General features: G+C 44.6%; 1 protein-coding gene across 1 annotated transcript; it reads left to right on the plus strand.

Annotated features, from left to right (window-relative positions):
- The first annotated feature begins 3,946 nt into the window (after positions 1-3,946).
- On the plus strand, positions 3,947-67,096 carry KCNJ6 (potassium inwardly rectifying channel subfamily J member 6). Its single transcript, XM_008701902.2, has 2 exons — positions 3,947-4,973; positions 66,550-67,096. The coding sequence occupies exons 1-2, from the start codon at positions 3,947-3,949 to the stop codon at positions 66,873-66,875; spliced, it is 1,353 nt and encodes a 450-aa protein (XP_008700124.2). The 3' UTR covers positions 66,876-67,096.
- Positions 67,097-102,275: the final 35,179 nt, after the last annotated feature.

Genomic DNA, 102,275 nt, shown 5'->3' on the forward strand with positions numbered 1-102,275 from the left:
GGGGGGGGGGGGGGGGGGGGGGGGGGGGGGGTTCAGGGCCAGTTTCCGAGTAGCGGATAGGGTCAAAGGCTGTGCAGGATCCCAGGGAGACATGTGAGCTTTCCTGAGTGCAGCTGCTGAGCAGCTCAGAAAGCTCTTGCAAATGCAATTCAGCTCCCCCTCCAACCCATACCTGGGATTGTACGAAAGGTACAAGGAACGGAAGAACCATCATTAAAGTTGCCCTCTGTATTTCCCACACGCATTTGCATTCCTGCTGAGGGGTGCTGGGCCTAGCTCGCTGTTCAGACCTGGGAGGCCCCTCTCTCCCTCATTCAGGGTTCCCCCCTCCCCCCGCCCCCGCCATTGTTTTGGACACAGCCTGGAGGCTCAGCCCTCCTTCTGAGCACTCCACACCTCCCTCCTCATCGGCTCTCCCTTGCCGCCCCTTGGGACTCCTCCTCCCGTGTCTTCTACTCCCCACGTCCTTTCACACGTCACTGACTTTGTGGTTTCTCTCAATCCCTTGCCCACCCCTGCCCTGGGCGCCTGTGACGCCAGAGGCCCAGCCTTACCTCCCACTGCCCAGAAGCCACATTCTCCTCTCTCCTCTTTGGATCTCTGGCTGGGCCTAAGAATTAAACCAACATGGAATCACAGAGCACACGCGTGTACGTGGGAGCCTAACTGAAGAGTACAGACAGAACAGGTGACCAGAGCGGGAAGCTGTCACACCATTCAAAGAGACAATGTGTGACGAATTGGCAAGACAAAGGAATTTGGGCCATGGGTAATAAATGGTGAAGAAGTGACAAAGAAGATGTGGGTTAGTTTAACAAGGTTTGTTTACACAGCCTTCTCAGCCCCAAATTCCCTGTCTCTGGTTGTGAGAGTGTCCTCCCTCCTCTTGGTACAGGAAAGGACACCTTTGACGTGGGAGATTTATCTCCTGCTTTCAGGAGAACAGGGGGCTCGGGGGTCTGCTTGCACTAGCTCTTTTGTAAGCACCTTTGATTCAAAATAACCAATGTGCCAAAGTGGCATGTTTGGGGGGGGACATATTCTGAACACCTTCACCATCTTCCCAGGGAGGCACCTTGCCTGCAGCCACTGCCTCTAGAGGGACACCCTTACAGGCCACCTTCCCACCTCACTCCCCAGGACGTTTGGCTTTCTCTGTTTGATTCCATTTTTATCTGTTTTAAAAAGTCGCTTAAGTAGCATCTGCGTTTACATTTCCTCCCACACCAGACCTAAGCATTCGATTAACCACATGCTAGTTCCGTAGAGACGCCATACTCAAACAGTCCCGCTTCTCTCCCTGCTCTTTCCCACGCCCAATGGTGCTTCCTTCTGCTTCTCCATCTCAGTATGGCTGCCCGTAAAATGAGAGATAAGGCTGGGTTTGGTAATAGACACAAAATACATAATGGCTCCAGCACGATGTTTTTCTTCCTTGTTTCTAGTCCGATGGCAGCCCTTTGCCACTGACTCAGGACCCAGGCCCCTCCGCCACCTCCTGACTCCACCATCTTCCATAGAAGGGGCAGGGGCTAGGAGGGGGCACAGCCTCTATTTAAGGCCTTGGCCCAGCAAGACATACCAGCTCAGACAGACCAGGACTCTGCCCTGGCCGCCGCTCAATGCAAAGGAAACTGGGAAATGTGGCCCGGTCCTGAGCTAGAAAAAGAGGAAAAAACAACAACAAAAAGGGAATTTGGAGGATCAACTGGCAGGCTCCCAGGACTACCCAGAGCACTTGTCTCCACTCACTCGTTAACCATTCAGACAGGTTCCTCCAGGTCAGGACGAATGCCTTGAGTTGAAGGTTATGGCCCAGCCAGAAAAAGCAGGAAAACAGTTTCAAATTGAGGGGGTTCGGGTGGGGGTGTATATTTCCTCTGTGACATTTTAAAGTATGAAATATCACTGAAGGCTGTTAAGAGTCAGGTAATCTGACAAGCCCTCTTCTTTGTGTTGGAAGGACCGAAGGACTTGGGGACACCGGGCTCAGAAGGTTCTGTTACAGTCGGAGAGCTTACCACCGGCTCAGAGCAAAACCATACCCCAGGTCCACCTGGGGCCTTGTGTCCTGCAGACAAAGCCTCCCCACCGTGGTGGGTTTGAGCCCAGAGTTTATCCCACATGAAGTCATATTTAGAGACTCCCAATCAGGGCAAAATTAATAGCGTGAGTTCAGGCATGACCACTCGGGGCCACACGCATCCCCATCTGGTAGGGGTGCTGGCCTCTGCTTCCATCCAGAGGCCCCACCCACCTCCATCCGGATCGTCCTGACCTCAGCTGCTTCCCTTTGACTCCTGTCCTGGTCTCTTTGTTGGAAGAAGAAAACGAACAAGCAAAGTTTCTCTTTTACAAACGAAGGCTATTGAGGGCAGTGATCTCAAAGTCAAGGTTGTCAAACCAAACAGCAGGTTTTGTGGACCAGGTGCTGTCTCTTCCTTGTGCTGAAATATAAAAACCAATCCGTGGGATTAATTTTTAAGGAAACTAACCAACCATGAACAAGGTTAATCTATAAGTGAAGTTGGTACCACTCCGGTCCTCTTCGCAACTATTTTCTTATTCAGGTAAATGTTTTTGCAGCAGACTGTGTTTCTCCTTTAACCCAGGGGAACACACAGTTACCACAGAGAAAATGCATGGCAGAGTCAACGACCCAGAGTGAAAGCCTGGGGAAAGAAACAGCTTATAAAACTTTTAGGAAGCTTTCAAATTATTGACTGAACAAGTAGTTTCATAGAGTGGCTTATGTGTTTACTAGCAGTATCATTTCCAAATTTGCCTTTGCACTCAAATTCTAGAAGAGTTTTCCTAATGCACTGTTAGCTAACGACGGTACCAATGCATGAGTCATGAAGGCCGTCAGAAAGGAAATAACCGCGAACCAAAACTACAGATGTTACATGTCGAGGCAGAAAGCAAATAAAACGTGTAACACATAGAAAGAGAGCGAACATGTACCCCACACCTTTTTTTTTTAACCTTGGCATTAAGTCAACCATTAAAATATAATGTGGGCATACTTACCAACGAAAACCAGAATTTTTATTTTTCACCTCTGAAATTCGTGTCACAATTTAAAGAGCTCTCTCAAAATTCTTGCCCTATTTAAGGAGACTGCTAGCACAGGCACAATTTAATACAAAGGAATACTTATTATATGTCTGTTCCATGCAACCACATGGCACATACGTGGTTTCATTCAACTTATAACAACCCTATAAATCGGGTATCATGATAACCATTTTGTAAATGTGGAAACTCGGGTTCAATGAATTCAGACAGTGTCTTAGTCTACTTGGGCTGCTGTAACAGAATACCAGAGTGGGGGGCAGGGCTGAAGGTTTAAGATGAAGACGCTGGCAGGATTCCTTTCCGGCCACCTTGCTTGGGTTGGGAGACCTCTCTTCCTGGTTTGCAGATGGCCACCTTCTCACCGTGTCCTTTCATGGCCTTCCCTGGTGCACACCCTGATGTCTCTCCCTCGTCTGATAAGGACACCTGTTCTATTAGGGCTCCACCCTTAATGTTAGTTATCTCCTTAAAGGCCCTATCTCCAAATACAATCACATTGGGGGTTAGGTCTTCCACACAGACGGCGGGGCAGGGCACAATGCCGCCCATAACAGCATCTCTAAGAGCCCACAATTGCTGAGTGGCAGAACCAAGACTGTCTGAATTGAAACATTTCTTCATCCAGGGTGTGCTATCTCTCCCATGTGATGGCATCTCAGATGGAATGGGAAGACATCCCATGTAGAGGCTGACTCGTAGAACTTGCTGGAGGGAGACAGTTTGACTGCAGTAAGCTCTGTCCCTGTGGGACGGGTGAGGAAGTATTCACACGAGCTAGATCATAGGGCACAGGAGTCCAAGTCAACTAAAGGCCTGTCCAGAGATGCCAAATAAAAATAGCTTCACCTATTCTGTTAAAAGCTACACAATGTTATTTGGTTTCACAACCAGACACCATACACAGCGTGGTTTCCATGATCCCAAAAGAACCAGTATTTCATTCCATTTTTCTTTTCTTTCCCCCAAACTACCAGCTAACGTCCTGGAGGGCGACTCAATGGATCAGGACGTTGAGAGCCCTGTGGCCATTCACCAGCCGAAGTTGCCTAAGCAGGCCAGGGACGACCTGCCAAGACACGTCAGCCGAGACCGGACCAAACGGAAAATCCAGAGGTACGTGCGGAAAGACGGAAAATGCAACGTCCATCACGGCAACGTGAGGGAGACCTACCGCTACCTGACGGATATCTTCACCACCTTGGTAGATCTCAAGTGGAGATTCAACCTGTTGATTTTCGTCATGGTTTACACAGTGACATGGCTCTTTTTTGGGATGATCTGGTGGCTAATTGCATACATCCGAGGGGATATGGACCACATAGAGGACCCTTCGTGGACTCCCTGTGTCACCAACCTCAATGGGTTCGTCTCTGCTTTTTTATTCTCAATAGAGACAGAAACTACCATTGGTTATGGCTACCGGGTCATCACGGACAAGTGCCCAGAGGGAATTATTCTCCTCTTAATCCAGTCTGTGCTGGGGTCCATTGTCAATGCATTCATGGTGGGATGCATGTTTGTAAAAATATCGCAACCCAAGAAGAGGGCAGAGACCCTGGTTTTTTCCACCCACGCGGTGATCTCCATGCGGGATGGGAAACTGTGCCTGATGTTCCGAGTCGGGGATCTCAGGAATTCCCACATCGTGGAGGCTTCCATCCGAGCCAAGTTGATCAAGTCCAAACAGACCTCAGAGGGTGAGTTCATCCCCTTGAACCAAACAGATATCAATGTAGGGTATTACACCGGGGATGACCGTCTGTTTCTGGTATCACCACTCATCATCAGCCACGAAATTAACCAACAGAGTCCTTTCTGGGAGATCTCCAAAGCCCAGCTGCCCAAAGAGGAACTGGAAATTGTGGTCATCCTAGAAGGAATGGTAGAAGCTACAGGTAAGGCGTGCTCCATCCTGGGTTATCTGTGGGATTAATGCTCATTTTAAGCTGGACCTGACATACTTATTAATGATAACATATGAAAATTGAATTTCACTCACTATTGATTCCACCCCCTTGTTTCATGAAATAATAGGCCTATGTGTCCTATAACTTTGGCAAACCCACCAAGAAGTCTAACCATTTCACTTTTTAAAAGCCTTTGGAAATTAACCCATAAACAATTTTTCAAAAGACCACTTACATTTTAAATTTCCAAATATTTCCTGAAATTAAAATCTTATCGGTCTCCAAAGTACTTTTTAAGTGGCTCTGAAACCTTGGTTAATTTAAATACTAGAGGTTATTTATTGGCAAGCCAGGAGGAAAAAGCTAAGCCTTTCAAAGGAAACCTGACAAATTGCTTTAACAAAAATGCAATTTCATCCCTTCTTGGGAAGCACTGGCTCTTCTTTTATATCAAGTGAACCCCCAGCTGACATGACACTGTGGACCCGGTAAATAATTCTAGCAGGAAAGGAAAAAAATTGAAGATCCATTCATCACAATCCTATTGACCCTTCTGCTATTAATGGCTGGTCATTAGTGTGTTCTCAGGAAAATGATCTGTCCTCAAAATAGAGAAACAGTCTGTTTTTATCGACGTCTTCACTCATATCTGAACTTTACACGTTACACATCCCAACAGCAAAGCAGGTTCTGTCCATATTCATCAGTAACATTCCACAAAATAGATCCCTACATTCTGACTTAAGCTAAGAACAGTGCCCTACAGAAAAAGTGTAAACTGAAATCCAAATTCATTATTTTCTTTCCTGTTCTTCGGAGTTATCAATATTAGACTTAAAGTCCTATTTAGATATGCAGGCTGCCCTTCTGTGTTTTGAAGTGTGCAACCTGAGGCTCAGGGTTCATCTACATAATCTGAAAAGGCACAGACAATAGCCTGGCTCCAGATTCTTCTTCAACCCATAACCTGATCTTGGTCATCCCTTGAAAGTCGTTGGTCCCCTGTTTCCACTTCGCGGTACCCAACAGGCAAAGTCATAGCCTCTAACTAACTTCTCTTAGAGTGGTGGAAACTTTTGTACTAGTTTTTTGGTTTTTTTTTTTATTGCAGCAAACAATGAAAATGTGAGTAAAAGTCTTTGTGTGGAGCTCAATGATTGGCATGTGCTCTTTTCCATAAAACAAAAGGAACATGGACCTAATTTGAAATGGCTTTAAAGAACAGGAAAAGATTTCGTGTGAAATACTCAGAGCGGCTCATGTGAATAGGGCTATCTGTACCTTGAGCCTGACTTTCCCGTGTACTAGTAAGACAATGATTGTGTGGGGGGAGGAGGGAGACAAGAGAGAAGGGAGGGGAAGAGAGAGGGGAGGAAGCAATCCAAATGAGGAGCTCTGTCATTTTCTCGCAGACCAGAAACTTCTCCCACCTTGGCTGAGCACAGGGACTCTGGATCCCCCTAGTGGTGGCCACTGTGTAACAGCCTCCAGCGGCCTAAACTGACCGCTCATGATGTGGTTTTAATATTAGATTTCTCACTATTAATGACGTACTATATGTTGGCTAACTGAATTTAAATTAAAAAAAAAAAAGATTTCTCACTATAAACTCTCCCAGTAGGACATGAGGGAGGGGAATGGACAAGGCTTCTTATCATCGTCTGAGTTCAAAAAGCAAAAGCCACTGGAGATATACCTCCTGGTTATTGGTGTTAATCTGAGCTTCAAATTGCAGGAGCTGAGCTTCCTGTTCCCTCAAACCAAAGCCCAATCTCGAAAAATAAATGAATCCAGGATAAGCCAATTATCTTTGTAATGTCCCCGAGTTGGAATTCTCCCTGAGGCAGACCCTGTCTTTCTGATGACAGCTTGTTATGAGTGAGGCTTTCTAAAGGGGAACATTGTTTTCTTGGTAATTAACAGGGATACTTGCCTCTGAGCATTCAAGCAGTCTTTCTTACTGCTTTCTTGGGGAAAACTTGGTAGTTGCCAGCAAAAAGAATCAAAACACTTACCCCTGTTCCTGGGGAAAGGCAATTACTGTTAATTTTCTTTTTTAAAAAATAGTTAATTTCTGTTAAGTGGAGGGAAGAGTGTTCTAGAAAGTTCTGGGTTTGTCTGGAAGCTGGATATGTCTTGATCTTTTCCTGATGGGATTCATACAGTTCAGTACTTCCAGAACATCTGATCTCTTAAACTTCAGCGGGATGCTTTTTCTTTGTGAATGAAAAGTGCAAATGGGATTTATGGGTACTAAACAGGCCCTTGAGGGATGATGGAGGGAATGCTTCAACGAGTCAAAGCCACAGGGAGAAAAAAAAGAAAATGACGACCGAATGCACACCAAGGAAAACAAATTCGCGAGGAACTAATTATTCATTGTAGCGCTGGATGGGAAATCAGAAGCCTTGAAAACAGCAAGCCGACACAAAACAATTTCCGTTTTATTCATTCCTTCCAAAAATGTCTCAGTTGACCTTAAACCACTACCACTGATCCCAATTAGCAGGCGTCTTCCAAGGATGAGCCCCAGCCTGCAACCTGACCACAGGGCTCTCTTCCTGTCACGCATGTTGTGGTTACGCAGTGACCCCAGTATGGTGCTTGCTGGAAATCTGAGATGTCGGGCAGGAAGCTGAGGATCCACCGGGATCCTTCAGTCTGCTGAGCGCCCTGGCCTGGCACAGGTCAGTTGGTGTTCCATTGGCGCACTGTATTCTCGCGATAGCTGTACCAGCAAGCCCGCTGTGTCATGTCACTTAGAGTCAGGCACGTTTTTAGCAAATGAAAGTAAGCTCCTTGAAGGCAGAACGTGAGTCTTGCCCAACTTTAATGCCCTGCACGTCCTGGCCCCAGTCCTCCCCTCGGTAAGTCCTCTAGCCTCATAAAAGACAGACAAAAGATAGACCCACATCCTTGGTGGATGGCTTCAGTCTGGTCCAGCCCAGAGCCAGAGGGATGTGCACGGTGACCTCTCGAGAACCTTCCAGTCATGTGATTCTATTTTTGAAAATGAATCAAACCCTGGAAAATTCTGACACCAGCCACCCAGACATCTGGGAACTGGCCGTGTCTCATCCTGCAAATATATTTTTAAAGGGGGCCCTTTATGTTCCTGACACATGGGTAATTTTGAGATAGTGATGTTTACAGAAGGGTTCACAGCTACGTAAACAAACGTGCTCAGCAGCTGCGGCAAATGTGCTTTAAAATAGTAAAGCATTCATATAGACTGTTATTTATAGAGGGCAAATTGGCCTGGAGGCTAGATGACAGCTACGCAGAGCTGGGCCCATTGCCAGCCAGCTCCTCACTATAGCCTTTCTGATTGATGAACTTCCATATTTACCCCCAACGATTATGCAACTATGACAAGCAGCCCTTTCCAACACCTCAGCAAATGTGCCTCGTTAGTTAGGATGAATCCCCATTAGGCTTTTTTTTTTACACTTTTTATTATGGAAATCATAAAACTTCTAGAAGAGTAGACCAAGTAGTATAATTAACTCCCATGTACCCATCATTCAATTTCTAGAATTGTCAATTCACAATCGAACTTGTTCCGTCTGTACCACCATTCACTAACCGCCGCCAGCATCGGATCATTTGATCTACACATCTTTCCGTGTGTGTTTCTAAAAGACAAGACTTGTAAAACATAATCAGAACACTGCTGTGGCACCTAAAATACCTAAAATAATGAGTGATCATTCCTTAAGATCCAATATCTAGGTGTTCCAACTTCTAACTGTCTCACAAATGCCTTTTTTATTGCTTTCAAATCTGCGTATTTGAGTCGGGATCCAGAGGAAGTTAATGCTGTGACTGGCTGGGATCTCGCTCAAGCCTCTTAATCTCTGAGCCCCACCTCCATCTCTGGGGGATGTTTTTCCTTCAATGATTTCTCAAAGAAGAGTACTTCCGGAAAATTTAAATACTGCACAGAAAACTGGGGAAGTGGAGGATGGGAGGAAGCCAAGTCAGATACACTAACTAGCACATGTGGAGAGGGTTTTGGCACAAAAATATCACACCATAGAGCACAGGAGTTCACAGCTCTTACTTTACACATGAGCAAATGGAGGCCCAAGCAAGATGAGTCTCTAGCAAGACTAGTACTTGGCAAAAGTCAAATGGCCTCCGGGAGAGTAGGAACTTGAAACCGAAGATCTCTGACGTTTACAGCCTCCAAGTCCAGTGCTCTTTGCACGGTGAATGCTGTTGGTTCATGAGGATTCAATAGAGAAGGGCACCCAAAGAAAATAACTGTTTAGTGTGCAAACAGGCTGTCTTCCCTTTTCCTCTACTATTAGTTCCTATTTTTCTTCAAGGTGTCTCTTGGTCTCCAGTGTTACCGGTTCATTTTAAAACTCTTTATGCATTCTCGTGAATTTTTAACAGCCATATATTAAAACGAAATGTGCCACAAGACAGCACTGCAATCCAAATCAAGTAAGCAATGTCTACACAAATACCTCTGGACAAGTATGATGTTCTGTCAGATCTGATTTCCAAGTACCATTTTTCTTCGCTGTGATCAAAATGCCAGTTCATTGTAAGAGAGGAGAATATGAGATCACAGATTTTGAAAAGGTGGCATTTCGCACATAAGACGGTTGAGTGTTAGCATTACAGTACTCTTAAGATATTTCTAGTAATGATATTTCATGCCTGTTACATTTTTCAAATCTTATTTTCTCCTTTTGATAAGTTACGGCTAATCTCTCCATTGGCAAGTCATTATCTCAGGATTTATCATTTTTGTCTTAGGAGTTATAACCCCAACTACCTAACCCTGGGAACAGAATTAATTGATGTGATCTGAAGTGTTAAGAACTTGGGTGAAAACCTCCTGGTAAATCTATATAGAAAGGGATAAAAAAAAAACCCTTCAAGGACACATGAATTTATTTTTCCTAGGTAGAAATCTACCATTCATCAACATCAAGAAATCCAACTGTCCTTTCTTCCTTGAACGTTAGGTTCAAGTGATTTATTCAGGGCTTCTTTCCAAAACGTCTACCTCAATATTCCAGTAGTGTCATTAGCCCGATAAAAACTGATGATAATTGCTCCCCAAATAGAGTAAACTTTTTGTGATCCTCAGTAGTTTGAGGACACTGTGTACTGGTTCCCCAAATGTCCTAACAATCTGAGGCTGGATGACAGGGTTTTAAGCTTTTCCACAACCCCTCGAAAAGGAAGAATACTGTAACTCTGTTAAATATTATAACTCTGTTAAATGTTTCCCCTAATTCAGGAGGCATGTGGGGTCCCATAATTTAGAAGATCATCCATCAAAGCGACCATATATTATTGTGATTGTGATAATAAAACACAAAAAAAATGACATTGACAAAAAATTTTTCATTATGAAAACACCAGCACCAAACAATCCACTGTTCTTCCTTTTCTAAATAGGCCATGAAGAGCTACTGAAATAGATGCCCCATAGAACTCAATGATGGACACACAATATATGCAATTTAGATTCAAACCCAAGAAAAAAATTGAATTAGCATCTAAAAGTTACCTCTAGCCCAAACTCGAAAGTCAGTACTCATGTTGGGAAGAAATAGCACTATTCAAATTAAGAGATGAGTGTCAAATCGTATGAAGCCTCTAACTGGCATGTCCTTAAATGCATGGAGTTTTGTTATTTCCTAGGGCATTCCATAATATGAGTGGGGGCAGCATGCTGCCAGTGAAACAGTTCTACTGGACAGTTTCTTTTCTTTTTTTTTTTTTTTAAGATTTTTTATTTATTTATTTGACAGAGATAGAGACAGCCAGCGAGAGAGGGAACACAAGCAGGGGGAGTGGGAGAGGAAGAAGCAGGCTCATAGCGGAGGAGCCTGATGTGGGGCTCGATCCCGGAATGCCGGGATCACGCCCTGAGCCGAAGGCAGACGCTTAACCGCTGTGCCACCCAGGCACCCCAACTGGACAGTTTCTAATGACCAGGAGAGAATCACTGGGGAAAACCATGTAAATTATTCACATACACACACACTACACAGTGAGCTAAACAGCCAGAGATGCTTCTTCTCCAGTTAAGCGTGCCCTTCTTCTCTCTTACACCAAGCCACTTGCAAATTCTGTTATATTAATTGTTTAGTATGCCTCTTTTTTAAAAGTAATCTCTTTCAGCTACAGCTAAGCCTAAGTGTTTCTTCGTGCTATTTGTAGTGCCAGGCCATCCTGGGTCCAAACCACAGTTGCTCCATCCACTGGCTTCCTTAATCTCTCAATGCATCGAGATTTCTTCCGCACTAAAATTGGAGCAATAATGGTACCTACCTCACGGGTGACCTTTTGACTTCCTGATTCTGTGAGAGCAGATCATTCCTTCCCCCACAGACTGCACAGGTGAAAGGCCACAGAGAGCCAACCTTTGAGAGGATGGGAAGCCTGGCAGTCCAAAGGGCCAATCACGGAGAGTGGCTCCATTGTTTTCAGGGACCTTGCAGCTGATGTCTCGACAGAATAACAAATGACCCTCTGAAGGCTCTGAATAGTCAAAACGGCAAATGTTAACTTGTGATAGCCAGTTCAAGAAATGCATACTCACAACTGAGAGTAAATGCCAGCCTGGCCTCTACCCCAGTTACTTACCATGAATTACAAATCGATGGGATGTGAATTAATGAGGATCACTGGACTCAGAAAAGACTTTGCATTCCTATAGATAGTAACATTTCATCATTATAATTTCTGCCCAAAGTGGACATGAATATAGATTTTTCTCGGGTCTTCTAAGGCAATGGCTCAGTGAGGACAAGGCCAATAGTCTGCATTTGAAAACAGTATTTCTATGTTCCCAGTTCTCCTCCTAGGTCTCTCATAAGAACTCTAAGGTATTGGGTGATGTCCCAATTTGGAGAATGTAGTTTTGTGCTGTTAACTCAACTCAACTACATTATATTGCTTTACATAATAATTCCCTAGAGATACTTCTGCTTTAAACTATGGATATACTTCAACAAAATGGACAGTTCACCCTTAAATGATGTGGAGGTTAGGGGCACTGACCCCCCATGCGGTTGGAAATCCATGTATAATTTGACTCCCCCAAACTTAACTACTGATAGCCTACTGTTGAACAGAAACCTTACAAATAACACAGCTGATGAACACATACTTTTGTATGTTATATGTAATACATACTGTATTCTTATAAGTAAGCTAGAAAAAAGAAAATGTTAAGGAAGTCATAAGGAAGACAAAATACATTTACAGTACTATACAGTAAAAAGTCCACATATAAGTGGACCCACGTAGTTCAAACCTGTGCTGTTCCAGGGTCAAATGTAAATGGTAATCTCTGTATAGCCAACTCCAATGTTCTTTATTGACTAAGAAGAGTGATAAAGATACTGTAGCAGTCCACTTCCCATCAGTTATGCTTCAGTAACAAACAGCCCTAAGAGCTTAAAAACACAAAGGCTTATTTTTCATTCACATTACATGTGAACTACAGCTCTGTTCACATCGTGCTTGCTCCAGGATGCAGACTGAAGGAGCAAGCAGTCCTATGTAGGACATGCCATTCTCGTGGCAGAGAGAAAAAAGAGAAATGGCAGGACGCCGCCCTACCACTCATCATGTATTAGTCATCGCAAGTCCTATGGCCGTGATTGATATCCATGAAATGAGGAAATACAGTTGCCTCATAGGATGTGGAATAAACAATTGAGAACAAATTAAGACAAGCTACCACAGATAACCAAGCAGTTTTGAAAACCAGGAGATTGAATTAAAATTTTTTTTCTCAGTTGATTAACTCATTAATTTATTCATTAACTAATGCATTCTTAAGCACCTATTATGTGCCCATACTCTTCTTTTGTGTGTGTGTGTGTGTTTATTTTTTTTAATATTTTTTATTATATTATGTTAGTCACCAAGGAGGGCACGTATTACATGATGCACTGGGTGTTATACGCAACTAATGAATCATCGAACTTTACATCAAGAACCAGGGATGTACTGTATGGTGAATTAAAAATTTTTTGTGAGTTAAGGTCTAAAGTGGACAGTAGTCATTAGTGTTGTGCACCCAATATGCCCAGCTTTCATCCTTCCAGACCCATGTTTGGATCACATTTCCCTGTTCCTATTGAACATGGCCATGTGATGCACATTCTTCCAGAAGTATACACATAAGCCATGCATATCACTCTGGTGGAAAATTCACAAGCCAGTGGGTAATGTTCCCTTCCTCTTCTATGGTTCTCAAAGTCTATGTCACAGTGGAGCCTCTATATTGTCTGTTAACTGGCTGAAGAGTAGACCCCTGTAAAGTCACTTGTATCATGTGGCATGACTGAGAAATAACCTCATGTTATTGGTTAATATTGGGTTAAGGCCCTGAAATTCGGGTTGTTTATTACCTTGGTGAAATCTAGCCTATCTTGCCTAATGCAAAATGTCACACTAATATTTTGACAAATTGGCTATTGTACATTGCTAATAGCTCTAGATTAGCCATGGATCGAATCTGTAGGTAATTAACTTTGCAGAACTCCCCCCCCCCTTTAAGTTCTCCCTTTACAGGCTAAGCCTTTCAGATCAGACAGGCTGACTTCAAATTCTGTCTCCACTCCTGACTGTCAGTGAAATTGGATACATCATATTCCTTAATTTCACCAAACCTCTTTTTCCATTCTGAAAAATGAGAATCATACTACATCCACAGGAAGGTTCCATATGATAATACATGTAAGTCACTCATCATGAGACCTAGTGCATAGTAAGTGCTCAATAAATTTAGAGAGTGAATCTGTAATTCTGTGACTCATGCTATTCTCATTATAGTGCCTATTAGATGCCAATTACTTTAGTAGGTGCTTTGCACAAAGATTGTTTTCATTCCTCAAAACAATTCTGAAAGGTAGGTATCATCCTCATTTAACAAATGAGGAGTTGACTATCGAGCGGGGAGATAAAGAGTAACTTTCCCAAGATCACCCAGCCGGTGAAGTGATAAAGCCAGGATTCAACCTCAGAGCTGCCCACCTCCCAGTCTGTCTGTCCCACGGCTCTCCAGAGGCGGCATGGTCCACACAGTCACATTTAAATGGGTATTTATTGATTCGAGTTCATTAGTACACTGACAATTATGGCTCAATGATATATTCTCTTCTGATTACTGGCCTTGGCTTGCCCATCAGGCTCACCTCACCTGACCATAAAAGGCAGGAGCAATCTGCTCTTGCATAACATTTGGCACTGTGTCTCCTGAAAGGACACCTACTGGCTCATACTCCAGATCCTGCCCAATTCAGTGTTGTCAGGTGACCATGCCAGTCGATTCTCTGGGCCAACCCCATCCAAACAACCCGATGCCATGCCAAGTATAACCCAAAGTGCAGTCAAGCAGCCAGCTCACAAACCCACAGGGAAAGAAAAAATAAAGTTTAATATTGAAAGGGAAGAATCAATTTTGACTCTGAACTCCCCGCCAGAAAGTACAATAATAATAAGATTTAGGTTTTGACTAGCCTAACTAAACCTTGCTGGGGTTTCCATTTCATTGCAAAATGTCCAACAAGACTCTTTTTGGGGTTTGATGATGATGACGATAATTTTTCTCTAGTCACTGAGGTCATCCTTAGAAGATTTTAATTAAACTTTTGCTGAGTAAATACATTTCCTTTTACATTTCCTCAAGCAAATTTATATAGGGTGAATATTAATAGAAATCTGTGAAAGCACTGGTTGAGGACGGGCTGATGGGTGATGACATTAGAGAAGAACCCACAATGGGAGCACCTAGGAGACAAAGCTAAAGGTTGAGTCTAAAGTAGATTAATGCCCTGTTCACACTGGCCCCAAATTAAGTGTGTTTAATACAACACAGACAGCTAAAGTAGCAATAAAGTATTAGTCCTTTATTTGCTTTAGATACTTGGTTTTCTATATTGTCTCTTCCTCCAAAGTTGGAAAAGTTGTCAATCTTCAGGAGAACAAAAACGATGTTGGTCCATGACTCTTGCAGAAGCTTTTAAGAATCCACAAGGCCCAGTAAGGGTCAAGAAAGATTTCCAAACACCTCCCTGAGTCTTTCAAGCATGATTCATTTGTGTTCACCCAGAGGGACTTCAGCATGTTTGGTCTTGCCTGGAGACCCTGTGTCAGCCCCCACAGCTAGGAGAAGAAAGAGGTCATGTTCATTAAGCCAACAGCAGATGACTGTATTTGGAAGCAGGCAACTGGATTGGCCATGGACAAACCAGGCCAAGAGCAAGGAAGGGCAGGGATGCTTCCAGTACAACTTTGCAGCCTCCACTGCTGTGGGGATCTGGCACAGAGTCTCACCCTGTGTTTGGTGGATGAATTAGCAAAAGTTCCCCTGGAGGTGGAAATACCCTTCCAGACATTGAAAAGGCTAGCTGAGGGTACCATGAGTTCCCATGTCAGCAAAGCAAGGCATTCTCTATTGCCACATTGAAGGGTAGAATGATACAGTGACATTCCTTTCCTTGAGTTCAGTCTGATACATGCTCAACCTGGTAGAAGGAGACATCTCATGAGTAATGAGCATCCATTATCTGGGAAGGCAATGGCCCGGTGGACAGGAGACAGAAAAGATATTAGATAAAAATGTGCAGTTGCCTTCACTGCATCTCACTTGTCCTGCCCTAGGGTCTCTACTTAGGATGAAACAAAATTCACAGATGGATCCAAGGAGTATGCATTCAAATTTAAATGGTTAGTCTGTTCATGTTCCATCTACCAAAATCTACTTTCTCCTCTCTCTTTGATCTAACACCACTTCTCCTACATAACAACCTGGCTTCAAACTTAGTTGAGAAAATGGAAGTAATCAGGAATGGAAGCAACCACTGGTCCTCCTTCACACAGCCATATCTATCACCCTGCCTGGGCCATTAACCCCTATATGTCTTCTCTCCTATTCTTGGAGAGCCCCTGTTCAACCCAGGGCCAACTCTGGATCCCACCCCTTCAGTCTACTCAAAGATTTCCAGACTCCACCATCTTTCTCTTTCTTCCATCAACAATTTTTTTCTTAAAAGTCTATTTCCATCAGCATAAAAATATTCCCTGATCTCTGCCATCTTCAAAACCAAACAAAAACAAAACTATACATCTGTTGGCACCATGCTCCTCTTCAATACTGTCCCATTCCGTGACTCTCCTTCTCACATTACTTCTAGAAGGGATTATCTGTCATCCCCACTGCCATCTTTTAACTTCTCATCCTAAATGGGCTTCCATTCCAAGCACACCACCGAAACTCCCTGGCAGTGTCCGTCCTGTTAGTTCCAAAGGTCACCCCTCTGTTCCTGTTCCAGTTGTCCTGTCCACATAATGACCACTGTCTCTTTCCCCAACCTTTCTCCCCTGGCGTTTATCACTTCTTCTGCTTTTCCTCCTTCTTCAGTGAAAGCTCCTTTCCATCTTCCTCTGCAACCTATTTCTTCTTGCCTCTGAGCCCATTCTATCTGGAGTCCTATTGTCCACTTTCCCTCTGAGCCATTTCAGCCAGGCCCTTGACTTCAATTACCATCTTTTTTGCATGTGACATCAAATTTCTATCTCTGGCCCTAACCTCTTCCCTGAGTTCTGCACTCAGAAATCTAGCTGCATACGTGGCATCCCTATTTAGATGCCTCACAAGCCTGTACAACTAATGTGGCCAAAGCAGAAACTAGAGATTCTAGAATCTGCTATAATTTCCTCTCCCCTCCATCTTCTCCATGTTCATAAATGTCATGATCAGTCATTCAATGACTTACAACAAAAACTGCAGCAACATCCTTGATTCATCTCACTCCCTTGCCATCCGGAAGTCCTATAGATATGACTTTTAAAATACGTCTACATCTATGGCTACCACCCCAGATTAAGTTGTCATATGTGGAGGGAACGACACTCGACGGAGTCTCCCTACTTTTCTTTGACCATCCTACAAAAGTCCATTTCGCACATAGCATCTAGAGTGCTCTTAATAAATGTTAACCAGAGCAAGTCATTCCCATGCTTACAATGCTCCAAAAGATTCCCACGACACTTGGAAAAATCCAGATTCCTTGCCACGCCCTACAAGTTCCATCTGGCCTCTCTCCAGCCTGCTTCGCTGCTTTTACCTCCAACCACTTTCCCACCTGACTCACCATGCTGCAGCCACCTGGGTTCACCATTCAGAACACAGGGAATCTTCTACAGGAAGGTCTTCTCCCTCCACCCGATAGAAACCAGCTTCAATCACCGTGCATACCTTGCGCTACGTGGAACGTGTCACCAGCTGACATTATCTGGTTATGTGTTTATTATCAGTCAGAATGTAAGCTCCATGAGAGCAGTGCCTTGTCCTGTTCTTTGCTCTACTCCTGGTACCTGGAATAACTCCTGGACCATAGTAGGCACTGGGTAAATATATAGGTGCCAGAATAAATGAGTGGCGGAATGAATAAGATATCCTATGTGGCCACAAACCAGATTGGTCCCTTAAGCACTAGAGAAAGTCTGGGATCATTTAAAATTGCCACACACAAAAAAATCCACCTGGCCGTGGTCAGCCTAAAGCCTCTGCCTCCTGACACTGAGAGTCACTGTGGGCACCAGCTCCAGCCACCCCTTCTCAGTCTCCTTCAAGTCTCCTTGCCATTATCTGCCATTGACCATTTCAGTGGCTCAGGCGGTTAAGTATCTGACTCTTGGTTTCAGCTCAGGTCATGATCTCAGGGTCATGAAATCAAGCCCTGCATCACATTCTACGCTGAATGTGGAACCTGCTTGGGATTCTCTCTCCCTCTCCCTCTGCTCCTTCTCTCTCTCAAATAAATAAATCTTTGGGGGAGGGGGGAGAAAATTTCAGTGGCTCCCCAGGGCTCTGTCCTAAACTCTGATCACTTCCTTCTGCACATCCTCCCAAAGCAACCCATCCCTGACTCTTGGCCTCACCTCCTAACCGTGGGCAGTGGTTCCCATAGGTATGGCCCCACACTTGTCCCCTGAGCTACAGACCCAAATAGCTAACTATGTCCTGGACACCTCCATCTGGTGGCGCTCTGTTCTCTGAAGTATAACTTGTCCTACATTCATATCTGTTCCCTCTTCTGTAGTCCACAATTTGATGAATAAAACCACTAGTTTCCCAGTTACCCAGGTCAAAAAACTGGCTGTCATTTTACACTGGCCCCTCCCTTGGGCACTGCACTTTCTCACTCCCAACCACTTCCCTGACCCCTGGACTGCTGCTAGCCCATAGGGCTCCTTTGTACAGAAGGCATCCCTCCTCAAGACACTCTACTGCCATCTGCTGGGAAATTTCTGTAACAAACAAATTTGTATTTAGATGTAATGAGTTGCGCAGTGTACAACCTGCACAACCATATGTGGCAGCCCTGGCTAACTTGTCCATTCCATCTCACACCTGCCTGGAGTATCCAAATGTTCTCTTCTCTTCAGCGTCTTGGCCACTGCATTGATTTGCAGCACCACTCCCTCCCCCTGGACTATTTACCTGCTTCCATACCATCTTCCCTAACTGTAGACTCTTGTTTCAGCAATTTCCCTCCTTATGATTGTCAGGAGGCACTTTGTAACCTACGAATACCATCCCCTCACTCCCCAGTTCACACATGCTCAGCAGCTTCTGAGTAGTTGAAGAATAACGACCAGTCTTTTGTATGTCTCAGTCACGCCCCTGACCAGGTGCCCTGTCACTTCCTCCACCACCTGCCTATGCAGCTGAAATTCCTGAACACACCGCGGATTATTTTGTCTCTGGACTACAGCTGTCCTATGACGTTATCTCCATCTAGAATATACTCCTCCACTTTCACCTTTCTGATAACTGCTACTCATCCACCAAACTTCCCTGCAAATGCTGCCCCCCACCCCCAACCGTGAAACCGTCACGACTGCTCCCTCTACATTTCTACACATTTCCATCTTGTCTATGCATTGAAAGGGGATTGACTACCTGGCTAGGTGCCCCCAAAAGACTCCACATTTTTGAGCGAAGATTGTGCCTTTTTTTCTATTCTCAACAACTAGCACAATTTGGCACATGACAGGTGTTTAGTAAAGGGGATGAATGCGTAAATGATTTTTTAAAAAGCAAGGTCTAGCCTCCCCAAATGTGTCTCAGACTCTCTGAAGCATTTCGTCTTCACCTGGCACCGTGTTATCTCAACTCTACCAAGAGCCAAGGGCTACATTTCCCTTCCCTACGAGGCTGTTATATCACTTAATTTAAAAATTAAAGACACATTTTATTTTAAAAGCCTGTTTATTTTACAGGGTCCTGTCCCCACCCCACACTCAGCAGGCATCTTATAAACTCCATCTGAAACATAAATACGAATAATTTAAAGCAAAGATCCAAAAGGTAAACATGTCCAAGAATTCGGTCTCATATTGCACAAGAGGCTCTTTCAAGTAGAAATATCCCTGAGCCCCTTCTGATGGCGGGTCTAGTCCACTGGAGACTCTCTGGGCCCGGGAGCTTGGACTTCTCGAGCAAGTGCCTCCCTTGGCTTTCATCCCACCTCATTCCACACACAGAGAGTTCCCTCTGAAATTATCTGGTTCCACTCTCAAGCCTCCTCTCCTCTGCCAAAGGAATAAGCAAGGCTCTCAGAAGAACAAACTGTGGGAAAGAGTAACCCTTTTCCTAAGTTTCCATCAAGGAGGGTCTCACTGGACAAACCTTGCTCACTATAGTTAGGAAGGATGAGGGGCGATGCTGAATCAGGATGTACCCCCACACCCCTGACACCTCCTAAGAGGCCTTTCTGAAAGTAAAAACTCAGTGGGCGCGGTGTCTTAGGCTGAGGTCTCTTCAGTCTGCAGGCAAGAAATTTCCAGAAACTTCCATGTGCCTGGCCTTGTGCAAAGTTAGGAAAACACAGGCCTCTCTTTTGGGAACTCACGTTTCAGAACAGGGATTTGGCACAATGTTTTCTGTAGAGGGCCAGGTAGTAAATATTTTAGACTTCGTGACATCTCTGTCATAATGACTCAACTCTGTTGCCATGCATGAAGGCAGCTATAGGCGGTAAGGCTAAAAAGGAATGTGGCGATGTCTCAATGAAACTTTATTTATGGGCACAAAATTTTCACATGTCATAAAATATTTTTCTTTGGGGTTTTCTTCCAACCATTTAGAAAGGTCAAAATGACTCTTAGCTCTCCCCTGTTCTAGACAATGAGACAGACACAATCAAATCACATTATGATACAAACTGGAATATTGTACGTAAAGGGCACATTCTAAATGGGGAGGCGGGACGGCGCACACGAGCTCTGCTCTGGTAACCCGTCAGAACTGCGCTCCAGACAAACTCCACATCCTCACTGGGCAAGCGTGACACCTCCCTGGGAAAGGAGAAGCAGCCACCATCCATGGAAAAAAGAAATCATTTGCATCTGCATCCCCCAGAATGCGAGCACAATAGGGAGCAGAGGTTTCCTGACCACAGAGAGAGAGCTAAAATTAACTTCTGTTCAAAAGCAGAGATTCGTCAGTAAATAGTACTATTATTAACATCATGTTTTAAAGAAAAAAATAAAAAGACGTGAGCAGTTTTGTTTAATGAGGGTTTGCCCTGACTCCCCGTTTCCTTTTTTGCTTGCTCTATTTTGCTCTTGGGTGAAAAGTACTCCTGCTACTTCAAGTTTTCTGACTCTCCTCATACAAACATGTATTCTTAACATCAGTCCATTGGGAGGATGAAGATTCTAAAGCCCATTCCACCCTGATAGGACGTTTTAGGTCCAAACTCCACTCTGCCCTCACCCCCGTTTTTTTAGGAGGCTGAGTGGAACATACAGTAATGAGCCATCAACAAAGACACACAACCTTTGCTATAAATTACAAAAGAGAAGGTCAGTTCTACCCCAGCTCCACTGGCTGCTAAGTGTTTCCATCTGATCTAAACCAGTAGCTCAAAAACGCTGCACCCCAGGAACTCGTCGGGAAGAAAACCCAAGCTCACCACCTCCAATATTTATCAGAAAGTTGATCTGGACTGAAACAGAAGGAGAGGGCTGCATGGAGGCGCACAGTCCTTACATTCTTTCAGAAAGCCTTAGAACCCAGCTTTGTCCCCTATCAGAGAAGCAGAGAATGACCCTGTACTTTGAAGCCTCCTGCAGGATGGAAGAGCAGTCCCCCGAAACTGACCCTGTGTCTTCTAGAAGGGGGTGCTGATGACAGTTGGGAGCCCCACCACCTTGTTGCAAAGTCTCAGGGGCAATTTCCTCGTGTCATAGCACTAAGAAGAAGTGGACTTTGGCTTAGCGGTGGCTTTCCTTGTATATGACGGCTGTTGTAAACCCTGTAACTAGCCCAGTGTCCCTTTCGGTGGCAGTAACGCCTAGGACCAAATGCGAGGAGTTTGTAGCAGGAAAAACCTGAGGACACATGGCCACGCACCACATGTGTCCCCCAGCTTGGACTTTTCTCCAGAAACTTCTCTACATTTACCTTCAATGCCCTTTGAGCAGGAAGGGTGCTGTCTACTCAGTGCCTAGCACAGCACCCGGCATGGTTTATCAGCAGGTCTGAGAAGCTCTGTTGTTCCAGCTCATACAATGGTGTTTCTGCGTTTATTGCAAAATCAAGTATCAGTTCATTTTGCATTATCAACTCTGCTGTGTCACCCACCGTCCCCCAATCTTTCCTGCCTACTGTTGTCTGAGGGGTTCTGCATTCTCAGGGCACCTGCCCTCTAGAAAGGCCCAAGGGCCCCATACAAAGCTCCCACCCACCCGTATGGTTCCCCTTCCCATTTCCTGTCCTGGCCCAGAACCACGCAGCCCGCATTGCCTGGCATCTCCTCATATCTGCCTCTTGCACACCAGATTTGGCCATTTGAACTACAGCTGCCATTTCCAAGCCCTGACCCGGGACTCTCTCTTGTAGACTCACCCACCATAGCCCAGACCTACATGCCACTTCATTCTTCAGCTCAGACCGACCCTGGGGCCACCCTCTTGTCAAAGAGGAAGTTCAGACACCAGCCTCCAACAGGTGACATTAATCAAGGGACAACAGCATATCTGTATACCCCTGCTTATGCGTCACTGAACTAATCATTCCTTGAGCACTTCCTACAACACCAATTCCCTTTTCAAGAAGCAAGAAAACATGTACGACATAGCCCTCAGTACCATCTATTTCAGAAGGAGAAAGTATGACATTTAAGTAATTGATCTGATAGATTTCCAAATTGGATTAATGTTATTAATTTCCTGCTGTCAAAATAGAAATTATCACAGGAATGTTTTTCTCTACCCATTAAGCCTTTTAATAAAAGCTGGAAAACAGGATGGAACACAAACAGAGTGTAGCTAGTCATTACCGAGACCTTCTTTACAAGGTTGCTTACAGAATTGGTTTCGCTGTGTTATTTGCAACACAAATAAAGGCTTATATAACAAGCGATCCCTTTTTGGTATCTATATTAAGAGCAAAATTTATCTAATCCAGCTCTTTAATTCTAACATTAACTAAATAACCATTTATTTGAAGAAAATGACTTTAAAATCTGGGCTAACTGGTTGATTCCTTGGCAGGTCACTGGGTAACTGTGGGTCTCGGTGGGAGATCTGTGTCTTAGAGAATGTCCACTTGTCAATATTCTGTATCTCTTTGAAAGTGAATTGTAAGTGTTCTCCCATCTTCCTGATTTGCTCCAAAGTCAGGGTGTAAACTTTGCATTTCAGAGAGAAGGAAGGGCTTGACCATTAGGTCCCAAAGTCCTACCAGAATCAGAAGAAGGTAGTATGTCCAGTCAAGACGTGGCTCATACTGGCCCTCCCACTCCCGTCAATTTCCAGACTTTTCTACTAAAATGAGACTTGTGGATAGGGAGGTTATTGTTACAACCAGTAAGTGTAGGAACCAGAGCTGGTACACCTGAAGGGACTATACTTGTTCTTCTGTCTACTTCAAACTAACAAGCTTTAAACACAATTCAAGCTCCATATGCAGCTCCTTGGAAATTATTCTGCAAGGGGAGAGAAAAGTGCATGGCATTTATTTCTCAAAGGGAGAGGAAGTTGAAACATAACAGTTCAATGGAAATGTAGGTGCCACTCAATGATTTTTCATCTCTAGAAGTGAACGTGTATCAAATTCTATCGCCATAAACACCAAGTTACTATCAAAGTGTGTTGGAATTCAACTACATCAAAAGTGGCTTGAAATAAACAGGCCATCAGCTGAGGTTGGAGACATTTTTTTAATTCTGTGGCAAAACATCTCCAAAGAGGTCCGGATCACCGCAACAGAGGTGGATCACCGCAAAAGCACAGCGAATGAACGAACACGTTCAGTTGTCACCACTAGTTAACTTAAGGAGTCCTGTGGGGTCCATGGAGTTCTGATGGCTGTGCCTTCTGGGTAAGCGCAGGTGTGCTAGTAACCACAGATTCCACCCCTGCCAAGGGGCCTCCAGCCATGTCTCACTACGCCCCACTGACATTATCTGATACCCACTCACGCCAAAAACACCAAAGCACAGTGAGCCAAAGCTGTTCCTGGAGGCTGCTGCAGCCAGAGGCAGAAGCGTGAGTCAGGCATGGAACAGGACTTCAAGAGGAACTCTAGAAGTCAGGCATGGCTGGTGGCCCCATCCAGTGGGTGTCAGCTCCTTCCGGCTTCCAACAAAAGCTGCCAGGCGCCACGTGGATATGTGCAAGGCAAGCAGTCAGAACCCAGTTGGGCAGCCCAACTCTTCACCCATACTGATGGCAAAGAGTCAGAAATTTACGAGTAGATAGTGTGATTTCAGACCCCTCCATCCCCATACCTGGCCAGCTGACCCTGTGGTTGCTTACTGGACCAGTAAACCTGTACTGACAGCCAGCACACAGTGCTGTCTCCATCCTTCCTCCTCAAACATGTGGCCTAAGAGCGCTTGGTGTGAGACTGAAAATAACAGGGAGCTTCACCCATCAAATACGTTACTCTGATCTATACATGCATGTGATCCATTTTCTGTTTGGAAAAGGAAGGGCTCTGTGGATTTTTAAAAATTCACGTTTGTGCCCTGACGGCAGCCCTAGGCTATTAACTGGGCCAGTTGTCATTCATGGTAACTGTGGTACAGTCCCCAGAATTCACAAAGATATTCATTCCTTGGGCAAGTTCAAAAATCTTGAGGTTCCCTAAGATTCCCACAGCCAATACCTTTTCTCCTACCGATGCCAGTTGCAAATGCAAAGACGTGTAGCTCCCCTGTAGACAGCTGCTGAAGCCAAAAGCTCACCCCACGGAGCATCCACTGATTTCAACACAGACAGACATTTTATTAAAAGTCTTGTGGTAGACAGCCCTTAAACTTTTGCAAATTAAACAAGATTCAAGGGGGAGATGGCTAGTGTCAGGTGCATGCTGTAAATGGAGAGCCTTGAATTTAAAAAATAATAATAGTAAACGGAAATGGTAAATCTCTGGGCATAGAACAACTCATAGCGATGACATAAAAATCGCAATTGGTAATTTTTCATATATATGAATATTTTCAAGCGATTATATCATATGTAACTAAACTCAAATTTAATTACATAATACTATATTGAGAAGGTAAAGGTTTTATAAGGATAATCTCTAGTTAATTGCAGTGGATGTCTTCCATCTTTCCAAACTGTTTATCCAAAAATTAAGTTCTCTAAGGATACAGCAGAATGGGTCATTGTTGATGACTACGCTGGTAGCTTGGCCATCTGAAATCCAACTTTTGACTCAGCCTGAGACCCCAGCCAGCCTTGTTGATGGGGAGGAACTACTGCTTCCCTGATGTGAATTAAATGGTGTGAGGAAGGGAGTCTCAGCCCATGCAATGCCTCCCACCTGACTCCTGATGCCTGGCATGAGAGAAGTAAGAGACTAGGCCTTATCTTTCACAATCAAACATGAGATTCAACGTATAAATAGCCCAGGATGACATGTCATCTGTGCTGACACTCGTGGTAACTGCTTTCTTCCTCTAATACATTGTTAATTCTTTTTTTTTTTTTAAGATTTATTCATTTATTTTAGAGAGAGCATGCGCATGCAAGCAGGGGAAGGGCAGAGGGAGAAGGAGAGAATCTCAGGCAGACACCCCACAGAGCATGGGGCCCCACGCGGGGCTCAAGATCACAACCTAAGTAGAAAGCAAGAGCAGGACACACAACTGACTGAGACACCCAGGCGCCCCCATTGTTAATTCTTGAGAGAGAGGAGAGGGATGTATTGGTTGCCCACTATGTACTAAGAACTAGGAACTGTGGCTGGATAGATAACACCCTCAAAAATTCAACCTGACACAGAAATTCCCTTTCTTGGGAGGAGCAGGATGAGAACTCATGAGAAGAGAAGAACAAGGTAGAACCCCTTTGAAGGGGGAGGTGAGCAGAAAAGGCAAACATGTGGACCAGCCCGCGTACCTTGTCACTCTTCTCCTCTGCAACCTGTCAGACCTTTTAATATTTGTGATTTTGAGGTGATCCCAGAGCAGAAAATCCATCCAGATTTCACCTCACTGAGGACACTGGCAGGCAGGAGAGCAAAATTTTCCTCGTTATTAGGGCCCTGTCCCCTGGAAAAGCTGTGGGCCAAAAATATATTATTATTTAATAATAATAAATAAAATAAATTTAAAAATAAAAGCCGTAGACCTTGCAAGTTCCTTGAAAGGGACTTTTCGCTCCATCCTGTGCTTCAACTGTACTTTCAGGAACTGGACCTGGATATCTGTCCATATTACACACACACATCACACATATATGTACCCATATACATATATGCACATTTGTGTGTATTGATAAATACATAGATTTAATTATATCTTCACAGCAGTTGAATTGTACTGGCTCAGTCTATCCTCGAAGACCTCTCCATTCAACCTCTATTGTGCTCTCTTTGCCAAAACTGCCATCCATAATGTTACTGTGTCTATTAAATACCTTTTCTGAAAGAGTAGGACAAAGAGAAATACTTACTAAGCAACCGAGTCTGGTTTCCAGCCAATTTCTGCAATACAGGTCTCACTCACGAATACTGTCAGGAATCTTAGCTGACACCCACACCCCTCTTCCCCAGCCTCTTCCCCACCCACCCTTAGAAGTGCACGTCCCAGGACAGGCTCAGCCAGTGTTAAAGAAAACCAGAGCCTGGCAGTAGTCAAAGGGGTAAAAGCAGATTTTAATCAGGGACTATCACAATAGGGGAGAGACCTCAGTACAGAACTGGATTTAAGGCCAAATATGGCATGGCTAGGCAGGGATTCTAGCTAAGGGGGAGTCAGTGGATGGGGCATTCTGGCTAAACTGACCTCACAGCATCCTTGCTAAAGATGGGCCAGGTGATCCGACCTCACTGGGGGATGGATGAGAAGGATGAGAAACCTGATCTGATATTGAGGGTGGCCAGATAGTAGGGATTCTGGCTAACCTGACCTTGCAGGACTTTTGCTAAAACTGGATGATGCAAAGACAAAAGTCCAAAGGTCAAGGCCTCATGGGGAAGAGGGCTCAGAGGAGGCTGAGCGACGTGGGATCAGGAGCGACTCTGTCTCCAGCAGTGAGTCATGCTTCCCACAGCCATGTTATTGTTAGGCTCCATGAGGCTAACAAACAAAGTTGAAGTTCACAGGGAAAGCCCTGGGCTTGTGCTCAGAAGATGTGCTCATGACTTGATCCAGCTCTTCGTGAGCCATGCCCTTGACCAAAACATCTGGTCTACCTGGACCCCAGTTCCTCTCTCTGATCAGGGGCGATAATACCTGCCTAGCTTGGTTTGGATGGTTTTTTAAATGAGATGATGCAAAGAAATCTAGCATAAAATCTGAAATATAGTAGACAACTGAGAGGAGGAAAAGGTGCTTTTAAAATACTGGTATATCTCTAGTGCTCAGAGGTTCTACTCACCCATAAAATGGCAGAAGGGTTAAAGATCTAAAAGTGTCAAATTAGAAAAAGCACTCATTCTCTTTATTACCAGGTGAGTCTTTCTTAGGTTGAATGTCAACAAGATGAGCTGAGAATCCCATCATGTATAATTCAGATATGTTAGAACACTTTTGCTGTGAAATTACCTTTAGAAGGGGAAAAAAATACCTGTCTGCCAAACCCTTCCAGAAAAAAATCCGCTAAACTGAAGACTGAAGAGGCGTCTTCTTCTCATTCAGGTCTTTTATACCTGAGACGGGTCAGACAAGAGGGACACCTCCCATCTTGGATGGTGGGTTCAGTGAACAACAATAAAAAAATGTAATCCTCCAGAATCTTGGAAAAAATAAATAGAACAAAGAAACTTTTCAATCATCAAGCACTTGCTTCTCTACAAACTTGATCCATCTAGATTGCAGAACACAACTAAGAATCCAAAAGCAGGGACAGAAATGCAACCATAGAAGATACCACAATGTCCATTCATTGAACACCATACACTGAGCACACTGAGCACAAGACCGATGTGAAGAGAAGCAGAGCCTGTTTCTTTTTTCTAATAAGAAATCCTAACAAGTTCAGTTGACCGGAGTCCCAGACCACAGTAGCCTGGAAACGGCAAATAAAGGGAGGCCATGGGTTTACTAAAAGCTGGCTCATGGAAAGCAGCGAGGGTTGAGTCTGGCAGCGAGTGGAAAGGAAGCCCAGAGCTCTACATCAAAGGAAAAACAGCCCAAACTGTAGCTGTCTGGAAGCACTCAGGAGAGAGGGCCACGTTCCTGCCTGCCTCGCAATCTCCTGGGGTCAGGTCTGCACTGCAGGACAGAGAGATATTTGAGGTTTCAGCAAGACGGCCCAGAGGCATGAAGAACTTAGATTAGATGAGCTGAAGTCGGCTTGCAAAGCAGCGTTTGCCACGACATACAAAGATTTCTGTCCTCAACTGAGAAGTAGTCACTATTTATATTGCAACTTAAAGGGAAAAACCTCGGTCATCTGGGGAAATCATTGTGTGGCATATGATCCCATGTTGCTGATATATCCCCTGGGGCCCAACCAATAGCCTTCCTTGCTTCCAGCAGCCAATTTCCGGAGCCCAGGCTGTGCTGAGCGAGGGCACACTGTCATGCTGCTGAAGCCCCTCTCAGGGCCTGGGGACTTTGTTTTAAGTGGTGGGAGTGAATGATGCCCTCGGCCTTAAGGAACCCCCCTAGAAACTCCTGTCCTCCGGGAGCTTTGCGTGCAGAGACACCTCTCCCCCACCACGTTTCCCAGCTCCTAAAGTCCCAGGGCAGAGTGGGGAAGGGCAGGGAAAGCAGTCAGAGGTCAGCAGGAATTGAGAAGGGGTCCTGCTGTCAGCATGGGGACCAGCCAGGGGCACCGCACAGAAGTCACTCTGGGCCTCACTGTCCCCGGAGCTTATTTGGCGGAAAATTTCTTGGGAGCTTGACTTTGCATGCCTCTAGGAAGGGAGTGCACTATGGGCTTGTCCACAGGCCGCCCCACCCTGCCCCTGGACCCATTTTCACACTTTGTCTCCCACCTCCCTATCAGTCTGTCCTGGAACCTAGCACACGGGAGCTCGAGGCCCATGAGCGAATGCACAGGCCCGTGTCTCCATTTGTGTCCTGATGGCCTTTAACGCAAGGCAGGGGATACACGGTGGTCACAAGTTAGGAATGCCAGATTCAGCACATTATTTTTTAAAGCACAGTAGCTTTTTCCTTCCCAGACAGCAGCCCCCTTAATCTTCCGCCTGCATCTCCAATTTGACCTGTGTGATGAATCTCTCTTTATTTGCTTCAGTCTAAAGCAATTAAATTTTGCTTCTCACTGTCCTCAACTGTGTATTAAGGGGGAGCACAGAACAGTAGCCCAGAGCAAAACCTCTTTATTGCCAGAGAAGAATCGATTTCTTATTCCTCATTTTTTATTGTAATTCTGATGTTCCTGCATTAAAAGTCATACTTGCAAATGGTAAGAGAGTCAAATAGCATAAAAGAATGCATAATAAAAATGCATCCCTTTCCCATCCTCTATTCTCCAGACCCTCCGCAGCTCACAGTCACATGTATGCCTTCCAGAAATAGTTGATACCTATTCAAGCATATGCACACACATTAATACGTATTTATGTTTTGTCACACAGATGGGAGCATGCATTTTTGCCCATGGTTCATTGTGCTTTTAAAATGTAGTCAATACTGTAAATATTGATTAACATATTCTTCAAAACTGCAAAATAATATTCCAGGTTATGGATATACAGCTATTTATATAAGTTGGGCTCTATCGATGAATGTTAGATAGCTTCCCACATTTTTTCTATTACAAGTAACACCGTGAAGAGCCTCTTTGATTTCCATAGGATCTGTAGCAGTAAAATGGACAAAGTAACAGAGGATATGCATATTTTGCTTTAAAAGATAGTGCCACGGGTGCCAGGGTGGCCCAGTCGGTTAAGCATCCGACTCTTGGTTTTGGCTCAGGTCATGATCTCAGGGTCGTGAGATCGACCCCTGTGTTGGGCTCTGTGCTGGGCATGGAACCTGCTTGGGATACTCTCCCTCTGCCCCTCTCCCCCAATTCTCTCTCTCTAAAAAAAATTCTTTTATTACAAAAATGAAAGATAGTGCCAAATTGCCCTACATAGGGTTGCGTTGATTTATAATCCCAACTCCAGAGGGGAGCACACCTGTGTGATACAAGTGCATCCACACTGGATACAACAACTTGTTGATCTTTGCCAGTAGGTAAGTGAAAACGAGGTGTCATTTACATTTCTTAAAGTACAACCGAGATCTTTGAATATATTTGTTGGTGTTTCTTTTTAGGCCCTTTGCCCATTTTTCTAGTGGCTTTTTAGTGTTTTCTTATTGACTTGGAAAAGCCTGTTCTGTATAAAGGAAATCGGACCTTTGTCAGTTATATGTCTTACAAATATGTTTCAGAGTCTGTCTTTTGCTTCATGGCATTCTTTGTTCATTGTAGTTTTATGTTTTGTATCTTTTGCCTGCAGAATATTTTTATTTTCTGCGGTGAACATCAATATTTTCCTTCATGAGATCTCAGGTGTATGTCGTTGAGATATTTGTGTTTTAGGAATACAGAAATAGCTTCTGTTATAGGAATAGGTCCTCCTCATTCCTATATTACGAACATAAAGCAACTCTGCTTTCTTATAGCCTTTTTAACAGTTTAACTTTTGGACTGAGATCTTTGAGCCAGCTGGACTCAGCTGGGAAGCCAGCTTTCATTGAGCTCTAACACCAGCCACTCTAGAATGATCCACTTTTCTCCACTGACTTGAGTGCCCATCAACTTTGCACTTTAAATATTCCTGACCTTTGGAGTAGGGCGACTCTTTCAAATATCAGTCTAAGCTTTTGTCAGCTGCCTCTGCCAACACCACTTTTCACAATGGTTATTGTTGAATTGTGCCCCCCAAAATTCAAATGGTGAAGTCCTAACCGGCAGTACGTCAGAATATGGCCTTATTTGGAAATAAGGTCATTGCAGATGTCATTAGTGAAGATGACGTCATACTGCAGCAGGGTGGGCCCTACTCCAGTATGACTGCTGTCCTTTTCAAAGGGGACACAGGCACCTGCTCAGGGAGAAGGTCACGTGAAGAAGGCAGAGACTGGGGGGTTGCGGAAGAACATCAAAGATGCCAGCAAACCACCAGAAGCTGGGAGAGAGGCCTAGAGCAGATTGTCCCTCACAGCCTCAGAAGAAACCCACCCTGCCCACACCTTGATCTTGGACTTCCAGCCTCCAGAAGTGGGAGACAATACAGCTCTGCTGTCTAAGCTGCTCAGCCTACAGTACTTCGCAATGGCAGCCCAGCAAGCGAATACAACAATTACAGGGAGAGCTTCATGATTTCTTATCTATGACTGGAGACCAGGTCATTGGCTGTCGGGGAAGGTACGATGCACAATGCCTCTCCTCTGTGTAGGTCCAGCCTCCCAGACAGGGTCAGTGTGCACTGTAGACCATCGGGGAACAAATGCATGCCCGGCCCCCCTCCACTGACCCCGCACAGGGCAGCCCCCGCTCCACCTACCCAGGCAGTAGTTCCCTCCCCCGTGATCCATCAGGAAAGAGCCCTGGACCCAGGTCCAGAACAACCACTCGTGGTGGTCCCTCTCAGCTGTCACACCAGGACTCTGCCCCCTCACTTGCTGAAGTTAGCTCTGAGCGTTCTTTTCCTCTTCCTGCAAACCAGCAAACATGCTGAGCTGGGAAACAGGCCACTCTGACCCTCAAAGAGACAGTGCATCTGAGGTTCCTCAGCCGGGAAGCACTGTCTGCTCTTGCTAATAAAATGGTAGAGAAGTCAATGGTCTGAAAGAGCGCCGGGGGGCAGACAGTCGCTTCAGGGAAGCCTGAAGAAGGATTCTTTCAAAGCCACCCACTTTAAATGCTGTTTTGAAAAAGCAAAAGCCTTGGAAATCCCTCCAGGAATGGGGGCTTCTCCGCTGCCACATCACACGGGCGTCCACGGCCACAGGAGGATCCACATGTGCAACACTGGCTCCATCTTTTCCTGCAAGTACGATTTTTCTTTGGGGCTTGCTTTGTGCTTCTGTGCGAATTTTTGGTGATATCTTGTAGATGATTTCCTCCCTCTGGGAATGCACAGCTGAGGAAATTACAATGTGAATCAGGACGGCAGTGTGATTCAGAGGACATACTTTTCCAGGAATGTGTCCCTCATCCCTCGCTTGGCACCAGGGACAGCGTGGGGGGTGGGAGTGAGCTGGGTCTGCCTGGGAAAACGGAGGCGGGCCTGAACGCTGGAGCTCTGGTTTGACCTGAGCACCTCTCCCAAGGGCCTGTGGCTTCCTGAAGCAGCCCTGACTTTGTTCGCCACCACTCCAGAGCCCAGGGCCAGTGCGGGACTTGGGGCACCTTCTCCGCAGGCTGCAGGGACAGGTGGAGCACTCCAGACGTCCTTGGGTCAACAGAGAACCAGCCTGGTCCCTGCTGGGGCACTAGCCCCTCTGTAGTGGGTTGATTGATGGCTTCCAAAGGATATGCTCACATCCTAAACCCCAGTACCTTTGAACGTGACCGTCTTGGAAAACAGGACTTCCAAATGTAACCGAGTTAAGGACTTCCAGAGGAGATTATTCTGGATTGCCCAGGTGGCCCCTAAATCCTGTGACAAGTGTCTTTATAAGAAATAGAAGAGGAGAAGACATAGATGCACAGAGAGGAAAAGGACACATGAAGACAGAGGCGAGACTGGAGGGACGCAGCCACAAGCCAAGGAATGTCTGGAGCCACCAGAAGCTGGAAGAGGCAGGAAGGACCCTCCGCTAGAGCGCTCAGAGGGCCACAGCCCTGCTGACACCTGGATTTCAGACTCCGGCCTCCAGACCTGGGAAAGAACCAGTTTCCATGGTTTTAAGCCCCCTAGTTAGTGGCAATTGGCTGCAGCAGCCCCAGGAAGTTCACATACCATCCGTCCAGTAACCCTGCCCCCACTGCCTCCTCAGAGACCACCAGTATTTGTGGAATAAAGGAACCTCCAGGACAATAAAGCAGCAGGCCAAGGCCAGTCCATCAACACACCTGCGGGCCAGACCTCTTTACCCTTCATGAAGAACAGAGCAGCAGGTGGTCCTCGCTGCCAGCACTCAGCCAGGACCAGCACCAGGCACCTTGACCTCAACTGGCACAGGAGCTCTCTGGTGGGTGGTCTCAGTGGGCCGAGGTGGCCACCCAGAGCCTGGACCTTCCAGAAAACTTGCTTTGGGTCACTCCTTCTTTCCCCTCTGCTGTTTGTTGTTGCCAGCTGACTTCACTGGAGGAATTCACCAGCACATACACGTTCACGGAGAGGAAGTTTCAGCAACAGCAAGATGAGAAAACATTACTCATGTTTTCACTTCCTTCAGAAGCTCCTAATCAAATTACAGGCTTATATTTAGCCCCAGACAATGCAGGATCCTCTGCTAAATTCATCAACAGGCATCTGTCAGTCTCCTCGCAGGCAGAAACCAACACAGGAACCACCCACAGAAGATGAAGAGAAAGACCCAATCAGAGAAGCTCGGCTGCTTATCACATTAGCATCTGGCTACTTCTAGATCATCCTTCATTAGATCACATTATCCTTGCCTACACCTTGGGGATTTCCTCCCCTGATTTGAGAGTTTCAAGTTGTTAACATCAAACGAAAAATGCAAGGAAAAGTAAAGCATAAGAACTCTGAAGCCCTGAAGAGCTGGAGAGGGAAGAGGAAATTTGGTCCCTGGCATTGTTATTTCTGACCAGGGCCGTGGGGACCTAAGCTCTTTACTCTTCGATAGCTAACGGAAGAATTCCTCAAGATTAGTTAGAAATTGTGCAGTCAGCTCTCGGACCCATAGCTCCCTCCACAACCATCATGATCCTCAGCCCATGTCCCAGATCAGAAACTCTGCGGAAACAAGATCAACAGGTAGCAGTGGGGACTGCTACTCTGGAGAACGGACCCTCCGATGAGCAGGGAGGTCCTAGAGGTGTGAATCAAAGAAGCTCCATTATGGGTCACAGAGATGGGGGCTACGCTGTTCTATGTAGTATGTGTTTAATCTGGGTTCTCCAGAGGACAGAGCCAACAGGATAGAGATAGATTGAGGATGGGGGGATGGGTGGATGGATAGATAGATAGATAGATAGATAGATATAAATAGAGAGGTTTATATAGGGGATTGAATCATACAGCTGTAGAGACTGAGAAGTCCCAAAATCTGCAGTTGGCAAGCCAGACACAGGAGAACCAATGGTGTAAGTTCCTGTCCAAGTCCAGATCAGAAGGTAGCAGAACCCCAATGTCCCAGCTTAAAGAGAGTCAGGCAGAAGGAGCAAATCCTCCCTTCCTCCACCTTTTCATTCTATTCAGGCCCCCAATGGATTAGATGAGGCCCACCCACACTGGGAAAGGCACTCTGCTTTACTCAGTCTACCAATTCTGGATAACCAGAAACACCCTCATAGACACACACACACACACACACACACACACACACACTAATGTTTTTGACCAAATAGCTGGACACCCTGTGGCCCAGTCATACCAACACACATTAATCACCATGGTATGGATATCTCAGCTTTCAGTGGTGGCCTCACGCAACCCAGAGTTGGCCAGTGGGCTCAGGCAGCGCGTATCCTTGGAGACTGGTGCCGTCTCAGAACTTCTGGTATGAGGTAGCAGCGGGTAAACCATGCTGAAGGTCATGGGAAGCACAAGTTGGAGAAACAGCCTCATCATGTGCCCTTGATTTAAGCTAAATATTTTGGAAGGCAGTGTGGCCATGTGTGCTGTTTGCATTTCTTGCAGGTATCCTTAGAAATTCACAGTCAGGAGGTGCCTGGGTGGCTCAGTCCATTGAGCATCTGCCTTCAGCTCAGGTCATGATCTCAGGGTCCTGGGATCCAGCCCCATGTCAGGCTTCCTGGTCAGTGGGGAGTCTACTTCTCCCTCTTACTCTGCTGCTCCCCCCTGCTTGTGCTCTCTCTCTCTCTCTCTCTCTCTCACTCTCTATCAAAGAGATAAATAAAATCTTTAAAAAAGAAAGAGAGAGGAAGGAAGGGAGAGAGAGGGAGGGAGAGAGAGAGGAAGGAAGGCAGGAAGGAAGGCAGGCAGGCAGGAAGGAAGGAAGGAAAGAAGGGAGGAAGGAGGAATGAATTCAGAATCAGTTGGTCACCTGGGCCCCGGCCAATCAGACTAGAGTCTTAGTCCACGTTGAAAAATTCTGTTACCTTCACACACATCATTCTTAGCCACATATCTCACTCCACAATCTGTCTTGAGATGGCTTGCTTCCTCAGAAATTTCTGCACTGAGTGGGAATCTTTCTAACCTTTTTACTCCAGAAGGGAAAAAAAATTAGTAAGCAACAACTAAAAATGGGCTGTTATTTATATATACTTCTGGCCAGTCGGGGAAACCAGATGAGAGAGAAGGAACAAGATTTACACATTTTGCTTTTGTATCAGAAGGAAAAAAGCATGATTCACTGTATGCCATTTATTTATATACAAATATCTAGTTATAATCAAATAAGGATTTTAATAAAAATCAGTAAGACAGTAACTGGCCCTTCTGCTGATTTGGGGCATCCCTGGGCACCCACGCTCACAGATGCTCTTGGTTGCTTCAAAAATGAGTAATGAGGGTGCTTGGTGAAGCTTTTTAAGGTCAATATATAGGGTTCTTTCAACCAAGGATAGAGGCGAGCGGGCGCGATAATGCTGAATCACTGCGAAAGGCAGCTATGAGTGACTGAGACAGCAGGGTGCGGGGCTTGGCGCAGTCCCCGGCGCACAGGAGGTCCTCCCACGGGGAAGACGGGCTCCCTTTCTTCACCCCCTCATTGGCCAGCAGACAGCCTAACCCTTGTGCTGAGCCTGGATTGGCAGAGCTTGCAAACTGGTGAAGAGGAGTGTTGATTTCTATCTTCCATTCATTCGGTAAGAGCTCTGTTGCTTCCCCATGTTCCCACCTTAATCCAAATTCATACAATTACCACTAATACTAGTGGCCATTTATTGCCATTAATTGAGCACTTTCTGAGTGCCAGGCACTAAGACCTTTATGTCTACTAACTCACAGAATCCTTACTGATCCTCTACAACGGGGACACCGTGATTGTCACCCTGATTCTGCGGGTGAGGAAACAGAGGGACCGGTGGTTTGATCAACTTGCCCAAGGCACGTGGCATCTGTAATGGCTGGTACGCAACTACTTGTCCAAAAACTTAGTGTCTAAGCCAACAAACCTGTGTTGTCTCACAGTTTCTATAGGTCAAGAATCAAAGGACTGAAAATAAACTCTCTGGGCCAACTTGCTCTCTGGGGGGCCACGGGGGACACACGCCCAGCATGCAGCCCAATCAGGGTCTGCGGCTGGGGGAGCTGCACACCCAGCACTGAGCTGTTGCCATGGAAAAGCCATTGTCTCTGGAGCTGTGCTTAGAGGAGGCCTGTCCCCTCCCACCCTGAGGCTGTCACACAGGCAGCTGCTGTTAAGCCACGGGAGGGTCCTGCAGTCAGAGGCAATAGTCCCAGGCCAGAAGGGCAGGGAGCGCTGGTGGCATCTGGTCATCTGCGGAGAACCAATGATGGAGGTCTGCCGCTGGACACGCAGAGCTCGCCAGAGCAGCCTCAGCCCAGCCAGGAGCCCTGCCCGACAGTCAGCTGGGACCAGCACTGTACTCACTCCCAATAAGGTCTCAGGCCCCAGCACTGGGGACAGTGGCGGTCGTGAAGAGCCCCCATGAGACTAGAAATGTCCAACAATGCAGGACAGCCCCTGTGCTTTCTCACACCGCTCAACCTTGGCACTGGTGGCATTTGGGGCTTCTTTGTTATGGGACCGCCCTGTAGAGTGTTTTGCACCAGCATCCCAGGGCCTTTACCCTCCAGGTGCCAGGAGCACCCTTCCCCCAGCTGTGACAATCAAAAATGTCTCCAGACCCAGCCCACGTCCCCAGGTGAGCAAAGGGACTCCACTGAGAACCACTGCTCTGGCGGGAACAGCGATCCCTCTGCTTTCCCACTGTTTTGTTCATTTACTTGTCACCTCTCAGAGGGGATGGCCCCGGGCACAGCCCCTGCGACAACCTGCCCGTGCCCTCAGGCAGACCCCACAACCCAGCACCCTGTACACTTGACTGTGGCCCTTCCACAGGCACTGGGATTGCCTGTCTGCATTCTTGCTTCATTCCACGATTTACCAGCTGCCTGTATCAGCTGGTATGGGGTACAATGGTGAGCAAAGTATAGGGCCCAGCCTTATTTGCTTGGAGCCCACCTGCCTTCCTGACCCTGGATGCCCTGAGGTCCTGAGACACACGCCTGACCCACGGCAGGACCGCCTCTTAGAGTAAGATCTCGCAGGGCTCCCCCTCAGCGGCTAACCCAGTGGTCAGTCCCCAGTCCAGGGACCTGGCCCACCTTGCCGGCTACCCTCAGACTGCAGGCCCTCCCATCCGTCTTCTGCCAGCACCTGTCAAGCTCTGGGGCACCCAGGACTCTCCTGGGAGTGGTGTTAGAATGCGGGCTTGGATCTGCTAGGTCTGGGTGCTGCATTTCCAACCCAGGGCATGCCGATGCCACTGTCCAGGGACCCCGTGTGGGCGGTGGAGGGCCAAGCCACCTCAGGAAATCCGACAAATGCACCAGCAGGGTTAGGGTTCTGCCTCCTGCGGAGGGGCCTGGGGACTACAAGGGTTCTCGTCCTAAAGCTGATTCTGCCAACGGGAATTTGGAAATTGGGTAACGCCGTGAAGACCACTCAGGACGAACCTCCAAATTCTTCCCGAGCACACGAAGCCATGTAGGAGGTTACTTGACGGTTTGATTGCTTCCAGGACAAGCGAAGGCCCCTCGTGACAGCCTCCAGGGTCAAAATCTAGAGGTCAGCCGGGCCAAGAAGAGCACTCGGATCACACACCCCCTCCTCGGGGTCAGAGTTCTCCGCTGGCGGAGGCAGAGCGCGGGCACCAGGGACTAAGGCGCACCTCGGAGGCTAAAGTCCTCCCCCTCCCTCCTCCGGGGTCCAAGGAAGGGACAACGTGCAGCCCCTCCCAGAGATGCTGGCGGCCCGGGGGCCCGAGGAGCAGCCCGCGGAGTCCGGGCAAGCCCACCTTTCCTACCAGCGCTCGCGGGGACGCCGGGTGCTCTTTCCCCAGCGCGGCCAGCAGAGACCAGGGCGACCTGGGCCGCCCGACCGGCCCTGAAAGACACGCGGGCGCGAGCGCCACCTCGTGGTGCAGCGGCCACACAGCCCGGCCGAGCAGTCCTCAGACTTGGGCTCCTGGGCAGTTGGTAAAACCAGCGCAGTCACTCGCTGGAAAACATACCCTGACTCTATTCCTCTCTTCTGAGGTTGAATCTGCGTGGCAGTTGTATCTCTGAGAGACAGCCATCATCCCTGAAATCCCAGATCACTAAAGAAAAGGTTTGGGGGGTTTGCACTGACCATTAGTTCAAACGTTTATTGAGCACCTACTAGACCCAGACAGGGCAAGAAAACCGTAAACCAACCAGAGTCCGTGGCGCATGGGCTCCGTCCAAGCAAGACGCTTGTCCAGCTCCAACGCCCACAGCATGCGGCAGGAGCCCTGACCTAGAGGTTCTAGAGGGGAAGCAAAAGGACCAACACTTACGGGTATTTGTTACACACCCAGCTCTGCTCTGGGTGCTTTGCCTCTGTTGTCTGTCGATATGTCAGGGAAACAATAGAAAAGGAAGGAGAGTCGTATCCCTGTTTGACAGCTGAGATGACACAGTAGCAGTGCAGGGTGACCTGCAGCCTTATTGACAGCTCGTTCCCTCATCACACAGCAGCCCCGAGCCAGGCCGTCCTGTCCAGTTCACGAGAGTCCAGCTCAGCTAGGGTCAGCCCGAAGAATCCTGGGGTGGGGACTTAGCACTACGACCGGAAGCCAGGACTCGGGGCTCTTGGATCAACAGAGGCTGGTGTTGGCCATTCCTGAATCTATCCTTTGTCCGCCTCTTCTCCCCTCTCCTCCGAGCCCCCACCCTGGGTTGGAATCCCACCACTCCTGGTTGTGTCGTTTGCAATCATTTAACCTGCGCGTGACAGTCCTTTTACCTGCAAAAGGGGAACGTTATCTTGCTCTCAGGTTCTCAGGGTGGCTGTGGGGTATAAAATAAGATCCCCCATGAAAAACAACTAGCAGCGGTCCCCTGGCATCACAGCACGCTCACATGTGCCCACTTCTGTCTCCTCCTTCCACCCACATGCAATCCATTCTCTGGACTCATGTGCCCTCCAGGAAGGCTGCCCTAACCACATCTGACACTTCCATTCCCTGTATAACTAAACCACCAAGCCTTCAGCACGAGCTCACACATCACCCTCAACTGCTGTCCAACTCTCCATCAGGATATTTTGTTTCTTAGACTTTAAATTGTTAAAAAGCAGTAACTTTGAAGTATAAAATTGTCTGTGATGTTTGTCGGACAGATTTCCTATCTCAGTCTCATTCCTCCCCTCCTTGAACCACAGGAAGAGGCAGGACAGGGTCTCTCCTAGACAAAGCTGGATGAATCCCAGCTCTCTTATGCGCAGGAAGGCTCATCCACCAAGGTAGCAGCCTCCCCCCCCCACCCGTACCTTGAAATTAGGTGCAATAGTTTAAAATTCCCTTCCCACCTGATCTCCCTATTTCCCTCTACAGTTCAGAACCGCCTCTGATTCCTGTGAGGTTTGTCTGCATCCTGCCAATTGCTAAAGGTTTACCATACAACTAGAGTGAGTAATGATTACCTCTTCCCTGGAGTAATGACTCCTGGCGATGATGACAGACTTCCCCCGCCATGGGCCACCTCATCAGCAAGGCTCTTGGTAACAACCTCCCCGTATCGTATCGACACTCCCTCTGTTTTACTGTTGCATGACCTATAATTGTAATAATGGTCACCATTTATTGAAGGCATATTCCCCCCAAGTGACTTCCACATGTGATCTTGAATCCTCGCAGGGATTAAACCCATGGGGTTGGACCTATTGTTATCCCATTGAACAGATGACTAAACCAAGCCTTAGAAGGAGTATTTCCTCTTTTTCCAATCTCTGTAGGACTACAGTTATCTACCCCTAAATGAGCGAACCTACGGTAAAACCATTTGGGTTTTCCCATCCACTATTTTCCTTTTTATGAAGCCCTTTTAACTACCAGTTTAATGTCTCTAATAGTTATAGGACTAATCAGGTTTTCCTATTTCTAGTTGAGTCAGTTTTAGGAGGCTACATATTTTTTAGAAATTTGTCTACCTCACCTAACTTTTCAAATTTACTAATATAAACTCATAATATTTCTTATTGAGTTTTTATAACTCTATTGCATCTTTAGTTGTGTACACTTTTAATTCTTAATGTTGTGTTAAATCATCTTTCTTCTTGACTATATTATCTCATGAGGGGTTGGTCAGTCTCATTAATTCCAAAGAATCCACTTTGATCCTTTTTGTTACATTTTCATTTTCTATTTCATTACTTCCCACTGTCATCTTGATCGTCTCTTTACCTCTGTTTCTTTGGATTATTTCTGTTACTTTTCCTCCTTAATATCTTAAAGTGGTTGCTTCACTCATTCATTTTCTATCTTCTTTTTCTTTTCTGGTATAATTTAGGATTGATTTTCTAAGAATCCCGTTAGTTTCATCCCACACGTTTTGATATGTAGTTGTTTTTAATTATTACTTAAGATAGTTATTTCATTTCTATGATCTTGGGTTATTAACTGATAAATTATTTAGATGGGACTTTATTTCCAAAAGCATGGCATTTTATTACCCTTGTTGTTGACCCTGAATTTAATTTCATTTTGGTCAGAGAAAGGGAACTGAATGACGGTTTCTTTAAGATTTATCAAGTCTTGTTTGCTGACTTTGTTCACGGTCCTCTTAATGAATATTCTGACTGTGTATGCAATCCCAGCTGCTGGATGCAGTATTTGACATGGGTTCATGATGTGTCTTTTATTATCTACGTGCATTTTTTTTTTTTTTTAGAGAGAGAGTGAGCAGCAGAGGGCAAGGAAGAGAGAGAACCTTAAGCAGGCTCCAAGCTCAGTGCAGAGCCCGACACGGGGCTCTATCTCATGACCCTGAGATCATGACCTGAGTGGAAATCAACAGTCAGACACTTAACTGACTGAGCCACCCAGGCTCAGTTCTTACATGTGTTCTTACTGATTTCTTGTCTGTTTAATTTATCAGTTATTGATAGAGCCTTTGTTACAATAGTGATGTGACCCTTTCTTCTTGTTATGTTTAAAAACTCTGCGAGGGGCACCTGGGTGGCTCAGTGGATTAAGCGTCTGCTTTCGGCTCAGATCATGATCTCTGGGTCCTGGGATCAAACCCCTGCATCAGGCTCCCTGCTCAGCAGGGAGTCTGCTTCTCCCTCTCCCTCTGCCCCTCCTCCCAACTCATTCTCTCTCTCTCTCTCTCTCAAATGAATAAATAAAATCTTTTTTAAAATTAAAAAAAAATACTTCAGAGGGGAGAGGGGTGGGGGATTGGGATAGGCCGGTGATGAGTATTAAGGAAGGCATGTATTGCATGGACCACTGGGTGTTATATGCAAACAATGAATCATGGAACTTTACATCAAAAACTTGGGATGTACTGTATGGTGACTAACATAACATAATAAAAAATTTTTATTAAAAAATTTTTAAAAAATAATAAAATAATAATTATGTTATAGGCTGGACATAAATTTAGCACTTTTATATCTTCCGATGCATAGAACCTTCTATCATTATGAAGAGACACTTTCATCTCTTGTAATACCTTTTGCCTTAATCCGCTTGTCTCATATTAATATAGCTACACAAGTGTTCTTTGGTTACTATTTGCCTGATAGATCTCTTCCTTTAATTTTTCTTCAACCTTTCCATGTTCTTCTATTCGAGGAATGTCTCTTATAAACAGGATGCAGTTGGAGTTCTTAAAAATTCAGTAGGACCATCCTTGTCTTTTTACTAGAGAATAAATTGAGTGCTCGAGGTCAGTGGTGTAAGGGGGATTTGTCAACTTTTTTGTTCATAAAGTCTTTAACAAATTTGGCAAACTATTGACTTCTCACATAGTTTCAATGTGACATCTAAAATTTTTATCATAAGTTTAAGTAATTGCAAAAGATTTGTTGGCATATTGTAAATATAGGCATTAACTATAAAATGATAATGTAATTCATTTAAATATGTCCCATGGAATATAAATATCTAGCAATCCACTACTCATCATCATCCATTTAAAAAACACAAGGCAAGCCCCACATTGGGCTCTGCACTGGGCATGGAGCCTGCTTGGGTTTTTCTATCTTCCTCTGCCCCCTCCCTGCCCCACTCAAGAGCACACACTCTCTCTCTTTAAAAAAAAAAAAAAAAAGACAAGATTTCTTGTGGGGGTTTGGGTTTTTTTTGAAGATTTTATTTACTATTTTAGAGAGAGAGAGTGCACGAGCAGGGGTTGGGGGAAGAGCAGAGGGAGAGGGACAAGCAGATTTCATGTTGAGCATGGAGCCCAATGTGGGCTCCATTTCACAACCCTGAGATCATGACCTGAGCCAAAATCAAGAGTTGGACGCTTAACTGCCTGAGCCACCCAGGTGCCCCAAGATAGGCTTTTCTTTACACATCTGAAATGTTAGTGTCCTTTTTTTCCTTGAACATCTATCTTCATTGCACCTCCCCCACCAGATTTTACCCTAATGTCTTACATTTTTACATGATTCAAAATCTTTTGATCACAAATCAGATTTTTTTGCAATATGTATATAAATTTAATTTTTTTAAATCCTCCCACCATAATACTGCAAGAATGAAATTTGTTCCTTCTAGATAGTTTTCATTACAACATAAATAGAACACAAATGATCAAAATATAGATATATTAATTTTTGGTAAGTAATTATTCAGTACAAGTAGCAAAATTTTAATAGATACGCATCTCTTAAGGACATGGGTAGAGTTTTTATTTTTGACACGTGGCTACAGATAGTATTACTTCAGTGGTCTGAGAAGGGGGTCAGCACCACCTCCATGCCAATTTTTTATTAGTTTAGCTACAAGTGCTGATAAACATCGTTCTTACAAACATATTAAAGGGACTAGAATGAGTATCAATATAGAAGTCACCCAGTTCTTTTATCTTCTTTGAAGTCATTTGTTCTAAAAATTGGATATTGATTATCAAAAATTCTTCTAAATGATCTACAAGCTGATAAATGAGTTAGGCCCTGTTTCCGTTTTGTTGAAAGCAAATCATTAGAAACCAGCTGACTTTCTAAGAGATTTGTTATTATATTATAGCCAATCACATGTGCAGTTTCAAGGAATTACACACAAGACAGGGGCTTTATCAAGGCGTATCAAATAGCTATTAATTTTATCAGTTACTCATAACTGGAGGCATCTCTTTTAGCCTGATATTTTCAAAAACTTTCAGAAAAATAGAAATATTATTGGGGCGCCTGGGCGGCTCTGTCGTTAAGCGTCTGCCTTCGGCTCAGGGCGTGATCCTGGTGTTATGGGATCGAGCCCCGCATCAGGCTCCTCCGCTGGGAGCCTGCTTCTTCCTCTCCCACTCCCTTTCCTTGTGTTCCCTCTCTCGCTGGCTGTCTCTCTCTCTGTCAAATAAATAAAATCTTAAAAAAAAAATAGAAAAATAGAAATATTACCGATTTCACTGCACCTTTGCCAAGGAAAAGTTGAATAAGGAAATGCTGAGTAGGGTGTTCAATTAAAGATAATAAAAATGTTGCCCCTATAAGTGTGAACAGATGTTGAAGAAACTCTAAAACACTATCTTATCTCTGTTAAATGAAACCTTCTCTCAAAGACATTATGATAATCTGCTAAACATGGTGATTTTCGTCCGCTTGTTCTTAAAACCAAGGAAACTATGCACAGCCTGAGACATCCGTGAAAGACGGGACTCTCCAGGATTAGTGGGCTTAATAAAGGCCAGGTGCATGACTCCCGGTGCCCGTTCCTGGTCCCATAAGCTGCTCGCTAGCAAGCTCTTTCTACCTCTGAGGATGCTGACCGTGCAGGGGGGCGGCTCTGAAGCCAGCGAAGCCAGCATGTCTTCTCCAGTCCCAAATATTTCTAATGCAGGTGTGGAGCCTTGCATGTGTCTGCTGCGTGGGTGACGTGAGCCACTGCTGTCCAGGAGTCTTTGTTTTGTCCTCATGGCAACAATACATTCTGTGGCCATAGTAGGGGATGGAAGAAGCAAGGTGACTAGAGGAAAATCAGCATCAGGTGGATTGGGAAGCTAGGTTCTAACCCAGGCTACAACACATATGACTTCAGAACATTGCAGCCTGGGCCGGAACCTGGCTTCCCGCTCAGGGCAGTGCAGGGAAGACAGGGATTGCCTGGAAGCCCACCTGAGGCATTTAAAGGGTGTCCACTGCACTGATATTTCATACGGTCTGGGGCCTCGGGAGGTTCTCGCCCTCTGGAGCATCGATGTTGGTGGCATGTACTTGTCTGGGTCAAGTCCAATGGGACCAGTCATGAAGAAAGGGAGAACAGACACTGCAGGTGGGCACCCAGACAGACACACTTGGGAAAGGTTACCCGGATGACAAGACTCTACAGGTGATGCTGTGCTGAGCCCCCTGAGGACAGCCACACCCCCAGGTGGACACAGAGCAGTTGCCTGAGGAGTGGGGTCAACACCTGCCCTGGGCCATCTTGCCACAGTGCTCCTGCAGCAACCTGGACCTCCATTTGCATTCCCTCTTCTGGCTTCTCAGGATTTCCTTTTCTCTCCAGCTTCGTTTTTCACTGCCACCTACATTTTTAGTAGGTACCCAGGGTTTTAAATATTTTGGAAGGTGACAATTTTTCAGGTTCTCTAAACAGCCATATTGACAGAACTGAAAATGCTTCTGTAGTTTTACAAAAGGTTTTCAATCACTGCCCATCGGGGAGGGCCAGGAGAAGCCAAAAGCCTATAAGATTGGGTCTCAAAGCCACAAGCTTGAGGAGACATCACAACCCCCCATGTGTTGAGGATGACTGTGGTCCCCGATTTGGGTTGAGGCTGGAGAGTGCTGGTTCATTTGAGCCCCACCGCAGTGAGGAAGCTGAGGTTCAGCTCAATGCCCACCCCACCTCTGGTCAGTCCTGAGGCAGTGGTCAGTGCGAGTGCCCTGCCCCTCCGAGTGGATTTCACATCCAGTCGTTTCTCGGCAATTCATCTCTTTTATTCCTGTTTCTTTCTCTTTCTCATGCTTCCTGTTTTCCACGCTCATGTTCTCGGCCACCACTCAGACCTACCTGTACACCCCAAGGAGTGCGTGTAGCATCTTACACACCAAAGATCTGCCCCGTGTGGAGGGGGTGGCTGCTGTCCCCTACCCCACTTAGAACGAGGGCTTTGTTGCCAGTGAGGGTGTCCGAGAGCTGAGACTCACTCTTGGAGGGTTCTCTCCCCTCTCCTGGTCACAGCGTTTTGGTTCACATCTTGATTTATTTGGTACTGAGTTCATGGTCAGGAATGCAACCTCACAGTTACACATTTTTCTTGTGGAACAGTGCGATCCGATCGTGCTGCAGTTTCTATGAGTGCCTGGAAAAAAACAAAACCAGGGACTGCCTGTAACTCTTTCTCTGAGCTCCACCAGGGGCTCTGAGAACTTCTGTGAAGTAAGTTCTAACCAACTTGAGCCCTTACAAAGCAGCAAAGCATGTAAGGCCAAGAAATTTTATTAAAATACATCTTGTTTGAAAAATGAGTTCAGAGCATTCTCAACTCAGTTTCCAGCTAATGTAAACGCTGAAAGCACATTCCTCATTTGGGGAGTGAGAACAAGGAATTTTATGTTTTAAGTGTGGGAGCCAACATTTCTAGACAGATACTTAATGTTTTGGGGTGGGACAGAATGGAAAGAGGACCAGCCTGGGAACTGGAGGGTCCAGGCAAGCCCCAAGCTCTGCCACTAGCTTGCTGGACAGCCTGCAGCCAGTGGTTGCTGCCTCTGTTTCCCTATCTGTAGCAAGAGGAGTGGGAATGGTCTCTGAAGTCCCTTCCACCCCTAATGAGCCAGGATTCCAAGCCACAGAGAATTCTTCTGGCCTCAGCATCCCTTTCCCTCCCGTAGTCCTGCTTCTGGTGTTCGCATTGTCTGGTGTGCCCTTGGGAATGGGCGCAGTATCTGGGTACTTTTTCTCTTTCCATCTATTCTGCAGACAAGCCAAAAAAAAAAAAAATTATCACTATCACGCACTTCTCCAGGGCTTTTTAAACCATCAGAAAGTTGCACACAAACATCCCTTCTGCCTGCTTGCTGCAATGTTTTAGCAAATGAAACGCTCTTCTGAAATGTTCTGCACTGCCGATATTTTAGGACCAATTTAAAATGGCTGCACAGCAGCAGAAATTGACAGAGACACTCACACATGTGAAGGCAAATCCAAGAGATCTCAATTTTCTCATCCAAACTAAATTGCAATGTCATGCTTGTCTTTGGGGACCAAATGCTTCCGTCTCTCCATATAATTCGCTGTGCATTCCTGCTATATGCTTGCAATGCACTGAGCTCGCTTTTATTTTCCACTTAATCTCTAAAATGAATGTCTCAGTCATGCCATGGTTGCTATGAAATCAGTTAATTATGGGTAGTAAAACAATCCATAAATGTTTACAGGAACAGGAGCCTCATTGTAACAGAAAACACGCAAATTACAAAACGAATCTCCAAACCTGAGTGTAGTCCAGCATGGGGTAATGAACTTGGGTGGCCAACAGATCTGAGCCCCATCCCCACTCACCACTTCACCAGCTTGCAAAGCAGTCATGGGAAAGACACCATCATACAACACAGATCTACAGTGTACCACCTCTCCAGAGCCACGCTTCCTGTTGCCAACCAGGTGGTGGCCTACATGGGTCAGTTATGAGAAATCACCCCTTCGGTTAACTGTCTCTTCGCCAGGAATGAAATGGCAAAACTAGAGGAGTGTGATTTTCAACAAGGGCAGAAAGTGAGGGGAGCACCTCTGGTTTTTTATGGTCACCCCATAAAAAAGGATGAGGTGACTTTGGAAAGAGAGGAGGGGAAGATGGCTCTGTTGTCCCCCATTGAGCGTGGACTGGCTTTCCCGCTGCTAACAGAGAAGAGGGGCTCTCTCCTGGGGATAGTGGGGCAGATCCCCACCCATCTCAAGACCACTGCCCACATGTGGGAGAGCTACCCCAGGCCTACCCCTAAGGTTTGTGGGGTCAGAGCAGAACACGGTGGAACCCCCAGGACACACCTGTTCTCTCCTGTCCCCATCGCCCAATTGGTCTATTGGAGGTCCGTTTCCCACTGCCACTGATGTCACGTGAGCTGCCGTGCCTGCCCTGCCCCCACCAGCTGTGCCAAGTGGACAGCCTTCACCAGCAAAATCCCTAAGTCCACAAGGGCTGGCAAGAGCTCCCCATGTGCCGTGGAAGTGCTGAGAGAAACCAGGTGACAAAGGCCATGGTGTGACCCAGAATTCCCCCCGTGCAATCTTCTGGGGCTGCGTGCGCAGGACAGTCCCACACCTGAGTTGGTGTGGGGGTATCAGCAACCACGGAAACTGGGGTGGAAGAAGGTGGTGATAGTAACGGAGGAAGGAGGCAGGTTGTACCTCCAGACCCCCGCTCCCAGCACCGTGCCTACCACCTGGCCCCATTATTTGGTGCCTCAGAGCCCAGCTCTAGGTCCTGATCTCTGAGGAAGAAATCACAGCGGAGCCATTGCCGACAGGAATACCTTGCCCATCACTAAGCACCAGGGGAAGGCCCCACATGGAACACCTTCAGAGGCCAAGAATCAACTGAACGGTAGTTGAAGCTCATTTCATATTGGAAAAAGACTTGTAACTTCACAAAGGATCCTCACATCACTCTTCCTGTCCATCCGACCTGTGACCCCCCCTTCTCTCTCTCACACACACACACATGTGCACGCTCTACAGCACCAAGGAAGTGTGTTCAATGACCGGGAGAGCTAGCTAAGACATAGCTCAACCCATGAGTTCAAATGTTGCTATGGGACCTTACCTTCTTCTATCTCTTGGCTCCACTTGCTCTGTGCTGCCTCTGCCTCACACCCTCTCAGGTTCAAGTTCAATAAGGAAGGGCTGCGCTCCTTTTCTGTAGCTCCCATAAGTTCTGAGAATCCCTGTGACTGACTTGGGTCCCACCTGGCCTGGGATGTCCACGCGGCTTGGCGGAGAGGATGAGGAAGAAGGTGCTGGGGCGGCAAACCACATATGTCCACCACCTCCAACATCCTCCATGATTCTGCCCTGTCCCTCAAGCAAGACACTTCCTCTGATAAGTTTGCTCATCGTAGAGCAGGAGTGGCAAGCCGGCTGCTTCCCAGAGTAGTTGAGAAAATGAGAGGAGACCAGTGAAAGTGGGAGGGAGGCTGACTGTGAGCAGCCACACGACCTGCCCAAGCACACGGTCGGGGCTCTGACAGTGGCCAGGCCCATGCTCCTGCCCCTGATGCATCCAGGGGCTGTGAGGCAGGGAATCTGTGATTGTCACCAGCAGAAAACATGCCAGGAGGAGTCATCAGGACACGCCAACACTTTTTCTCCCATTTGTCAATCCAGCAGAGAAACATTAAATCAGGAATGCAGAAGACAACCAGAGTCACAGAGAAGAGCTTCCAGCAGCTTCTCTCTGCTAAGCACACAGAGAGGGGACGCTGGATTCATGCTCACGTTTCATGTCCCCAGCCCCTTCATGGTGCCTGGAACATCGTAGCACTGAGATCATGTGCTCGCTCGTGCCACGAATGAATGAATGAAAAACCAAAAAGGTGGAGGAAGAGCTAACACACCAGGCACTAAGCTTGATGCTTGACGTCACAATCTCTGATGCTCACAGAAACCCCATGAGGTAGCGTGTCAGGTTCTGAGTGGTGGCAAAAGTTGCCCAAGGACATCCTTGCCAGAACTGCTACTGGAACACCTGGAGCACGTGGGTCCAGATCCTGTCGAGGTCTCCACACCTGAACCACTTCATCATCATGGGGTCTGTGCTGGGTGGTGTTACTTCACACTCTGGGGACTGTCATTTATAGTGTACATTCATCTGACCTGGTCTTTCTGCAAGTTGTTAGAACTAAGAACCTGCCTCTGACTTTCTGTGGAAAGTCTTTCAGTATATAAAGCAGGTCATATGTTCTTACCTAGTGTAGCCCAGGTTAAGCACGAAAAATATTACATAGGAGAATAAGAAAGACAAGATAATTAAAGGAATACTAAGCTAGAATTACACCAGAGCTGGATGGATCTGGAATACAGGAGGGATATGGATGAGGGGAAAGCATCAAATACTGACCCAAGTCCTATAATCCCATACTTACTCCTTTCCTGCCATAACAAAGTCCCACGGACTGGGGGTCTTAAACAATGGAAACAGATTTTCTCTCAGGTTTTGAAGACCAAAAGTCTGAGACCAAAGTGTGAGCAGGTTGGTTTCTTCCAAGGTTCTGAGGGAGAGTCTGCTCCCAGCCTCTCTCTTAATTTCTGGTGGTTGCTGACAATCTTTGGTGGACCTTGGCTTGTAGATGTGTCACCTCAATCTCTGCCTGCATCTTCCCATGACGTTCTTTCTTGGTGAGTGTCTGTCTCTGTGCCCACATTTCCCTTTTGTGTAAGAACACCAGTCAGATGGGATTAGGGCTCACCCTGATGACCACCTAATTACGTCCACAATGACCCTATTTCCAAATAAGGGCACATCTGAGGTTCTGGGGGTTAGGACGCCAACATATGAATTTTAGGTGGACACGCTTCAACCCATAACACCTCCATTCTAGAATGGAAAACCAGTTGATTATAATTTCCCGTTTGGGAAATTTGCTTTATTTCTAATGTGCATTTAGAAAGCTTGCCTCTGCTTCAGTCATTCACTGTCCTTTCCCCTTAGAGTATGTTCGTCCCTCCCTTCCTCTGTCCTCACATCCCATTACCCTTCCCACCCTCATGCCCCATGGCTCCTGGCACTAATGGTGACAAGGCTCACATCCAGCTCAGCCACAGGCCCCACCCATCATCTCAGAGCCTTGCCTTCAACCTTACCAGGAACCCCAACCCATTGATTTCACTCCCAATCCATCCTCAATTCCTCTCATCACTTCTGTCTTTACTCCACCTAAGTTACATGGTCTGTCATTTCAGTAAAACTCTTGGCAGTAAGTTAAATCTTCCCTTCCTAATATTTCGTTACTTTGTGGTTACACCACCTGGAAAAATGTCTGCCTTAGAGAAGGCCAACCATCAATCTTCCCTGATTTGCACATCTCTGCTGGATGATCCCACACGCAAAATGGGTGAACGGGCATTATTATAAAGTCATGGCGCCCAACCTCACATGGCCCTTCAACACCATCCAGCAACACTACTGGATTTCTCTAGTCAACTTGCTCTTTCAGGGTCCACAAAGGCCATTTCAAACTTTCTGCACTCATCCTCCCTCAGCAGAGGGAAGTATCTCTTACTTCATAAAAGCAATAGACTATGTCAGACGGGCAAACCCCAAGTCCCCCAAACAAGCCTACAAACATTCCTCCACTTCAATTCATCCTTTCTTTTGCTCCCATTGCCTCAGAGAAGCTGCCCCTCCTCCTGTGGACGTTGGTTCTGATCCCATGCTTTGGATCTCAACCCCTTTGTCCTCCTCTGTAAGCTTAGGTCACCAGCCATCCCAGTTTACCCAAAGCTGTTCTAGTTTCACACTGAGAGTCCTATGTGCCAGGACACCCCTCTGACCTGCACACACCGGACAGATATTCACCCTAAAACACTACAGATGATACCCTCTTTCTCCTGAATATTCAGCCTCTCCCTTGCCAAGAAATCCTTTGCAATGGATGTAAATGTGTTAGAGTCTCTCTTGTTAAAATAAAACAAAGCAAAACAAAACCTTCCTGCTTCCATGGCTCCCCATTGCTCTTTCTCTTTCCTCCCCTCTATGAGCAGATTCTTCATGAGATTCGTCTATATCTCCTCCCTCCCTCTTCCTCTTGCCTGTTCACACCTCGTCCCACCCCCTGGTGTCTAACCCCACTCCTCCACCAGTGCCCCTCTTACCCAGCTCCTCAGGGACCTCAGTCTACCAATGCAGTTAGCCAGTTCAGGTCTTCATTTAAGTTATCCCTCCAATCAGTTTTTGATGTTGACCACACTTTCCTTCTCTCCTTTCACTCCTCTCTTCCCTGAGCATCTCTGACATCTAACTCTCTTGGCTTTTCTTCCCCTGTCCTTTTTTCTCAGGCTCTCATCCAAGGTCATAATCCCATAACGAGCATGAAATGTCAGAGTTTCTCACAGCTCAGGCTAAGACCTCTGGCTCCCTCACTCTATTCTGTCTTCAGTTCTCATCCCACCCACTTCAGTTGCCATATGCCAGTGACTCCCATATTTACCTCTAACCTAGGCCTGTCCTTGGAATTCCAGAATGTTCTGTCCAACAGCCCATTTGAAAGTTCCTTTTAGAGCTTGGGTGTCAAAGGCACCACAATCAACATAGCCAACCTAAACTCACAAACACCCCCAACTCCAGTCCTCTCCCTGAAGTCCACATGATACTCGGTTGCTTAATCCAGAAACCCAAGAGACATCCAGATACCTGCTTCTCCCCACCACCAACTCCAATTCAGTATTAAGCTCAGCCCATTTCAACTCCTAACTATCTCTTGAATCCATCCACTCCCTCCTTCTTGTGACCTTTGCAATCCACTGACTCTGGCCCAGACTATCAGCAAGGCTTCTAGCTGCTTTCCCCATGTGCTGTACCCCAGCACACTGTGACACTGCAGCCCTTTTCCCAACACAGATCAGGGTCTTTTTGTCTACTTAAAACTCCACAAATAACTTCTTATTCATGAAGCTCTTGGTAGTGGCAGGTCCCTAACAGAGAAAACACTCACTGAATCAAACTCATGCCACACTGTCACCTTCCTATTTAGTGACATAGAATAAACATATAGGAAATTAATGTGGCTAAGTTGGGACCCAGGCTGCTTCATTTGGAAACAGCCCCTTCAAAAACATCAGCAAGAGGCAGCTGGTCAGAGTGCCTGGGTGGCTCAGTCGTTAAGCGTCTGCCTTCGGCGCGGGTCATGATCCCAGGGTCCTGGGATCGAGCCATGCATCAGGCTTCCCGCTCAGCAGGAAGCCTGCTTCTCCCTCTCCCACTCCCCCTGCTGGTGTTACCTCTCTCACTGTGTCTCTCTCTGTCCAATAAACAAATAAAATCTTAAAAAAAAAAAAAAAAAAGAGGCAGCTGGTAAGGCAATCAGCCATTGACAATGGGCTACTGTCGTCCCCACCACCTCCCACTACAAAAATCCTAATCTCCAATTGATTTCATCATGGGTTAGTTGTGGAGGGCTTTTGTGACCTGCAAAAATATATATATGTATCATCTATACATCTCCTTCCATTTCTCATTAATAATGTCTATTGAGAAGTATGTAATTGCAATGAATTCTGAATCTGTGGAACAATACAAACAATGAACAATACAAACAAACTGGAGGTGGCTGCCAGAGAGGAAAAGGCATTACATCTTCCTCCTAGAGATCTCAATGCTAAGATTCCTTATATCAAACTTTTCTGATTTCTTCCACAACAGTTCATGGTTAGCCTGCAGAAAATGAAATATAAGTCAAGGGAGGGAAAAGGAGAAACACAGTGATGTATGAACTTCCTTTCATAGGTGACCAGTTCTTTAAAAAAAAAAAAATTAAACATTAAGAACCCAAAGTAATGAGTCCAGTAGGATGTGACTCTAGAAATGACCAACCCTGTGAAATAACAGAAAATAGGGAAGAAGGTTGAGTTTCATCATTTTGTCAGGCTGAGAAATATCCCATGATGCCCATGGCCTGAGAAGCCGCACAGTGAAATCAGGACCCTCTACTCCCATAGAAGTCATTTGAAATGCACACCTGTTGATGGTTTGGTTAGGAGAAAATGCTGAAAGACTGAAGTGAAATTATCCAGAAAGGAAAATAAAGCATTTCCAATTTGTGCCCTAACCTAAATATTAGCAAGATGACATCCCCCAGAGACCGTGGACCAGCTCTGCAGGGTTAGCAACTCAAGCGTTGATGGCCACGATGTGTGCCACCAGCATTTCCCAGGGGAAAGGCCAGACCTCAAAGGTGGGAGGCCTCCCCCTCCTTCCTCTGAGGAGCATTCCAAGAGCTCACCAAGCAGGCAGCAGCTTGTGAAGGTTTGAGCCAGGAAGACCTGCTACTTCCAGGACAAGTTTCTGCAGACAGAGCTGCCAGGCCTCAGCAATCGTAGCCCCCACCCTCATGGGCAAAGCCCCTTCCCTGGGAGCCCCTTCCTGGCCTTCACCCCCACATCCTAGCTCTCTCTTGAGGCATTTTAATTCTTGTGAAAAGGTTTGAGAAAGGCAGAGGATGTATTCGAAGATGCCAGTCATATGGCCTCCACAGCAGCCTGACATCCCCCCAGGACTGTCTGAAGAGGGAGGGTCTGTGGCAGCCGCCACTCAGCTTATTCCCAGCTGGAAGGGCCTCCTGGAAGCCTCGAACTGTCACAGACAACATGCCTGACATCTGACACATGGTGCTGGCCCAGACTGTGGGTCTCAGTTTGCGGGTCAGGAAACAGGCACGGCCGGTGGTGTAGCTACTTCCTCCCCCCGTATCAATGTAAACGAGGACGCGGCTCTCTCTATTTTCTCTTTCTATCTGGTGTTAACTGTTTTAAAACATAGTGCATCAATAGAAAATCTGAGACTCAGGCCAACAGGTCAGGGGACAACTGTCAATGCAAAGCTAGTTAGTTACTCACAGATCTCAAGAGGACAGGGCCACGGCACAGGACACGGGAACACACAGGGAAGCACCCGAGTCGGGAGGTGGGGGCTGGGGGGAAACTGTGGCAAGAGACTTTTTTGTGGTTTCTGTGGGAAGGAAGGAGCAAGGCAGGGTAATTTGAATGATTTCAGTGGACTCTGGGTCTAGGAGTGTCCCTAGTTCCCTGGCCGCAGGGTGATTACGGAGGTGAGAGCCCTACTCACCTCTCCCAGGAGTGTCAGAGCCCAGAGGAGTTTGGGATGTGGCTCTGGATTGGTTGGTTTGCGTTTGAAAACCACTCTCCCAGGCAAGCTATTCACCATCTATCTGCAGGGATTGGCCAACGTTGGGATGGGCAGTCCCTCCAGAGTCAGCAAGTCCCCAAATGTCAAAACATAGGAACACAGAACATAAAAGATATGGTAAATACATTAACTCAGAACCAAGCTCCTTCTGAAAGGGCCGTGAAGTATTGCTCCCCTGTCCCACCCCACCCCCTGCACACACACACAGACACACACACACACCCTCAGCCAGGTATTTCCATTTAATAGGATACTTTTAGAAAGACCAAAAGACTCACATCATCCGAAGAAATGAGCTGAAAAGTGAGAATCCCCTCAGCACCTTTAGGATACAATGAGGATAACTGTAACAGCCTGTGCTTAGTAAATGGTGTCGTGGGCTGAGAACATATTGAGGACTCTGCACTGTGCTAGATACTCATGAATTATTCTAAGAGATGGCTTGTCTTCCTCACACCGGGACAGATGTGGGGTTCTGTCCCTCCCCTTCATCTGATCCATGCACACAACCTAGGCCACTCCTGTGCATCTATTAGGACTAGTCTAAATGGACTGCAAACACGCCATGACCCAGCATCCTGGTACCGGCTGTTCCTGCTCTCAGGAACACGGCCGAACATTCCCGGCATGCCTGCTGGAACGTACCAGCATCCCTCTGGGAGGAACAGTAAAATGAGATAGCAGAGATTAGCCCAAGGAGGAACACTGTGTCTTTCTTCCGTGCCTCCTTGCCTTAAAAGGCAGGGCCAAGTAAATGATGAAGCTGCAAGAATATGGTATCAGCCAGGGAGAACACCAAGCTGGAGGTGTGGATGCAAATTGATGAGATATTCCTGTCACTCCCGGAAACTAGCCGTCGAGCCAGAACGTGGACCCCTGGCCGTGATTTGTGAGCCGAAGGATGAACCAAGGTGAGGGTTTATTTTGCCACACCAAGTTTTCATTTGTTCTTGGGGGATGTTTGATTCTTCTTAAACATTAAAAACCCGTATTGGAAACATCAGTCCTCCTGGGCTACATTTTTCACCCATAAATGGATTGGAATGAGGAACACAGGGATTAGGTGGTATATTTACTTTAAATCAATACTTCAAAACCAGACTTGGACGAAAGCAGGCTCTCATTTCTGATGGTATTACGCATATGTTTACAAGGCTGTGCTCATTCAGAAGGCCTGCCTCACCCTCTACAAACCAAACCGAATTTTTGACAGGTCGGGAAAGATTCCAAATTTGAAGAAAGGATGCAGGTTCATTACTAGAGTAGTAATGAATGCCAACAGTTTCATTAACCATTCATGGTTGGTTGAAGAACGAAGACATTCTAGCAGACCGCAAGAAAGGCTGTAGCTATTGCTAGATTTATGGACATCTTGAGACATTTCTGAGAGTAAAACAGGATTAGATTTATGAGGAATCTCTAGAAAAATCTCCTAAGTGCCTCCCACATAATGTTTTCGAGCCTAGCAGCCGCTGTTAGAAAAGAGACGGTGTTCTGCAGTTGTGTCTCCAGGGCAGCCTAGGTAGCGACGCCCCAGAATCTGTCGGACAAAAGCTCACTTACAGCATGTGGTTCAGTCAATCCAACGTCACCAGCGTCCAAACCTTTACACACATGCAGGCTGCAGACTAAGCTTTTCCAAAATTTGCCCAAAATTTCAACTAAAGACTGCATTTATTAAACAGCCCATAAAAAGATGTCTTTGCTTTCATAAATACGTTGCCTCTGTATATTACCTCTCTGGCACTGAATTTGTGAATCAGTCTGTAAAGATCTTATTTGTTTTTAGAAGTCCGTTGTTGGGGCACCTAGTTGGTTCTGTTGGTGGAGTGTGTGATTCTGGATCTCGGCGTCATGAGGTCGAGCCCCACATCAGGCATTGGGGTTACTTTTAAAAATTAAAAATAAATGAAAGTCCATTGTTTTGGTTAAAAATCCGTTAGAGTCTGTTTTTCTAAAGAAAAATACCTGTTTTCTTGCAGTGGCGGGTTCTCACACTTGCTCCTTCTTGTGTCCATCAATTCTTCTGCTGTGGGAAGGGCACCTTGGAATCTTTCTGGAAACAGGAGGACAGGAGGGAGGACAGGGAGTTTGGTTGCTGTTTTGCAGGCATGCTGTCAACTTTAGGAAGAGTTTCAAACATGTTCGGAGCATCTCCTTATTTTTCCAGTTTCACTAAGATATAACTGACATGCAGGACAGTGTGAGGTTAGGGTGGACATACATAAGTTGTGGGATGTTTACCAAAGTTTAGTTAGCATTCACCATCTCACACAGATACCCTAAAAAGAAGAAAGGAAAAAGGGGGGGAGGGTTTTTCCCTTGTGATGAGAACTGTTAGGATCCACTGTCTAACTTTCAACCATTCCAGACAATGGTGGTAACTGTAGTCATCCTGTTCGCATTACATCCCTGGTGTTTTTTGATCTTATAACTGCAAGTTTGTCCCTTTGGACCACCTTCCCCCAGCTCCCCCATCCCCACCCCCGCTCTGGTAACCGCAGATCCGATCTCTTTTTCCATGACTTGGGTGCTTTGTTTTCAGTCCACGTTTAAGTGAGATAATGGGGTACTTGCCTCTCCCAAGGCACTTCCTTCCAACAGGCTACAAACAAAGCGAGGTACAAATGGGTCCTCTGAGGAAGTGGAAAGTGTATGAGACCACAGATGGACGAAACGTGTCTCTGGAGGTGCAGAGTTAACGAACACAGTAAAAACATAGACCATTATGAAAAAGCAAAAAAATGTCAGGCCAGGCCTAAGCGCTCCTTAATTTTCAGCTACTGAACTCCAGTCTCTGCCTGCTTCTGAAATTCAGATCCACAGGCCTGAAGGAAGTCAGGAGGAGGGATTGTCCATGTTCTGCTCTCTTCCCACATGTAAACCGTCCAGTTGCTAAAAAGGGTCACGTTGTACACATGCGTCTTAGAGGCAGAGATAAATCTCAGTTTGGGAACTAAAGGTTGTTTAATAGGTGTTAATGGCTTCGTACCTTTGCCAAATCAAATGCACGTCAGCCAGCGTTCCCCCCTCACTGAGTTGTGCTCACAGACACCCAGACAGCTGGCTAGATGCAAATCTGTGGAAAGAGTGGTCTAGACACCTAAGTGACCTGAGGCCAGGAGTATCCAGAGGATGACAAATTAAGCTTTTCTGGAAGTGTCTAGTTCTACCTAGGATCACCTTAGTCCAGAACTTGTGTTGCGAGTGACACACGGAGGCTTCAAGACACATAGGGGATCCCACTAACCTGAAGTGCCCTCCTACCTCTTCTTTGGGGCACAGCTAAGGGCATCTTTGTCCGGGAGCCCTCCCAGGCAGCCAGCCCCACGGTCTTTAAGCTGGGGCTTTCCCTAGGCTGCTTGTCTTAGCCTTGATCATGTGCAGCCTTGACCACCCGTTATATTTTTACAGTCGAGGGCATTCTCTCTCCAACTGGATCTGTGCCATTGCAAGAGTCATCAGTGTAAGTAATATTGTTTATATTTTGTAATTCCCTCTTATTTTTTTAGTTCCCCAAATTTTTATTGAGCACTTACTATGCCCCACATTGCACCCAGCTCCAGAAACACAAGCCAGGCACAGCCCCTGCTTATCATGGGATTTATGTTCTATCAGCAAGAAGTCTCACAGGGGACAGGTGGGGTGTGATGGGCCAGTGTGACAAAGAGACCTAACTCATGCGGATGTCAGGAAAGGCCTGTTGGAGGGGGTGATACGGCCCCTGAGGAAGGCATACAAGTCAGGCAGGGGAGCAGAGACCCAGAAGACGGCATAAGAACTTTGGACCTTATTTTAGGAGCAATAGGAAGTCACTGAGAGGCTCTGAGCCAGATATAGATATAATCATATCTGCTTTGTTCCAAGGTCACTCTAGTGTCAGGAAAAGAAAGAGAGGCGAGAAGAAAGGCAGAAGGCGGAACTGCTGCTGGAGATGAGGATGGTATGGGTCAAGGTGGTGGCGATGAAATGGGGAGAGAAAGAAGCTGAGATCCAAGATACATTGCAGATGTGGCATCAATCATACGCATGAATTGACTGGATGTCCGTGGTACCGTTGAGTGGAATTGGGAACCTGGGGCGGGGGGCATGTTTGGAGGAAAAGGTGATACACATTGCACGTGTTCAGTTAAGGGCATTGAATGAGATCTCCAAGGGAAGCTGCCTAGTAGGGGAGTGAGTGTATGGGTTTGGAGATCAGGCATGAGGTTTGGGAGGTTAGAAAGTCAGCAGCTCGTGAAATCACATGAATGAACAAGATCAACCAAGGAGACAGTATAGACAGAGGACCTCGGAGCCCCAGAGAAAGGACGGAGAGGCCAAGAGGACTTAGAAGGAGGAGATGGCCAGCAGGGTCAGCTGCAGAGCCAACCCAAGGAGCTTGCCCGTGGTAGGAGCTCCAAGACCACTTCATTCTTAGACGACCTAACAGCCAATCAGTTGCCTGTGGAAGTAGTGGCTCCATGTGAGGTTTTGGCTTTGTGAAGGGCTAGTAAGTAGGATGACGTCATCATGTAGAGTTTGCCTCAACTACGTTTAACTCTTGATTGCCCCACAAAGAATGTAGTCAGTGGTTCATGTAAGTTTTAATCTTCTCAAAAACACGAACTTAGTTTTTTTTTTAAAGATTTTATTCACTTGACACAGAGAGAGAACATGAGTGAGAGAGGGCACACAGGCAGGGGGAGCGGGAGAGGTAGAAGCAGGCTCCCCGCTGAGCAGGGAGCCCGATGCGGGGCTCGAACCCAGGACGCTGGGATCATGACCTGAGCCAAAGACAGATGTTTAACTGACTGAGCCCCCCAGGTGCCCACAAACTTATTTTTAACACCAGTGAATTAACATGCTGGGACAAGAGCCCACAGGTCCATCAGAATGGCCCATCTGGATGTCCTTTACTCATCAAAAAGATCCTAAGTCTCTTACTAAACTGAATCCCACCCCCATCTCTGTATTGTCCTAATTCTCAAACACAAGACTTAGAGGTCTCGGTTTTTTACTAGAATCTTAAAGTCAGTTGAAATAAGATGTTTATGTTCAACTACGCAAAGAGTAATAGAATCACGTGAGCTTTATAAACCCTCTGGAGGGCACTCTCAGGGTCACAGACTCTGCTTTTTTGTTCCAAGATGAAGGCATTTTCATTATAAATGTCATTTTTTGTTTTATTTGGGAAGGATAAGTTCTAAGAATTTTAAGCCAACTTTTTAAAACTATGGCCAAGGAGAGATTATAATTTATAGACACGACACTCAGATAAGTAGAAATAGAACTGACTTTTGTTTCTCTGCGACTGAAACTCACTCTGCTCTTAAGCTCCCTGTTTCCTAGTAGAAAAAAATATATATACATTTCCAATTAAAGGCAACTTAGTCACTTCCAGCTTTAAATGTGGTTAATTCAGATCCAAACTGTCACTCAAAAAGTTCCCCTCTCCACCCTAAGAGCCATCTGAATTGGGGTGGGTTGCGTGCCGTTTGGTGAGGGGGGGTGTGGCCCATGTTCATCCTGCCTCCTTATTCTTCCCACAAGGGCTTTGGGATGTCACGTGGCCTCACTACTGGGCTCCAAGGGCTCACCAAGCTCCTGAGTCAGAAGCTGCTGGGTGCCTCTCCCCACTGGTCCTGCCAGTGCCTCCGTGCTGTCCACACACACTCCTGCATACACACTTGAGAATACACACACTTGCACACACACGAGGGTAGCTCACACAAGCACAAAAACGCATGTGCATACACACTCACACACTAATATATGTGCACAGTGCACTCACAGGCACGCATACACACACCCACACACACTCACTCTGGGGCCAGCCCCAGGCCACCAACCAGACACACCTCATTTAAATGACTTACAATCTTTTTAAAAGGATGACAAAAGCAAATCCTAAAAGGAAATAAATATAGAAACTAATGAACCTAACTAGACATAAAATAGATGACATAGTCACATAGAAAAAAGAATGAATTCAAGTGATTTTTGAACACAGTACTTTGATTATACTACCTCAGTGGGAATGTTCTAAGATGAAAAAGAAGTGCAAAGAAATGTTTAATTTTACCTCAAGCATTTGTGGTTGATAGTGTCAAAAGGGCAACAGCACCTGGGGAGTTCTTTTAAAAGATGATTTATTCGGATCATATGAGAGAATCTCCTACCATCACTCTCTTTCCTTCCAGAAGAAACTCATATGACTTTAAAAGGAGAGTGAATTTTATAGAATAAAATAAAATAAATAAATACATAAATAAAATAAAACAGAATAAAAAATTAAGAGGGTCTTTCTTCCTGGTTTGTAGACAGCCACCTTCTTGTGGCATTCTGGCGTGGCCTTTTTCATGTGTGCGTGCAGGAGAGAAAGCTCTCTGGTGTCTCTTCCACTTATAGGGACACCAATCCTATGGAACTAGGGCTCCACCCTTATGACTTCACTTAACCTTAATTACATCCCTAAAGTCCCTGAAATCCAAATACAGTCACATTAGGGGGTTAGGGCTCCAACATAATTCAGTCCATAACACCATGTTTTCCAGGAAAATTACTTAATCTTTCTTTGCCTTAGTTTGCTCATATGCAGGACAGACATCATAACAGAGCCGCTGTATGAATAGAATAGTTAATGCACGTAAAGCATTTTGTGTCTGGCAGACAACAAACACTCAATAAACAGCATTTATTATATAATTCAATACTTACTTTGTGGATTTTATCAACTACTTTGTGAGAGTAGAATTAGGAGTACACATAGAGAATGTCTTCTTTTAGACATTAAGAAAATGCACATTTCGATGTATTTTTGCATAGCTGAAGGTGAACCTCACTGGCCCTCCAATATTTGGGTAACAGAAGAAATACAACTGTTTACTAAAGGGACTTTTAACTTGAGTGTAAGGCCGGGCTCTTTGTTATTTAAATAATCAGCAGTTGGCTGAACCTACTGAATTAAAATTATTATTATACTATGGCAGAAATTACACTATACTGCTTCTTTTTGACACCGGGCTTGGTAAATCACCCACACTCTTCTCCCACACAAACACTTATAAATGTAAGTGCAAAGCACTTTATTACTGTGCTAATTCAGTGCAGTGCTTGCTGAGAATAGCAAGGAGTAAAGAGAAACATCCCATCATTTAGCCAGTATCTGAAATAAAAAGACAAAATATCTACGGTGAATTCTTTGTTTCTGAATATTGACAACCTATATTGATTAATTTTACAGTATTCAAAAGCGGTGATGGTGGTTTATATCCATCTTGTTTTACTGGAATCATGTTCTCTGGGCAGTTTTGATGCATTATCTGTTTACGGAGTGAATACCTCTGGCTTCATGCAGGGGCTCTCTCTCGAGGATGGTTTTCATCATATTGGTATTCTGCTCAAAACATTTCCCATCATAATTTGCTGCTGGGAATCTAAAAATAGGGCTTTGCCTGTTAAATCCTCATCTGGCTGGGTCTGACCCTATGTTTGCTCAGTCGCTATGACAGATTCCTTAGCTGTGCCGCAGCTTGGTTCCCTGGCTTCTGAATGGAGCGAGGTTTGCTTCCGCCACCAATAACACGTGCTCCCTCCCCTCCACTCCTTGCTCTTGCATAGGCTCACACAAGAAGCAAAATGGCCACCAAAAAGATGGGCCGTTTCTTTTTTTTTTTTTTTAATGATTTTTTATTATATTGTGTTAGTGACCATACAGTACATCCCCGGATTCCGATGTAAAGTTCGATGCTTCATTAGTTGCGTATAACACCCAGTGCACCATGCAATATGTGAGATGGGCCGTTTCTAATCACTTTCCTGCAGGTGAAACTCTTGGAAGATTAACCAGAGATCCAAACAGAGAAGCTCTCAGTGGAGAAATTATGAAATGAAATAGTTTTTAAAAAGATACACACACACACACACACACACACACACGCAGACACACACACACACTCAGCTTTGGGCTTTGGGGAAATAACTTAGACCAGACAACACTGCTATGAAAATCAAGCATTGCCTTCCCAAGCATAAAGGCAAAGGCATGCGTGGACCTAAGGACACTCCAGAAGACCTCTTCCTCCCCTAGTACCACCTTGCCTCATGCCATCTTGCAGTGACAACTGCGACACTCAGTGTCATTTCTTTTGAGGTCGTGAGGACAGATTCCCCAGAGATGTAAGCTGGACCAGTCTTAACCAGAGGTGTGTCTGTTCTCTTAGAGTTTTCAAAAAACCATTGTTTGCCTTTATCGATCCTCTCTATTTTTCATTTGTTTTCTATTTTATTAATTTACACACGGATCTTTTTTGCCTATTTCCCATGGGTTCATTCTGTTGTTTTTAATTTTTTTCTTTGACTAGAGCTGATATACAATGTTACGTTACCTCCGGGTGCACAACATAGTGATTCAACCTCTCTCTACCCTGCTGTTCTTTTTCTACGTTAAGTTGGATATTCTTAATCAGAAGGGGGAATGAAGCATGAGAGACTATGGACTCAGAGACACAAACTGAGGGCTTCAGAGGGGAGGGGGTGGGGGAATGGGATAGGCTGGTGATGGGTAGTAAGGAGGGCACGTATTGCATGGTGCACTGGGTGTTATACGCAATTAATGAATCATCGAACTTTACATCAAAAACCAGGGATGTACTGTATGGTGACTAACATAATATAATAAAAAATATAATAAAAAAAGAAAGAGTTGAACAATGAAATCAAAAATAAAATAAAATAAAATAAAGCTCAAAACCATGCAAAAAAAAAGTTGGATATTCCGCGCATTTATTTTCAGACTTCCTTCTTTTCTAATATAAGCATTTAGACCTATACATTTTTCTCACTTCCCATGTATCCCATAATTATGACATTTAGAATTTCAATATCATTCAGTACCAAGTATTACTGAATTTCAGTAGAGTTTCTTCTTTGACAGAAGCTGTTTAGAAATGTGATTGTATATTATGAAACATGTGGTAATTTCTGAAATTCACCTTTTCTTCTTGTTTTCTGCCCTGTGCATGCAAAGCTCAGGACTTGTATCAGCTCATGCACAGAATTCATTCACAGAATTCTCTTCCCCAGTTCTGTCCTCTGTAGGATTCCCCACATTTTCAGCTCCCACACCCCCTGCTCGGTCTCCTGTCTAGAAGGACGGAATTTCCCTCTGAACGCTAGCCACTTGTGCTCCGCGTGGTTGCACACACTCAAGGTCACTTTCAGAGTAAACCAGTGAGAAACGAGAAAAACGCTACCACAAACTCTTTGTCCACAATCCCCTTTCCCAGTCTTCTGGCCAGAAAGATTTTCCCCAGGCTTTTGGTGCCTGTGCCACATGCAGAGCAGTTCCCAATGGGGCGGCACTGGGAGCTGGGGAACCTGATAGGGACTCCCCACTTTCATCCTCCGGCTCTGAGGGGTACCTTGTCCCAGTGCCCTGGTCAGAAGGACAGGGTTTCTCCCTGAGATTTTGTTGTCAGCACCTGCTGCCCAGGTCTGTGCTGGGGCCACTCTCAGGTTAAAGCCAGATGATGGAAAAGGAAAATGGAAAAACAAGAAACACCCCCTAAGAAATCAATGTTCACGTTTGGTACTCCTCCCCATCTTCTTGCCAGTATTAGACTTTCCAGAGTCTTCGGGTGGAAGGTTTTGTCTAGAGGAGTTAGTCGTTTGTAATCAGCAGGAGAGAAAAGCTGCACTTACCCCATCTTCGCCAGAACCAGAAGTCCTATCCCTTACTTTTTTAACTGGAATTACTTTTGATTAAAATTATGGACTTTGTCATTTTCCAGCACCTAGTTTGTATTTTAGCCGAGGGTCCTTCACAGATAGACTGGCATAATGCTGGAAGCAGAAACCTCCCCCTTTCTTTTCTAAGGACTCACAAGCCATCTTTCTATTTAATAATACATCTCAGACATTTCCCATCAACAATTTTAATTAAAGGGCTTTTCTCTAGTTTCCCTAAGTTGAGTTTTTTCACTTGACAATGAGTATTTGCTGGGAAGCTACAATGTTGAAGGGCTGTGGTAAATTCCAGGAACATGGACATAAATAAGACCGACGAGCCCCAGTGCAATCACAACTCAACAAGGGAAACAGACACTTGGAGGTAATTTCAAATGACAGGATAAGGTGTCACTGGAGTGTTGGGGATCCCTGGTCTCAACAGTTCTGGTAGGCACTGGTCAGTCACGGAGCGCTCCAGAAAGGAGATGATAAATGAGTTAGCTCTTCACAGATGAGCTGCCTCCCACTGGGGGAAGGCTCTTCTAGATAAAACAGGTAGATGAACACAGGCATAAAGGTACAAATGCAAATGGCAAGACAGCCAGAATGCCTAGAGAGCGGAAGGCGATCAGAACCAGAGATCAACCAGATTTCTTACGTTTCGCTCTTCACCAAAAGAGGCATCTCTTTTTCCAGAGAGAACTTTACTCACTAAAAATCCTACTGCAGGGGGACTCTGTGATGATCGTCCTGATATGGAAAACAAGCACAACACACATACACACGGATAGAATCTTGGCAGCTCTGCCTTTCCTATGATGCGAACTCTGTTGGTTTTATTTTGTTACTTTTTCAAGTTCAATGAAAATCACATCTTTAAAGAATGGACTGGAACCCATGCCAGTAGGTAAGACAGGAATCTTTCTGAAAAGAATAAAGATTATCAACTTACAACTAGGAACTTTTTAATATCGTACTGCTGGGCAAATACATTAATAGTATTTTTAATCCCTTTTTAAATGAATTAGGATACCACAAGGTGAATAAAAAATTGGAAAAGATTCTATGAGCATTTCTTTAAATCTTGCTTATTCAACTTTTTATTACAGAAATTAAACAATCCCATTAAAATGGTACTATGGAAAGATATTTTACTGTCCCTATAGAATTCAGTAAGTGTATTTGTTTTCCTAAGGCTGCCATATCAAAGTATCGTGACGGGGGCTTAAATCACAGACATGTGTTGTCTCTTGGACATTCTCTTGCCTGTATCCAGTGTTTTTCTTGATACCAACATCCCAAATTTCTGATTCTCTCTTCAGCCAATTTCAATATGTTAAATATCCATTTAGATTTTAATTTTAATAATTGTATTTTTTATTTCTGGTTTATATATGTGTATTTATATACATGTACATGTGTTTATATAGCCAAAACTGAAGGTCTAGGTGGATTTTATTTGCCTAGCTCTGTTTTCCAGTCACTTTACAATAAACATGTACTTCCTTTATGAAAAAAAAAAAGTTAAAGTTACTTTATCACCTTTTCCCCTTGACTTCCTATGTATTCCTCATTCTGAGCCTACATATCCCTGCTATCACCTGTCTTCCCCCATCACTCCCAAACACAGATAAAGAGCTGGCAATTCAGAAGAGAAACACTGGTTGAGAAATAAAAGCAAGACAGTGCTCTTTTCTTTTCAATACCCAGAAGTCTTGCAAAACTTATTTTAGAGGCATAAAAGGGGGTTTTTGTGGATCAGCGGCAGAGACACTGTAGAGGGTAGCATTCAGTTTGGGGACAAAGAAGAAGAGCACAGGGCTGGAGTGAGGGCTATGCTGACTCCGGCCCTGACAGCTGAGTGGGGTGAATCACTTACCTCCCTGGCACTCTGGTTTCTTCTTCCAGACAAGGACCAAGTGCAATGCTCTGAGAACATTCTGTAACTCTGAATCCCTCTGTGTAAGCCCCTACATATGTCCGCTTTCCCCCACTCCACCTGCATTCAGCACAAAGCTGTTGGCTGATACAGCTTATTGGCTGTCCCAGTGAATGACATCCTGACTGCCTGGCTGTTTTCGCGAATGAACGAACAGTGGCCACAGTACGACTTTTGTGAGTCTTAGATAGTTTTACCTTTGTGTATCCCAAAAATGGTTTAATTATATTACATTTTACAATCAGATTAGTATAAAGATGATTATATTAACATTTTCTTTTACCTAAAAGTTTATCATTTTTCTTCTGATTTTAAAAGAATTTTCATGGGTCCTTGAAAATGTTGTGGGCCCTAGGCCCTGGGCCTGCTTAGCTAATGGGGAAGTCATCCCTGCAGGAACTACTCAGTGGATGCCTCCATGTCCTGAGAAGTTTCATAAGAGAGCCCTTTGAGCAGTGCACCAATGCATTCCCCAGATTTTATATCAAGCCAGTTACCTAGTTTTCTTCTCTAAGGACATGGGTGGAGTTTCCCTCATTCTGTCATTTCATATTAAAATAAAGCTGCTCCTGACTCCTGGGCTCCAGTAGCTCATATGGCATTTCTGTGCAAATTAGGAAAGGGCTTCTTCCCTTTAAGAAGAAGGGGGAAAGCCTTTAAAGCACTACATTATTACACAGTCTAAATAACTATCCCCGCTGAGCCCGGGGAAAGCTCAAAGTCAGGTGGGCATCCTTTCCAACCTCATTTGGGGGCCACAGTCGTGGCCTGCATGGCATGGTGGTAGGACAGTAACAGTAATCCATGGCGGTCAGCTTAAAGACAGCCTAGGTGTAGTTCCATAAGCCAAACTTCATCCTGGGTCTGTGGCCAGAATGGTCAAGTCTCAGTAGGACTCTAAAAGCAACGGGAGACCTCTAAAAGCAACGGGAGACCAGAGTCATGGCCTCCCGTTTCTCCCAGAGCAAAAAGTGGACAAGGCACAACCACGTGAGTGTGCACCTGTGTGCATGGGCACACATGCTTTCCTGTGTGTGTGCATGGCCTTGCAGGCAAGTGTAGTTTAATGTGAGCCAGACTTCTCATGCTGCCCCTGGAACTCCCCCCGGAAGGCCAGAAAGCTCCACCACAGGCTCCTGTGCGTGTTAGTGTATGTCTACAACATGAATAACACCGCCTCGTTCGCAGCACCCTGTGCCGGACACGGTCTGACCGGCTGCACCCAGCAGCCAAGCCCAGCTCACTGAGTTCCGCACTGATGGAAAGCCCACACTCACACATACTAAAGCCTCCATCCGTTCCCTTCTCTGCAGGGATGACTTGCCAGGCTCGGAGCTCCTACATCACGAGTGAGATCCTGTGGGGTTACCGGTTCACACCTGTCCTGACGCTGGAAGACGGGTTTTATGAGGTCGACTACAACAGTTTCCACGAGACCTATGAGACCAGCACCCCATCTCTCAGTGCCAAAGAGCTGGCTGAGCTAGCCAGCAGGGCGGAGCTGCCCCTGAGTTGGTCTGTGTCCAGCAAACTCAACCAACATGCAGAACTGGAGACCGAAGAAGAAGAAAAGAACCTCGAGGAACAAACAGAAAGGAATGGTGATGTGGCAAACCTAGAGAACGAATCCAAAGTTTAGTCTCCTAGCCGGGCAGCTCCTTCTCCTCTCCCCTCACACAACCTTTTCTTGTCTCTCATTCTCTTTCTTTTTTGTCTCTCTTACTTGGTTGTTTATTTATATTTAATTTTGACATTATCAGAAAACAAATCTTCAAGGTGTAAAATATCTACCTGCCCTCTCTCAGTTACTCAGATTGACAAGGTAGACACGGATTTGGTTATGGTACAACGTGCCCTCATTTGTGGCCCAAGCTTGCTCTCTTCCCTAGATACCACACATCCAGCTCCTAGGGACTTAAGCTGCTTACCTGCATGTCTTGTACAATACCAGATCACTCGAAGAGTGTGTCAAAGATTTTACCTGGGATATGACAAGTTAGGTCTCTGGTGCCTATTTATTCATGCAGTGAGACATAGCGTATAACCCTCAATTTTATAGATTCAAATAAATTTCATCTACAGGGTGAGGTGCTTGCCCCATACAGGTATTGCAGTGATAGGACCCAGGTCAGGTAAGGACAAAACACTGTACATATTATGCCTTATGTAATTACTTTCTTTTCGCAGTTAGTAATAAAACCCAGCATGTACAAAAGTACTGTAGAACAGAACTTCTAAATAATGTACATAAATGTATAATTAATGTAGGTTTAGATATATAACTTTAGAAATAAGATGCAAAAAAAAAAAAAAGATTCCCAATGTACAGTAGGCATTTCTGTTCTGATGTCTTCACTTCCTTAATTTCTTTGGTCCCACTGACCACTGGCCCTTCCTTAGTGCATGGCCTTTGTTCTGTGTCCCAGACTGGTAGTGTTTGGGTACCCCACTGTTCCCTTGCTGATCCTTTCATTGAATCTAATAAGCCATAGGTCTGGGGGAAGTGAGGAGGTCTAGTACATGGCAAAACCCACCACAAATATGTTGATATACTGTGAAATGTTTACAAAATTGAGGTCTCTTTTTTTAGTAACAGGAGCCTCACTGACTAGCCTGGGGGAATATTCCAGGGGGGAGGACACTCTCTGGCATGTCACCAACGATGTGTTTATGCTTTTCACATGAGCTGTCACCCTTTGTAGTACAAGAGTTTGGGAAACTCTTCTTCTGCAAAACCATGGAATCTCCAGCTGTTTCACTCTGTGATTGTGAGAAACTACAGACTTAAAAAATGAGACATGATAATTGAGCAGAAGATGGTTTGGGTCTAAAGCCATGACACTCATGAAGGCATATAGTAGGAGACATATATTGTAATCATTCACTTTACACACCTTGACTCCATCTGGCTTTCTTCCTGTCCCCGCCAGCTTATCCATCAGCATTTCTTGCATTTGTATTTATTATTATTCGTATTCTTTTATTATTATGAAATGACCAGAGTTCAATAGTCAAAGATAAGAACAATCTAGGCGACTACAAAATCTCTCTAGAGCATGCCACAGGTGGGAAATCAAATCCAAAGTGTCTCCCAATCAGAAGAAAACAAGCAAAAAACTGCAGCCTTAATTTATTTTAATCTGCAAAGATAAATGGAGAGAGATTAAGAGAGAGAAAGAGAAGGAAGGCATTTTGTACTAAAACTCTAAATTCAAGATAAAAAAATTCAAATAAAAAGATAAATGGAAGAGAATGTCAGACAAAATCTCAAGGGCAGGTGGAAATTTTGCACTGTAACAGACCTTTCACATTAATTTCACAATTTTAAACTATTTGTTCCCTAAAACAGTCACCCATCATAAATATTCATTGACCGAACTCAAGTTCCTTCTCAGCTGCTACGGCTGTGCTCGGTTTGAGGCTTTGTGCCATGGAGGTCAAAGAACTCAAACTAGCTATCACTCACTCCCTGTTGCCCTTGACTTCCCTAACCAGATCGCGCAGGCCTTCGTTATAGTTTGGGGACCTTGTCTACTAAAAAGCATGTCCCAGAGATAAGGCATGTGGCTCCTCAGTTTAACATGGGGGGTTCTCTCTTCTCCCACTTCTGAGACCTCGCATCAGGACACCTGCTTCTTGGCACTTGGACTTAACTGAAAACAAAACCGTTGGCCATAGCCCTTTCCTATTTGCCAACATTTCGTGTTTTGCATTGAATATCTGTTGAATCATTTACTCTTTCCACACAATCCAAGGAGGAGGTTGTAGTCAAGGAGGAGGAGGGAGCCCCATACACTTCCTGCCAGGCTGTGGGGAGGTACTGTGGCCTTACCTCGCTGTAGCCTTATGAAAGGCGCCCTCGACTTGGGTGCGCTAACCCTGCAGCACCCCCAGAGTTGCAGGGCAAGGCATGGTAGCACAAAGCAAGATGAAGCACGGGCTGCAAAAAGTCTGCTAATTTAGCTCTTGACGACTCAGTGGGCCTTTTTTTAATCCATTACTAAGGCTCAAAGGACAACACACACCCTGTTGTCTGGTTGGAAGAGCAGTTCGGGGCCCTTTAGCACAACTGAACGAAGAAACTTTACAACCCTTTGGTCATGCACACGTGTTAGTTCTCTATCTGTGACAGGGCACCCGGGGGTGAGGTCTCTCCCTATTTCTCATTGTCTTTGGTTTTCAATGTAGTTGGAGACAGAACATGAACCAAATCTCGTTTTTGTAACGTGAGCCTCTGAATCTTTAAACAAGGATGCTCCAGAAGAAACTTTTCCTAGAATGTCCCTATCAAACATGTCTATTTTTCTACAATTATTGATAACACAGTTTAACAGTGTATTTTGTGTCAACTGTTAAAATTTGGAATTGAAAGAAGCTCATTAAGACTGAATTTTCTAAGCAGCAAGTATTGAATGGTGTTTTTCATTAAGACTGTACGACAAAGATAAGCCCACAATTTCTACTCATTCTATTCCACCATATCTAGTCCCCATTCACACAGTCACTTTGTTAGGAAATCAAGTGCTATGAAAATAAATAAGCCTATTTTAATGCAACAATACCCATAACCAATGAGGATCACTCTCAACTTGATATTTTGATCTGTTTGTTTGGTGTATTTGAGTCACTTTCCATAAAAGCATGGTGGGATCTGATAGCCAGATAAGAATTTTGAACTAAAGGGTTACGGTTTGCCACAGTGAACCCTAATCTGGAGAAAAGGGTAGACTCAGCTGGAAGCATGACCTCCCCAAGGGCTGCTGAGACCCTCAGATTCTCACTTCCACTCACCCCAATATGCTTTCCAACTGGAAAACCTACTTGTTTATAAGTCAACTTTATGTAACTAATAAAATTGTTTATGTTTTTGGTTGTACCCTGGGCAAATGATACTCTTTTAAGTTAACATATTTGCAACCACTGTAATGCCAGGTCATTGCTTATCCATTCCCTCATAACATGGCATTCCAGCCTGTTGATCCAACAGATAGCCATTCTATGTCCATGAAAAGGAACTCCCTCTTCCCCCACTTCCTTCCTCTATCTATCTCTCTCTTTTGTGCTGTCCCTAGTTCCCCAGTGCCAGGTCCGTTGACAAGTTCAATATCTTATGTTCCCTAACAAAAATCCAGCTATTGTCTCTAAAAATGTCAACATATTTCTGAAGCACAATTTTCTCTTGCAGGTTTAACCAAACTAGGGCTTGGAAATGTCTATTTCTCACTGTACTCTGATTAAAAAATTATTTAAGACTTCATTCAAAAGCCTAAATTTTGAAGTTTCAGGTTCCTTGTTTTTTCCCCTTTGCTTTTTAATTTAGATTCAAGCCAATATCTTTGGGATTTTCAGAAACTGTTTAGAAATGGGAGAGCTGGTGGATTATAAAAATGCCATTAGAAAACTACTTGAACTCACCCAAAGAATGTGAAATCATTTGATTAGCTGAGTAATTCAAGATAAAAAAGAATCAAGATATTCATTGTCATTTCCAAGATAGTTTGCCAATAGTCTGACTAGTTTTCAGTCTTTCTTTCCTTGACTTGGGTAATACTCTATGTGACTCAGAAGAGCCAAAAGGGTAGTTGGAAACTAAATGCCCTACATAAATGGGAAACAGTATCCTCTATGATTTCCTTTCAATGGATGGATATACATAATAGATGATTCATTGATATTGCATTACAGTATAGTAAAATCATATTATCTTGTTTCTAGACTTTATGGTCAACCTGTTTAAGAAAATGTAATCCTTTCATTTAAAATGGAGTAAAAGACACCTCTTCCAAATATTTCTTCCCTTAATGTCTTGGAAAATTTCTGATGCAGTGTCATCTAGAAGTCAAAAGCTCTGTAAGGCTACGAAGAGATTTTGACAAAGCACAATATCGATACACAATACATTAACAAAACAATATTATACCCTACATTGTGCAGTGTTTGGGAACATTCAGAGCACTTGCATAAATTATGTCATTTAATTCTAATCCACCATGAGAGCTTGAGTATCATAATTTACATTTTATAAAAAGAAAACTAGGGTTTGGGCAAATTGCATAATTTCCCCAAGGTTACAAGTCTAGTAATAATAGATCCTGGTCTCAAATCCAGGGGCCAAGGCTTAAGCCATGGTCTCTATTTACTACAGAAAGGGTCAGCAAACCAAATCTACTCACAGACTCTGGCCCACTGCCTGTTTTTGTACCACTTGTGAGCAAAGAATGACTTTTACATTTTTAAGCAGTTGGGGGGAAAAGACAAAAGAATATTTTCTGACATCTGAGAATTGCATGAAATTCCAATTCCAGTGTCCATAAATAAAATTGTATTGGAATACAGCCACACCCATTCATTTGTGTATTGCCTATGACTGCTTTCACAGTACACTAGCAGAGTTGAGTATTTAAGACAGAGACCATATGGCCAGAAGACTAAAATATTACTATCTGACCCTTTGCAGGAAAAGTTTGCCAACCCCTATACTGTACTACTAAGTACTGTTCGTGTATTAAGCACTACTAATTATTAAATATTTTACTGTACTACTAAGAGATTCCTGGACAACTAAGAATGATGACATTCTTTCCCAATATAAATGCATTGCAGTCACTCATAGATCTGTTCCCAGAAAAAAAAAAAAACAGTCATATAGTCAGGTGTCAAAGGAAGACTCCTTCCTTTTTATAACCATTCCCCTGGAGCACTAAATAAATAACCAGCCAAGACTGAGCAGCCAACTCAGAAAGTGATAAGGTAAAACAATTCCTTAATGAACAAAAAAGAAATGGGAATCCCCAGTCCAGTGACTGAGACATTCCATCGCTGGAACCTGTAGGTGTTTAAATATGTAGATAGTTGGGACACATGTGTCCGACCAACAGGGTGAACGGGACTTGCAGTGGTTACCACGCATCAAACCAACCTCCCCTCCCTGACTTGTCTTCTCTCTTATGCTCCCTTGGACTATGGAGCTGTGCCTGGGTCTTCAAGTGAAGTTCTTTATCTCTTTAGTTCTGTTGGGGAAAATATATATATCAGGTTCTCTTATGAGTGCTTTTCTGGAAATTAGGTGGGGGAAAAATTTTTGTTGCAAGTTATTGTGATGTACTGCTGAAAGATAAATGATGGAAACTGAGATAAAGTTGGTCCTGTGTCTAAATCTAAATAGTTATAATATCTGCAACATAGATGATGTAAAAAGCTCATGACCCTGCAACTGCATGGAAAGCATAATAGCTAAGTGAGAAAAAAAGAAATCTCAAGGTTCAACACCATAAAACTTAAATAAATGTAAAAGGAGTCAAACTTTTACTTGGCCTCATTGCCTTGGTAAAAGAAAGCTTGATGCATCCACCTAATTCAAATAGGGGAGTCCTAAGAAGTAAACGAGGGCAAAATACTTTAAGACATGCAAAAATAGCTCATTGAGATGGTCAGCATGATTAAGTGATGGAGATTTATCACCAATGAAAATAGCTTTTATAAAGTTAATTTTAGGTACTACCCCCTAGTCGTGAATCCTAATGTGCTCTGTGGTTGGCCAGAGAATTGTGACCACATAGGCAATAGACCTTGATTTCAGAGAATGAAATGTTCCTACAATCAAAGGGTAATTGACCATTTCAAGATTAAGACTCTGCACCATTGTATTAACACTGATCATAAATACTGTGATATCAACCAGCCAATCTTTATAAGAATATGAAGGGCTGTTTTTCTCAGGCAATGTAAATATCCACTACCAACAGGCACTAGTGAAATAAACATGTAATGCATCATTATTTCTAAAATTCTGATAGAAATCATAAAATATCCATCCAAAGGAGCAAGAAACCCCAGGAGCCCAAATTCAGATCTCTTTGGCTCCTAAAACCCCAGTCCAGGCTGAATGCCTTATGGAGTATATCAATGTTGGGTCTATCAGCACTAAACACAGCTACAGAACTAGATTGACTAGAGCACAGAGAGCTGAGCTTTCATCAGCTATGCATGATCAGAACCTCTGGCTCCATGGCCACTATTCTCAGATCCAGTTGATGCCATTCTGACATTATCTCTCAGCCATTACTGCAAGTGGGAGTGGGTGTGAGCAACCCTCCCTTGGTTCAGTTTGGCCATGCCCACCTGCTGCAGGCTCTCTGGGTGACCCCTCCCTCCAGGTCTGGTTCCTGCTCATATAGACAATGACACCCTCCCTCAGAAGACAAAGGGACTCTGTGCCTTTTGATCCTATCTTGGCCAGCATCCTTGACCCTACAGAGCACACACCTAGATCAGGGGTGATAACTCTCCCTAGAAGAACTGAAGTAAGACCTTTTGAATCCCCTATGCACAGGGGTGCCCCTCCCATACATAAGTCAAAACCAAACAATACTACTGTGTAAATGGAGTAAGTGTAGGAAGTCTAAAGAAAATTCTCATTTTCCCATGGTGATTACCTGGATGATTTTTTTCCCCTTTACATATTTAATTCTTCAACCTCTGGAAATTCTCACTTTTTAATATCATGATGCTATGAGTACAAACTCAATTGGTTCATCAGGCAATCCCAACCATCACCGTAGATGGTCTGACCCTGTTCCTTTTTTTAAGTAAGGGGGTCTAATCTGTTCAAACCTACCCCTCGACCAATCCAACTCTGCCCTGGTCAAGAAATTTCATGTACCCTCTCTTTCCTCTAACAGGAACCAACAAACAAGTACAGCATTGTCAAGAGTCTCCCCTTTATTTGCAAGGAACTCCCCTAGATTGCAACACTTGGAGACACAATTTATGTTGTCCCCAGGTGCCCACAGGGTTATCATGTCAGCACAGGTCATCATTCAAGCACTTTACCCAGCTCCTCTTTCTGAATTCCTCCCTTGGCTCACCACCAAAAGTCATCTTTCAGGGCACCTTCCTCTGAGTTTCTGTTCCATTCTTGAGTGACAGCCAAGAACCCATTATTTAGGCTAGTCCCATCTCTTACCATCTAATTGTCCACCACCAATTTTAATTGAGCATGTAATATGTTCACAGTCTGACCACCTGAGACCAAAAAGGCAGAATTCTTCATTTCTGCCCTCCATATACACCTTGAGAGCCCACGAGTGATGGCTGGGCATTATGACATCAGCCCATAATTGAGCAGAGTGTTAAGTGAGGTCTTGCGCCAAAGGGACAGCTGGACTTTTCCAGGGGAATCTTCTTGTCCCTTGCAACATGCAATTAGGCTATCCATCTTGCCAAAGTCAATCCTGAATATCCTTATTCAGCTCAGTGGATCAGCTTCTAAAATGAGAGTTATACAGGAACAACAGTGAACTCCCACATGTGTACAGAATTCTGAAATGATGACCTAAATATATGCCTGTGTTGGCAAAGTGGACTTTCCTCCCCCACTGTCTGTACAGACTGTGCTCTGGGGAAAAACCAAGCACCCATGTGGTGCCTGGTTACCCAGGCCTGCATGGCTGCTGCCATGGCAACCTGCAGCCTATCAGCATAGACCTTTCCATGGAGTCTCTGAGAACTGGCAGAGGCCCCAAAGGGCTGGAGTTCCCAAAGGCTGGTCCACCTGCAGACAGCCTTCAGGGAATCCTAGGAGATACGGGGCAGTGCCCAGGCAAACAGGTACTCATTCAGTGGCCAGGTGGAGGATATTCTTCTTCCTAGGATAGTATGCACTTGATGGCCAAACTGCTCCTAAAAAAGCTATTCTTTAAACCATCATCCCCATCCCACATACACACCCACACCCAAATCACATTTGCCTTTAAAAGAGAGAGAGAGAGAGATTCCAAAACTAAATTCACATTATCTGGTGTAACAGATAGCTGAAGTGCTGCCATTTTATTAATCATTAAATAAGCTCTGCCTAAATTATGTTTCAATAATAAGCCCAAGTATAAAGAAAAGAAATTTAAAAAATTTTACTTAGAAATTCTTTTAGAAAAAAAAAAAAAAGACCAGTTTCTTTTTGGAAAACCTGATTTCCAATGTTCATTTTTGCCCCCAGGATGCAAAGACTCCAGAATACTATTTCTCCATGAACTTATTATTTTCCATCTGGCTTTGAACCTGAGAACAGACTTCTTCACGTTGGCATGAAAGATTAAGTAGAATTTAGCACTAAAACATTCAGAGTTAAATTCGGTCTGGACCTATGAACCCAGGTAGGAGTAAACTCTGCTACCAGGAAAAACTCTGCATCAATCCCCCTAGATGCCAACCTCAGGGACATTTTGGACATGGAAATTTTGCTCAAGAGGATGGCTTGCTTTCAGAGATAGGATGGTAATGTTCAAATCTCTAAGTCCTGCCCACACTGTGCAAATCAGGCCAGATCAGCTTACCTGGTCTATAGCTTGCCCAGTCAGTGGGCCATGTCCATAGGAGGCATTAGTGAGTAAATGAGAACTTTCCACAACCTGAACAACCACACTGGGAAGACTTTTCTTCTATCTTATTTTCCAGTTCTGTTACAGCAGACATCAACAAAACATGTCGTTTGTTGTTCCATGGTTCCCCTCTACTCGTACCTTCCATGTATTTTTTTTTCCTTTTCCAAAAGAAAGAAGTCTCCTCTGAATGTGGCATGACATGGAAGTAGTGTTTCCAGTCCTTTGTAACTAACACTTTAACTAACAAATGCAACAACACTCTCTCTCCATATACACACACATATACATATACACAAGTGTACATGAACACACACACACACACACACACACTTACCTCCCCCAATCAGTTACATGGTTCCATACCCAGATGAGTTATATAGTCTTGGATAAATCATTGGACTTCTCAAAAATAGTTTTTTCATCTTTTTTTTTAACTAATAACCTTTTTTATTTTTTAGCACAGTTTTGGGTTCATAGCAAAATTGAGTGAAAAGTACAAAGTGTTCTCACACTTCCCCCCTCCCCAATTATGAACATTCTGCACCAGTGTTGTACACTTGTTACAAATGGTGAACCTACATTGACTCATCATTATCACCCAAAGTCCATAGTTTACATTAGGGTTCATTCTTGGTGTTGTACATTCTATGAGTTTTGACAAATGCATAACATAAAATGACACATATCCACCAATGTAGTATCATGCAAAATAGTTTCACTGACCTAAAAATTCCGTGCTCTGCCTATTTATCTCTACCTACCTCCAACCCTTGACAACTACTGATCATTTTACCATCTTTAGAGTTTTGCCTTTTCCACAATGTCATGCAGTTGGAATCATACCGCATATAGTCTTTTGGATTAGCTTCTTTCACTTAGTAGTATGCATTTAAGAGTACTTCATGCCTTTTCATAGCTTGATAGCTCATTTTTTTAGGGCTGAATAATATTTTATTGTCTGCATGTACCATGGTTTATATATTCATTTACGTACTGTTGGTTGTTTCCAAGTTTTGGCAATGATGAATAAAGCTGCTATAAACATTTGTGTGCAGGTTTTTGTTAGACATAAAGTTTTCCATTCATTTGGGCAAATACCAATGAGCATAATTGTTGGATCATATGATAAAACTATGTTTAGTTTTGTAAGAAACTGCACAACTGTCTTCCAAAGTGGCTATACCATTTTGCATTCCCACCAACAATGAATGAGAGCTGTTGCCTCACATCCTTGTCAGCATTTGCTGTTATCAGTGTTTCAGATTTTGGCCATTCTAATAGGTGTGCACTGGTATCTCATTGTTGTTTTCATTTGTATTTCCCTGGTGACATGGTATGGAGCATATTTTCATACACTTATTAGCCGTCTGTACATCTTCTTTGGTGAAGTGCTTGTTTGGGTCTTTGCCATTTTTAATCAGGCTATTTGTTTTCTTGTTGTTGAGTTTTAAGAGTTCTTTGACTATTTTGGATAACAGTCCTTTATCAGATACTTCTTTTGCAAATATTTTCTCTCAATCTGTAGTTTGTCTTCTCATTCTTTTGACAGTATCTTTTGTAAGGCAAAAATGTTTAATTTTAATGACACCAGCTTATTAATTCTTCCCTTCATGGGTTGATCATGCTTTTGATTTGTATTTTTAAGTTCATTGCCATACCCAAGGTCATCTAGGTTTTCTCATATATTATCTTCTAGGAGTTTTATAATTTTGCATTTTACATCCAAATCATTTTGAGTTAATTTTTGTGAAGCATTTAAGGTCTATGTCCAGACCCGGGGGAGTGGGGGGTTGTGAATGTATATAGTTTTTCCAGAACCTCTGTTGAAAAGACTATATTTGGTTCTCTGTATTGCCTTTGCACCTTTGCAAAAGATCAGTTGACTACACTTACAGGGTTCTATTTCTGGGCTTTCTGTTCTGTTCCATTGATCTACTTGTCTATTCTTTCACCAATATCACACTGTCTTCATTACTCTAGCTTTATGGTAAGCCTTGAGGTTAGATAGTGTCAGTCCTCCAATTTTGTTCTTCTTCAATATTGTGTTGGCTACTCTAGGTCTTTTGCCTCTCCATATAAACTTTAACAACAGTTTGTTGATATCCACAAATTAACCTTCCAGGATTTTGACTGGAAATGCATTGAATCTGTAGATCAATTTGGAAAGAACTTGACAATATTAAGTCTTCACAATATTGAGTTTTCCTATCCATGAACATGGAATATCTCTCCGTTTATTTAGTTCACCTTTATCTTTCATCAGAGTTTTGTAATTTTCCTCATATAAATCTTGTACATATTTTGTTAGATTTACACCTAAGTATTTTATTTGGAGGAATGCTAATGTAAATGGTATTGTGTTTGTAATTTCTGATTCTACTTGTTCATTGATGATTGACTTTTTGTATATTAATTTTGTGTCCTGCAACCTTGCTATGATGTTTTTTGTTATTCTTTCAGATCTTTTACGTGGACATTCTTGTCATCTGCAAACAAAGATAATTTTATTTCTTCCTTCCCAATCCCTCTAAGCACTGCTTTCACTGCATTCCACAAATTTTGATAACTTACATTTTTATTTTCCTTCGGTTCAAAAAAATTTTAATTATCTTTGGATTTATTCCTTGACCTACGTGTGATTTAGAAGTGTGTTGTTGAATCTCTGAGTATTTTGAGATTTCCCATCTATCTTTTTGTTGGATTTCTAGTTTAATTCCATTGTGGACTAGAGAAGACGTTATATGATTTCTATTATTTCAAGTTTGTTAAGGTGTGTTTTATGGCCCAGATTGTGGTTTATCTTGGTGAACATCGCATGTGAGCTTCAGAAAATGTCTGCTCTTTGTTTCCTTGTCAACAAGCATTTAAATCCCCCAGTCTCTGCTTCTATGATTCTAATAGCAGCTCCAGTCTATACCACTCCTAATCCAGATAGCTTGAGATGGTTTAGCTTTAAGTCTTAGTTGTTTTTAATAGTTTCACTAATTCATATGCTGGCAGCAATGAAATTTTACCACCATCCATACACTTGCCTCCAGGATCTCCTCATCAAATATATCCTTCTCTCCTCTACTCTACCACCACTAACCCCCATAGCAAATAGACAAGTTATGAGTTAGGTGCCTCCTAGACAAACGAAGTGTTACTAGACAAGCACTAGAGTCTCCTCTACCGTAGATAAAAGCCCCCAAACAGGTTGGTGTCTTTGATAGAAAATAAGTGCATGACTACATCTTGCTTGCTCACCCATGAATAGTTCAATCAGCTCCAGCAGGTTATTGGCAACTTGCTTTTAACCTAAATCCATCTTTACCTTCCCTGAAGCATGTATCTAGGACCCCAGGACAAAAAAAATTAATACTAAATCAAGTAGAACATAATTAGGGAGGCAAAAAGCTTAAAGCATAAGATTTTAATTCAACTGTTTTATGTCAGGCATATCACTCTTTTCCACTATTAATTGGAAGGTTATTCATTGTATTTGCCTTTCCTAATAAAGTAGCACAACACTAAGGCCTGAAATACTTAATAAGGCCTAATAAAATATGAGTCATTCTGTAGACATTTCCTGAGACAGAAACAAAATTATTCTGGAAATTCACTAGTTCAAAAGTCCAAAGCAATACCTAAACTTCCGTAGTCTTTTTAATCCTGAATCTATAAGACTGAGGATAAACCTTAATCTGGTTTGAGGGCTGCACGTTATTTAGACATTCATCTTTCTACTGACCTGGAAGTTCTCATTCTTACCATCACACAGAACTGTTAGGAATTATTTAAACAAAACAAAGCCTAGCCACTCTTAGAACCAAATCATCAAGCTGGGGTGTCATGGTGCTGCATGTTGGCAGAAGTCCCTATCTGTTCCAGTTCCTGTATCCACTCCTGGAGAATAAAAGTCTTCTCAAAAGAAACAAGGCACAGACATATTTGACTTTCAACATTGTTCCCAGAGTTTTAAGAACTTGAGTTTTTGATAAAACGCTCACATTCTACAAAGAAATAAAATGTTTCGTTTTCAAGGTGCGTGAAATTCACTAATGCTGGGAGCAGGCAGTATTTCCATCTCATTCTCAGGGATCTAAGCTGCCAACTAAAATTAGACAAGGACAGAACTCTACTCAAAATATTCTGAAAGCTAGAGGATGTCCCATATTTTATGGTTCTAAATTGACACTTGCTTGACTGAGTATTGACCCATGAACACTTATAGTATAGTAGGCAATTTCTTAGGCAGGTTGCTGTAAAGACCAAGAAATACTGACATCTTCCTCTGCCTTCCACAAGCCTACATAACCTCTCATGGCAACCAACTCTTACCATGTGACTACACTGTGCTGAGTGAATTGAACCACACAAAAGCCCTGTGAGCAAATGTTGACTCCCACTTTATAAATACACTGAGGCATAAAGAGAAATATTAACTTACTCTCGTTTTAGAAATAAGACAACCTAATAGGGAGGGTACAGCAACTGTTCTGAAAGAAAGCAGATCAGCTTCTGTGTAAGCAATCAGGAATGGTTTCCCAGGGAAGAGAGGGACATTTGTCCTGACATTCCTGGAGACTTGCTGGGATTTGGAAGATACAGACCCAGAAGAAAGTCTTCCTTTCAGTGTGAGGAACCAGCATGGGAGAGAGTCCAAAGAGCGACATACACAAATAAAGAGTAGGGGGTAGTGCCTAGGCCAACCTAGATGGGATGGGATGGCTTATTGTAGGATTTGATAAAATATTCATTTTGAAAACTGGTGCTAAATTGTAGAAGACTTGGGGTTTCAGGCTAAGGAAGACAAATTAAGGTAGGAATAGTAGAGTAGCATTTATTAATAAACCCACCATAGTATTTAAAAAGTTCTTAAATCCCCAGGATTGAGTTTTTTTAAATAATAACTTTCACTGGAAAAAAGCAAAACATCCTTAACAAAACTGTCAAGCACTTTGAAATGATGCAGTGCATCTGTGAAAAATAGAATAAATCATTGGTGAAATTTCAACAGCAATTAGTAGTAAACTACATGTCCAGCAAAATCATAAAACAAGGGTTGCTATAGGAGAGAATTATAGATATTAAACAACACATGAGCAAGATAAAGTTTCATTCAGCAAAACCTTTAGATGATCCTTTAGACATGAACAGAAAGATAATAAGAAAATTCATCTTTCAAAACATCCTACCAAGGCTTCTGACTTTTCCTTGTGATGAGTAACTAAGATTTGCTTCCGAAGTCAGTGTTGTCAACCTTCCCACCATGCTTTTTGGAAAGGAAAGCCAGGAAGGGCTCAAGTACTGGTTTGGCTCCTGACCCATCTTTTGGTCTTTTTGTACCTCCCTTTACTCAACTCCAAGTACATCTGTGCACGGACAATGAGACGAAAGCATGCTACATGCGAAAGCACAAATTATGTATTGAGAAATCACTACAATGCCAAATTTTTTTAGAGTAAAAAAATATATCTTTAAGAACTCGCTGTGTTAGGGAAACTGTTTACATACTGAGGTGTTCCTCTTTTTTTTGACTGGAACAATAAAAAAAAAATTTGATATGGCCTTGGTTTCTTCTTTGTGCGCGTGTGTGTGTGTGTGTGTGTGTGTGTGTCCAAAGAGTCAGACTTTTTTACAGGTGGGAATATAAATTGTTTTTGAAGCACCATATTCTGCCACAGGACCAGTCAGGATGTTGAACTTCCCACCATATAATCCAAGGAAAGTATCACAGGTTTGAAATGATCTCCTCTCGCTCTCTCCTCCCCTCTCTCTCCTTTTCCCTCTCTCTCTTCCTCCCCACCTCCACCTCTCCCCAGGCTCTGCCTATGGCCAGATCCCAGCAATGAGTCAGCTCTGCTCCTTCCCACACCTGCCCATCCAAACAGGACCCATCTTATACCATATCCATTTGCCATTTGCACCTTGTGGAACTTTAAATAATGAAAGGGACCTATGGACTTTCAGGGCAGCTCATCTTACCACTTGCCAGAGCTCAAAGTGTCTCGGTCTGAGGGCTTTAACAACATGATAAAGTCCAATGTTAAACTAAAGAAACATTCCTAAACATGAAACATTCATGTTCTCAGTCGTCCATTTTGCATGGAGTTGGCTTTGCCTGACCACAGCACCTCAGCTCCGGCTCCTCAACCAGAAGAAACCTGGTAGCATGGCCAGCCAGCTCTCTCCAGGGAGGCATGAATGCTGTCTCTGAGTCTAGCTGAGCTTTCAAGTGACGCTGATCACCAAACACTATGAGATGAACAAAAGAAGTGACATAAAAATATACCTAGGTTACATTCTTTCCCAGAGGCTGCCAGATATTGAGACAAGACAGGACACCATCACTCCTCATCCCACTTTTCCTAATGAGATCCCTGCCCAGTATCACTGTTGCGCCTGTTAGAGTTACTAATCCATCACCTGCATCCCTCTAGCCCTTTATGCATCTGTCCCACTTAGCACTCATTATGCCCAACAGAAACCCATGGAGATGCACCCATTCCTTCAGGCACCCAAAGGAAGAGCCCCCATCTGTGCTTCTTGCTGATTCCCCTGGAACCACTCCCCACATTACCCCAGAGGCATTGTCTAAAGCAACTCCCTGACTAAAGCCATACCTGGAGCCCTATCATCCACTCCAGTGGGTTTCAAACAAGCTGCAAAAACTTCCCTCTGAAGGAACTCTCAAGCAGAAGCTCAATATTTAAATCACACCAAAGCAAAGTTGCCCTGATACAGCAGGAATAGAGGTTCAGAAGCCTGCGCTTCAAGCCCAAGTGCCCTAGGGCCCCTGGTTAATAATCACAGGTTAATAATCACCACTGTGATTGGAGCACACATTAATAATCAGCACTGAGGAGCATTATGTCCAAACTCCTTGAATGGGCCTATAAGGAATGGCAGGTTCTGGGCCCAGGACCCTCTCCAGATCAATACTCCACCTCATTACACTCCTTATTAAATGTCCACATTCCCCTGACAGGACGCACCTTCCCAGGCCACCTAGACTCTGAAAACATTGTTCCTTCTTCATGGAATGTGAATCCAGAGCCACCAGAGGGGCTCAGACATGTTTCCCCAACTCCCCTGATCCCAGCTGGCTTCTGAAGCTAGGTCGTCAGAGCTCCTAAACTAGCACTGCACTGTGTTTTAACTCTTTCGTCTGTCTTACTCAGTAGACAATAAACTCCTCACAGCCAAAGATCATTTCATTCATCTTTGCCCCCGACACCTTCCACAAGGCTTGGCACTTAGTTGGTTCTCAATGCTTGTTTGTTGGATGGATGGATGGATGGATGGATGGATGGATGGATGGATGGATGAGTGGGTGAGTGGATGGATGAGTATGTGAGTAGTGGATGAGTGGTTGGGTGGGTGAATGGACAGGAAGATGGGTGGGCAGGTAGATGGATGGATGAGTGGGTGGGTGGATTAATGGACAGGCAGATGGATGAGCAGATGGGAGTGTAAATGGAGGAATGGAAAGAGTAGGACCTTCATAGTTTGCCATTCAAATGACTACAGCAGCCACTGAAACACCTATTATTGGTTCACAGTTGCATTATAGTTTGAAAGCTCACTCTTTGCTTGCTGGAATGATCTGGCACTTCCTTCCATCTATGGTTGAGTGGTTTCTTCTACCAAATCACATCATCTGACATCTTGACAAAACATGCTATACTGCTCACATCTCAGCACAGCCTTATGAGTGATTTCTACGAAAGTCATTAATTTACATTTTTTAAAGAAGTCCTCTTGTCTTATCATTATTCCTTACTGTGACCCAGCTATTTAAAACCAGCAGGCTATAATTCAGCCACCTAAGATCAGTATATACCCCCACAGATAGGCAAGTGCTTCCACATTCATCACTTGGGCAGGACCCATAAGATGGATGGACATTGTATCCAAGAGGACTCAGAAGAGTACAGTAGAGGGGGGACACTGAACATCCAGCATCTCTCACAGCTAATGCTTTCCTGAATGTCACTTTAGGCTTTCTTTAGCCAGCATAATGCACACATCTTTTCACAGGTTTTGCTCACACAATATGATCTTTCTTCTCTTATAAAGAAATATATTATTTGGGGTCTTCTCAACAATTGCCTGAGCTACAATTTTCCTAAATCACAACTTCATGCTTCATTTTCTCAAAATGCTTAAGTCATGTCTAGAAAGAAGACTTCAGAGCTAACTTCCATCCCCAAAGGATGCTTTGAGCAGACCAGGCTCTTCCTCCCTGCACTCCAGCATGAAGGAATCCCAAAGACAAGAAAATGAGAAGACCAGCTCTTCAAACCATGCTTTTCCCTACCAGAGCGGGTAAACTGATGACAGCGCAGCCTTGTTGAAGGCCACAGTCAGTGCATTTTAAATCTCATTTCCAGCTTCTTTCCCACCAGGCTAGTCTCAAAAAACACTGTTTTTCCACTTTTACAGACTGAAGGCAAGCAGATGACTCCTCCCCTTTCTGGACTCACTGTATCATGGGCACACCCACAGCAATAACAACAGCCACTCATTAGCACATTAACATATAGGTTCAGGGTATTCCGTATACATTACCTTTCAACCTTACAGCCCTGCACAATCAGTAATAATAGTCCCATTTTCTAACTGAAAAAACAGGGGTGCAGAGATTATAATATTTAGTACAAAATTAGATTTTTGCGATTTGGTATTTGCTTGCTATAATTGCAAGCTACAATTATAATCACTCAATTATAATACTGAATTGAAAGTTATACTGTCAGTTACATATCAAACATTCTGAGATGATCCAGCATATTCGTCCATTCAGGTTGAGAGAAAGAAGCCAGCACCAGCCATCGTTACCCATGTGGTAACGGGGTCATTAGGATCCAGCCAGGAGGGGGCAGCAGAACATTAGCCAAGGAGTCAAGGCCAGCAGGGGCTCAACACTGGCTGACATTAGAGGAAACTAGCTGATGGGGTGTCCGTGACTTCTCAGCAGGGTGGCTCCACTAGGCCTGGTTGGGTCTCTCTCCAAGCTGGCCATGAAGTAGGATGTCCCAGAGCACTGTGTTACCAGGCAGAGATGGTACAGACAGACCAGGACATGAGCAGGTCTAAAGACCAAACTCCCAGCATGCCCACCCCTACTCCACTGCTACCCCACTTCTGGGCAGTGACTGGTCTTCCTCTCTGGGAGATATGCAGGGATTTCTTGGGACCGTCCACTGCACTGTAAGTCCCTGAGAGCTCAGCCTGTGCCTGTTTGGCTCCTCTTGTCTCAGTGGGCCTAGTAGGTACACACTTAGTAGGCATTTGCTAAGTGGCGAAACAAATGTTGAGACCTTGGGGGTGTGGATCATGTATGTTCATTGTTCCAAGTGCCCTGTTCATGCCCAAAGGCAGCAAGATCAGGGCCTCATCGGGACTAGCAAGATCGGGGCATAGGGATGGTATACCAGACCCCTCTCTTCACTTTTACCTGGAGAGCAGCTGAAATCTTGATCTACCATTTCATTGGGCATCTTTTGTTACAGCCTCCTCCCCAACCCAGCTGTGTGACCAGCCCTGTCTTGACTAAATGTCCCAGTTAATGCATCGCTCCATGTGAAGCCCCTCCAAACTTAGAGGCTTTACACAATCATTTATTTTGCTCATCATTTTGTGAGTCAGGAATCTGGGGAGGGTATGCCAGGATGGTGTGTCTCAGATCCTTGGGCCATCAGCTGGATGCCTCAGTTTCCTTAGCTTGTTTTGTCTCTAAGTGGCAGTTCATGGCCCAGAACATCCAAAGGACATGGGCTTTTCACAGTGTGGACCTCTCCAGGTGGCTCACCTCTCACAGGACAGCGTTTCCAAGAGGTGAGAAGCCCCAGCTGCTCAGTGAAGGGCAGCACCCGGAACTGAGCAATTCATCACCACACTGTGCTGGCCAGTCCCCACGCCTACCCTAGACTCGAGGAAGCCAAGACCCCATTCCACCATGGCGGAAGGGCAAGTTCATACACCACTGTGGTCATCTCAGAAAAACCCCAGCTGTCACATTGAAGGGCACAGTAATCCCTTCCACTCTGATGTTGGGCTTGGAAGGGTGCAGTGAAAGGTTTGACTCTCTCTGTCCGAGCTGAACATTGTCCCTGCCGCCTTCTACACCTGTCTGGGCAGCACTCACCAGGCCTCCTCCACTTCCTCCCCTGTGGTTCACATACCTCTTCTCAAACAAAAAATAACGACGAGAAAAACAGAACCTCATCATATTAATAACATTCCAGTTAGAGCAGTATAGTGGCTCCCTGATGACAGCACAACAGTCAAGATATCTGTTCCTGTCATTCCTGAGTTTCTACCTGTGTGGAAGCCACAACAACCTTGCCCTCAAAAAAGATATGCTCATAAGAGACGAACAACCGACTAATGGGCCTTAACAAGCCCTGGATGGGAGAAGCCCGAGATGAGAAATGCAGTCGGACAGCTGTTCAGGTGGCCCTAGGATGCAGCTTGAGCAAGGTAATTGATGTCAAATGGAATCCAAACAAACAGTCTCTGGGGTCTTGTCCACACTTTGAAATGCAAAAGGGAGGCTGCCAGGGCCAAAGATCCAGGAGAAACAGATTAGGTGGAATTTACCCCACCACCCCCTGCCCCCTCTCCCTGATGAACCATATTGCCAGAAACTGGAGAATGAATACCTTGAGCTGTGCTTTCACCTACCATGGGCCAGGCCAAATGGGACACTTAGTCACCTGCAACTAACATATGTGTGCACGGAGAGATAGGCCTCTAAGACAAGTTCTGCCTCTAAGCATTGATGAGTTGCATAAGCCCATAAGGGCATACGAGCTCCTAAAAGGAAGGGAGCCTGGGCCATAATTATTTGCCAGAGCCTGGTCTCTGAGGAATGCCAAGACCCAGAAGCCTATTATGTGTGCACAAAGCAGGCAGCCTGAGATCCCCACAGAACCCAAGAGGGGTGCAGAGACGGATAACAGAGCTGAGAGGGGACAGAAGAGAAAGACCCGAGTATGAGCCCCTCACCATTTCATCAGTTTATATATTGCGATTGTCTCAATGATCTTTTTGAATTAAAAATATTTTGCTTTTACCATGCTTTTTCTTCTTAATTTTTATCTTCTCAGGAACCACAGAACTCTGACCATGGCTTCAGTTCATTGTAGGCTGCTTGAAATGACAGAAAAAAGGAAGCTCTCAAAAGATATGTCTGCAAGAAGAGTCAGAGAGATGCCAAGGGGAGCAAAAAAGAACTCGGAGCTCCTTTGGTGCTGAAGGAGGGAAGTAGACGGACACTCTCCTGTCCAGTCAGCATCAGTGGGCCTGTCTCAGAGCTGGAGGAAGGAGCTTCCAGGCCTCTGAGACTTGAATGTCTTGCTACCCCACGCTGACCCCAACACTAGCACCTGTAATAGGTTGCACAGTATTCCTGAGAAATGGATGTCCACCCAGAACCTCAGAATATGATCTTATTTGGAAACAGGGTCTTTGCAGATATAATTAGTTAAGGATCAAGATGACAGTATAAGGTGGGCTGTAAATTCAATGACTGGTATCCTTATAAGAAAAGGAAAAGACACACACCAAGAAGAACCAAGTGAAGGCAGAGGCAGAGACTGGAGGGATGCGGCCACAAGCCAAGGAGCCCACCGAGGTACCAGAAGCTGGAAGAGGCAGGAAGCATTCTCCCTTAGAACCTTCAGAGGAAGTGTGGGCCTGTCAACACCTTGATGTCGGACTTCTGCCCACCAGAGCTATGAGAGAGTACATTTCTGTTGTTTTAAGCTTCCCTCTCTGTGATGGTTTGTGACAGCAACCCAGGAAACTGAATACAAAGCCCAAACTCCCAACGTCAAATCAGCAAAGAAAGGAAAATTCAGAAACAGAACTACACACAGAGGCAGCAAAGATGGGGCTAGCCCCACTCCTGGGTCCAGGACCTAGCATGGTTTCCCTGATCTCAGGAGACACCAGGTCCATACTTCTCCCACCTGAACAGGAGCGATTTGATCTGTGTCTGGGCTCCACCGAGACGACATGGCTGTAGCATCCTGAACTGACAGCAAGGCGTCGGGACAATAATGGTCCGTCTCTGTAGCTTTCCCTGACAGCCCCTGTCCCTCGTGTTTCATGGGGAATAAAGTAATGAAAGAGCTCATGTTACCTGTGCAGCCTCAACAGCAGGCGAGGTGGGAGCGGGTAGCACCCACGGTACGTGAGGATGAAAGCTCTGAGGGACGGAGCGACTTGCCCGCCTAGAGCCTCGGCCGGCGGCAAGGCCAGGGAAGGAATCACAGGGCACAAGGGCTTCAGGAATGTGGCATGACCCTCCAAAGGGGGTGTCCTGCATCACCTGGAGCACAATCTAAATGTCGACCAGTTCTATAGCACATGGCGGTCTCCACTGTTTGGCAAATAAAAGGCACTAAACTTGCCACACCACCATCGTTCAGCGTGAGATAATGAGAAGACCAGAAGGCCCGCCATGCTGGGAAGCACGTCATGAAAAAAGAGAAACGAGCCCACGGAGTGATACTTGTTCTTCCCGCGTGCCTTCGTGTTTAGTTACACTTTCCCAGTGCATTTTTAAAAAGAAAAAAAAAAAAAAACAGCATTGAGATTCGTTACACCTTCCCTTCTGACTACACCCCATCCTCTAGGGGCCGCAGCCTGTCAGCAGGAAGCCCAAGCACGGGCTTAGGAAGGGCTTAGGAGGGGCTTTCTGCAGGAAGCAATGGCCCCCTTCTTATCCAAGATCTTAGGGGGCCCCATGAGGGAGAAGGGGATCTGGGGTCCTTCCTGAGTGCTTCATTCCTACGAGGAAGGAGGGCAAAGGGCATGCCTCCATCAGGAGGGAGGAAAGTCATCTAGATTTTGTGCCCCTGGGCACCGCGGGCAGAGCAGGTTCTGCTGGATTGCCGGACCAGCTCACCCTGCTTAGCTGGCATCAGCCTTCCAGATGTTTCCCAGGGGCTATGCAAAGGGCAGGCCTGGGGTTCAACCAGGTAAGTACCAGGGATCAACCTGGGCCTACACTTTGAGGGCTCCCCTGGGGGCAAGACCAGAGTTCACCTGGGGGCAGGACCAGGGAACATCTAGGGCAAGACCAAGGCTCATCCAGAATAAGACCAGGGCTTATTCCCCTGGAGCAGGACCAGGGCTCACTGGGGAGCAGGATCAGGGCTTACCCAGGGGCAGGGCCAGGGCTCACCAGGGGGCAAGACAAAGCCCAAAATAGTCTGGAAAACATACCAGGCTACCTATTGCTTGGCAGAGGACACTAACACATCCCTGACTTCGTCTAGTTATGTATGGCTCCTTTGTTTCCTAAAACCCTATAGAACCCTATAGCACACAGAGATCTAGAATTCTAAGGGCTTATACCAGGAGGACACAAGCCCATCTCTCATTTCATAGTTGAAGGCCAGAAGGAGATGCAGGTGGCCAAAAGTCAGAAGCAGGGACAGTCAGAAGCAGGACCTGGACCTCCTGCCCTGGGTCCACCAGCATGCTTGTGCGCACCTTGCACTCTCAGCCAGGATGACAGTGTTCTATGGCACCCGTGCACATCGATCCTGCCAGCTCTTTGAACACAAAGTTCAGGTGGCTCATGGCCCCGGAAAGAGGCCCAGCTGTCAGTGTCTGCTCTGAGTTTAGCAGGTCACCTGGGAATGCTGACCAGGGGGGAAAACCCTGGAGGACAGACACAGTGCAGTGGTGACACGCACCTGCTCTGGGCTCGGGGAGGAAGTAGGTTCACATCTGCCACACTCGGTTTATCTCTGGGCAAGTCACTCAACCTCCCTGAGCCTCGGCACCTCAGCAGAATCTGTATCAAGTTGTGTTGGCAGGATGGATGAGATACCATGAGCAAAAGCTTAGCTGAGTGCCAGGACCATACTTGTGTTCAACAATTATAGTCAAGAAATAGTATCATCAATTACCTTCCAAATCACTGCACTGGAAAAATCCAACTTGCCATCCTGTATTTCCACCTAAGATAACCTAAGCAGAGAACCCCAGAGAAGGGACAGAAAAGTGACCCACGGCTACTGCCTCATCCCAGTGCCTGCCTGCCATTACCCATGCTTCTACCCTCGTTGCCCAATGAAGACCAGGTCAAACCTTGACTTGGTGTCATTTTCCCCTGGCTACCCCCGCGCTGCCCCCGCATGCAGGGCTGGCCTCTGCACTCGCAGCACGGAGGAGGAAGGCTGCTCAACTCAAATTCAAAGGCAGATCCTTTTTTTTCTGACCCTTAAAAGTTTGGGAACACACCCCAGGAAGCTAACTAACCCCTTCTGGAATGAGCAAAAGGAGAAAGCAAATCCCACACCCTGACCTTCTAGCCTTCCTAGACTTTAATTTAATCATCAGCCTCCTGGAGGCCCTGCTTGGAACAAACAACTGCCTCTAAGTCTGGAGTCTTAAGTTCTTTTCTCATCCTTCCTTCAAAGAAAGTCATTTGGATGGAGAAAAACAAACTAGGCACATGACTGTGGTTAACACAGCAGGTTTCACCTGTGAGTGCCTGGTGTGTAGAGTGAAAACAGGAATCACCAGGCTTCCCACTGCCGGGCACTGAGCTCTGTGCTTCACGAACAGTCACTCATGGGATTCTGCACAACAGCTGATGAGCTAGGTTTACTTATCCCCATTTCCAAGATGAGATAACCGAGCTCAGAGGGTTTCGGGAACCAGTCCCAGGCCTCGAAGGTAGCATGTGGGGAGCCAAGAGTCTAGTCTACGTTCTGACCCAGCGTTCACACAAAGCAACCCAGGAGCCCTCCCCGTGTGTGTTCAGACCTCTCCAATATCTGAAACTAAGATTTCCATGCAACTGGTACCCATTTGCTGACAGAAAGTTCTGGAAGCTTTGAATGCCTGAATAGCAATAATTTATCTGTAAAATAATTGTTTCTGGTGGGTCTGGCTGTCAAAATGCCTGTCAGTCTCATCTGTCAGACCAAATTAAGAATGTCAGCATTATTAAGACTGGGAAAACTTCAAGCAGCAACTTCCAATTATTTCATTAGCAACCGTTTGCTGCTTATCACCTCCCCGAGACGAATATTTTGGGCATGATTGAAAGTTATCATTTCTTCCCCAAAGTTGCACTCATGTTTGCTAATTTAGCCCCTAAAATAAGCATATTATGCATATCAGGTTAAAAAGGACAGAATCTCACAGAAGAAGCACCCTTCTGCTTTCTAAGAGAGCTCTCTTCTCAGAGATGGGCCCCCCAGCCCTGCATGGATGGAGTATGAAACGGCAGGTATCTGAGAAATCAGAACGCTCAACATGTCATCACCAAGCTCAGTCCAGATTGCCCAAAGCCCCTGAAGCTAGCGGTGTTACGAGAGCCGGGGGTAGTGCATGGTTGTTCATCCCCAAAGAACCTGAAAGCAAAAGATCGAAGACTGCCCTGAGCACTGAACTGTGGTTTCAGCATGAGGGGGGAGCAGAGCAGAGCCCTTAGGACACCGGGCATCCTTACTGGGCATGACAGGGTCGAGCCAGTCTGCAGGATCCCCACATGGCCACCCCAACAGTCAGCTTGGCTAATTTTCACTGGGGGAAACTGAGGCCCAGAGAGGATGAATCCAGGGCAGAATTAGGACGCAGGGCTGTCTGGCTCTGAAGTCCACCTGCCCTCTGAGGCCAGGCGGAGGAGCTGGGGCTGTGACAGTCTTTACAGAAGGGGTTGCCATGCTCGTGCTGTGTGTTGAGACGATTCCTCTGAGCACAGAGGAGGCTGAGGTTGATGAAGCTGCGGGTAGACTCGCCGGGAGGTGGCGCCGCTGGCACAGGGCAGGAAAGCAGAGGCGGGAGACAGGGTGACACAGACCAGAGAAACAGGGGAGTGCGGTGACAGATGTGGTGGGTCTCCCAATGATTTGAGGTCAATTCAGGGCTGGCCAAAAGCTTGTGGAGCCTCTAACGTTTGAGACTCCATCTACGGGTTCCATTCGCCAGCCCTGCCTCTCGAACTTCTAAGTGCAAACCGCGTGTTCCCGTAAATCCTTGGCAGGCGTGTTGTTTCGGCTCTGTACAGGGAAAGCCTTCCTTGCATTGAGATGCAACTCGATGCTTCAGCTTTCGAAGAGAACCACACTGCACCCCTCAGCGGGTCCCCAGGGCACCAACCGCCCTGTAAGGCTGAGAGCCCATCAACACAGGAGACACTGGGGAAGTCTCCACGACTCGGCCAAACGGCAGCTAAAGACCATGGTCATCATACTACTCTGTGGCTTTCATGTTTTATTTTTAAATAGTTGATTTATGGAACTAAGTAAGTTTCCCCCTTTTGTCTTCACTGCCAGGAATTTCAGAGTTAAGGAGACAGTGAATTCAGTCTTTGGTGCATTCTTAGGGCCAGGAAGTAATTATTTCTCAGTCCTTTGATTAGATGTTTGTAATTGCCCTGTGGCCTGTGCACTTAACTTTGTAAGCTGTGTCCAAGGTTTTCTGAAAGCAGGCAAGGGATGCATTTCTAGAAAGATTAAATGCACCATCCCAGGCAGCTGCCTCTGTGCACTGAAGGGTACTGAGCAGGGAACTAGACACACAAAAGTGCCTACTGTCTAGTGGCCCCACCTCACAGAGTAAGGGCAAGGTCCTTGTGTGCTTTATATCATGTACTCCCCCCAAAAAAAGTTATGTTAAAGTGCTGACCTGTGAATGTGACCTCATATGGAAATAGGATCTTTGCAGATGGAATTAGGATATAAACTAGGATGAAGGTATACTGGAGTAGGGTGGGCTCCTAATCCCATAGGACTGGTGCCCTTATAGAAGAGATTCACAGACACACAGAGAGAGGAGCTCATGTGATAACAAAGACCTGCAGAGGGAAGGTGGCCATGAGACGCCGGAGCCAGAGACTGGACCGATGTGTCTACAAGCCGAGGGGAGTGGAGGACTGCTGATGACCACCAGAAGCGAGGAGAGAGGGCATGGTCCTGCCAACACCTTGATTTCAGGCCTCTAGTCTCCAAAACTGGAGGAGAATAAATTTCTGTTGTTTTAGGCCACCCAGTTTGTGTCCTTTGTTACAGCAACTCCAAGAAATTAATACAGTCCAACACCTCCATGAGCTCATTGGCCTCCTTGCTGCCCCTCACACCCCTGCAAAGCTCTCGGGCCTCCCACTCTTCCTCTTGACAACCTTAGGATTTGCTCCCTCCTACTTTTCAGGTCTCAGCTCAGATAACACTTTTTAATAACAGCCCCCTGACCACCCTCTCTATATACAAAAGCCTACCCACTCTTGGCTCTCAATATTCTTCTCCATTACCTACCTATTATGAGCTGATTTGAGTCTCCCCCCACCCCCCCAAAAAAACTTACGTTGGAGTCCTAACCCCCGTTTACCTCAGAGAGTGACCTTATTTGGAGATAGGATCTTTACAGAGGTGATCAAGTTAAAAAGAGCTGATTAAGTGTAGCCCTAATCCAATATGACTGGTGTCCTTATAAAAGGCGAAACTTGGACAGAGACAGGTACAGAGAGGGGAGACAATGTGAAGACACAGGGAGAAGCCAGCCACCGACAAGCCAAGGGAAGGGGCCTGTAACAGTTCTCCCTCATAGCCCTCAGGAAGAATCATCCCTGTGGATCCCTTGATCTCAGACTTTGGGCCTCTAGAACTGCGAGACAAACATTTCTATTGGTTTAAGACACCTAGTTCGTAGAATTCGGTTAAGGCCGTCCTAGAAAACTAATATGCTCCCTGACTCGTTACATGCTTATTTAGTTTTTCTTTCCACCCTATTAGAATCTAAGCCCATATGGACAGGGACTTGTTATGTTTTATTCACCACCCAGTGTCTGGTGTGAAGCTGTTGTGCAATAAATATTTGCAGAATAAATGAGTGAATTTGTAAATTGCTCACTCTGTGACTGGCACCACACATACATGAGGTACCAACCTGAGGGCTGTTTTCCTCCTGATACCAAATACCTGGTATCTTTTCTGACACCACTTCTTTCATCATCCAACACCAACTGGGTGTCCAACAGTTCAACGCAATCTGACAGCATGTACCTGGTATTAGCGTCAGATCCCATGAGCTAAAGGGCTCAGTTCAAGACTGCTCCCCTGTTCAGACACAGAGCCTCCCTGCCTTCTCATGCTGTGTCACCCTCCCAACACCTCTATGTGCTCAGCAGTGTGGATGCTCCCTAAATCCCATTATTTAGGGGATTTCATGAAGATTCCATTATGTAGGCATGGTTGATTACATCACTGATTGATTGAACCTCCAGCCCCTCTTCCCTCCTTAGAGGTCTGGAAGTGAGGCTCTGCGTCTTTCTGCCCCCCTAACATCTCTCCTATTTGGCTGTTCCTGAGTTAAATCCTCTAGAACAAACTGGTAATCGTAAGTAAAGTGCCTTCCTCAGTTCTGTGAGTCATTCTGAAGGATTATCAAACCTGAGCAGTGGAGGTCTTGGGAACCTCTGATTTATACCCCTGTCAGAAGATTGGGGGGCCTGGGATTTGTGACTGATGTCTGAACTGTGGATGGCTGATGAATCAGTCAGAGGACTCAGTGCTCATTTCATGACCAGCACCATCCTGTAGCTGTTTCTCCACCAGTTGTGATTGGATTCTGCCAGTTGGAAAATAAGGAGCATTTCCCTCCAAGAGCATCTCACCTGCTCAAAATGATGCTAGAAATGAACCTACAAAGAATGTTGTAGGTCTGAGATATCTGCTCCTACCAAATTGCTCTCATAAGTTCTAAATCATAGAGCTCCGGACTGTATTAAGCATCATCCTGGGGGATCCCAGAAAGGTGGGGATTTGCCTGGGTCCTTTGTCTCTTTACAGGTTGAGAGGAAAACTGTATTAATATGGGTTCTCAAGAGAATCAGAACCCATATAGATAGATAGACTTATTATAGAAATTGGCTCACATGATCATGGAGGCCAAGTTCCACGATCTGCCATTTGCAAGCTGGAGAGTCAGGGAAGCCAATGGCATAATCCAATCTGAGTCCAAAGGCCTGAGAACCAGAGGAGTGGATGGTGTAACTCCAACTCTAAGTCCAAAGGCTGAGAACCAGGAGCACCAACGTCAAAGGCCAGGAGAAGATGGATGTCCCAACTCAAGGAGAGAACAGATTCAACCTTTCTCTCTCTTTTTGTTCTGTTCAGGACCTCTATGTATTAGATGATGCCCACCTGCATTGGTGAGGGCAATCTTCTTTACTCAGTCTGCTGATTCAAATGCTAATTTCTTCTGGAGACACACCCAGAAATGGTTTCTCTAGCTGTCTGGACATTCCTTAGCCCAGTCAGATTGACACATAAAATCAACCATCATAAGAACACAGCCCTATACCTGCTGTCCTGAGGGCCCTGCAGCCCTGGTTCTGGTTCCCCCAGCATCAGCAACTTGAAGTGCTGTTAAGTTTGGCCTCGGAGACCCCAGGGATGGAAGCACATCTCCTCCTGCCTCAGCATCACCTCCCATTTGAGTGAGCAGGGACCCCTCTCAGAATTGGTGGGCATCCCCTTGCTCTCTTGGTTACAGGTAACTTAGACATCCAGGGACAGCTTTGAAAAGAAGCGATGTTACACCATACATAATAGTAAGTTGTTGTGATCATTATTATTGCTGCCATCTTTGTTTTTGTGCTAGCAAAATGGGTCTTACAAGGTTGTGCAGGTAACTGCAAATTAGGTTTTCCCATTAAAGATCCACAAGACACCTGCATCCTTAGAATCAGGAAGGAAGCAGAGCCTGTTGCCAAATCCTCACCCTCATCGCCTCTCCCCTTCTTCCCCTCTGCCCCTCTCAGTCACAGAGGCTCTAACTTCTGTGTGAACCATGTCTTCTGACACCTACTGATTAAAATGAGCATCTGTCACTGACTCAGGCCAACTGGTCTTAAGTTTGAAGAAGGTCTCAAAGTAGCAATCAAGCAAACAGAAACCTAGAGAAACACAGATCAAAGTGGCTTCAGGACCAGAACCTGTCACCACCAGTGTTCTCATACGACTCCTTCCTCCTGGGCAGGAGCATCACAGGCACAGGTACTGGAGCCCCACGAATGAGGACCTTGGGAGGCGACCTGGCAGGCCACAGGTGCTTTGAGAGTGGAACAGGTAGGAGTTTAAGAATGCCAAGGTCCATGGAAGGGGACAAGGTGAGGTTCAAGATCACCAGAGCATGAGCATAACGCCTGGGAGCTAAAATCAGGGAGCCTCTGGGGCAGGAAGTGCTGGGGAAATCCATAGACAACAAGAAACGTGTGGCTTAAGTTCTCCTGGAGAATTAAGTTCTCCTTAGTTAGAGAATTATAAAATAAAAGTTGAAACACACAATGTAGGTCATATGCTGATCTCATATAACAGGTCATATGTTCATCTCGAAGAATTTTGTCAATAATACTAAAAAATTTGTTGCTTTTATTCGTGAGGATGCCTTGCATTTGCTATATTTCAGGGGGCAATTTCTAAGAACTGGAAAAATGTATTTTACTTTCAGGAGGTCAAAGACATCCTGCCCTGAAGCAGGAGAGGAATATCACCTATGTTGGGCTGACAGATTCATTGGTTAGTAATGTATATGGAAACCAATAGAAGAGATAAACAAAATTCTTTAAAAAAATACTCAAACATAAATTCGGCAGGAAGGGAAGAAAAATGAAATAAAGAACAGATGGGACAAATAGCAAGATGCACAGTAAGATGATAGATTTAAACCCATTTATATCAATAAATATACATAAATGATCTAAACACTATAATTAGAAGTAAAGATTATCAACTTGATAAAATAAGCAGAACCCAACTATACGCTGTCCACAAAAAATGCATTTTAAAATATGGAGACACAAATAGGCAAACATAATAAAATGGGAAAAAATATGCCAAGCAAATACTAATCGTGAAATAGCTGAAATGATTATATTAAAATTAGACATAGTAGATGTCAAGATGAGGAATATTACCTGAGATACAGAGAGAGATTTTATGAAGATAAAAGGACCAATTACTTAAGAAGCCGTAATGATATTAAATATGATCAATTACAAAGTTTAAAAATACATGAAGTAAAAATAAGAGAACTAAAGAAGAAATAGACAAATCTGCAATTATAGTTACATATTTCAAAATACTGGCGCAAGAAGAAACAGAAAAAAATAAAAATATATATATCATACTGAATTTATAGTTTAAGTTTTCACACATTGTTTGTCAATTATACCTCAATTTAAAAGAAAAAAAAAAGTCCTCACAAAGAAATTACTAGGTCCAGATGGTTTCACTAGTAAATTGTATCAAATAAAAATAAAATGCCAGTCTTTTTTAGCAATATAGGAGGAAACACTTCCCTACTCATTTTATGACAAAGATAAGATGAGAAAAGAAAACCACAGTACAATATCCCTCATAAAGTTAGATCCAAAAATCTGTAACAAAATAACACCAAATAGAATCCAGGAAAATATAGAAATAATAATACATCATGACCAATGGAGTTCATTCCAGGAATACAAGGTTGCTTTCCCCCTCATACTGGTAACAAAGCAAAGATGTTCACCCTGTTTCTTTCTTTTTTAATAATAATTTTTTATTATGTTACATTAGTCACCATACAGTACATCCTTAGTTTTTGATGTAATGTTTCATGATTCATTACTTGCGTATAACACCCAGTGCTCCATGCAATACGTGCCCTCCTTACTACCCATCACCGGCCTATCCCAATCTCCCATCCCTCTCCCCTCTGAAGCCCTCAGTTTGTTTCCCAGAGTCCACAGTCTCTCATGGTTCATTCTCCCTTCTGTTTTTTCTTTTTTCTTTTTTTATTTTCAGAGGTAGAATTTGTGATTCATCAGTTACATATAACATGCAGTGCTCATTACATTAAGTGCCCTCCTTGATGCCCATCACCCAATTGTCCCTTCCCCCACCCACCTCCCCTCCAGCAACCCTGTTTGTTTCCTAGAGTTCAGCATCTCTTATGGTTTGCCCCCTCTCAATTTTCATTTTTTTATTTTTCCTTCACTTCCCCTATGTTCATCTGGGTTTTTTTCTTAAATTCCACATATGAGTGAAATCATATGGTATTTGTCTTTCTCTGACTGACTTATTTCACTTAGCATAATGCCCTCTAGTTCCATCCACATAATTGCAAATGACAAGATTTCGTTCTTTTTGATGGCTGATATTCCATTGCATATATATACTCTTTCTCCATTCATCTGTCAATGGACATCTGGGCTCTTTCCACATTTTGGCTATTGTGGACACTGCTGCTATAAAGCTAGGATGACCCTTCAGAGATGTCCAGATGTAACATGGCAGCTGGGCTTTTCTATCCCTACACCTACCATTCATTGGGTCTAGGCTGCCACCAGGCTGAGGGTATATGGTTTAGCCAGGTGGCTCCCTTCCACTGAACGCGATGCCTGTGGAAGGTCTCAGCTGAGATCGATTAGCAACCAAACTCCTGACAAGTGAGAATGAGTGTTCAGTCACAAAGGGGGGATCTAAGTGGCACCCGCAGCATCACTGCAAGAAACATTTACTAAAGCTAAACACGTTCATGCCCTAGGAACTAGCATTTCCTCTCCTCATGCAACAAAAGACATGCACCAGAATGTTAATGGCAGCATTATTCATAATTGTCCAAAAACGGAAATTACCTGGATATTTTTAACAGTCAAATGGATTCATGAATGAAATATATGCATACAATGAAATATTAAATAGCAATGGGAAATTAACAACCACTGCTACACTCAATAATATAAATGAATCTCACAAAAATAACATTGATTGAAAGAAACCAGAAACCAAAATGTGTGTACTGTAAGATTTCATTCATTTAAAGATCAAAACAGGACAAAATTACTCAGAAGTCTACATGGTAGTTAACTCTGGACTCTGACAGATCTTGGAAAGGTCTTGAATTGGGAGCTAGTTATATTCTAATTCCTTATCTGGGTGGTTATTACATGAGTGTTTTCACCTTGTAAAAAATCACTGGGCTCTATATTTATGATCTGTGCATTTTGTGTACCTATTAACTCAACTTAAAATTTTCACTAAAATCCTGTAAGTCATGGGCTGGGAGAAGATACTTGCAAACATATAACGGGAAAAAAAAGGATTCATATCTGGAATAAATAAGGAACTCTTGAGAATCAATAAGAAAAAATCCAATGGGAGTATAAAAGGCAAAAGATATGAACAGCGCACTCACAAGAGAGCAAAATACAGGGCCAAAAAGCATATAAAAAGATACCCAATATACATACTAACTAGGGAAATACAAATTAAAATACTGTGAAATATTTCGTAACTATCAACTTTGAAAATATTACAAAGTCTAACAACTCCAGTATCGTTGCAGTTGTAGAGCAATGGGGACTGCTTACACCATCGGGCAATTTGGTGAAGAGTAATTTGGTACAATTACCAAACTTAAAGATAATTTGGTACAATCTCTGTGGAAAGAAAAAACTTGCCCTTCGATCTACTTCTAGGAAAGTAATAGAAAAACTCTTGCAGAAGTTCCATAGGGAAAATGGCACAAGAAAGTTATTGCATTACTCGTTTAAAATAGAAAAAATATATCCAGTATGACATCGTATATTTTGAAAACATGCAAAAACATAGATTCATACGTGGATGTTAGTAGAATTTTTAAATGCCATTGAAGACAAACATCAAATTTGAGATGGTGGTTGCCTCTGGGTGGGGGAAGAGAAAGGCATCCTAGAAGGATACAGTGGGAGTTGTCCCAGCATTTGTGTTGTTTTGCTTCTTAAAGAAACAGGATGCAAACGTGGCAAAATGTTAACACTCAGTAGAGCTGGCCAGTAAATGTGCTGATTTTTTATGGACTTTTCTGTATATTTGAAATATTTCATATTTTAAGAAAACTATTCACCAACATGCCTACTAATCTGATGACTCTCTCAAGCAGAACTTCTCTTCTCAATCCCACCACTGCCACAGCACGTGCATACGTACTGTACCCCCTCCCATGTCTCACGTCTTGTGCTTTACGTGACCTGGGTCACTGCAAATGGGGAGAAAAGGATGAACAGATAACAGTCCTTCAGGCTTCTGCCTAGCAGAAGATAATATAAATTGTCTTCTCATCTCTTTTTGAAATGGGCTATCTCCCGCTGACCACTAGGTGGGACACCAGCTTGCCAGTTACTGAATAAATATAATGCATATAGAAGTCTTGAAACAGCCTCTGTTTCTGCAGAGAAGACCATACTCAGAAAGCTGTTAATGGAACAGCTTAGTGATGTGCTTCCGGTGTTTGGAAGCAGCTCTTCTTTGAATTTCTGCTGATGATATTTATTTTGGAGTGCAGTAAGTAATGTTTCTAATTTACACAAATTTAAACCTATATTCAATTAACTGGACTTTTCTTTGGTCCAGAATTGGATGTTTTGGCTAACTATGGTTGGGAAAAGGAAGAGAAAAATTGGAAAACGGCATTTATTTGGTGTCCATTATGTGCCAGGAAGCAAATTACAGCTTTATCTCATGTAACCCTCACACCCATCCTTCAAAAGGGGACATCATTTCACAGTTAACAAAGGAGGAAGCAAAGGCTCAGAGATATTAGGTGCCTCACCAACATCCCACAAGTAAACAGCAGACTAAAGGTTTGAACGCTTCCTCTCCGCCAACAAAGCTCCCTTTCTTTCTACCATGCTCCCTCTCCAGAAAGCCCTTGGACTGAAACTCTGAGTGGGGCTGGAGAGGAGAATGCAGAGAATATATTTAGTACAATTTAAACACTTTTAGGCATAGCTATAATAAGAACAGGTAATAAGAAAAAATAAAAAGTCAAACACCTCCTGGTTCTGCCTGAGCCAAGATCACAAAATGAAATAAAAATTATTGCAACTTATTCTTTCCACAAAATGAGTTTTTAAAGAAGTGAAATGTCTAGAGAACTATTCTTAGATACCAAAAGTGAAAACAGGGCCCTGGTATAATCTTTCAACACAGGGTTTGGTGAACTGGGAACAGATTCTCACAAGCAGTGAGAGATTCTCCCAAGCACTCTGTGTGTGTGTGTGTGTGTGTGTGTGTGTGTGTGTGTGTGTGTGTGAGAGAGAGAGAGAGAGAGAGAGAGAGAGAAAGAGAGAGAGAGAAAGAGAGAAGACAGAGAAAATTAGTTTGCTAACACTGCCATAACAAAGTACCCCAGACTGGGTGGTTTAAACAAAAGAAATTTTTCTCACAGATCTGAAGGCCAAGAGTATGAGATCAAGGGGGCAGCAGGGTTAGTTTCTTCTGAGGCTTCTCTCCTTGGCTTGTAGATGGCTGTTTTCTCCCTTTGTCTTCACATAGTCTTTTCTCTGTGTGTGCCTGTGTCCTAATCTTCTCTTCTATAAAGATACAGTCAGATTGGAGTAGGGCCCACCCATGTGACCTCATTTTAACTTAATTACCTCTTTAGAGAGTCTATCTCCAAATACAGTTACATTCTGAGGTACTGGGGATTAGGACTTCAGCACAATTTGGGGGAAACACAATTCAGCTCATAACAGAGAAAACACAAGATGTGAGAGAACCATAACAGGAGTTTTTTGTGGGGGAAGGTCCATACAAACAGTCACAGATGGTGACATGGCCTTGCCTAGCTACCAAACTGGGAGACAACCATCTTCTCTAGAATTTCCCAATTGACTGACATCAGAAGTGAACCATCACTGAATTCTTTTTTGTTGTTCTTTTATAATAATCCTTTAAAGATAACTATGACAAGGATTCTGGAGAAATTATAGGATATGATATTTTAATCCCCCCAAATTCCCACATAAAAAGAGACCGAGCAACTAGTATATCAAAATCAAAGACCTGGAAATCCTACAACAAAATAAGTCACAAGGTCTCCCAATGAATCTCACAAAATGAGCATGTAGGGTAAATCATCTACAGCCAAATGACCTGTGTGGTTGAGGATCTGAGTAGGAGGAAAGAGAGGGATTCCAACAGTCCAGAGAACAGGAAAACCACATTGATGACCCATATTCACTGAAAACATAGAGGTTCAAACTGAGAATAGTAAGATCCAATTCATGGGCAAGGCAAGGGGACCATGATACACTATTCTGGCCATGGTGGAGCAGTCTATAAACCATCAAAAATAGCATACTACAGCTTCCTTTCAAGACAAACTCCACAATGAGAAGAACAGGAATAAATGGTGCAGAGAAAAGAAAATCACAGAAAAAAAGTGGGGGAAGGGATCAGAAAGTCAGATCTCAGAAAATACAAGGCAATAATTTTTTCATCACTTTGCAAAAGCAGCAGAAGAGGGAGTGGTAGAGCCATGAAGCTAGAAAACCTATCATGACCTATCCTTCACTCCTACAAATACACAAACACTCATTTCACAGAAAGAAAGAAAGAAAGAAAGAAAGAAAGAAAGAAAGAAAGAAAGAAAGAAAGAAAGGCAGGCGCCTGGGTGGCACAGCGGTTAAAGCGTCTGCCTTCGGCTCAGGGCGTGATCCTGGCGTTATGGGATCGAGTCCCACATCAGGCTCCTCCGCTATGAGCCTGTTTCTTCCTCTCCCACTCCCCCTGCTTGTGTTCCCTCTCTCGCTGGCTGTCTCTGTCTCTGTCAAATAAATAAATAAAATCTGAAAGAAAGAAAGAAAGAAAGAAAGAAAGAAAGAAAGAAAGAAAGAAAGA

This window comes from Ursus maritimus, unplaced genomic scaffold (genome assembly GCF_017311325.1).
Source record: "Ursus maritimus isolate PB19 unplaced genomic scaffold, ASM1731132v1 scaffold_4, whole genome shotgun sequence".
In the NCBI taxonomy this organism is placed as follows: Eukaryota; Metazoa; Chordata; class Mammalia; order Carnivora; family Ursidae; genus Ursus; species Ursus maritimus.

What these genes read in the sequence shown, in the direction of transcription:
- KCNJ6 (XM_008701902.2), top strand. Translation starts at nt 3,947, where the DNA reads ATGTTATTTGGTTTCACAACCAGACACCATACACAGCGTGGTTTCCAT. An exon ending in AGGAATGGTAGAAGCTACAG is followed by an intron (nt 4,974 to 66,549) that starts GTAAGGCGTGCT and finishes CCTTCTCTGCAG; the next exon opens with GGATGACTTGCCAGGCTCGG.